At 37.5% G+C, this 144,179-nt stretch overlaps 1 protein-coding gene across 1 annotated transcript; it reads right to left on the reverse strand.

Annotated features, from left to right (window-relative positions):
- Positions 1 to 597: 597 nt before the first annotated feature.
- On the reverse strand, positions 598 to 94,934 carry LOC150085889 (meiotic nuclear division protein 1 homolog). Its single transcript, XM_090373556.1, has 6 exons — positions 94,822 to 94,934; positions 70,407 to 70,472; positions 65,299 to 65,472; positions 48,966 to 49,073; positions 11,766 to 11,925; positions 598 to 706 (listed from the first exon to the last, which is right to left on the reverse strand). Exons 1-6 carry the CDS (start codon positions 94,822 to 94,824, stop codon positions 600 to 602), a joined length of 618 nt encoding a protein of 205 aa, XP_090229682.1. The 5' UTR covers positions 94,825 to 94,934; the 3' UTR covers positions 598 to 599.
- Between the last annotated feature and the right edge of the window lie 49,245 nt (positions 94,935 to 144,179).

Raw genomic sequence — 144,179 nt, forward strand, 5'->3', positions numbered from 1 at the left:
CCTGTCCGTACAGTGACATTCCTGGTTATACAGGGCCATCACCAGTGCAGACAATGAAACTCTGGGCTATTAGTTAAGCAGGGCATGAGTGTCAATTTCTACCCCAAGCCCTTATTCAATTTCACCTCCTGTTAGCAAAAACTGCTATACAGTTGCCTGAGACCACAACATATAACATTTGGACCAAATGAATTCATGAATGCTTAGAATTCATATATACAAGTTCTAAATTAATAAATCAATCAGCAGTTCTTAATGAGAGTGATGTTTTAATTCAAAACACTTTCAATTTATCATGACCAATGGCTTATTTCGCAAAATTATTTCATTGATAAACACAAGAACTGCTTGGATTTTTGCTGCTACTTGTCTCCCACACACACTTCACCAACTGGCAGTCATTCAGCTTTTATGTTCTACTCATAACAACAAACACTAATTTTAATTCAACTTTCATATGAATGGAACAATCTGAAGCTAAATTTTTCAAGCTACTAACACTAAATTAAATTCAATATATTTGTATGTATTCAGTTTATTTTGCTATATTTAGTACTTTTTTTCACAACTAAAACTTATTAAAATCAAGTTGTTTCTTCTCAATTCAAATAATCTAGATCTTCTGGAATTCCAAACTGCTTATTCAGAGCTGATTCTTCCAAAAAGAATTTATTTTTGCACCAGGACTTGACAACAAAAATATTATCTAAAAAGTAAATATAAATAAATAAAAAATAAGCACTTTCTTAAAAACCAGCCCACGCACACACACTTCATATAAAACAGCAGTTGAAACTTTTGTCTTTCAAAATAAAGATAGGGTTTCTGTGAAAAGTGATAAATACATCCGCACATCCAAATATCTGAGTGAAACTGAAAAATCCAACCGGTATAAATAACTATTAGAAATAAACTATTTTTAAACCTATTCTAAACACCATATCAATTTTAAGTGGCTTCCTTAGTTCTGACTGTAACTGCAACCAATCATTCCAAACCAATTGAGTACTAATGCACTAAAGAAGTTAAACAGACTCCCTTCGCTCTCCATGGGATTAAGGTCAGTTTCAATTGTTACGCCGGTTCAAAGAGTCTTTTGCTACAGTACAGTATAATCTATTTTTTGTGCCATTTTATCTGAGCTGATGGCTTTTTTGGAACTTATGTCTTTAAATTAATTTAAAATTTGTTTATATTAAATTTCTTTTAGCAGTGTTATGGCAACAAAACATAAACAGATGGAATTACGCCTGGAAATTAAACTGAAAATTATACAAGAGGCTAATAAGAGGGAAGAAGAAAAAAGGACATTGCAAAGGAATACATACAACATCCCTTTACATATTTTATCTACAATACTGAAAAACCGAAAACAAAAGTGTGTGACACTGGAGCAGCAATAAAAAACAGGAAAAGAATTCACGGTGCAAAACACGAGGAGCTTGAAACAAAGCTTTTCGATTGGTACCAACAAATTGTTGTTTGTTATTTGGTTTTTAGGAGCATTAGCAGCTAAGGCCATATTGCTCCAGGGATATGTGGTGGTCATTCGCTGACCTTTCTGCATCCTCTGTATTTAGTGGTCATGGGCTTGAACCCCGGTCTAATCAAGAAGCGTGTGCTATGCACTGCTGCTCCTGCCCACCTGGCTATGGAGGCGCCGTACCAACAAATGCATGCATCTAATTCGCTAATATCAGGTCTGATTCTGCAAGAAAAGACAAATTATCTAGCTCAGAAACAATGAATCAAATGCAGCAGTAGCTGGCTCCAAAGATTTAAAGAAAAGAATAACTTGGTTTCACAAAATTTTTGCGACAAGTATGGATCAGTCAACAAAGAAAAGGCTACAGATGGATTGTGTTCTGCATGGTCCATTCTTGAAGATTATCAGGCAAAGCATATTTTTAATCTTGATGAGACAGGTTTATTTTATAATTTGCTGCAAAATAAAACATTTTCTATTTGAGAAGAGTTTTGTCATGGTGGAAAATTAAGTAAAAGATCTGTTATGCTGCAATTCAGATGGCAGTACAAAACTATGCCCCCTTGTGACTGGTAAGTTTTCCAAGCCAACATGTTTAAAAGAAGTTAATCAACTTCTTTGTGATTATGAGGCCAACAGATGTGCTTGGCTTACGATCAAAATTTTTCAGTCTTGGTTACCAAAAGTGGACAGAACAATGGCTTCAGAAAAAAAAAAGGAACATTTTAATGAGTCTATATCATTGTACAGCACATTCTGCAGAGACACTTAAGTTGACAAATATATGGCTGTTGTTTTTGCTTTTACTTCCCAATACTACCAGTTTTATGCAGCTACTGGATCAAGGCATTATTTATAACCTCAAAAGAGCATATAAAGTCCGCCTGATAAGGTACTTGATCTGCAACATAGGAGGGAACAATTTGCAGCCAAACTGGAATGTCTTGGATACTATCTGTAATCTTGTTATCACTTGGGACAATATTGCATCAAGTGTAAAAATTAACTGCTTCAGAAAGAGTGGCTTTGGAGAGAATATAATCAAAAAACATGGTCCAGGAGACGAATGTGATAGCAACATTGAGGAATGGGGCAATTTGAAGGAGCATATGGATTTTGTTGGCGAATTTGAAGAGTTTGTGAAAGTGGATGATGAAGTTGCTACCACAGCAACCAAAACCAGAAGAACTGCTGAACATCAATAAAATGATGATGTTTTTGTTACCAGTGACAGCAAAAGTGAAGAAGTACATGCACACTCATCTAAAAAAAGATGCCCAAAACGAACTGAGCATAACAGAGAATGTGTTGGCCTGCAGTAATGTTGATAAAGAAACAACTACTGCATTTGATAATGTCTGTGCTGTAACAAAAAATGCATATAGGACAAAAAAAACTGTGTGAACAACATTGCATTCTTACTTTAAATTAGATTTATTTATTAAAAAGTTAATGGTTTGTATGTCTCCTTTTATATTAAGATTTAAACTCTTTAAAAATGTGTTATTCCTATTACTGTATTGTTAGACAAGGCTTTTGTTTTTATTATTTTATTTTATTAATTTAAATTAATTTTTCATTTATTATTAATATTATTATTCTTAGGTATATAGTATGTACCAAATAAATAAATAAAATTAAATTAAATAAAAAAGATAAAATTTTGACACATCTGGGGGACCTCAATACTACGAACCTCGTTATTACAAAATCTGCATTCACAAGTGAGTTGTCAAGTGTATCAGTCTGTCTGCTTACTACTACTAAAGCAGGAAAGTTTTATAACACTTCAGAATATGGTAGTTATGTTCTGAATTGCAAGATGCCCTTTAACCACTATATCAGATAATAAATTATCTGATATAGTGGTTAAAGGGCATATTTTAGTGTTAACACTTACACTAGCTTTCCTCAAACCATGGGGCATAAAACCTGGTGGGAGGTTGCAACTGAATACGGTTGCATATAAAAATCATCTTCGATCATAGTAAATATAAGGGTTAAATCTCATGTTATTAACACTCACTTCATTAACCAAATCACAAGACACAAGCAACGTTTCCCGCTCACATGCTATTTTGCTATTTTATTTTGTTTCTATATTTATCATTGTGTTGGCTGGTATAGTAGTAGTAAAAAAAATCTAAGCTTAATGAAGTTTGATTTGATGTCTGTTCATCAGTTAACTGTATTTATATTTTTTAGTACAGGATTCCAAATTTGATATTTTTTGTTTATTTCTAATAAAATATTAGCTATCAAATTTATTGGGATATTTATTTATTATCTAATTTTAACCTCAATGTAATCATTAGTTTTACTCACAGAAGAAGGGGTGAGAATTTCAGAACTGCTGACTTCGGAATTAGTCAAAGTTGGGAGTTTTAGACAAATCTGAATTGCAGGCCAAACAGAATTTATTTAAAATTTGAAATTAAAATAATTTCAAATAATGTTGTGTGTGTGCATGTGTTTTTTTTTTTTTTTTTAAATCAGCATGTCTTGCACTTGTAAGTAGAAGGAATTTATTTTGTTGAATGGTATTCATTCGAACAAAGGCGGTGCAAGAATTTTTTTTGCAATACCCTACGGGTTCAGGGAACTACTATTGGGGGAGAAGGGTAATATAGACGAGCATTTATCTAATGATATGGGTCAAAGTAATGCTTACACATATCTCAAGAATTCTTGTTTGTTGCCAAAACAACCAATGTCTGCAAGATTTTCTGAGGGTGGCAACATTTTAAATAAGTGGGAAGATAAAGCTATGGGAAGCAAGCCTAATCTTCCAGGGGTGTGTCAGGGTAGTAAACTACAGAATAATACTTAGTCTTAACTATGTCTACAGTAATCTGCAGAGTATTTCAACAAAATGGTTAGGACAACTCATGCTGAAATAATAGGGCTAAGAGAAATGTGTTGCCACCAAGAAACTGGGAAAGGTGAGATGGATTATGGTAAGTATAATGTATTTATGAAAAATAGGGAGGTTGAAGGGGTGGTGGGGATTACTGGAAGGATTCTAAGATGAATTGTAGGACAGAAGGGAAAGGGTTGTCATTAATGGATATTCTTCAGATTGATATAAGGTCATAAGTGGGCTTCAATGATCAGGTCTTGGACTGCTTTGTTAATGTCGTTTATGAAAATAAACGACACTGACAAAGGGATAGAGGACATGATGTTGAAATTTGCAGACAATGTAGACTGGAAGAGCCATTAATGATCTGTGCCAAGCAGCACTCCCTCAGGATGATTTGAACAAGCTTCAAGAATAGTCAGAAAAGTGGCAACTATGTTTTAATGTAGCAAAATGCAAGGTCTTTCTTACTCTTGAGAAATAGCAACTCCAAAATGACTTATACACTTGTAAGATGGAGTTGAATTTAAACAGTAGAAGAAAGGGATCTGGGAGTTAAGGTAGGGGCAGATATGAAGTTTTCTGAATAGTGTAAACAGACAGCCAGGAAAGCCCATGGAGTCTATATGGATGTTTCATTGAATATATTATAGAGATAGGAAGGTCATAATCCCATTGTACAAGGCAACTGTAAGTCTGCACTTGGAATACTGTGTCCAAGTATGGAGACTTCATCTGAAAAAAGACATTGAGCTTCTTGAAAGGGGCCAAAGACAGGCAACTTGCATGGTGAGATTGACAAAAGGGCAACCCTGTGAGGAAAAACTTGGATTATGTAAGCTACAGAGCATGGCAACCAGGCACCTTGCAGGAAAACTGATTGAGGTTTATAAGGTTCTGAGAGGGGGTTAGTAAAACAAATGAAGATGAACTCATCACTGTGATAAAGAATTCCAGAACTAAGAGCCATAAATTCAAATTACAGGGGGAAAGGAGGTTTAGACTAGATTGTGGGAAGGCTTCTTTTATCCAGCGAGTAGTTGATTACTGGAACAAGTTGCCTTTGCAAGAGGCGGACAAGGAGTTACAGAAAATGGTCAGTAATCAAGAAATTCAAAGATCAACTGGATAGTTACCTATGTGAGGAGAGAAGAGGAAAACTGCTAGATTGGGGGATACAAGGACTAATAGATTAACAGTAGCCACTGGCAGAGGTGAAAGTGATTCTTGCACTGCTTCTATTGGAATGAGCCGCAGCCTGGAAAATAAGATGCAGGATATTTCAGAGACTGCTGGGAATCATTGGGGTACAAATAAACACATAGGTTGTGTTAGGGTAGCTAAGAAAAAGAACAGGTGCATTGGTGTATACTTGCGTGTACACCAATGCTAGAAGTTTAGTAAATAAATTTGATGAATTTGAGGTATTGCTCAAAACATCAAAGGCAGATATTGTGGGGATTTCAGAGACATGGTGTCACACAGATATAAGGAATGCAGAACTGGAATTTGGGGAGTATAATGTCTACAGAATGGATAGACAGGATAGGAAAGGAGGAGGGGTTATGCTATTAGTTAAGAAATACATAAAATCCAAGGAAGTGAAACCAGTCGACATTGCTGGACAGTGCAGTGTTGAGTCAGTTTGGTGTGACATAAGCATTGGGAGATCAAAATTGAGAGTAGGAGTGTACTATAGGCCTAATGACTCTGATGAGTATAATAAGAAACTGTACGGGGAAATAGAGTGGGCCAGTAAATCAGAGTCTTATAATGGGGGATTTTAATTTCCCAGATATTGACTGGAATTTGGAGGCTGGTCAGTCACACACTAGCAAGGCTTTTGTGGATTTATTGGATGATTGTTTTCTACATCAGCATGTTCGGGAGGCAACTAGAAGGAGTAATACTCTTGATTTGATTATCAGTAGTGATTCTTCATGCATTAAGAATCTGCAGGTAAATGAACCACTAGGTGTCAGTGATCACAGTGTGCTGAAGTGGGATTTACTCAAAGAGGTAACTACCATCAGGGGTAAGGGGAAGGGTTATTGCTTTCGTAAAGGCGACTACGATGGACTGAGACAGTATTTAAATTCTATACAGTGGGACCAACTGATGATGTTACCAACAGCAAATTCAAAATGGGAAGCATTCAAAGAATTTATCTTGGAAGCTACTAGGCTTTACATACCAACTAAGAAATATTGTTCAAGGTTTAGGCCTAAGTGGATGTCAGATGAACTAATGACACATATGGCAGAGAAGAAAAATGCATGGGATACATACAAATTAACACGTGACACAGAAGCCTATGATAGATACAAATTGATCTGTAACCAAGTTACAAAGGAGGTTAGGCAGGCGAAAGCAGATTACGAGAAATCTTTGGCAAGGGATATAAAGAAAAACAGCAAAGAGTTCTTTACTTATGTAAACTCTAGAAGCAAGGGGATGAATCAGATTGGTCCACTTGATATCGATGGGTCAACTGTTGATGATCCTGCTCAAGTAGCTAACAAACTGAATGAATATTTTGCATCGACATTCACACATGAGGAGTTATTCAGCGAGGGGAATGCCAGAGGTGTATTCAACTCTGGCAGTAAGCTAGAGAATCTTGTAATAACTGAGAGTAAAGTGGAGGAGAAATTATTGAAGATAAATACAAGAAAGGAACCTGGGATGGATGGGATTTATCCAGTTATATTAAAGGAGGCAGCAAAGGAAGTAAGCAAACCCTTAGCCATAATTATGAGAGCTTCCTTGGACTCAGGGGAAAAACCCATGGACTGGAGATGTGCAAATGTGACCACAATTCACAAAGGAGGATCAAAGGGTGACATTGACTATAGACTTGTTATAGTGATTATAGACCTGTTAGTTTAACTTCTGTTCCTGGAAAATTAATGGAGGCACTGGTTAAAGAAGCACTGCAGGATCATCTAGACAAGACTTCAGTTATAGCTCAGACACAGCGTGGTTTTGTTAAGGGGGAAGTCTTGCCTGACCAATTTGATTGGATACTATGATGCAGTCACAAAAGAACTGGATGCAGGGAATAACTTTGATATTATATACTTGGATCTTAGAAAGGCTTTTGATACTGTTGCACATGGAAGACTGCTGCACAAATTGGAGCAGTGTGGCATTGGAGGCAAATTGCTGCTGTGGATAAAGGGGTGGGTGAGGGGGAGAAGACAGACAGTGGTAATCAATGGACACTGCTCATCGTGGACTAATGTTATTAGTGGAGTCCCTCAGGGTTCAGTATTGGGTCCATTACTGTTTTCTGTATTTATAAATGATATTGATGGTGGTATATCCAGCTTGATGTCCAAGTTTGCAGACGATACAAAGGTTGGCAGGGTTGTCAAGGACACTACTGACACTATGCTACTGCAGCAGGATCTGGAAAGGTTGAGCAGATGGGCTGAGAGGTGGCAAATGAAGTTTAACATTGACAAATGTAAAATACTACATATGGGAAACAGCAACCCCAGAGCAACGTATCAACTCTGTGGTACTACACTGACAGAGAATGAAAGGGACCTGGGGGTGGTTGTGCAGGCAGATATGAAGTTTTCTGAGCAGTGCAGACGGGCTGCAAGAGTAGCTCATGGTGTATTGTCGATGATATATAGGAATTTTTCTAGCAGGGATAAGGAGGTGATTATTCCCTTGTATAAGGCAATGGTCAGGCCACACCTAGAGTACTGTATACAGGTCTGGAGGCCTCATTTCAAGAAGGATGTAGAGATGCTTAAACGAGTACAGAGAAGGGCAACAAGATTAGTGAATGGAACAAAGGGGTGCTCTTACGAAGAACGGTTTAAGTTTTGCAAATTACAGTGTCTGGGGGACTAGGCACCAGCGAGGTGTATCTGATAGAGGTGTATAAAGCCTTGAATGGTTTGAGCATGCTCAATGCTGATGGGATTCTTCCTCTTGCTCAGAATAATCACCTGAGAGGGCATAAATTCAAATTGAGAAAAGACAGATGTAGGATAGACGTGAGGAAATTTGTCTTTAGCCAGTGGGTGGTTGGTTGGTGGAATAGACTTCCATCCCTTTTCGTGGAAGTTGATAGCCTAAATAAGTTTAAGGCTCAGCTGGACAGGTATTTCAAACGAACAGAGGGGTGAAGTGGAAGTGGTTATTTTTTATTTATTTATTTATTATTATTATTATTTATTTATATTTTTTTTTTGGCTGATGCTGCATAAGCTTGCTTTCTTGCATCAAATGCCTCTACTAATGCTAATGAGTATAATTTGAATTTTCTTATCAGTGTAGCAAAAGCCTGTGGCTTCCTTACACTATACGGCTAATATTAATATCAATAAGTTACAAATCTTCCAGTAAGTACTGCCATCTTTTATGTTTCAAAGTAATTGTAGACACCAATTACAGTAGACTGCAGCATGATAATAGAATTTAAAATCAGAGAAGATCACACTTGTCAAACATTCTTGACTGATTTTGGCTTTCTAAAGCTGCCAAAATTCTCTGGAATTCGGATTCAGAAGTTGATGAAACTGAATCTAGTGACAGATTAAAAAAGAAGTAATGAAGAATCTTTCAAAATTTATTTATTTTTAGAACTCTTTTATGAATTTCTGATTTTATGATTTCAAAAAAAAAAAAAAAAAAAAAATTGATGTAATTATTTAAAATTTCATTCTAATATTGGGCAAACAAGTCAAAATAAAAAGAAATTAAAAGTATCGGTAAGGGTACCTAATCCACTTGTTGGACTAGTTTTGCAGCTCCCGCGAATGCTAAGTTTTTAATTATATTTGGCTGGTTTACAATGTATGCCCGAACTAGATAGCGTAAGGTTTAACAGAAAACTAGTATCAATTAACCAGTAAAATTTACTAATCTTATTAAATTTCATTGTCAATTAAATTGCACTTTTTTTTTAACTAAATATACATAATGACCAAGTTTTTACAAATGTAATATTATAAATTAATACATATAACTTGACAGGAGATAAGAAAGTCATAACGTAACTCAGAGATAATATTCAATACTGAAATACATATATATATAGTGTTATAACTGCATTGGGATATAAGTTTAGGGTTATATTTTGTACTGGAATTTTATTTGAAATTGAATAGAAATCATGACTCAGAAGAGACCAGCAAAGCAAAAGGCTCAAACTAGTGGGAGTGCTGTGCTTCAGGGGAGAACTGAGGGGGAGACTGTTGTCCTCTGAATCACAGCCTTTTGAAATGCACTGCTTGTTTGATGTTTGTGGAGCAATCAAGAACAAGACATGATACTGCCAAGGGGAATAATATCATGTCCCATCTTTGTGTATGTTTTTTGTTCAAAGTTATTTGAACAAGACCACAGAGCAACAGACCACTCTGAGGCAACAGAATGCAACATGATAAAGCATAACATGTTTAAACATGTTTCATTCTCATCTCTATGCAGTAAGTGTTAGTCAATAATGAAGCCACGAGTCATATCTTGTCGTTTTTCAAAACGTCAGAGTGCACCAAACATATGGTTAACTTTTGCATTAAAATTGAAAAAAACCACACTTGATCTTAAAATAACATGGGGATTTCACAATGAAGTGTACAAAAGTTTTTGACTAGTACCATAATTTTAAAGAGAGTAAGGAGTTGAAAGTGATTCTTTTTTTTTTTTTTTTTTACTTTGAGGGTGCTGTCCACCCCAGATATGCTCTGGAGAACAAACAGTTAATAGTGTTCTACATTGATGTTCTGTAATACCTTTGTAATGTGGTTTGAAGAAAAACTCCAAAAACTAGTTGTTTCTTAGCTGTCCATTCACTTCCACTTGTACAATTTTTTGCCAAGCGCAAAATTGTTAAGTCCAGCATTCACCAATTGACTAGACATGGCTCCATGTGAATTTTTCTCCTAGAATGGAAAAACCCAAAAAGGATGTGATTTGGTGACATACAAAGAATACAATGGCTAAGCTTTCTTTGTATTTTTACATAGAGCAGGCATACTCTATGTAAAACATAGAGCAAAAAGTACTATGCAGTACTTTTTGCTTCCAATGCTCTATCAAAAAACTTGTAGCTGAAGAAATAAGCATAGTAGAATAATCCAACCTCGTGTGGTAGCTTTCTTCAAAACTGGTTTATGGAGGACAACGCACTAAATTCACTTGCATCATTATTTTCATATGATGTTTATAAAGTCAACAGAAAAGAAAAAGAGGCAGTAAATGTGTATCTCTGTCCACTGGGGTCACATAAGAACAGTTGTCTATTGAGCCAAGGCTCTTGAAACAATCTGTATCAATATTAAATTTGCATCTTACAAAACTGATGTCATTAAGAGATGTAAATTTTGTATAATTAAATATGAAATGCAACCCTCATTTGTAATGTTGGTCTATTTGCTTCCTCAAGTTCAAGCTGAATCATTGGTTGAATTTCTATTATGGTTTGTTTCAGTCATTAACGAGTTGGGATCAGCTGGGCTTTGGGGAACTTTAACTCTCCACTGGCTGTGGCTGAACCACTACTGCAAAAATTACTCAGAAAAGTAGATTATGAAATGCAGTTTAGTGTTCACCCTTCCCTCAGATGGCAATGAATACCCTGACAGGGTTTTCACCATTATACAAATCTCTGAACATCCTGAAATATCAAATGGTAAGCACTCAGACCAATAATTATCCCTTTTATATTCAACATTACTATTCACAAATGCAGACACACAAGCAATAAACAGGCAAGCCAAATAACAAAGACACCAGATTGTATTTTCTTCAAAATATCTGAACAAAGAATTGGCTTAACTTTTATTTTCAGTTTCTCGTGGTTAATTTTACCATCTCTCCACAGCTGATAACACAATGCCATGCCAAAATCTTGCATACTACCAATGGGGTTTGAAGAAAACAAGTAGTATTGGTAGTAGTAAAATTTCCACCCACTGTCCTCTAGCCTATTTACTCAGTTTTGTCAGTTCCAAAAGAATAGCTTTATCAGATTAGTACACACATCTTACCTCACTTACTCCTGTTTACATGTTTTGGTTTGGAAAAACAAAGGAGGTTGCAAACTGTTGCATCTACCATTAACTTAGAGATAAGGAACAAAAAGTGTAAAGTAATCAAATATTTTAGCATGTTCATGGGTGTCAGCATCAAAAAAGTTTTGAATAGAGAGTGCTAGTGGAAAACTCACAGCCAAAGGCCCACACACTTTCTTAAAACTCACTGAAAAGGGGTAAAGAAAAAAAAAAAAAAAGAATAAATAATTGGCACTTTAAAAGTAGCAAGCATCCTAGTTATATAACTAAAACAAATTTAACCTGGATTAAATGTAGTATCAAATGTTACTTATTACATAAACAAATTAAAAACTGGAATTTTAAATAAAAGAATGAATTAATAATTTATGTTAAAACATACCAGTCCACCGGTTTATGGCTTCTTTAGCAATTTTAGTTTCCCCTTTAACCTTTTCTAATACTTCTGGATCACAATCAGAATATTTCTGTAGTTCAGATTTTAAATTATCATATTCATTTTGGTTTTCATTCAGAGTCTGCAACAACTGAGTTCTATTATCCTGAAACATACATATGACCTTACTTTAAGATCCATAATGCTAAATTGTAGGATAAGTTATCATAACTATAGTTCTGCCATGCTTTTTAATTATCTGATTGTTGTTTGTTTGTGTGTGTGTAGGCTTTATGGCACAAGAACAACATGGCCATAATGCATCTATGTAATTATCTGAAATCACCAAGTTTAATGTATTGTGCTTAATCAATAAGTGTCCTTTAATTTTCATTGCATGTTAGACTGTATGTCATCAACAAAATAGTGTTCCTTTACCTAACTTAATATCCAAGATCAAAGTAGACCAATGTAAAAGATGTAAAACTTAAAATTCTGTAAAATTAAGCATGCATAAAATGTTTTTTAAAAATTAGCCTAGCTTAAAAGTCTCACCTGCAGGTATGTTATTGCACTGTTCTATAGACAATATTTTTGGGAAAAATAGAAGAATTTTTTTTTTTAAATTAGTAAACATGCTGCCTTAGGAAGCCACAGTAAAGTTTTTTATGATCATATTGAAATTATTATGAAAATTACTACCACAGAAAGATCCCCCCCCCCCCCCGCTCACCCCTTGGCTTTTAAACTTCAAGCTAAGAATGTAATACAAAATTTTCTGAAGTAAAAGGTACGCCATAACTGCAACAGTGACAATGCTGCTTCGTCACAGCACTAGACCATGGCACAACTTACTACAGTAGTAGCAGTTCTGAGCACTTTCCTATCAGTGGAGTAAAGTATACAGTATTAAGTTTCAAAAATCTGGCAACAACTGTGTCTTAACAGTCAGATTAAGAGTTTCTCCTATAGTACTAATTTAATTATCTCTTGTCTTGTATCCCTTTTGTACATTCAACTTTAAAAATCCTTTTCTATTCTACACGTCTTGTACTTTACTATACATTAAATCTTACTGTGTGTCTAACTTTTATGTTTTTTAGACACTATATTCTCATTCATTCAATATTTTAAGGACTCTTATTTACATAATAGAGTTAGCATTAGAATTAGCAGAGGTATATGATACAAGAAAGCACGCTTATACAGCATCAGCTAAAAAAAAAAAAAAAAAACCCCATTCCCATTTCACCCATCCAATTCGCTCAAAAACTGTCTAGTTCTTCCCTGAATTTATTTAAGCTAGCAACTTCCACGAAAATTGGAAGTTTGTTCCAGCAATCAACTACTGCTGGCTAAAGGTAAATTTCTGCACAATCTATTCTACAACTGTTTTTCCTCAATTTGAATTTATTCCCTCTCAGGTGTGTAATCTGAGCAAGAAGAAGAATCCCATCAGCATTGGGCCTGCTCAAACCATTCAAGGCTTTATCACCTCACAGGTGCCTAATCCCCAGACACTGCAATTTGCAGAACTTAAGCCTTTCTTGGTAAGAGGACCCTTCATTCCTCTCACCAATCTTGTTGCCCTTCTATTATATACTCTTTCTAGCAACTTTACATCCTTGCTAAATCGAGGCCTCCAGACCTTTATGCAGTACTCCAGGTGTGGCCTGACCATTGCCCTATACAAGGGGATAATCACCTCCTTATCCCTGCGCGCAAAATTCCTGTATATCATTTACAAGATCCCATGGCCTACTCTGGCAGCCTGTCTGTACTGCTCAGAAAACTTCATATCTGACTGCACAATTATCCCCAGGTCTCTTTCATTCTCCACAACCCCGAGTGTAGTACCACACAGTTGGTACATTTCTCTGGGATTACTACTACCCATATGCAGTACTTTACATCTGGCAATGTTAAACTTCAGTTGCCACTTCTCCGCCCATCTGCCCAACTTTTCTAACCAACATTGGCCCCAACACTGAACCCTAGGGGACTCCACTAATAACATTAGTCCATGAAGAGCAGTGTCCATTGATTACCATTCTGTTTTCTCCTACTCAACCATCCCTTTATTCATTGTAGTAACTTGCCCTTAATGCCATATTGCTCCCATTTATGCAATAGCCTTCCATGTGCAACAGTATCAAAAGCCTGAAATCCAAGTATATGATATCAAAATTATTTTTTGCATCCAGTTCCTTTGTGACCACATCGTAGTATCCAATCAAATTTGTCAGCAAGATTTCCCATTAACAAACCCATGCTGTGTCTGAAGTATTACTGCAGCCGTATGTAGATGATCCTGCAATGCTTCTTTAACCAGCGACTCCATTATTTTCCCTGGAACACAAGTTAAACTAACAGGTCTGTAATTACTCGTGTCACCCTTTGATCCCTCTTTGTGAATTGGAGATACATTTGCACCCCTCAAGTCTGTGGGGGATCTCCCCTGAGTCCAAGGATGCTCTCATAATTATGGCTAAGGGTTTGCTTATTACCCTTTGCTATCTCCTTTAATATAACTGGATAGATACCATCCACCAAAAGTGCCTTTCTTATGTTTAACTTCAATAATATTTCTCCTCTACTTTGCTCTCAGTTATTACAAAAACATTTAGCTCTCTGTTAAGAGTTTAATAAGCTTCTATCCTACACTTCCCTACAGAATTCCCCATGTGTGAATGTAGATGCAAAATACTTATCCAGTTTTTATAGAATCATACTCTATATAAAGGCAAATAAAATAATAATATTCATCATCATTGAAATCTGTTATGCCAAGTTAGTGTACAGGTCACTATGGCAGTAGTACAAATCAATCTTTCTGGTTCATCTACTTTCCATTCACTGTTTTGTTCCATGCTAGCCTATTTACTCTTATATCTTTAGTCCTGGCTGGAATATGCTTTCTTTCTTCTAATGCTTGCACTGGCACCAACAATCTGACTTCCTCTTGGTTCTCATACTACAGTTGATTTTTGCTTCAAATATTACTGTTTACCTAACATCCTTACTTTCATCCTTTCTACATGTCCATATAACATTAGGTTTGCTTCGTTTACAAAACTGAAGATATCCAACAAGTGTCCTGTCCAGCACGATCACCAGACTTAAATCAGATTGAATATGTGTGGGGTGCACTGGGGCATCACATTACATGCCGACAGCTAACTCCTTGGTAACTTGGTGGGTTGAATATTCATTACCCTAAGAATTTTTCTTATTTATTCTTTTGTATTATGGTCCTGCCACTGCTTTCATCTGTTAGTTCATTTTAATGTCCTTCAAAACTATTATTTCACAATATTCTAATTTTTGATCAATCCCTTCATTTCTTACTCAGCTCCCAAAGTCAAAATAGGACTAAAAACTGTGTTATAAACAGTTAATTTTGTCTTCCGGCTAACTTCTCTTTTGCCCAAATAAATCTGCTTAATTGGCTTCCTACATTTCATGTTTTACTTATTTGATCATTTCCATGTCTAATCTTCCATCATCATTAAAGACCCATAAATCACTAACAGAACACAACATATAATGAAGAATCATCTGGTGGGAGGACTAGAACCTGCTGTAGATGATGAGCATATAGGTGTTGCTTGTGGACCACTACCCTTAGCTGCTAATCTTCTTGAGATCATTCCAGGAATCCCTTAAGGAAAATAGATTACTTGTCCCCATTAATTGGCACAAGTAATTATTTTCTCTAAGTTGATCATCAATGACTTCAAATAACTTTCCTGTTGGGAATGTTCCCCCCACTAGAGGGTAACTGGTTTCCCTGATGTTACCATTTGCATTACCAGACATTAATTGCATGTCTGCCACTTCAGCACTGAACAATAATTCATATTCATAAGGATGTGTAATGAGATGAAATAAAAATCAATAACAATGCCTGTATTATTTATAAATATACTAGGTGTTTTGATATGCGTTATCATTATAAAAGTTTAAATATAAAGATTAAACAATAAATACACAAGATTTAACAATTAAGGTCTAGGGAAGAATACATTTCATACACGTCAAAGAACATCACATCACCATGTTGTAGAAACAAATCATGGCAGCGATCTGCATGACTGCTTCCCTCTACTAATTTGCATATAATAAGAGTTTCACATGCTCAGCATGACAGCATTGTTTTGTTCAAAGCATTGTAGTTGTGTTAAGTGACAGACAGAGCAAAGAGTGAAAATTACATTTTATTTCAAGTTGTAAAAAGTGCAACTGAAACAATACTCTATCTTGCTCATATAATTTTCTTTTACCCCAAGTAAATTTGTTCAATTGGCATCCTGTACTTTAAGACCATAAACCTTGGCAGAACACAACACGTGATAGAAAATCATTTGGTCAAGGGGATGATACTTGCTATAGATGGCAGAAGTAGGTGCTGCTCGTGAAGAATCCTCCACATCATTGTGAAACAGTAACCTCAGCTGCTAATGAAAAACTAACCTCAGCTAATAACAGTCAAGGTTATCCTGAAACCTTTACAAGATTTCTGGATAGACATAACTACAATCTGAAAGATATGGTGTGTGACAGATGTCCAAAAATATTTCAAACTAAGTTTTATCAGGCATAGTGGCTCTCACCATCTGATACCAACACACTGCTTATTGGAGACTAGAAGTGGTGAAGCCCATGCTTAGTCTCCAGGGCAATCTCCAAACCCATCTCTTCCATCATGCAGTATGAGTGATTTTGAGGTTATCCTAAATAGTCCATAAAACAGCTTGTTCAGCTAGTGTATAATCTTACTGCCTCTATCCTGCCAATTAGTGAGTGGAAGGAGTCTGAGTGGCATTTAAGCAGGAAACATTGTTGAGGCTATATTATATCAAGGAGCTGGGCACATTCTTGCTGTGTGTATGGCATATCCAAAATTTCATTAATTCATACAAGTCACACATCATACTTTTACTTTATCCACCAAATGCATCTCGAATAGAAAGTATTCAAACTCCAATCTGCCAAGCCCCACTTACTTTTATGACAGAATCCCAATTATCAGTTGCCTCAACCACTACTCATCTCAGTTGTCCAAATTATTACTCCTTCATGATTCTTTTTGCTTCAAAAGTGGTTCTTTCCATATGTCCACTCTGATATTCCCTGTCAAATACTTAGTAAGTTGGAATCTCCTATTTTCAAGCTTCCCTAGATTAAAATCTTTTTATCCCATTCTCTGAATTCATTTGTTGCCTTTATCATTTTCTCAACTTCATTAATCACTCTGAACTCTCTGACTTCCTTTCTTTTAAACTCAACCTTCTCCAGTCTAACTTCCCTAACAGTGAGGTAATTTCCCCTGGTGATTTTAATATTCATAACTGCCACTGGCTTCAATTTGCTAGTTACACAGGCTTAGCTGGTCAGACACTGAGGCTTTTGCAATTACTAATGACCTCACACAGTTTGTTCTTTAACTGCCAGAATACCAGACAATAAAAATCATGCACCCTTGATCTTTTTTTCTCACCAAAAATCCCTCAATGTACATGCTCAATGGTAGTAGTTCTGTAGGCACTATGCATCACAAGTTGGTGAAAGTCTCTTCTCCAATGGAGCATTTCTCTTTCTTATGGCCAGTCTAAGCTTAGTGTCATTTGGCATTACAGGAATGTGAAATGCAATGACCATCATGATTTATATTCTAGTTTTCCTTGGTGGGATTACTGTTTTCAATCTCCTGGTCCTGATTTTTTGCTTGGATCATGTCAGTGATATTATTCTTGTAGTGATGGAATCCTTTATTCTGCACTCCACCAAATCTTAATTTGCCAATAAATGTGCTAATGCAGTACAAGATGAGGATGTAATGTATCACAATTTATTGAAATCTCAGCTTCATTTTCTGCCCACACTAAAGCTCACAACATTTGTAAAACTTTATTAATCAATCCAAACTCAATTCTGAGCAGGTAAAGAGCAGAAAACTTGCTTCTTGTCCAAACGGTAGTTGAGCATTCTGGATTCTTGTCGACGCTACTGCCCACAAGGTCAGTCCATCTATACTCCCACCTCTTCATCTATTTCATCCTTGGCTAAAGACAATGCTAACTTTTATTGGCATCATACTTTTCTTCTAACTCGTGTACTGATAACCTTGGTAAACCATCTCCTACCACACCTAATGCAGTCCACTCAATGCTTTCTGTGAACTTCTGGGAGAAGGATGTTAGGAGAATTTTAAACTATCTTGATGCTCCAAAGCAGAATGGTAGAATTTCTCCACTCATTCTCAAAACTTGTGCTCCTAAGCTTGCTCCTGTTCTGTATTGCCTTTTTACACTTTCTCATCTTACTGGTGCATTTCCTTCTGCTTGGAAGCTCATGTCCAGCCAGTTTCTAAAAAAGGATGACAAATCCCTACCATCCAGTTATCTCTCCAATACACTTCTACTCTTTCCAAAGTAATGGAGAAACCCATCAACTTGCCAGCTCTTAAATTATCTTGAATGCTTAAATCTGGTGAATGATCATCAATATGGAATCCATCAGTGTCAGTCCATTGGTGATATACTGGCTTATGTTATCCATCTTTGAACAAATTCAATGGTAAAATTGGACAAATCTCAAGCTTGACATTTCTGAGGCTTTAATCATGTTTGGCTTAAGGGTCTTTTCTAAACAAGCTCCCATTTTAAGGACTACAGACTGTTTTTTTGCAAATGGGTATTTAGTTTTCTCTCTCCCTCTGACAGCTCACAGCAGGTAATATCAGATTGATCTCTGTCTTCTAACCTCTCCACAAATGCTGCTATTCCCCAAGGTTCAGTTCTTTCTCCCACTCTTTTCCTCTTGTATATTAATTCCAGTCTAATTCCAATGTTATTTCTTTTACTGGGTGGAAATCCTATTTATAATTTTGCTGATGATAGTGCATGCACACGCACACACAACATTCTGCTTTCCAGTTTGAGAAACCCTACCCTACACAAACAGCTTCAACTTCTCAATCATCAACATCAGCCCCTTACCCTTCCATCACTCATGCCTTCAATTTAACAACGGTGCAAACATGTTACTTGTGCAACATCCCTTTTTTTGTTTTAATTATAAAAAACTAATTTTTAAATTTTTTAGTGACTTGAAAACAGTGATTTATTAATTATCTATTATCTGCTAAACACAACTTAAACCTATTGAACGAAAATAAACAAGAGAAACAAATAATAATAATAATATAGTTTTAATCATGTTTTTTAGAATTTAAGGACGCTCATCTCCCGAATTGAAACACAAATGCAAATATGTGGCACTAGGCTGCAGCTGCCTAGTGAATGTCTGCAGCTGCAATGTGAATGTCTGTATTTTTGTCAGCTGCTTAAGTTTAACCAGTGAAGCCACAGCTCTACAACAATATTAAACACTTTTTGTTTTGTTGTTTAATGGCACAAGGGCTGCTAAGGCCATATCATGCCTGTAAACACCTGTCCTGGTATCTCACAGATGCCATGTGGGAATGGGAGTTGTCTATAAGAAAGATAGATGCTTAGCTCAAATGGCACCTGTTAAATGCCAAAACAAAAATTTAATGACTTGTAATTTGTAGCATATTGAAACCTAAAAGTAGAAAATACTGCATGATCAGTTAGAGAATACTGGTGGGCAAAGGTGCATAGGAGAATTTGTTTTCATTTACAAATTTTAAAAAATAATAGAAACATTTACAAAAGTGCATCTGTCAGACACCAGGCTAGCAATGACAGTTTAAATGCCAATCTCCAATGGGAGCAAAGAAAACTTGGTTAACTTTAGTCTTTCTAAAACTCAAACCTGTTCTTATCTCTTGACAAACAGTCTGCTCTCATGCTCATCTTTAAATGACATTAAGAATATTCTATACAAGATCATTTATCTCTATTAGGGATTACCCTGACTTCTAATCTCTCTTGATATAAGCTTATCACAAATATTGCTTCCGCTGCATCCAAAAAAAAAAAAATTTTTTTTTCTAAATTACTATCCATTCTTTACACATCTCAAATTTACCCTACTAGGGAATATCATTTGAGCCATCTAGGATAGTGCTTCCACAACCTCTCTCCCAAGCTTTTAGATTCCATTCAAAAGAGTAAGGTTAATTAATGACCATCTCTTATAAAGTCTCTCCACTTTCTGTCTCACAGACAAAGAATCTATTAATTATGACTGCACATCTATGCTGCATAGTGCTTTGCCGGATGCCTTTTCTATAGATACTCCGACAGGAACCATTCTTTTGAATTGGCATCTGGAATTCCTCCACTGTCTTCCAAACAAGTCCAAGCATGTTCCACAACCAATCAGTATCCATTCACATATCAATCATCATCTATTCAGCATCCACTCCAACTCCAAACTCACATATCCAACTTTCATTCATTTCTCCTACCACTTGTTTTCTGAAAATTTGATAGATCAAACAGATGAGCACTATCATCATTCTTCACTGTTTGAATCAGTGGTTTTCAACCTTTTTTTAATAACGGCACCCCTAAGTAATTTATTTTATTTTGCGGCACCCTTACTCAATTTTCTGCCTGTTAGATCTGATTCTCTCCCTGTGTGTGTGTGTGTGTGTGTGTATATATATATATAAAAATAATAATATTAAAATATATATGTTATATGATAGTCATTACAGTAATATAATTATAAAAATTACATTTCATAATACAAATTATATAGATTCAATATGTAATAATTTTATTCTTTATATAGAGGTAATAAGTAAACATCAATTATAGATCACCACAAAATTAAAAAGATACTGTACACCTTTTTATAAGGAAATAAATATGTAAATTTAAAAAAAGATACGTTTAAGTAACTTAAACCCAAATTACGTGGCACCCCTGGAATGTTGTTGCGGCACCCCGGTTGAAAACCACTAGTTTGAATGATGAACAAAAGAAGTTCAGACTTGAAACAGAGTTCATTCAAGCTGCCGATATTATACCACTCTGCACGGTTTTCGATGTTTGTAAACTAATAGCTGTTTTTAACTCAGCTTTTTTTCCATGCAGCAGAGTTATCAATGTGAGTTCAATTTATTTTTGAGGTTATCTTGTTAAACTTGTATTGAAAAGTAAGTAAAATGTCTTTATGCAAGTGTTTGAACAATCCAAACTTTTTTTTATATTTGTGAAAGTTATGTAGTCCTCAAGCAAAGACAAGATATTACAGAATTTGTCAAAAAAAAAAAAAATGTATTGTGCTTATTTTAGAGTAAACTCAATGACCAAGATAACCAGTGGGCTCCACATTTTCTGCATCTGTGTTGAAGCATTGAGATTGTGGAAAAATTGTAAAAAAGAAGATTTGCAATTCCCATAGTTTTGCAGGAACCTACAAACCACTGTGATGACTATTACTTTTGCTTAGTTAATGTAGAGGGATACAATGCAAAGAGTAAAAAGGTCATTATTTATCCTAATATTCCATCTGCCATTAGACCAGCTCCATGCCCTCCACTTATACTGGAGAATGTAGCAGCAGAGAGTGCAAAAGTGAAGCTTCTGAAGTCTACAAGCCTGGAGACATTGAGTCCAACCCTCAAATGTTTTCACAGCATGAATTCAATGATCTGGTAAGAGACTTAAATTTACCAAAGAGCAATTCAGCAGTTTTTTGTGGTAATATAAATGACTTAATATTATTCTACACAAGGTAATATAATCCTACACAGTAGACATTTTATTGACTCATTAAAAGGAGTCTCAAAGGTATAATATTGCTCCACAGTGAAAATAAATATGGATCAATTCCAGTAGCTCACTCTGTACATTTGAAAGAAACATGAGAACTTGAAGTTTTGATAAATATGGTTGGTTGGTCAGTCTGTGCTGACTTTACAGTGATAGGCAGGTTACTTGGACAGTTACAATCTGGCTACACAAAAATGCCTTGCTTTTTGTGTGAATGGGACAGTCAGGCAAGGAGTAAGCATTTGAGTGTCAAGGTCTGGCCAAAGAGGGACAGTTTGTTGCACGAATCAAAGAACATAGTTCATAAACCACTGGCTGACCCCCAACTCTGTCCTCCTTCCACCCTTAAAACTGTTTGATGAAACAGTTTGTGAAAGCTTCACCTCAGGACGGTCCCTGCTTCAACTACCATTGTACTACATTCCCTACCAGGATGATCACCCAAGAGAAACTAAACAAGGTATTTTTGTTGGACCTCGAAATTTGCACACTGACGAGGAACCAGTATTTTGAGGAAATTATGAATAATTTCCTCAAAGAATTATGAATAATTCAGGTACGTTGTTGAGAACTTCTTAGGGAACAACAAAGATCCAGACTACAAGAATATAGTTCAAAATAGGTTGGTAAACATCAAGAAGCTGGGCTGCAACACGAGTGTCAAGGTACATTTTTTACACTTCCACATCGACTACTTCCCAGAATATGCAGGAAGTGGTAATGAACAGCAGATTGAGAGGTTTCATCAGGTCATTAAAGACATGAAGATGAGGTACCATTAGAGGCGAATGTCAACATGATGCTGATTATTACTGGATGCTGCAAAGAGACTGTAAAATAGAATGATCTGCAAGAAAATCACAGAAACAAAAATTTGACCCATCGTAGATCAGTTTGTAAAGTGAGGTGAGTGTTTAGTGGACTTTTTACCACACTGCCCTTTTTAATAATAATTAAATATAAAAGTCTAGTAAATGTAGCATTTTATTATAATCTCAGTGCACAAATTCTGCCAAAATTAATAAAAATTTGTGAAAAATCAAATTTCTTTTCATGATTTTTGAAGAAACAGGTCATGATAAAAACAAATGGAAGTCATGTTTGAAATCAGAATTAGAAAATAATTCGGAAACACCCTTTTCTGAGAAAACATCAGTGAATTTTTTCAAAATGCAGAGTAGTGTTATCTCTCCTTGCTCAAATCAATCATAAATAGGTGAGGAGTTGTAGTATTTTTTAACAAGACCCACAAAGAAATACACAAGATTGCGATCAACGTATCACTGGGACATAAAAAAAATTTTGTTATCAAAAACCAAAGTGACATTAATCATTTTCTTTGAAAGCAAGGAGGGAATCATTTGCAAGGACTTTTTCTACCAGGAATGATAGTGAATAAGGAGTACTTCACAAACATTCTGGACTGACTGGTTAAAAGAATTCAAGACTTAAGTTTAAGAAAAATGGAGCTGATTTCTGTTCCAAACCCCTAATTTATATTTTCCAAATTTCATCTTCTTCCTCAAAATGAAATCTACACTGAAAGTACAACAATTTGATAGTGTAGAGAACATTGAAAGAAATGTGACAAAGAAATTAGTGATGGTCAGTTAAAACACATTTAAAAATTCCAAAAGCTCTATGCTTGATCTCACAAGTGGGAGCAACTGACCCCAGGGGCTCACATCTGGTGAGTATGGGCTTGGCACACCCAGGGTCCTGAGCTGCATATCATCATTCTTCTCTTTCTCGTTGATTCCCTTCTACTTCTGACACGCTCGCTCTCTCGAAACTAGGGAATTTTTTTTGGCTGGTGCAGCATAAGCCTCAAGCTTCCTTGCACCATATGGCTAATAATAACAACTCAAGGTGGTTATTTTGAAAAACATTAATACAAGATTTTTTTCATTCTAGCGTGTTTCTTTTAAACTCACTCAGTCCTAGAACTTAACTTTCAATCCCTGTATATGAATAATTTCTTAACAAGTACAAGGCAATGCTCAAAAAAGTTGCAAGTTAGGAATAAACTTGAAAGTGTCTGCAATTCTGCCAAAACACAATAAAGAAGGAGTACACGATGAGAGCGTTGTCAATCAATTGGCCTCTGGAAAGATTGTGCAAAGCTCATGGGGTAGAATTTTTCTCAGCATAGTCTGAGCTTGTTAACAAGAGTTTTTTTACAGGGATGGAATAGACTTAAATAGAAGGGATGCAAAAATATTTGCTGATGCTATCGAGTCAGTGTTAAGCAAGTTGGAAAACTAGTCTGGGGGATACAGCAACTAAGAGATCAACAGTAGCTGCAGGCAAAGGAGAAAATGGTTCTTGCACTTCAAGATGAACAAAAAAATCCCTGTGCATATTTGTTGGAAATATGATATTGGTAAGGGCAGACATATTTATCGTGAATGTACAATAAAACTGATTACAATAGGTAACAAGATGCATTTGGCCAGAATAAGTAACAGGTGTTGAAAGTGTAGACAAGCATCTGCTTGTTTTATCTTTTTGGGAAGAGACATACCAGTTCAGTGTGGGAGACATGCCTAATAAAGTTTGTAATCATTTGGGGAATAATGGAGGATGAAAAAGACATGGGGGTAATTGTACAGTCAAATATGAAGTTCTCTGAGCAGTGCAGATGGGCTGGCAGAGCAGGTCATAGAGTTTTGTCAATGATATATAGGAATTTTGCTAGCAGAGACAAGAAGGTGATTATTCCTTTATATAAGGCAATGGTCAGGGCACACCTTGACTACTGCGTGCAGGTTTGGAAGCCTCATATTAGGAAAGATGTAGAGTTGCTAGAACAAGTATAGAGAAGGGCAACAAGTTTGGTGAAAGGAACAAAGGGGTGTGCTTATGAAGAAAGGCCCAAGTTCTGCAAGTTGCAGCATCTGGAGATTAGGAACTTGCAAGGTGATCTGATTGAGCCTTGATATAAAGCCTTGAATGGTTTGAGCAGGCTCAATGCTGACGGGATACTTCTTGCTCAGATTAAGAACCTGAGGGGCATAGATTCAAACTGAGGAAAGACAGTTGTAGAATAGATGTGTAGAAGTTAGCCTTTAGCCAGTGGGTAGTTGATTTCTGGAACAGACTTCCATCTGTTGTTGTGGAAGTTGATGGCTTAAATAAATTTAAGACTGAACTAGACAAATGTTTGGAGTGACCGGATGTGTGAAATGGGAAGGTTTTTTTTTGGCTGATGTATAAGCTTGCTTTCTTGCATCATATGCCTCAACTAATGCTAATGCTAATTTCCCTCTTACCAAAATTAAGAGGATTGTCTTGGTTGACTGCACTTATTGCATTCCACAGATAAAAATTATAGAGGGGGAGGGAGTAGGGTAAGATTCAGTAATCTAGTGTTCAAATATCCCTGGAAATTATGTGGACACTAAACGTATCACACAAAAGTGCTATAGATACACAAGCCACAGCGCTGCAGCCCTATCCTGTTGTAAGTATCCCCAGTTAATTTTGTCCTCAGTTAAACATGTAATGGAGTACAGAATCATATCATGACAACACTCTGAGCTGATACTGTTCTTAAAGAATAGAATATGGGACCAATTGCTTCTCTTAGTGATATCATGCACCATACACTACCTTGCAATCATGCAGTGGTGTCTTCAGAATGGCATGTGCATTAACCGCTGACCACATACGGCTATTTTGGGAATCAACATATCCCAATAAATGGAATCATGCTTCGTCAGTAAAAAGGGTGATGTTTAGAATGTCTTTTCCTTGCAGGCTTATTAAATTAGATTTAATGAGCCTACTTGTAGTGACAATTTTCACACTTACTTTTCTGGACTTCTGATTATGCAATCAAAAATTTCCAGTAATTTATCCACCATTAAAACTAATGACCTGCCTGACCTCAGCATGTCTTGAAGTGATCTGGTTCCCCATACATCCCACCAAAACCATATGGGACTCAAGTGACAATGGCATTTTCAAGACACTTGCACATATCTAAGCAGCACACCTAATGAGAGGCTGGTTTCGTAAGCTGTGTGGTGACATCCTTACTTTGTCAATTTTGTAATTATTTATTTCTTATTATGCATAATTTTGAAACTTCAATTGCTCAAAAGGTTTTATAAATTTGAAAATGGAAGTGACTAAAATATATAATGTATATATACATATATATACAGTGCTTTTTTTGTAAAAAAAATAGGTGCCGGTCCTCATTCTTTGCTATCAGAAAAAATTGAAAATTAAAAGGATATGAAAAGTGCTCTGAAATTTTTCTTCTCCTGATTTAGTAGTAATATTTTCAGAATAAGAACAACAAATTAAGTGTATTAACACACAGTTTATTAAGCATAAATTTATTATTCAAGTATATAAAAAAATAAGTAAAAAATAATAACATAAGTAAAAATAATTTCATAATAGTTTTTGTAGAATATTCCAAATTTTTATTAAGTTCTCATCCGACACCCATGCCAGGGGTTGCCAACCGTTTTTGAGTGAAGAGCCATTTTTGATGCAATTAAAAAAAAAAAAAAAAAAAAAAAAAGAGAGAGAGAGAGAATCCGAAGAGCCGCACCTCAGCTCAAGCTGGGAGGGGGGGGGAGAGTTTTTAAGAAATGGAATAGAGTAGGAAGGTGTTTATTAAAAAAATATATATATATATATATTTTGAAATATTATTTATTAATACTGAAAAAAAGTAACAAACATCCAATTAGGTACAAATTTGAGGAATTTACCATCCAAACTGGAGCCCGCCAAGGGGACGTGGCCTCCCCATTGCTTTTCAACATCATGGTCAATGCCATTATGAGGCAAGCATTCAGCAACAGACGGGGCATACAATATGGCAAGGATCACTATGTGACTGACTTGATGTTTGCCGACGATAGTGCTATCCTTGCCGGAAATGACGCTGAGGCCACGGACATCCTCTACGACATTGCCCGGCCATACGGGTTGAAGATCAATGCTGATAAGACAAAGGCCCTGACAACAGATGGGTCACAAGCCACCATCTATCTCGAAGGCGTCCAGATCGAGCAAGTGCAGGACTTTAAATACCTTGGGTCGCTGGTCCAGGAGAAGAAAGTTGCATCCACCGTGGAGATCCACAGCAGCATTGGACAGGCGGCCACTGCGTTCGCCTCACTCAAATGGTGTCTGTGGAAGAGGACCAACATTTCCTCAAAGACTAAAATCCGACTCTTCTGGACTTTGATCCTGCCCATTCTCCTTTATGGATCGGAAACATGGATTTGTCTCAAGCTAGATTTAAACAAACTTGAGGTATTCCAAATGCGATGCCTGCGGCAGATCCTGGGCATCTCACTTCGCGACTGCATCACTAATGATACCATCCGCACCAGATGCCAACAGCAACCAACCATCGCCAACCAAATCCAGAAACGAAGACTTAGATGGTTTGGCCACGTATGTAGAATGGGTGCGAATAGAATACCATCCACACTCCTTTGGAGACAACGACCCACCCAATGGAGCATTCAATGGACCGCACCTAGGAAAACGTGGGCCAAGCAAGTGGAAAATGGACCAAAGGGACCAAAGAAGAAGAATGTGACTTTTGCTGATGAATTTCTTGAGCAAGTGTCTTCCAACATCATGCGAGTATGTTGTAATTAAACATGCTGAGCGTTAAGCATGCTCGCATTGTTCAGACGACGGTTTCTTGATTTATTTTTAATATAGTTCATGTTCAAAAATATTTGCTCGCAGAAATATGTCGAACGAAAAATTGAGAGATCCAAACGCAAATATTTTCAAATTTATACATGGGTCCGGTAAGCTACATCACAGATTGAACACAATTTGGTCTGCATTTTAAACTCATCTATTGCTGTCCATTTGTGTAGAATTACACAAGCAGCCTTTTGCCTCTCCAAATCCCCAATTTCAGTTTTAAGGCATTAGTTTTTCACTCCACGTCCTTGATTTTTCAGTCCTCTAACTCCATTTCAAATTGTCCTTCATGTGAGCTGTAAAGTTAAAAAGCTGCAGTTACACATTAAAAGAGTTGCATGCAGCTTGCTAGCCGCAGGTTGCCGACTTCTTTTCTTCCTCTTTGTGTGTCGGTTGCTGAATGACGTTTCTGAAGCAGCCACGAATCGACATATTTTGCTGGATCGAAGCAGGTCAGCAGCTGGCCTACAATTTTAAGAAACAGTAGTGAAGAAATTATTTTTGTCATCAACGAAGCGCTGGTTGGGCTGGTGATCAGATTCATTTGTGAAAATCCTCGTTCACATTCACTTGATGAAATTGGTATTGTACTCAGAGCATTCATCAAATGCTTCAATTCTTCTGAAACCTTCTTATCATTTGGGTTTCCACGAATTGCCTCTCTTTCATTTAACTGTAACCTAATTGACAATTTTCTAACTTCATTTTCACCAAATGCCAACAATTCATGTTTAGAAGGTTTAATACCATCGTTGTCCTCGTTTTCCTTCTCTCCTCATTGGTATTGTCACTAGTTCTTAAATTTGAATTTTTCTTTTCTTTTTTTTGAAGCTGTCCAAAATGTTGGTGTCATTCGGATATTCAGGTACTGTGACCACATAAACAGAAATAGAGAAATTTTACGGGAAAATGTGGATAACGTACTTCCGTGAAACAACAGATGGTTATTTGTCGGGGTAAAAGAAAATTACTTTTCTAATTCTCGAACGGGGCACTTACAGTTGATTCACAAAGGTCTCCAACCTACAGCCCACGAGGAAGGTGAACTAAAACAGCATTTTAAATTTTGTTGATTATCAAAAAAATTTTCTCATTAAATGTAATGTTCAGTAAATGTAATTGTGTATTGTACCTAATAAAATTTTCGAATATTTCAATTTTACTTTTCCATGCAACAAAATAGGGAAAATATAACACACTAAAGAAATCTAAGTGAATTTTTTTGAATATGGCCCCTGTACAGGAAAAGGGTGGGCACCACTGCAATAGAAGGTGGGCCAGAGCACATTGGGAATACACCTTGATCTGCTCACTCTTGACTAGCACAACTCCTCCGTATATGGGACAGGTCGGTTAGGTTTTAACAGGTAACACTAAGTTGTAGAATGCGTTAGCTCTCTTAATTCATGCAGCAGCACTAATTGCCTGAAGGCCAGAAATGCGAACAGTGCGTACCGAGTTAATTCTATCTTAATCTGTTTGCTATGTGGAAATTTTCTTCACTCAACGGAAACTATTTTAAATGTAACTTCCAAGGGGAATTCAAAATAATTCACTATAAAAGGACTTCGTTAAACAGAGGCCCGACTGAGTAATTTAGAATCATAAAAATGGTTAGACAGTTTTATATAGAAAATATCTTTAAAATACACAGTAAAAAAAATGCAAATTTAATTAAGTAATTTTAAGCTTATTTGAATAGTAGATAAACATGTGAAAAAAAATTACGGAATATTACAAATTTCGAAGTGCACTGCATCCAAATGTCACTGTTAATGAAGGTGCCGGTACGCCATACCGTTGCGTACCGTCCCAAAAAAAAGCACTGTGTGTGTATGTATGTATATATATATATATATATATATATATGTATGTATATATATATGTGTTAAATAGAATAAAAAGACAGAAAAATGGGAAAGTAGTCTAGTGCAGTTGAAGGTGGCAAATGCTAAATCTAAGCAGAGCATGGACAATAAAGCGATAAAAAAAAAAAAAAGAAAGCAAAGATAACTAATAAAATATGCATAATAAGAAATAGATAATTACAAAATTGACAAAATAAGGATGTTGCCACACAACTTACAAAACCGGCCTCTCATCATGTGTCTTCGTTTTGATGTAAACCAGAGAGTAAAAAGCATAAACATAAATAAAAATGAGAATAAAATGTTGTTACCAAAATAAAAATTACACGGATTAAAAGGGGGGGCTTAGAAAATGTCTTGTGAACTTTACAGTTAATGCAATGAGGACAAGAAATTAAAACTAGAATTGATAAAAGAAATTTTTAGATAAATATAACATATTAGTCTAATACAAGTTAAGGTAAAGAGATTTGACAACATAGTTAAAAGCAAATAGCCTTAAAAGAGAGCAAGACACCTATAATAACACTTAATTAAAATTACAAGCTTGTAGGGATAAAAATTAAATACAGATATAAAACTAAACAAAAGTGGCACCTGGAAATAATTTTCAACCAGAATCTGAAAATTTATAAGAGTGAAAATTTATTAAAAACATGTTAAGTGAACAAAAGGATGGAAAAAATAGCTTACATATAATAAACAATTTGTTTTACCACCTTTTACCTCAGATATCCCTACAATGCAAGTTATTTTTTCTATTCCTCTTTTGTTCACTTAATATTTTTTACTGATCGAAATTTCTAGATTCTGGTTGAAAATTTATTTCCAGGTGTCACTTTTATTTAGCTTTATATATACATTTTGTTTTCGTAAAGGCGACTATGATGGTCTTAGACAGTATTTAAATTCTATACTGATGGGACCAACTGATGATGTTACCAGCAGCAAACTCAAAATGGAAAGCATTCAAGGAACTAATCTTGGAGGCTACCAGGCTTTACATACCAACTAAGAAATATTGTTCAAGGTTTAGGCCTAAATGGTTGTCAGATGAACTAATGAGACATGTGGCAGAGAAAAAAAATGATAGATATAAGTTGGTCTGTAACCAAGTCACAAAGGAGATTAGGCAGGCAAAGGCAGACTATGAAAAATCCTTGGCAAAGGATGCAAAGAAAAACAGAAAAGAGTTCTTTACCTATTTAAACTCAAGAAGGAAAGGGATGAATCAGATTGGTCCACTGGATATTGATGGTTCAACAGTTGAGGATCCTGCTCAGGTGGCTAACAATCTAAACGAGTATTTTGCATCTACATTCACGCATGAGGAGTTATTCAGGAAGGAGAATGATGTAGGTAAAGTACACATTGGCAGTGAGCTGGATGATTTTGTAATAACTGAGAGGAAAGTGGAGGAGAGATTGTTGAGGATAAACATAAAAAAGGCACCTGGGGTGGATGGGATCTATCCAGTTATATTAAAGGAGGCAGCAAAGGAAGTAAGCAAACCCCTAGCCATAATTATGAGAGCTTCTTTGGACTCAGGGGAGGTACCCATAGACTGGAGATGTGCAAATGTAACCCCAATTCACAAAGGAGGATCAAAGGCTGACACATGTAATTATAGACCTGTTAGTTTAACTTCTGTTCCAGGTAAATTAATGGAGGCACTGGTTAAAGAAGCACTGCAGGATCATCTAGACAAGAATTCAGCTTTAGCTCAGACGCAGCATGGTTTTGTTAAGGGCAGGTCTTGCCTGACCAATTTGATTGGATACTATGATGTAGTCACAAAAGAACTGGATGCAGGGAATAACTTTGATATTATATATTTGGATCTTAGAAAGGCTTTTGATACTGTTGCACATGGAAGACTGCTGCACAAATTGGAGCAGTGTGGCATTGGAGGCAAATTGCTGCTATGGATAAGGGGATGGTTGAGTGGCAGAAGACAGAGAGTGGTAATCAATGGACACTGCTCAACGTGGACTAATGTTATTAGTGGAGTTCCTCAGGGTTCAGTGTTGGGTCCGTTGTTGTTTTCGGTGTTTATGAATGATATTGATGATGGGATATCAAGTTTAATGTCCAAGTTTGCAGATGATACAAAGGTTGGCAGGGTTGTTAAGGACACCACTGACGCTATGCTGCTGCAACCAGATCTGGAAAGGTTGAACAGATGGGCTGAGAGGTGGCAAATGAAGTTTAACATTGACAAATGTAAAGTACTACATATGGGAAACAGTAACCCCAGAGCAACGTATCAACTCTGCGGTACCACACTGACAGTGGTGGAGAATGAAAAGGACCTGGGGGTAATTGTGCAGGCAGATATGAAGTTCTCTGAGCAGTGCAGACGAGCTGCAAGGGTAGCTCATGGTATCTTGTCAATGATATACAGGAATTTTTCTAGCAGGGATAAGGAGGTTTTGGTTATTTGGTTTTTTTTTTTAGGAGCATTAGCAACTAAGGCCATATTGCTCCGGGATATGCGGTGGTCATTCGCAGGGATAAGGAGGTGATTATTCCCTTGTATAAGGCAATGGTTAGGCCACATCTTGAGTACTGTATACAGGTCTGGAGGCCTTATTTCAAGAAGGATGTAGAGCTGCTGGAACGGGTACAGAGAAGGACAACAAGATTAGTGAATGGAATAAAGGGTTGCTCTTACGAAGAAAGGCTTAAGTTTTGCAAATTACAGAGTCTGGAGACTAGGCACCGGCAAGGTGATCTGATAGAGGTGTATAAGGCTTTGAATGGTTTGAGCATGCTCAATGCCAATGGGATTCTTCATCTTGCTCAGAATAATCAACTCAGAGGGCATAAATTCAAATTGAGGAAGGACGGATGTCGGATAGATGTGAGGAAATTTGCCTTTGGCCAGCGGGTGGTTGGTTGGTTGGTGGAACCGACTTCCATCACTTGTTGTTGAAGTTGATAGCCTAAACAAATTTAAGGCTCAACTGGACAGGTATTTCGAGCGAACGGAGGGGTGAAATGGGAGTGGTGTGTTTTTTTTTTTTTTTTTTTTTGGCTGATGCTGAATAAGCTTGCTTTCTTGCATCATATGCCTCTACTAATGCTAATGCTAATTTCATTTTGTAAATTTTCCTAAGTGTTATCTCAAGTCACTTGCTATCCTTAAGGCTACTTGCTTTTAACTGTTTTCAAATCTCTTTACCTTAACTTGTATTAGACTAATATATTATATATCTCTAGAAATTTCTGTTATCAATTCTAGTTTTCCCATCTTCATAGTGTCAACTGTAAAGTTCACAAACCATTTTTTAAAATTTCTCATTTTAATTCTTGTAATTTTTATTTTATTCTCACTTTTATTTATATTTAAGATTTTTATCCTTTGGCTTACGGTTGACATGAAATGAAGACACATTGCTATTTTTCTTGCAATCCTGGCCATTAACACCTGATGAGAGGTGGTTTTGTAAGTTGTATGGCAACATCCTTATTTTGTCAATTTTGTAATTATTTATTTCTTATTATGCGTATTTTATTAGTTATCTTCACTCTTGGTCTGCCTCACTTTGTTTCTTTTCTTTATAATCACTTCATATATACGAGGGGGAGATCGTTTAATTTGCAGACTGCTGCAAGATTTTATGTTACCGTGTGAACTTTCCATAACTGCCAATAGAGGTGCTCTCCCTGATCACTACTGAGCAGACTTTGTGTGTGCATGCTAATATTTGTTGAGCTAGTTTTGAGTTTTTTTAGTGAAGAGAATTTTTTAGCCATGTTTTTTTTTTTTTTTTTTTCTTGTTAGTTATTGGCGCATCAGCTTCTATGGCCATAATGCACCTCCCAAAGTTTTTGCATTTTACTGTGATCCAAGGCCGAGGCGGGAATCGAACCCGCGACCTTTGGGTTGCCAGGCATGCACTTTACCTACCTGGCTAGCCCGGTCGGCTTTTAGCCGTGTGTCACTGACAACTGTTTTGAAGTATCATGTTGGACATATAGGTCGAACAGCAAAATATGATTTGTTATTGTATCAAATGGAGCTTAAATGCTTGGAAACAGCTAGAGATGAATGAAGTGTATGTTAACGAATGTCTTGGTTGGACAGCCATATTCAGGTGTGATCATTCCATGGTCTTAAAATCTGCAGAACGCTCTTCAAACCATGTTCTAGTCACCACAGCTCTGTAAGGAGGTGCGTTGTCCTGCGGGAAGAGTCCATTGCCCCATGAGTGCATGATGACCATGAAGGGATGCAGATGGTCTGCAAAGATGGACAAGTAACCTGGACCATTCAGAGATGTGACTAGATGTACCAGAGGTCCCAACGTGTGCCAGTTGAACATGCCCCAGACCATTACTGACCATCCACCTGTCTGAACAGTTCCTTGTTGACATGAGGTGCATAGCTCTGTACAGTTTCTGCCAGATATGCAACCTCCTGTCCACTTGAAATAACTGGAAACAGGACTCACCAGACCAGGAGACCCATCTCCAATCATCCAAAGGTCGAGTGCCAATGTTCTTTCACCCAGTTGGGGTGTAGAGTCCTGTGCCGTGGTGTTAGCAATGGAACTCTGGTGGGTCAGCGGCTCCCATAATGTTCGACGTCTGCAAGACAGACATCGATGGCCACGTTCATCCACCACCTTTTTCCATCCACAGCACTGTCCACGACAAGATGTTATTCTGGAAATGGCATATTCCCAATACACTCTTGATAATGTCTAACGGGGATAGTGCAATTTTTGTACCACTTCTGCAATAGAGTGACCCATGTGTCGGGCACCCACCATCATCCCTCTTTCAAAGTCTGTTAATTCACAATGTTTATCCATACTGACATCAAATAACTGTCTACGTGAATGCAGTGTACCTATATACCTGCCAAGCAGTGGGTTTGTGCACTAATGAGAGGGGTGACAGCATTGCATTGCCCAGGAACCAGAAATAGTAACAAGGGAAAAAATCATTGGATACCTGAAAAATAAAAATATATTACAGTGGTAATTAATGCTATAGATCCGATGATTTTTACTTCTTCATCAAGGGTTAGCAGCCAAAAACAAAGGAAATTGTAAAATGCATACATTTTACTGATCTTATTACTAGTACCCTTTTTCTTTTTCCCACGCTGTATAGTTTCGGGTGGAGAAGTGTTTTCGTCTTACGCTTGTTTTCCACCTCTATGCAAATTGGTCAGTCGTCCAGACAGGGATAAGGTGCACTCCGTAATCACTCTTTTCCACAAAGTAGAAATTCTTAGAAACCGGCAGCCGAAACTTCACATCGTCGTCACGTGATTCTAGGCTTCCGTCACCTACAGTGATATGGCCACCGATAACGACCACACACAAAAGGCAGGTCAACAATTACGACCGGTCACTCTCGTATAGCACTTTCTTCCCCCTTCCTTGGCCCCCTCGATGAGGGCAAAAGGCGAGCTCCCTCGCACAAATGGAGATCAGACTGTCAAAGGGTCAAATGATAAGGAGGAAATATATATACGGGTAGAAGAGAGGTGGTCAGGGAGTCGTGTCGTGATGTGTCTTTGCCTTCCCTAAAGAAGCAAGGAAGCCCAGGGAAAAGAGACTGACATAAGAAGATATCGGTAAAAGCCAGCGACGGACCAAGACCGAAGAAAATACTCGGTAGTAGCCTGGTTTAAAGAGTGCGGATCTTTTTCCCAGATCGGTAAGTCGGAATATCATTAGCCTCTTTAATGTACTAGTATCTCTCCTCACTTAGGCTAAGTATATACCCATAATGTTAAGTACTTATACTGGCAAATAATGATAATTAAAAGAAGGTATCTTTTTACTCATTACCCACCACCCGAGATGGAGTCTCCTTAAGGAAAACATCACACGAAGAACACACTTCCAAATGGCTTATGAAAGCAACTCTTTCTTGTCTTAACGTTAACGAACACTCAAGTTGTGAATATATGTACAGATGTTGTATTTATCTTATAGTAAATTATTCACTATTTACATACTCATGGATAATCTACCAGTTTACTTAAATTTGCATTTAAACGTCTGTCAATCTTTGTGTATAGCCTTTTCCAAGATGATCTTATCAATAAACTCCGTTTTGTTTAAGCCTCCTTGCCTCAGACCTGTTCTCTTACTACACGATGCCCAGATTGTAAGTTAGTGGGATCAAAATAAAAGAACTTGTATTGCAGTACTCAAACACCTGACTATAACTGGAAAGGGTTTGTAGCGAAAACACAGCGCTTGGTCAAAGCCACGATTCCTATTCCCTTCCATCGGGTAGGATTATTGAGGGCCGAGACCATTGTCCTAATATAAAAATCCATGAGGCAATCACATGAGTATACTGGGGTTACGCTCAGGAACAAGTGTCCAAAGAGGAAAAAGCGTCCCGCAACACAGATGTGTCATCCAGAGAAGCCCGAACGAGAAGAAATAAGTAAACTCCAGTATAACAAAATATAGCAAGTAAGGTCTCTTGTTACTGATATGAAATATATACATAGCACGTGGTTATAACAATGAAACCAAGTTGAAAAGGTGTGTGGCAGCCAAAAAGTGGCAGTAAATCTAGTGAGAAGTTGACGTATATTTGATAGCTGACTCGACAGAGACCGAAAAAACAGAAAAGAAAATAAAATAAAAAATATTTTATTAACTAAACCAGAGGAAATTTAGAATGACTAAGACAAAGAAAGACAACTTATTGTCATGTCAAGCAGGTGTCTCAGATATGGACGGAGGGGAGTGACAGTCTAACAAAGCTGCATCAGTGTATGAAAGAAAAAACAAATTTGTTCCCGGAGTATTTATAACATGTTATATCAACTTCACGTGTGGGAGGGGAGAGGCTGTATGCAGGTCAAAGCTAACGTTAAAATGTGATGGGGAAATTGGCAATTAAACCAATGAAGCATTACAACTCAGGATAGAGGAGAAATACAAAACTGGCAAAGCAGCATAGAAAGATGTTAAACTTTGTTAGAGACGAAAAAAGTGAATGATAGCAGAACAAGGAGCATCTCGATATCGCTTTCGGTCAACCTAATTGCTCACGAGAAATAAAAACTAAACGGATTAAGGAAAGTAAAAAATAAATGAAAGAAGGGGAATACAGGCAAACTCGGATAGTACGGGGATGTAAAACCCATTCCTATAGTACAGCGGTCTTCAAACTTTTAACATCTATGGAACCCTTGTCTCTAAATATTATTTCTCTAGAATCCTACTCAGTTAATACGTGTTTTTAGGTACATAAATGACTTAAAATTTTTAGAATCATATGTACTTTACTAAAACATTAATTATTATTATAATGGTGAGAAGTAGAAGTGGGGAGGTGGAAAGGGTCTGTATGGCAACAACAGCTGAGCCTGCATAAAAGCCAACTAGAAACAATAGTACAAAAATTAACCCTTCAATAAATTTATTCAATATAATAATAATTGACAATATAGGATACAAAACAATAATGATTATATGCCCTACTAGAACCTGTAAAATTTTTATTACCATCTAAAATTGGCGATTGGTCGTTGTTCATGACAATATGCTCAAATTAATGGCTTAGATGTGCTTGCATTTGTTTACAAAGATCATCAAAATTTGGAGTTATTGAGAAGAAATGAGATGCCGAACCAGAAATCACAAATGCATTTCTGGTTCGGCATCTCATTTGTTTCTGTACTTAGTTTTGTACTTTTATACATGGAAAAGGATCTTTCACAAAGATAAGTCATAATGAAAGGCAAAAGAATTTCTGTTGCTCATTTATAAATTTTAGGGTATTCCTTTCAAAGCCAAAAATCAAATAGCTCTTGTTCTTTATACTTTGCTTTTAATGCCATATCAGCTGATAAATCAATCAGTTGTTCTCTCTCCTTCAGTGGTAAATCAGTTCTTCGAATTCATGAAATGGATTTTGAACACAGTTATATGACTGTTTTTGGAATGGAAAATATTCTCAGAAAGTTTTATGAAGCTGTGATAAGGGTTGTACTATGTATTTTTGTACAGTCTTATCAAGACTGATTTCGTTGAATGCTAAAAAATTGTTTAGCTTTTCAAAACATTGCACATCTCTTTTTTGTATATACTTTCTACAAAGATCCAGCTTCAAAATCATAGCTTCCATTTTGTTGTTAACTCTAAAGACATGTACAGCTACTGCCCGACTTATGTAAGGGCTGTGTTCCGCGGAACTCTATGTAAGTCGGAATTTCCTTAAATGCTTATGCAGCACTCGCAAATTTGATTGAAGCAAAAAAGGAATGTACGACGAACATGTAAACAGAATTATTTATTCAATTTTTTTATCTCACGTGCAGGAAAAATTACAAAAATTTCAAAATTATAAAATTACAAAAAGAGAGAGCAGACAGGCACATTGGCAAGATTTACCTTTTGAGCATTGTTACCAGAATTAATTCTCCAGCTCATAAGCACGCCGCTGCATAAGTTGAGGGCTGTGGAGATTTAGAAGGGGTTTTTTCCAACACATCACAAAATTTCTCTGCAGCTGCAGAATCTGCACTGGTGACTCCACTGCATACTTTAATGTTTTGGAAACCAGCGTGATGCTTAAATCTATTAAACCACCTGTTGCTTGCCACAAACTTAGCTTGGGGTTCGCTGTACTTATCCTTAATATCTTCATAAATGCTTCTTGCTTTTGCTTAAGTGGCCATTGGACTCAAGGGCACTTGTTTCTGAATTTGATTTTCCATCCATATTATTAACAGCTTTTCCATCTTCGATATAGCACCTGAACGCTGTTTTGTGATCACGGCTGATCTTAAATGCATTGATCCTTTGGCATGTTCTTTTATACGTGCACTGTCCCTTAAAATAGCATTCACTGTTGAAGCAGCGAGACCTAATTCCGTGCAATCGATGACAAACTTTGTCCTGCTTTGTAATTCTTAATTAATCATCTTCATTTCTAAATTAATTTTGTTTTGTTTCCTAGCACTGCCAGCACTTGCACTTTTCATTGGTCCCTTTCCCTTCACCATTGTAATAAGTAAATAGGAATGAAGAGATGATTCTGAAAGTGTATTTATGTTTTTTATATGATTGGAGATTTTAGTGAAGGGGGAACTCATTTTACCATAATGCCGTAACATAAAAAACCCACACAATTCCAGTTATTGGTATTATCAAAAATGCAATAAGACTGAGTTTACTACCCGTTTATAATAGCTTGTGCTAACAGAAAACAAAAAAAAAGTGCACATTGTTTTATGGTAGTGACCTCCAGAAATGTGTTTTATAAAAATATCACAAAGGCATTCCAAATTGATTCTTATAATGGAACATATGATAACGATGAAAGTGCAGTGCAATTTCCATTATAAAAATGACCTATAGGAGAGATAAATAGTTTAGTTATATAGCGAAAATTTCAACTTCCGAGGTCATGGAACGAATTACCAAAAAAAAAACAATGTTATTGGGTTCATGTTATGATATTTTCATGATACCTCCATTTATTCCTACGGGATGCAAAATATGTTTCCATGATTTTTTTAAGTTTGCACCGGCCAGCAAAAACTTACGTAAAGTCAAATTTCCGTAAGTCGAGTATTACGTAAGCCTGGGAGTGGCTATATTTTTGTTGCTTGCAATGAAATATTCAATTAATTCAAAAGAGAAAATATATCAGCAAGATATGCCATAATTTACATCCAAATTTCATCCTTTAACTTGGATGCAAAGTCACGATTTTGTTGAGACAAAAAAATGCTTATCTCATCTCTCAATTCATAAAATACTTAAAACGTTTCTGTGTGATAACCATTGGACTTCGGTATGCAAGAGTAATGTCTTATGAACACCAGATAATTCCTTGCAAGGTAATGTAAATAATCACAAATTCAATTCTCTTGATTTAATAAAATTAATGATTTTAACTACATTGTTGAGTACTTCTTTTAACTGATCTGGCATTCATTTCACAGCTAAAGCATGATGATGAAGGAAGCAATGTGAATGTTGAATATGAGGAGCTTCGACTTTTATTCATAATATAGCACCTTTATTTTCTCTGAGCAGGGACTTTGCTCCATCAGTACAAAGGTGCAAACACAAATTCCAAGATAATACATTTTTTCCATGTATGTGTCAATAATTTCAAAAATATTTTCCCCTGTGGTCTTGTCTGCAAGAGGTTTACAAATGAGAATATCCTCTTGAACAATTGAATAAAAAATATAATGTACAAGTACGAGTAATACTGCTAAACCAGCAACATCAGTCGACTGATCTAATTGTAACGTAAAGCCATGTAATGAATTTTTCAAACGTCTTATTAATTCTTCTTCACAAAAATTTGACATGTCTTTAACACACCCAGCCATGGTTGTATCGGAAAGGGGAATGCTGTCAATCTCTTTAGAATATTTTTCACCAATTTTACAAATAATTAAATCTTTTGCACAACATTAATTATTTCCAATTGTGTAAGCCTCACCTGCTTTGGTGATTCAATAGCTAAAGTGGTAAGATGCTTTATTTTCAGAATAAATATACAGTAAGCGCCGGTTATAGTGATCACGTTTGCAAATTGAATTTTGATTTTAATAAATGGCAATTCTAATAAGCAAAAATCGACAAATATTATTCAGAGGCTATAAAAATAAAGTTATAAAGCACAAATTTACACTTTATTACCAATTAAAAGATACATAAAAATCAGAATATTCTTCCAATTTTTACATTCCAAACAAAATAAAAATAAATTAAGTATAAATTTATAACGTAAGTATAACGTACACATAGCTTAATTATTATACTTACGTGTACACTAATGCTAGGAGTTTGGTAAATAAATTTGATGGATTTGAGGTATTGCTCAAAACATCAAAGGCAGATATTGTTGGGATATCAGAGACATGGTGTCACACAGATATAAGGAATGCAGAAGTGGAATTTGGATAGTACAATGTGCACAGAAAGGATAGACATGATAGAAAGGGAGGAGAGGTTATGCTATTAGTTAAGAAACACATAAAATCCAAGGAAGTGAAGCCAGTCGACATCGCTGGACAGTGCAGTGTCGAGTCACTTTGGTATGACATAAGCACTGGGAGATCAAAATTGAGAGTAGGAGTGTGCTATAGGCCTAATGACTCTGATGAGCATAATAGGAAACTGTACAGGGAAATAGAGTGGGCCAGTAAATTAGAGAGTCTTATAATGGGGGATTTTAATTTCCAGATATTGACTGGAATTTGTGGGTTAGTCACTCACAACTAGCAATGCTTTTGTGGATTTATTGGATGATTGTTTTCTACATCAACATGTTCGGGAGGCAACTTGAAGGAGTAATACTCTTGATCTGATCATCAGTAGTGATTCTTCATGCATTAAGAATCTGCAGATAAAGGAATCACTAGGTGGCAGTGATCACAGTGTGCTGAAGTGGGATTTACTCAAAGAGGTAACTACCATCAGGGGTAAAGGGAAGGGTTATTGCTTTCGTAAAGGCAACTACAATGGTCTGAGACAGTATTTAAATTCTATACAGTGAGACCTACCGATGATGTTACCAACAGCAAATTTAAAATGGGAAGAATTCAAAGAACTTATCTTGGAAGCTACTAGACTTTACATACCAACTAAGAAATATTGTTCAAGGTTTAGGCCTAAATGGATTTCAGATGAACTAATGACACATATGGCAGAGAAGAAAAATACATGGGATACATATAAATTAATAAGTGACATGGAAGCCTATGATAGATATAAGCTGGTCTGTAACCAAGTCACAAAGAAGATTAGGCAGGCAAAGGCAGATTATGAGAAATCCTTGGCAAAGGATGCAAAGAAAATCAGAAAAGAGTTCTTTACCTGTAAATTCCAGAAGGAAAGGAATGAATCAGATTGGTCCACTGGATATTGATGGTTCAACAGTTGAGGATCCTGCTCAGGTGGCTAACAAACTAAACGAGTATTTTGCATCTACATTCACACGAGGAGTTATTCAGGAAGGGGAATGCCAGAGGTGAAGTAAACTCTGGCAGTGAGCTAGATGATTTTGTAATAACTGAGAGGAAAGTGGAGGAGAAATTATTGAGGATAAACATAAAAAAAGGCATCTGGGGTAGATGGGATCTATCCAGTTATATTAAAGGAGGCAGCAAAGGAAGTAAGCAAACCCTTAGCCATAATTATGAGAGCTTCTTTGGACTCAGGGGAGGTACCCATAGACTGGAGATGTGCAGATGTGACCCCAATTCACAAAGGAGGATCAAAGGCTGACACAAGTAATTATAGATCTGTGAGTTTTAACTTCTGTTCCAGGAAAATTAATGGAGGCACTGGATAAAGAAGCACTGCAGGATTATCTAGACAAGACTTCAATTATAGCTCGGACACAGCATGGTTTTGTTAAGGGAAAGTCTTGCCTGACCAATTTGATTGGATACTATGATGCAGTCACAAAAGAACTGGATGCAGGGAATAACTTTGATATTATATATTTGGATCTTATAAAGGCTTTTGATACTGTTGCACATGGAAGACTGCTGCACAAATTGGAGCAGTGTGGCATTGGAGGCAAATTGCTGCTACGGATAAAGGGATGGTTGAGGGGGTGGAGAAGACAGAGAGTGGTAATCAATGGACACTGCTCATCGTGGACTAATTTTATTAGTGTAGTCCCTCAGGGTTCAATGTTGGGGCCATTATTGTTTTCTGTATTTATAAATGATATTGATGATGGTACATCAAGCTTAATGTCCAAGTTTGCAGACAATACAAAGGTTGGCAGGGTTGTTAAGGACACTACTGATGCTATGCTGCTGCAACAGGATCTGGAAAGGTTGAGCAGATGGGCTGAGAGGTGGCAAATGAAGTTTAACATTGACAAATGTAAAGTACTACATATAGGAAACAGCAACCCCAGAGCAACGTATAAACTCTGTGTTACTAGACTGACAGTGGTAGAGAATGAAAAGGACCTGGGGGTAATTGTGCAGGCAGATATGAAGTTCTCTGAGCAGTGCAGATGGGCTGCAAGAGTAGCTCATGGTGTCTTGTCAATGATATACAGGAATTTTTCTAGCAGGGATAAGGAGATGATTATTCCTTTGTATAAGGCAATGGTCAGGCCACACCTAGAGTACTGTATACAGGTCTGGAGGCCTCATTTCAAGAAGGATGTAGAGCTGCTGGAACGAGTACAGAGAAGGGCAACAGGATTAGCGAATGGAACAAAGGGTTACTCTTACGTAGAAAGGCTTAAGTTTTGCAAATTACAGTGTCTGGAGACTAGGCACCGGCGAGGTGATCTGATAAAGGTGTATAAAGCCTTGAATGGTTTGAGCATGCTTAATGCCGATGGGATTCTTCCTCTTGTTCAGAATAATCACCTGAGAAGGCATAAATGCAGATTGAGGAAAGACAGATGTAGGATAGATGTGCAGAAATTTGCCTTTACCTAGTGGGTGGTTGGTTGGTGGAACAGACTTCCATCCCTTGTTGCGGAAGTTGATAGCCTAAATAAATTTAAGGCTCAGCTGGACAGGTATTTTGAACGAACGGAGGGGTGAAATGGAAGTAGTGCGTTTTTTTTTTTTTTTTTGGCTGATGCTGCATAAGCTTGCTTTCTTGCATCATATGCCTCTACTAATGCTAATGCTAATTAATATACGTATTAATTAAACATAACACTTTGTAATATGATTATAATTTAAAATAGTCACTTATTTTGGATTGCTTTAAATTATCACTAAAAAGTCTATTTATAGATTTTTCAATATTGTATAATAGTCTAAATTCACGATAACTTGCACCAGTTTCTCCAACGCTCTCCTCAGAATGCCTATAGCTTCACAAATTTGCCGTTTTGTAACTGGAATTCGTTCGGATTCATCTTTGTTTTCCTCCTCCTCGGCGAATTTATCAGTAACAGACCGGGCAATTTCTTCATCTGTTAAAGCTGTAGTAACTTGTAGATCACTAACTATGTCCACCCAATCATTAAACTCCTGTTCACCCATGTCTTTAAGCTTTTCAACACGATCAGTATCGTGACTTAGTTGCCCATCATGAATAATTAATCTACATTTTTTGAAACAGTTGCTAATGCAGGTTTCGGAAACTTCATTCCAGGCATTCATTGTCATATGAAGTGCATCTAGAACAGTTATCTGTTTTGCAATATCGGATGATGTTCCCAAACCTTCATCTATAGACTGGATGATTGTTTGCCTCATATCCGATCTATAAAAGGTCTTAAAGGTTTTTATTATTCCCTGGTCGAGAGGTTGAATCAATGATGTGGTATTTGAAGGTAGAAAAACTAATTCAATGTTTTTGAAAATCAACTTTGGATGAGCTGGACAGTTGTCCAACACCAAAGCGATTTTTTTGTTTTTCTTATCTAATTTCAAATCCCATTTACGAAGAAGATAATCTTCAAATAAAGCTGTCATCCAAGCATTAGTATTATTGGCATATTCAACAGGCAACTGTTTTACTCCGTTTAAACCTTTCTAGGCGATTTACTCTTGCTGATAACTAACAGCTTCATCTTGATTGTTTGAGTCACATTGCAAGTTAAAAGAACTGATCCTCTCCTTGATCTTCTTTCCTGCAGATGCAGAGGAATTTTTAAAAATCATGCAGTGGTCTGGGGTAGCCCTGTAGTACAACCCTGTTTCATCTTTATCAAAAATGTCTTCGGGATTATAAGTGCTTAACAAAGTTTGCCAAGAGGTTTTCAACCAGGTGTCAGCTGCAGAACTATTGGAATCCTGTTTTTCCCCATGAAGTTTTTTGTAAACAATATCATGCCTCTCCTTCCATCTTTTCAGCCATCTGTCTGTCGCCTTAAACTCTTCGTGTAGTTTTTCAGCAAAATTCATTAGCTTTTTGAAGAAGAATGCTATGATTGATTGGCGCATTAAATGAGCTGGCCTGTTTGAACCAAACGAACAGAGCTTCATCTGCTGTTTGGCATTTCCCTTCAAGCTTCCTTTTTCTGGTTTCACTAATCACATTAGTGTTTAATGTGTGATGTAATTTTAACAATTTTGATAAAGATGACTAAGGCACTCCTAATTTTACTGCTGCTTCCCTTTGAGACATATTGTCTAAGTTTAATTTATCGTACGTTTCTATAATTCGTAACTTATCTATTACACTCAAATTCACTCTCTTTCTGTTCACCGACTGTTTTTTGGTAGTAAAATTTAAAACACAGTAAAAAAGATAAGCGTCAATCAATAACAAAGCACATAGCACACACAAATTGGAACTAACGCGACAAACGCAAGTGAGACGAAGTTTAGATATAGAAATGAAGGGCAGATTTCAGCGAAGGGAAACCCATTTTACCATAATAATGTGAAAACACAGAATTTCAGCTATTGGTATTATCGCAAATGAATAAGATCAAGTTTACTACCTGTTTATTGCACTAACAGAAAAGCAAAATAAACCAGAAACTGCAAATTGTTTTTTGTTGTTTTATGGTTGTGACTGCTATAAATGTGACCTCCAGAAATGTGCTTTATAAAAATATCATAGAGGCATTCAAATTTGATTTTTATAACCGAAAATGTGATTCTAGTAAATGATGAAAGTATAGTGCATTTTATTGATTTGGATCGGTTCTTTGAAATTTGATTCTAGTGAGCGGCTGATTCTAATAACCAGTGATCAACTATAACCAGCACTTACTGTACTAGAAAACATTTTCTTTTTACTTTTCAGCTCCTCACATTTGCATTTAAAATATTCAATATTTTTATCCTTTAAATGTGGGTGATTACTTTCCAGATGTCTTTGCAATTCTGCAGGATTCAAACTGCTATTCTTCACCACATCTTCATTTCTAGTCCATGTAAATCCAAAGCTTAAATAACTGTCATCATATTTTTGCTTCTTACAAGCATTTACATTTGTAGAAATTTGTCTTCTTGTGCTGTGCACTTACTTTGTATTTGATTCAACAGTGCAATCAGTTGCCAAACTATTATTACCTTCTTTGGCCTTAATAGATTTTAATTTTCCCATTTTTAACCAATTCTCCATTATTGGGGCTTCACGTGTGAAGCAGAAATACCTACAAACAAAATGAAAAATAAACTGCAATATTTGTAAATGCAAATAAACTAATAAAGTATTAATTAAAAATGTGCATGGTGACAACAGCTGAGCCTACTGAATAAATAACTAGAAATACTAATTTAAAGATTAACCCATTAATACATTTATTATGAAATATTAATTATATATACTGAGTGCTTGCCTGAACACATAGCATTAACTTAAAAACTACAGTATATATTTGTTGTTTAATTTAATTCTGCATACTAATATTCATTTCATGTATAAATAAGAAAACGAAGTATATATACCTACTATTCACAAAATTCAGGCCAATTTGTATATAAATACACTTTTTGTCACAATCAGCAGCACAAAATTGTTTATACACATCAGAAAACAAATAATAATACACAACTTAAATCAAGCAATGCACAGTATTTCTACAGTTGCTTGTAGTATAGCCAAAGTCACAGTTAGCAGTAGCGGATTGCTTCCGATTAAGGATCCCAGTAATAAGTAATTTATATAGAAAACAAATAGCTCTTTAAAATTATGTTGTGAAAATTTTTGTTGTTATGATATGTTTAGTTTTTTTTCTCAAGTGTAAGTGCTATTTTAATAAATTTTTTAAATAATATAATTAAGAAAAAAAAAAAAAAAAAAACCGAAAATTATAAATTTTTGCAAAACTTCAGAAAATGTCTCGCGGAACCCAGTTACATTACTGACTTAAACATGTGAAGCATTCACCCAGACTTATGTCCATCACTGGACATAAGTCTGGGTGAATAAGAGTGTCTTACTATAGCAGTGATATTCATTGCACTGCTATAGTAAGACACTGGACATAGGTCTGGGTGAATGTTTCACATGTTTAAGTCAGTAATGTTATAATAATATAATATATAAAAAATGACTAAACAATCACTAAAAATGTAAATATCTACAAAAAGTAATACCCCTTAGGTTGCATTTTATAATGTGCTTATAATTATTGTATATTTTATTCAGGACTGTCTTCAAGTTCGTTAGATCTATACTAGTAAAAAGACTATTAAAGTCAAATGTTTGAATGTGTGAAATATTGTTATTATTTAGTACTTCTATTATAGGTAAATTGTTATTAATAATTCTACTGTCAGGTAGCGAATTCATGATAGGTTTAAGTAGTTGTTCTAAAACCTTACCAGGTTTATGGGCATAACTGTATTTACATGAAGTGATGAATCTGAAACCAGTGGGGATTTTGTGAAACTTAGGGTATGAAATAAATGTAAGGGAATCTATAGTTACTAAAGTTAAGATTTAATTTTTTTGCTGAAGGCCATTAACTTCTTAGTGATAATATTGGTGTTATTGGTAATTGGCTTGTAGGTAGCAAGAGAATTTAGTTCTGCATCTAAAGTCTGGAAGTAAAAAGATTTACAAATGATGGCATAGTTGTTGGATGTTTTGTCAACAGCAGTGATGACAAAACATTTATGTAGATCTGATAATTGCTGTTTAAATTTGGAAAAGTAGCATTTAATGCCAGCTGTAGGAGACCATGTGGTACTCATGTCTTATAGTTATTGAATATTTTTGCAAGTACAGTATTTATCCATAATTGGACAGCTTCAATAGGGGTGTTATATTTGTAAGATAGCATGAAACAGAAGTTTAGAAGATCCTGTTATAATTGTTTTTTGAAGTTTGAAAGGCTGATTTTAGTGTGCAACCTAAATTTAAATCCATAGGACATGGTATCTCCAAGTTCCTGGTTGGGAATAATATCTAAATTACCAGTTATAATATGACTAAAATGTGAATTAACAAAAGGCTTTAGTATATCCTGGTGGCATATACAACTATTGGAGACAGGTTCCAGATTAAATTTATCCATGTTGGTGGCTAGGGATTTATAGTTGCAGGCTATGAGTCCAAAAGGTTTGGAGTATCTGAATCTAGATTTCATATGCAGATTATGGCAGCCTGTAAGAAGAAGTTTGGCAGCACTTATATAAGTGCCCTATATAGATAATGGAGCAAGCATATGAATATAAAACATCATTATGCTTGGCATTTGTGGATTATGAAAAGGCATTTGACTCCATACAGCATAAGGTAATGTTTCAGGCACTGGAAAGACAAGGCATAGATATCCCATATATTATGATTTTGAAGAAAATATATGAGAATGCTACCTCCTTTTTAGACTAAACAAAGACAATAGTAAATTTAAAATTGAGAAAGGAGTTCGACAAGGAGACACAATATCTCCGAAGTTGTTTACTGTTGCCCTTGAGGAAGCTTTCAGAAGATTAGACTGGTCACAGAAAAAAGTCAATGGGAATGGAAAGTATCTAAACCATTTACGATTTGCAGATGATATTGTGGTCAGTCATAAGCCACGATCCAAGAGTTAGAGGAAAATCTTAATCAGTTATGCACAGTTAGTAAGGATTTTGGACTAAAGATGAATATGGCTAAAACAAAAGTAATGATGAACAAGTATGCCACAGAAAGGGATATAATCATTGAAGGAACAGTAATTGAAAACGTGGAGTCATATACTTATTTAGGACAAGTCATTAGCTGTAATAATGATAAATGGATGGAAGTCAAGAGAAGAACAAATTTTGGATGGATAGCATTCAGGAAATATAGTCCCATACTGAGAAGCAATATCCCAATTTGTCTGAAACGTAAAATAATGAACGAATGTATACTTCCCACCATGACTTATGGAAATGAAACTTGGGCACTCACCAAAAGAATGGAAGAGAAACTGAGAACTGCACAGCGAAGAATGGAACGAATTACATTGGGAATCAGACTGTTAGATAAGAAGAGAAACACATGGATTAGGCAGAAAACTCAAATAAAGGACATTCTTATCAAAACTAAAGAACTAAAATGGTCTTGGACAGGACACATAGCTCGAAGACATGATGACAGATGGACTAAGAAAATAACAGAATGGTACCCAAGAGGAGCTAAGAGAAAACCTGGAAGACAACGATGGACAGATGAAATTCATGAGTTTGTGGGTAGTAAATGGATGGCCATTGCACAAAACAAAAGGAACTGGAAAGTCGCTGGAGAGGTCTTCATCCTGCAGTGGATTGAAAATGGCCAATGATGATGATATAATTGCCCAATCTACAACAATCCTGAAACCTACTAATATCAAGGATCAGTTCCTACCCAGAAACTAAGAACACCTTTTCATAACAGTACAGGACTACTACACAGCTTTTACTAAATTTGCCCAAATTGTCTTTGAAACTAGGAGGCACACACTCAGTCATAATAGGCAGTCAGAAAGGACAGCAAGCTGATCCTTTCTGACTGCCTATTATGACTTCTCCCTACAAGACAATTGGGTTCCCGTCTACGTGCAAGTGATGTCTGCTTCCCCCCCCCCATTGTGTGTGCATGTGTGTGTGGCTGTCTGCCTGTTTGGGATCTGCAGTCTTGAATGAGAACGTGTGTGAGCAGCTGATCTTGCACACGAGAGTTCTTCCCATCTGCAGGCACAAAATTCTGGTGCACGCTGGTGCCATGGGGGAAGTGAAACAGTGTGAGAACTTTGTTGGCCTGCTTGGATTGGAACATCTATCCAACCCTGAGCAGACATGAGTGTGTGGTTTATGAATCTGTGTTACTTAGCTTGCCCCCAAAAAAAAAAGTTAGTGCGTTCTTTCCAGAGTGTTGTGATGAATGAAACTAAACGTATGAGTGAATGCTGGAGTGATTGAGAGTGTCTCCCTCGATGTTAACTGTCTACCTGTGTGCTCTTCTGAATACATGTATAGATGATAATAATAAAAAAAAGGGAGGGTGAATGTAAGCACTCAATAGAAAATTTGATATTTCTATTTTTAAACTTCTAAAGCAATACTTGACACGTACTGATTCTTCTCTTCCAAATTCAGCTTTTTTGACTAGTTCTTCAACATTCCTTAATTTTTTCCTGGCCTCTTGCAACTGGGACTTTAAATCTTCAATTTTTCTTTTACGCTATATAAAAATAAAGAATAAATGCAAAATTTTAAAAATTTGACACTTGACTGTCTTTCTATGCAATTTTAAATTGTTTATCGAGTCCCTAAAGTAGAAAAATAAGCCTATTTTTACTAATAGGTGCATTCAATAGACAGGTCTAATAGATGGTCAAGGCCATTATGTCTTATTTCTCATCAAATTTCAAAGATATTAGGAGTTAATAAATTGGAAGAGGAACAAAACAGTGTGTCACTGTTTAAGAATACGGTCAGACATGAAGTTCGGTGAGCATTGTAGACAGGTTGCAAGGAAGGCCCATGATGTCCTATCGATGATTTATCAAACATTTACTAGTAGAGATAAGGACGTCATAATCTCATTATATAAGGCTATTGTTAGACCACACTTAGAATACTGTGTTCAGGTGTGGTGATCACACCTAAAAAAAGACGTCAAGCTTCTTGAAAGGGTCCAAAGCTGGGTAACTCGCCTGATGAGATTGGCAAAAGGGCGACCACATGAGGAAAGACTTCGAATATGTGGATTGCAGAGCTTGGAAACTAGGCACCTTAGAGGAGACTTGATTGAGGTGTTTAAGGAGCTAAGTGGCAAAAGTACAGGGGATCTCCAGTATACAAGAACAAGCAGTTCCCGCTTTACGAGTATTTTTTTTTTTCATGTATTAAGTATCAATGAAATTGAAAATATGAACATTAATTGCAAAAAATGAATGTTAAACATTCATAAATACCACATTTCAAACCATGCATGTAGCTATACAATACAGTGTACCACGCTTTATGATATTAATTAATTCGTTCCAGAGACACCATCAATATTGTGAAAATAACATAATGTCTACCCAATAACACATTGTTTTTTGGTAATTTGTTCCACGACCTCAGAAGTTGAAATTTTCACTATATAATTCTCTAGACGGTCGTTTTTATAGTGTAAACTGTATTAGTTACCAATTCAAATCATTAAAATGCACTACCCTTTCATAGTTATCATATGTTCTGTTATAAGAACCAAAATTGGAATTTATAACTCTGTTGAGAACAGAGTTATAAATTCCAATTTTGAACGGCTTTGTGATATTTTTCTAAAACACATTTCTGCAGGTCCCTACCATAAAACAATAAAAACAATTTGCAGTTTCTGGTTTACTGGGCTTTTCTATTACTGCAAGCAATTAAAAACAGGTAGCAAACACCATGTTATTACATTTGCAAAAATACCAATAGCTGGTTTGTGTGGTTTTTATGTTATTATGGTGAAATGTGTTTCCCCTTTACTGAATTCTCCAATCGTATAAAAAACATAAATAAAACATGTTATTTTTTAAGCTTCAAAAACTTGTTACTCCACACAAATCATGTTAGTTGCAATTTGTGCATGCAATTAAAAAATGTTTATGCATACTATTGAAATTTATAAAGAGAAGAGAAAATTATCTTGGAAACAAATGCCTCTTGAAGCATTTCTGAAGAAGATGACTCCTTGTGCAACAAACCAATGAGTGCTGAGCCAATAACGAGTGTGCATTTAGTCGATGATGATGAAAAATAAACATTCTTTAACATTTGTAAGTCATAAGTAATTTCTTTATTATTATAATTTCCTAATATTACAGGCTACGTTTTTATTTCTTTGGATAAATCAATCATTGTTTAAACATAAACTAATTAGCTAAATTTCATTGTTGAGAACATTACCTCTAATGTTAGAAATGTCTATTTCTATAGACATTTTTAACATTATGTCTATGGAAAATAAATTCCTGCTTTACGAGTTTTCACTTTACAAGCGCATGATAGGAACGAATTAACTTGTCAAGTCGAGAACTACCTGTATTCATTATCCGAGTCCCCACAGTTACAAGAATTTGAAACTTAAAAAATTAAAGCTTTTTCCCTTGAGAAAATTGACCAAGCACTTGAATATTTTTTTGTGGGAATGATCTTCTTTTATAATAATAAATGTCTAATAAAATAATTTTCCCATTTTTCAGTTCCTTCATCCATTTTTTTACTATGTACAAGTACATAATAACCATTACTATATAATATCGGTGTAGATACACTATATCCACTCATCCTTCACAATGAGCTGCCCATGTATTGTACTATCTTGAATATGAAATGCTTCACTTGCAATAACAGGGTACCTGCCCACCCACCAATGAAAACCCAACTAGCTTTGAAAAGGTGCTGTCTGGGTGGTGGCGTCCACCAAGAATAAGCAACAATAATCTTCTCTATTATGAAGCGTTATTTATTCGAGGTAGTGCAATACATGGGCAACTCGTGAAGGATGAGCACAACATGAGATACAGATGAAACTATGCTTTTCACACCACTATCATAATTTTTATTTAAGAGTTGTTTATGGTGTATCTACACTGATATTATATAGATATAGAATCTTAAACTGTTAAAATATTATGCTTAGTTGCATTTAGCTTTAAAAAATAAACATTACAAAAATTGGTCCCGTTTTAAGTGGAATATTCAGGAACGAATTATCCTCGGATAACGAGGATCCCCTGTATAATGAATGAGAATGAAATTTTCATGGTTATAAATTATTCTAGAACTAGGGTCCATAAATTCAATTTATAAAGGGAGAAGTTTAGACTGGACTGCAAGAAGTTTTATTTTAGCCAGAGAGTTATAAATTACTGGAATAAGTTATCTACATGGTTGGTAGAGGCTGACAGTTTGGGGATATTCAAAGGTCAGCTGGATAATTACCTACGGGAGGAGGGAAATGCACAGGTTGTCTATTTCCTTTTCTCATATTGTTTTTTTTTTTTTTTTCTTCTTATTATTTTATTTTTATTAATATTTTTTTATTTTATTCATTTATTTATATATATATATATATATATATATTTTTTTTTTTTTTTTTTTTGGCTGGTGCAGCATAAGCTATAGGTTTCCTTGCACTGGTCATTGCTAATACTAATACTCGCATGAGGTCCAAATGGACTCCAGCTTTTTTGTACATGGCTGTACTTTCTTGGTGAAAAAATTTCCAGAAACACTGTTCACAGCACCTTTCTAGGAAAATTGCGCAGGTCTCACTCATTTATTCTATTTATGAATAGAATTTCAATCGAGAGCTAAGCCGCTTAGGAAGACAGCACATCTTGTTCTTACCCTGGGTCTATAAAACACAAGCTAAGTTATGAGACTTCTATCTGTGTAGAATACGCAATGGTCTATGGCAATGACCAGCCATTGAGCTGCTACTTCATTGTGGTTTAGCGAGAAGAGGAGAAAGAGGGTGGTGAGTGACAGGTGGAAACTCCACCCACTCACTGCTTTCCCCCTCTTCTCCTCGCCTGTACATTACTGGGGGATATCACGTGACATTCACAATGTGTCGGAACTGAAATGAAGAAAAAGAAACAGAAATATTTTTTAAACAACTAATAAAAATTAGCACCACATACAACCACTGATTCTTCTCATCCGTACATTACTAGATGATTTCAGATACATTAACAATGAGAATTGCTCACGCATGTTAAAAAAAAATGCTTTTGGGGGGGGGGGGAGTTCTGCCAACACATCCCTACTTTTGTGGGTGTACATTACTAGACAATTTCATAAGCATTAACAATGTGAATTGCTCATGCACATCAACAGAAATTACTTTTTTCTGGGATCTACCACCCCCACACCCCCGTTACTACTAAGAGAACCCGATACTAACAATTGATACAATTACTCAAAAAATCAAATTGTCAAGAAAAAACTTGAAAACAAAAAAAATAAATAAATAAAAATAAAAAAATTCACCTCATCAGTCCTTGTATGCTGACTGGCACACTTCATCAAAAGTCCACACTTAAAACACATGTTCCGATGCTATCAAAGTCACACTTGTACACCATTCAACTACAGTCTTACATTCAACCTTTTGCAAACCATGAACACAGAATAACAATAACCAAAGGCAGCACAGCAGCACAAAAACGACTGAACAACAGCACAATAATTTCACATTTCCTGTGAGTGGGCAGAGTCCACCAGTCAATCACAGCCTTCTCGCCGACTGTCTGACAGGTACAATCTAAACTGAATTTTGGCCAATTTCTGTAATTGTAGCCGAAAGGCAACAGAAAAAAATCATTTATTCAGATACAATTTATTTCTGAATGATTTGGTCACTAAAATATTTTTCACAGTTCATACAGTGGCATCACGATACAGTACTGTTATTTTTAAATTTTATTACTTTAATCTCACGCCCTTATTGTAAAAATAATTTTTAATGTATATCTATTGAGGATTTTTTAAATTTAAAATTTAAATTAAATTTAATGTTTAATAGAAAATAATGTATTATTGATCTCATTTGTTTGATTAGTGAGGCTCAAGGAATCTCTTTCAATGCACAATTATTTATTTTGACTGTTAGCATAAAAGTATTAATAGTAAATTTGTTAAAATCTAAAAATATATTATAATTTTTTAATTATAAAATACAATTTATATGTATAAACATAATACTTTTACTTCATTGTTTCTTTTCTAATGAATTTTTAATTTATACTTTTTATTAGTTGTGATTACGTAAATTTCATTGTCAATAATTATACAGTACTCTCGATTTACCATTTACCGAGATCGAATTAACCGGGGCACTTCAAGATTCCAAATTTAAAAAAAAAAAAAAAAAAAAAAAAAAACGACCAGAAATCATAAAATTCAAGTAATAACTAGACTAGGTATAAACAGAAGTTTTGCAAGTCGTAAATAAGCGGCAAAAAGTGTCGTTATAAGTCATCATTAGGAGATTAGTGTACCTATTATCTTGCAACCCCTGCTGTTTCCCCCCCTCCCCTGCCCCCGCCGCCCACTAAAAAAAAATAAACAAAAATAAAAACCCAAATGTTTAGCTTGTTTTAGTGCGTTGCGTCGATTGTTGTGTTCTATCGCACCGCAAAAATACAAATTTTGTTTTTTTGGTTATTTATGTCAGGGATATCGGAATTTTATTTATTTTTTATTGTAACTATTTTTTTTTTTTTTTGTTTAGAAATCGCGAAAATGATGGGCAAACACAAGGGTTGTGCTTTCAATTAAATAAAAACTTGAAATTATTCAAAATTTTGAAAATGGTGCATCTGTTAAATCTCTAAAGAACCATTATAATGTTAGTAACCAAACCATATGTGACATTGCAAAAAATAAAGGGAAGCTATTAGATTTAAAATGGACATGGTAAAAAATAAAGGGAAGCATTGTATTGGACACGCAAGTAGTGCGTAGTAAGTTCTTTATCTATCGCCATACTTTTTACATAGGTTGCTGAACATTTTTTGATACAGCAAGCTTCTGACTTACATTACGTTATTTATAATTTTTTTATACGACTGAAGATTTCAAGTGAAAGGGCACACATTTCACCATAATGTAACAACTCACAGAATTCCAGCTATCGGTATTATCGCAAGTGCAATAAGATCAAGTTTACTACCCATTTATAATTAATTGCACTAATAGAAAAGCCCAGTAACCCGGAAAGTGCAAATTGTTTTTATTATTTTATGACAGTGACCTACAGAAATGTGCTTTAGTAAAATGTGAATTGGTGTGGGGTGATAACAGTGAGTTTTCGCCTTAACCCTGTGAAGTTCTTTTCAGAAAATTTCATTTTGACCGTTATCATGGTGCCAACTAAGAGAATAAGTCACAGCGGTACTAGTAAATCTATCAAGAAAAGGAAAGCGATCGAGTTGGATCAAAAAATTAAAATAATAAGGATGTATGAAAATGGCCAAACATTAACAAGTATTGCACAGAATTCCTTTTAACAAGTATCGTAGTTTGTCAGTGGTGAACACAATAAAGGAGAAAGACAGAATACGCGGCACCAATGAAGGTCAACTATAATAATAACCAAGGCTACGAAATACTTATCAGTTTTTACAATTCAATTACAATTTTTTCTTCCTTTTTATGTTTTCTTTTCTTATATGCCACTCTGGCTACTTCACTGCTGTCCACAGATAAAGTTTTTAATTTAACTAATTAAAAATATACAATTATTTTTCTTCATTCTTCTGAGGCTATTATGTGGTTTTTGTAATTTTGGCATATCAGGGATATAGCAGCAATATTTTATTAGCCATTCCCGAGTTACGCAAATCTTGACCTACGTAAGAAGTCCTGGAACATATCTCTTACGTATGTCAGGGACTTACTGTATTTTTGGATTAACTGGGAAATCGATTATCCGGGAATATTTTTTTTCCATCTATCCCAGAAAATTGAGAGTCTACTGTAATTGTATTACTTTTGTCATTAATTGTCATTATATGAATAAATGCAACAAAATATATAAATATTTTTGAAGGGGACACCAAATTACAATTGTCACCGGGACGCAACAATTTTGAGGGGACACCACATTCCCTAGGAATGCCCCAGTAAATAGTATTAGTAAATACTAATTCATTTATTAAATTAAAATTAGTATTTGTATTAGTAATGACAAATAATACAAGCAAGCTTATGCAGCATCATCCAAAAAAAAAAAAACCCACCCCCACCTCATCTTTCTATCCTCTAATAATTAGCCTAATTTTTCCTTAACTTTACTATTCTAATTACCCACTTCCACATTACCACCTGGAATTTGTGAATTGGTAAGACTGCATCTTTCTGGCTAATGCCTGAAAATACATCTATTGTTAACCCCCCACGTGCATATCCTGAAATACAACTAGAACACTGTCCATGACCACAGTGGTACAAATCAATGTAAGCAGGGTTCAAGGTGTGGCACCCACACCACAAGAAGAAATGCCACCTCTGTGGAACGACTTTGCAACTATGATGGCATGTTTGCATTATCAGGGTACCTGCCCGCCCACCGATGATGAAGCTAACTAGCTTCGAAACAGCCGTCTGGGTGGTGGTGGTGGTGGTGTCCACTGAGAATAAATAACAGTAGTCTCCTCTACTAGAGGAGCATTATTTATTCAAAGTAGTGCAATACCTGGTATCTCATTGTGATGGCAGCCAGATTATGAGATAAAATTAAACGATGCCTTTACACTACATATGTAGTTAAATTTATGGGTAAACTATGGGGTATCTACACCCATATTATATAGTTAAGATGTAATGGGTTTATTATTGTTATTTTTAAATGAATTAATACATAAAAATTTCTCACTTTTAATATCTAATGCAGTAAATATTGATAGATCATCATCAGCAGCCATTTTCAATCCACAGCAGGATGAAGGCCTCTCCAGCAACTTTCCAGTTCCTTCTGTTTTGTGCAATGGCCATCCATTTACTACCCACGAACTCGTGAATTACATCTGTCCATCTCCGTTGTCTTCTGAGTTTTCTTTTGGTTCCCCTTGGGTACCATTGTTATTTTATTAGTCCATCTGTCAACATGTCCCACTCTGTGATGACGCCTTTCGATGAATTTAAGGTATTTTGGGAAATAATACATACTGGCAGCCTACCACATGTCTTTGTCTTTAAGTGGCTGTTTCTACTAGGAGGTTTTCGGATTGTAGTCGCTTCGCAATATTGGGTGATCGAGCAATAGATTCCAAATATTTTTGGATCATAAATGGCAATAACTTGCCCACACGCTGAATGGACACAGTTGTTGTTGTTGTTGTTTTGGTTTTTAGGAGCATTAGCAACTAAGGCCATATTGCTCCGGGATATGCGGTGGTCATTCCCTGACCTTTCCGCATCTTCCGTATTTGGTGGTGACGGGCTCGAACCCCGGTCTAATCAAGAAGCATGTGATACGCACTACTGCTCCTTCCCACCTGGCTACGGAGGTGTAAATGGACAGAGTGTATCACCAAAATGTTTTTGATAGGTGAAGACACTGCTTCCAATCAACCAGCCTTTTGGGTTAGTTGGAGTCATGTTCATTGAATATGCCTGTCCTTGAGATTGATCACTCCAAAGGGGGAAAATTAAATAATCCATTGTTGCTCCTTTTAGCCCCAATAAAGTAGCTTTCTTTTCCCAGGTTAATGGCCCTGCCACATAGAGGCAGGAGCATTGCCACCAGTGACCAAGCAGCTTTAGAAGTGAGTTTGTTAGTAATTAATATACAGTTGAACCTCTATATAATGAAATTGATCGTTCACTTTAAAAAATTCGTTAAACAAAAATTTCGTTTTAACAAATCGTTTTAATTTGTTTAACGTTTAACAAATGTTGATCTTTTCAACAATGAAAAATACTGTAATTAACATTCAGAAATATTGTAAAAGATGAGAAATAAATCAGAAATAAGCAAGAATGAATAACTTTTCTAATATTTTAAACCAATTAATTCATTAATACATATATACATATTAAGAAATTGACTATTTACCTCAGGCCTGGCCAACCTGCGGCCAGCCAGATGATTTTTATGCCATCTACTGACTACATCAGTCACTAGCTGCACCAGGCGTGATAAATAACAAAAAATATAACACTAGACCAGCTGTAGTTCCCCGAATCCCCACCACTCCTCCCCTGCTTCGAACCGGAAAACTCTTCAGATGGAAGTAATTGATTTACAGTGCAACAATGAATTAAAACACATTCATGCGATGACATCAAAATTCAAGCTTTACAGCACATGTGTAACAGCGGAAAAGTATCACAAATTAAGATTTTATGCACAAAAAATTGTGAGCACTTTCAGATCCACATACGTTTGTGAAATTTTCTTTTCAAAAATGAAATTTATTAAAAGTAAATCTCGAGCTTCAATAACAGATTAAAATCTGAAAAATCGATTAAGTTGTGGAACTACCAATATTGAAGTAGATTTTAAAAAATTGAGTGATCGCAAAGAAAAGCAAATATCTCACTGATGTAGATTTATAATAAAAATGAATGAATAAAATAAATCTTTATGGCATTGGATTTTTTATTTTTAAAAGATTGTTTTATTTTACATGCGGCCTTGGAAAATTGTAGTTCATCAAGTTGGCCCGCAGAACGATTTGGGTTGGACAGGCCTGACTTACATGATGCGCACAATGTATTAATACACTTCTAAAAATTATGTCGTAAAATATTTGGGTTTTTTTTTTTTTGTACACTGGATTTTACTATACATTTATGGCACATTTTCTTCACACCGAAGGCCTCAATGCAAAGTTTCAAATGCTGCCAACATTTCATGTTTGGAAGGTTTAATATTGCCCTCGTTGCCCTGAATATTCTCCAAAATGTTGGAGTCACTCGATATTCAGCTACTATGACATCATTATCAACTCCTAAAAATTTGTCAAGAATAATTTTTCCACTGATCAAACCTTTCGCGTGGAGTTATTCCCAAGAGTGCTCAATGTCTTGTAGTAGTTCACCTCTCGACCACTTAAAAACAGCTTCATCTACATCTTAATACAGGCATAATTTTGCATGCTTCTGAATGGGTTTCATTTCCTCAAACAGTTTGAGAATCGAAACACGGTTTTTCGGGATGGTTGGCACACTACTGCAGGGATACCAAATTTTAAAGCGATTTCTTTTTTTTTTTCAAGCCTCGATCTACGCTTTTAAGCACTTCCACTATACTCAAAGATTTCCTCTTAGACACTGTAAGGTTACTTTTACAGCAGCTAAAACAAAAATGATGTAGGAACCACTTTTACCTACCAACGTAAACAGAGACAAGTAAAATTTATTGAAAGTTTGGATCTCATTTGTGCAAAACAACAGATGAATATCTGGGATAAAGGAAAATCACTCTCTTCTAATTCTCTAATAGTGTGCTTACAGTAGAAAACAGGTTGACCAAAGCCAATGTCCGCATTGGAAATATGCCTTAATCTTTGTCAATGGCTGTGAACACGTAGATAGTACTTGACTGGCGCGATTTCTCGGTACAGTAAACACTGTACTTGTATAAGTTTTATGAGCACCACTAAATTCTGGAATGTTTTAGATCTTAAAATCTAAAGGGATTAATACTTAATCCCTTTGGCTATTAATTCATGCTTTCTACAGCATTATATCTATTGCCTAAAGGCCAGAACTGCGAACAATGCATATCTGGGTCCTTCGAAATCAGTTTGTTATATGTAAGTTTTGTTTGTTATACGGAAACTATTTTCAATGTAATGACCCAAGGGGAAATCAAAAAAAATTTCTAAATAGAAAAATTCACTATATGGAAGTTCGTTACAGACAAGTTTGACTGTATATATATATATATATATACACACACACTAGAGAAAGAAAGGTAGATTTCCTTTCTTAGTTCTTACTTTAATACTTTAAGTAAAGAACCACTTGAAGTGAACAGAAGAGAAAAAGTCTCTAGAAAAGAACTGAAACTTTATCACTTGGAAAGAGCATTATATATTGCAGAGAAAATCTGCTTGTCATTATCGCTTGGCACTTGGGGCCTATTAAGTGAAAGCACATACTTATATGTACCTAGGCTAAAATTGGGCAGAAGCCTAACGAGAGCTTTTAAACATGTAGAATTAAATTTGGTAGCCCATAATTGAAAAAAAAATAATAATAATAATAATAAATAAATAACATCTGCATATTTGAAAAATAACTAGATTAAAAACTGGAAGAAAACTACATATATCAGAAAATTGGAAGACACTCAATTATTGTAAATGTCTGACTAAATTGAAAGGATTACAAGTATATACTGGTACTTGAGGAACCCAATGCTAAAGCTGCACTTTGGGAATATTGACATGTGCATAAATCTCTGTTGTGGTCCATGTTCCAGTAAAGCTGAGAGCAATTTGATAAAAGAAATTTGAGGTACAACTTGCACTTAATGCAATAGAAAAAGAGGACCTCATAACAGTACAAAAACTGTTGCAGCAATAGAGGAGCAGAAATCCAAAGGTTACCGCTAGTACGTGTGCTGTTTCTCATTGACTGGAGGTGCCTACATCCACTATAAGGAAAGCACTTTGTAAAACATTTGAAACACTTCTATAAGCGCTCCCAAGTTCAAGCTATTTCAAAAAAGTGAATACAGCACGTTTCTTGAACTCTGAACTGCAACTTCTTGTCAAGGTGAAAGATGATAAAGAATAGTACAACAACTCCTGTGAATAGATAAAGCAAGTTTCACTCTTTTCATGGTGTGAACAAACAAAATTGTCTCATTTGATCAGAACCAAACCCACATTACATTAATTGAACTCCTCTATATGACAAGGCTAGTTTGATGTGGGTTCACTGCTCATTTCATCCTCTGTCTGTCTGCTTTTGAGGAACTAATGATACAGGGTCAAAAACACACCTCATCAATAGATAGTGTGGTACCAGAGGTTTTTAGCCTACCCAGGTCATAACTGATCTAAAAGAGTAACAGGAAATGGAAAAGGCTTCCTTCACACAAGATAATGCTCTGCCACAAAAACACTGGCCAACAAGTTAAGGAGATCCTTAATAAATAATTTCCTAGTAGGGTAATTATCTATGAGTCTCCAATGCATGTTGACTCCACATTCACCAGATTTTACACCAGCAGAAATCTGGATACAAGGATATTTAAAGTTCGTAGCTAATATAGCAGATCCTACAACAGTTAAAACAATTTAAAGTGGCTTTAATGAGAGGTAAGGACGCGGGTTTGAATTCTGCCTCAAGCTTGGATCAGAGTAAAATGCAAAAAACCTTTGGGAGATGCATTATAGCCACAGAAGCTGATGTGCCAACAACTAACAAAAAAAAAAAAAAAAAAAGAAAGAAAGAAAGGTAATAAACAAACTGAGGTGAAAATTCTTTCATCAAATTTCAACTGCATGCAATCTTTTCTTCAGCAGTGATGGTCATTACGAATGAATGTTGTAAGCTAGTACTGGTAATAAGGTGTTTTATTATAGTAATTTTTTTTTTGTTAATTTGTTTATTTGTTCTGATAATAGACATGCAAATCTAACACTGAATACTACAAGCATATACTTAATATAGGAATTTTACACAATTTAAACTCTTTCTATCAAGTATTTTTAGAGATTTAATTCTCGAAACTACAGAAGCTATTTTACAATTCTGCATCAGCCTGCATCAGCTTTAGGATGAGGAGATGGGATTTACAATCTTCACACATTACGGCGTTAAAATGTCTAGTTATGGTGACTATCAAATGCAACAATGTTCGGTTATTTTGCATTCTTCAAAATTTAATAAAATAATATATAAATATGCTTTCCTTTTAAGAGGGTATTAACCCAGTAGTAAATACTTTTATTAATTGCTCACATTCCATTAGCAAAACATATTTTTAATTCCACAAAGAATGATGACCTTCAGACTGAGAAGACGGTTCTATTTACTTTTAAAAGGTCATAATAATAAACATTAAAACTTAGAAAGAATAAATAAGAGGTTATAATTTCGAAAGGACAAAAAATGTTTGTAATTGCTTATTCAAAAGAACATCTTTTGATGTATTACCGTATTTCTTCGATTGTAAGACGCACTTTTCCCCCTATAAACGTCTCTAAAAACGGGGCGTGCCTTAGAATCGATGGCATCTTACAATCGCAGTTTTTTTTTTTTTTTTTAAATTTTCCTGCACTTTGCACACGGCACCACGTTTTGTTTTTACACAGAAACACTGCCTCCAAGTTTGACCATTATCGCATTCTCCAATTCGAATGGAGAATAAAGTGGGGTGGGCGATTTCACTTGTGTTCAAAATGTGAAGTCACCGTTATTTCATTATAGTAGAGCTCACTCAGCGAAAACTAGGAAGCTTTTGTTTGTATCTTCGAAAGTACGTAAGAAGTGGAGTTACTGTACAGGTAGCCCTCGATTTACATCAGGGTTAGGTTCCTAGGGGACAGGCGCAAATGGAATCGGCACAAATGGAACCATTTATACAGGGTGTCTTAAAAATACATGGCATAACTTCAGGAATGAGTTCCTCATATCTAGACAATAAAAATATTTTATATCAACATAGTTCCGGAAATGCTTGGTTTCCGAGTTTTGAATGTCTGTCTATGACACTTAACTGTTCACATCACCTTATAGCAATTGTTCAAAATGTCCACCTTCTGCTGAATACAGGTCTCACATCGACGTCTCATGGACTCGTGAAGACGATTCCAAATTCCTGGCATGTTTCGTATTGTCTCACAACCTGCCATAATTCGATTGCGGAAAGTTTTCACATCAGCTACCGGAGTCGATGTGGAAACATCGACTCCGGTAGCTGATGTGGTAACAGCCAGTTGCATTGCTATTCTGTGTGTGCTGATTCCAGGAGTGGCATGTACAACATCCAAAATCTCCTCCTCTACTTCAGGAGTCATAGATCTTGGTCATCCTCTGTCAGAAGCATGATGTGTAAAGGTCCCATGTTCACAAAGGTAGCGATGGATACCTTCAAACGTTTTCCTGTCTGGACATCTTCGTTCTGGGAACCTTTTGTGCTACAAACGACTAGCCTCCAGAGAATTGCCATCCACCAAACCATACATAACCGTACATATTAAAGTGCATATCCACTTGCTCCTGATTTGAGTACATAGTAGGAATGAAATACCACTAGATTCTGTCAATACCTTATGATGAAGGAAATCACCTGCGGGGAAATAAGACATTCCGGGTAATAACTCGGGAGCCAAGCATTTCCGGAACTATATTGATATAAAATATTTTTATTGTCTACATAAGAGGAACTCATTCCTGAAGTTATGCTGTGTATTTTTGAGACACCCTGTATAATGCAGTAAATCGAAAATCACAGGGTTAGGTTCCGGGCACCAAAAATTTTTACCTACCACTGCACAGATTGTTTTATTCTATTAACATTCTTCATAGTTGCAGTAATAGTCGATGGAGGCATATTCATAGCCCTACACACATTAGGGCAGCTTTCATCAGATTCTATCCTCTGAATATTGCACTAGGATTCAATGTACCAATTTTAACCAAACATGGCATGTCTTTATTCTATTAAATTAAAAACTTTATAACACGATTGGAAAAAACTGCACACGGCTGTCACTATTATTATTATTTAATTTATTAATAGCACAATTAATAAAACAATGTTAGCGTAATAAATTTCCAATACGTGTAAATAGCATAAACAACAACCAACTGAATGCTTCACTGCATGGACCTTTACCACCTGCATCCACGAGTGGCTACTTTGAGGGCGGGAATTTTTCTCATCTCTGATACAAATGCGCTAATTGCTGATTGGCTCAGATTGTCCTAAATCACATGAACAGTGCATGATACATAGCAAAGTATGATGCCAATAAATTTTGTTTGACAATTTTAAACTTTCAATTTATAAAAAAATTGCAAAAATAACTAAATAAAAATGCCATTATGGTTAGTGATAGGTGCTATTGCAAATCAGCACAAATCAAACCAGCAAAAAACAGCTACTTGTATTTCGTTCATTTTGATCCCTTACTGAATGTTAAAATTTCAAAAAGATTGCACTATGAAGCCACACTGAAACAAAAAGTTATTGTGTATGCAAAAGAACATGGAAATAGAGCTGCAGGTTGACATTAGTGAAGTAAATGTTCGTTGTTGGAGAAATGATCGCAATTCCATATTTTCATGAAAAGCAACAATCACGCGCTTTACAGGGCATAAGAAAGGAAGATTTCCATAAGTCGATGAAGCTGTGATATGTTTTGTAACAGACACGTGCAAAAGAATTACCCATCACTTGACAAGCCATGCAATTGAAAGCTGGAGAAATTGTCAAGTCCCTCGGAAAAGAGAAAATAATTTTTAAAGGCAGTCGTGGCTGGTGTGACAGACTCATGCACTATAGTGGATTATTGTTAAGGCACCAAACATCTATCTGTCAAAAAATTCCTGCAGACTTTCAACAGAAGCTGATTAACTTTCAGCGACAGGTGATGAAGTTAAGGAAAAAAATAAACTACGAGTTTAGTCAAATTGGAAATGCTGATGAAACCCCGGTCTTCTTCGATATGCGTTGAAATTACACCATCAACGCTAAAGGTGCTAAAGAAATCAAAATTATAAGCACGGGCTACGAAAAGCAGCATATCACTGTGATGCTATGCATCACTGCTGATGGTCAAAAGTTGCCACCATATTTAATTTTAAATTGAAAAACCATACCAAAGAATGAAATTTTCCCCAAAGATGTTATTGTGCATGCACAAAAAAATGGATGGATGTCGGCAGAGCTTACAGAAAACTGGCTAAATGTTGTGTGGAATAGACACCCTGGAAGTCTTCATAACCCATCTAGCATGCTAGTACTTGATGCATTTCGTGGACATTTGTCCAAACAAGTCAAAAATAAAATCGTGCAAAAACGTGGTGACTTGGTTGTGATTCCTGGTGGCATGACTAGCCAACTGCAGCCACTCGATGTTTCAGTCAACAAACCATTTAAGGATTACTTGAGACAGGAATATGAATCCTGGCTGTTGACTGACAACATTCCACTGGCACCTTCCGAAAAAATTAAAAAAGCACGAGCATCAAAATTGGTAGAATGGGTATCAACAGCTTGGAAACTAATCCCAGAAAGAATAGGGCAGCAATCATTTAAAAAATGTTGCATCACCAATGCTCTCGAGGGCTCAGAAGACGATATATTATGTAATAATGAAGATAACGACGGCTCAGAAGAATCAGACTCCGAATGTGAAGTAGACTGATATTGATTCAGATGCAGATATCGATGGCTCAGAGATTCAGAAGAAAGTGATGAATAACATACCTACTGGTAAATACTATTGTTGTTAATAAATTGAATTCTATCATAATAAAAATATTTGTTAGATATATTTTAGCGTTTTATTTATTTAAAAAAAATTTTTTTTTTTTCTTAGAATCAAAGCTTTTTTCTGTTGATGGTACAGAAAACAATCGATGCCGTCTTAGAAACGAAGAAATACGGTATTTGGTAAAAATGTAGCTTCCTTTTACCATTAAAATTAAGTGGGAGAGAGAGAGAGAGAGAGAGAGAAAAACCACACAGATTCTAGGCAATGACTACTGGAACCAAATAAATTCCAAGCTAATCAACAACAATACTGCATGTGTTGGGATTAGAATGTGCACCTATCATAATTTCATCACGTAACCATTAATCTATTATCTAATAATATTTCATACATATATCAATATGAATAAAAAATTTATATTTTAATTTATCATATGTTTAGAAGGAAAAAGTGGACACTTAAATTTGTGCCTATGAACAAAATTTTAAATTGATTTTTGACTGAAATACTTACATTATTAAGAGATTTACTTGGGAATGCCCAAAAATATACTGAAGTGCCAATTTTCTCACTATCAACAAGTGCATCATCAGTAAGAGATTGCACTACATCTTTTACAGATTGAGAAACTATGCCCTTTTCTTTGGGAGCTATTTTTTCAAGCTCTTTTAGCTGGAAGACATCTTTCTGTATGAAAAATTTATAGTGTTATAAGAAAAAAGTTTAAAACTGTATTATAAAATATAAAACAGTTCAGTTTAAAATATTAGTATCTTAAAATTAATCCTGATATGTAAACAAAATATGGAAAATTATATTAAAATTACCTTGAATAACATTATCCATAACATTTTCCTCATATTCCTTGTCATGAAAGAATGAGAATTTATTGTATTAACTGCTTTCCACAGAAATTATGCACATACTTATAAAATAACAACCAATTCTAACTTAATGAATTATTTCATTTGAATAAAACTAAGCAAAGTACATGTAGATATCCACAGTCAAAATCCATTAATAATGCAGTAATAATGATGCAGTAAAACCCTTTAATAGACTATATGAGAGTAAGGCCTGTCTATTAAAGTAAATTTTCTGTTAAACTTGAAAGAAACATATGAAAAGAAATTAAAAAAAAAAACATTAAAATTAAAAGGCATTAAACGTTTGATTATACCCCGGCACAAACCAGGTCAGTGGAGTTTACAATAAATCAATCAATACAAATGTTAATCATATTTAGCAGTCACGGGTTTGAACTCCGGGGTCCACTCAAAGAGCATGTGCTACTGCACTCACACTCCTGACCACTCAGCTACGTCAGGCCTAATGTTACATTTAATGTGTTGACTAGTTGTGTGAAGAAGAAAAGCTCAAATTTTTTTTGTGACACTAAATTGTTGACTAAAGCTCATTTCAAAGCCCAAAGAGCTCAAATACCCTTGATGAAGGTTCAGATGACTCATACTGATATCTAACATGCTTTCCAGGTTGTTGCAAGGTTATGATGAGGAAAATCTTGCCTCCATGGAAGTGAAAAATATTTCAACTGATGATAAATACCATCAGACTGAGACTGTCACATTGCGGGTCTCATAAGAATGAAAAGCCTGGTTCAGAGGATATTGTCTGTTATTTATTAACCAGCCATTAGGTACCTACGACTTCAGTCAATCCCCAAAGTATTCAGACCATTTGAAAACAAAGAAAGATTAGTCCTAACTTGCAGAGAGCCTCACTACCTTCAAGTTGTCGTTGTTGTGGTGTTTTCTGGCGCAAGGGCAACTTAGGCCATATTGCACCTCCCAAATCAATTCAATTTAAATATAAGAACTAATTGTACAGCAGTTAGAAACGGTCATACATTTGAATTTGTTTTAAATAGAAAAAGAATTCAGAGAGATTTGCTTCTTTGCCTATGATGCTATTGAGAGACAGAGGTTGTTGCAGATCTCAAATGAAATTAAAAGCCATCTATAATTCTCACTCTCTCTTTCAAAACAGTCCGAACACATGCCCCACCAGCCAACATCCATTTACTGTCCAACTTCAAACTCGCAGAACCAACTTTTTATCTTCCTCGTTTATTTATTCAACTGCCGTTTTCTGGAACAACCTTCCTTCATATGTATTTCCTGAGAATTTCAGTCTACAGAAGTTCAAGTCTAATGTCAACAAATATCTTCTTTCGTCTTCTCAACCTCCAACCCAAGCACAGTACTAAGTGCTATAGGTTCTAATACCTCTCGTGTTTCGGGAGTTTCACATAAAAAAAAAAGAAGAAAAATCAGATCTAACAGGCAGAAAATTGAATAGGGGTGCCACAAAATAAATTAAATTATTTATGGATGCCATTATTAAAAAAACGTCAAAACCACTGGCATAACCCCTCTTCTCCTTTCTGCACACACACTGTGCTCCCTAGGCACAATATGGCCTTAACAGCCCTTGTGCCATTAAACAACAAAACAATAACACTACTCCCCGTATACAAATCCTACATCCCTTATGTCTGAGTTACACCATTTCTCTGATAAACCAACTTGCAGACCAATAAATATGCCATCACTTTTGCATCAGACAATTTTGAAAACATAGATAATATATGATTTCAAAACTTTCAGAAAACATATTGTCTTGAGGATCCAATGTTTCAATAAATTGTTTGACTAGTCCCAGGCTGGGACTAGTCAAACAATTGCCCGATAATCTCTTGGAGCCAAGAGATTATTGGGCTACTCAATTCTGGTAGATCAATGTCTTCTCTTCTAGTGCTCATTTATTGCTCTGCTATACAAGAGGGATAGAAAGCAAGGGAAGGGAACTTAGTGAAACCACCATGCAAACCCAGAAGGTGCCCTAGCATCTCAAAGTACCACAGATATCCCATTTATACTGGTCAAACGTGATCTCCTCTAACACATGCTTCACATTTCAGCAGTCTTCTTTAATATGAACAGAGTGAACAACAGGAATTAGGAGTAGTTTTTGCAATTGTTCTGCAATTCCCATTGCAAAACAACATTGCTTTCAAACATTTGCTTGAACTGTCCATGAAAAGATGCTGCTATTCCAGATTGCAAGTAATACTAATTTCTTCTAAAAGATCATTCAAATCAAAATGAGAGCATGGGGCTTCTGCAACAGTACAAAAATGAACATAAGTGATAATCTTTTTCTGTGGAAGTCTTGCATGTGGGATACTGTAGATTCCACTCCTTTAAACAAGATGTCAGGAGCTCTGCATGGATTTGATTAGACCTAAGTCCCTCAATAAGTCATCCAATTCTTACTGGTTACAGTAAAGTGGCACTTGTTGACCTGCTAATATTGAACTAACGAACTAATATTGACCTGCATCTACCAAAGAAGAAGTGAGGTACACAAAACTTCTGTTGATTACTCATAAGCACTCCAAAATAGGCTTTGTATATACTGAGAAAGAGTATCACTAATGATGTTGTGCTTCATCCTTCTGGCCTACATGATATTATTATTAGCCATATAGTGGAAGGCTGAGGCTTATGCTGCACCAGCTAAAAAAAAAAAAATAAAAAAATTTCCAAGTTACCCTGAGGGAGGGAGGGAGGGAGGGAGGGAGGGAGGGAGGGAGAGAGAGAGAGAGAGAGAGAGAGTCAGAAGTAGAAGGGGATCACCAAGAAAGAGAAGAATGATGATATCCAGCTCAGGACCCTGGGTGTGCCAAGCCCATACTCACCAGATGTGAGCCCCTGGAATATCCTACATAATATGGAAGGCTACTGTACAAATTGGAGCAGAATGGGTATTAAGGATAAGTTGCTAAAATGGATAAAAGGGTGGTTGAGTGGGAGAAGACAGAGAGTGGTAATCAATGGATGCTGCTCTTCATGGACTAATGTTATTAGTGGAGTGCCACGGGGTTCGGTGTTGGGCCTACTGTTGTTTTGAATATTTATCAATGATATTGATGAAGGTATATCAGGCTTAGTGTCGAAGTTTGCAGATGATAAAGATTGGCAGGGTTGTTAATGACAGTAATGGTAGTGTGCTACTGAAACAGGATCTAGAAAATTTGGGTAGATGGGCTGAGAGTTCATAAGATAGACAGAATACAAGAAACAGCAATGTATTCAGTAGTCACTGGCTCGAACCCCGGTCTAATCAAGAAGCGTGTGCTACGCACTGCTGCTCCTGCCCACCTGGCTACAGAGGCACCAGCTTAAGTTCTGCAAATTGCAGCGGCTGGAGACTAGGCACCTGTGAGGCGATCTGATTGAGGCATACAAGGCCTTGAATGGGTTGAGCATGCTGAATTCTGACGGGATTCTTCCCCTTGCTCAGATTACAAACCTAAGGGGACATAAATTCAAATCGAGAAAAGACAGTTGTAGAATAGATGTGCAGAAATTTGCCTTTAGCCAGCCGGTGGTTAATTGCTGGAACAAACTTCCATCTGTCATTGTGGAAGCTGATAGCTTAAATAAATTCAAGAAGGAGCTGGACAAACTTTTAGGGGGAATGATTGTGGGAATTTTATTTTATTTTTTATTTATTTATTTTATTATTATTATTATTTTTTGGCTGATGCTATATTAGCTCATACGCTTGCTTTCTTGCATCACATGCCTCTATTACTATTACTATATTCATATTCTGTTATATAAACATAACAGAATTAACTGGAAATAACTTACACCTTCATTTGGTTGCCACATCAACTTGAAAAAAAAAAAATAAATAAATAAAATTATTACACAAATTCTACAGGCTCTTTACATATCCCAGTATGAGACCAGCTGCCACAAAAATATATAAAAACATCAGATATAACATGCAAAAAAAAAACAAATGCCAACGCTGGATTCGGCAGACAAAATACGTAATAAACAGTTAAATATAAACAAACATTTTTTGTTACATAGTGTTAATTGTGTTATGCTTTCTTATGAATTAGCATTAGAAATGGCAAATGATGGAAGGGAGCAAGCTTGTACATCATCAACAAAAAAAAAAAAAAAACACACACACACAACACAAATTTTTGTACATCTATTCAACAACCATCCTTTTTCAATTTAAATTTTTGCATCTCCTTATATGTGTGTTTCCATGAGAGTAAGGATGCCATCGGCATTACAGTAAAAACTGAAAACAAAGAGTATTTCAAAAACAGTTAACATATTGGTTTTATTCATTAAAATACCATTTTATAGCAACATTTATATTTTTAAACTACAGTATGGAGATAGAAAAAGAATATAATTACAAGTTACATTTGGGGTTTCTTTACTTGATATTGCTCAATGAATGCAGGTTCACACATCTCAATCATTGAAACATGAAAATTACTTTTAAGAAATTAAATAATTAAAAAAAAAATTGAAGGTTATATTGCTTTAAATGGGATTCAGACTACTGTGTAAGTATTAACACAAGTGCCAATTTGCTTTCACTAGTGGCATGAGTACAGATCAACATAAGTTGCACACTGCCTGTATATGAATAAATTAAGTTTCAGATTTTCACTTTATTTCAAGCAAGAAACAGATATGCTTTCAATTAACCACATTCTGATCAACACAAAGTAAATACAATTTATGTTAGAATTTAATTGATATATTCTCAAAAACTCTTACCCTCTCATAAAACAGCTGCAACATTCGTTGTCTCTTTTCTTCAAGACTTAAACCTCTCTTCTTTGACTAAAAATAATTGGAGAAATATGCAATTTTAATTGCAAAATTAAAAATTCAGCACAATGAATTTTTTAAAATAAATGTATAAATGTACGAAAGATGAACAAAAACGTTTTTAGCTTCATGGCACACACTTTTCTCATGTTAAGATTTGTCTGTTTCTTTGTCCATTGAGTTCTGATATAACAATTCCCAGAGACACACGAAACAGGGATGCACATCTCTGCGGCAAGTTCCCCATGCAGCAGAAAGCCCAAACCAAAAATAAATAAAAAAGTCAATCACATATTTACAGTGATATGTGCTGATGTCTTTTGAAATACAGTTTCATAAGATTCATAATTTGAAGTGTGTACGTGACAGTACAAAGGGACGATATCAGTAGCCTGCAGTTACTTAATTTAGTTTATTTCAGTGGTACAATTCAAAACATCATAAAAGTGCACATTGTTGCAACTACCATAAACATTATTATGTAGCATATATATTTATAACAAATTTAGGCGAAGGTAAAGAAAGCCTGCATGAGAAGCATGCAAAAGTTCAATGAAATTTACCAGTAAAAGTACTTTGCCGTAACAGCATTTGTATTGTTGCTCGCTCAGTAACCATACAGTGGGTGTTATCGGTCAGGAGAAGAAATTGAATCCCATGGGAGATTGAAACCCTCCCAAAGTGGAGAGGGTAACCTGATCTTTTTTCTTTAGAATCACTGGACTAGTGGACAAATTGTTTATTAAGGGAAAAAAAAAAAAAAAAAGGCAAAGGAAGCCCACACGAGAAGCACGGCAAACTGCAAAAAAGTTTACCGGTGAAACTACGTTACGAACATTTTTTACGGCGGCAGAACTTCCAATATGACCCTGTTAGTGATTCAATTAGTGATTCTAAAGAAAAAATGTCAGGTTACCCCTCCCACACTTCGGGAGGGTTTCAAGCTCCTGTGGGATTCAACTTCTACTCCAGACCGATAACACCCATTGTCTGTTTACTGAGTGAGCAACAATACAAATGGCATTACGGCAAAGTACTTTTACCAGTAAATATGAACTTTTGCGTGCTTCTCGTGCAGGCTTTCTTTACCTTAACCCAAATTTATTTTCAGACCTTCTCAGAAAACAAATTTCCATTAAATTAGGCAACCAATCAATATTCAGAATTTCAGTCAATCGTATAATTTTCATCCCTTCCAAAATTTAACATTTCTTCACACATTTTTCATTTTAAAATTGATAGAAACAATTGCTCAATTTGACAATATCATGGACGAACGAACATTTAAACCATATTCAGAATAACGATAATAATATGCCACGTTATTTAGGTGATAAAATACAGAACAAAATTACTTCTGTAATTGGTGAAAAAATAAAGAATGCAATAATTATTATTATTATTATTATTATTATTAGCCATATGGTGCAAGGAAGCCTGAGGCCTATGCTGCACCAGCCAAAGAAAATTTGAGTTACAATGAGAAAGAGAGAGAGAAGTAGATACAGTCATGGATAAGATGTTCCCATGTTGACTCCTGACAGCTCGGGTTGTCAGAGATTCCCAGCTCATGGAGTTTTCCTCTGAAGGAGCCATGTCCTGTAAGAAGGAAGGTGGTGTGCAAGCCAGGGGAAAACCAGGACGGGGAAATAGGATATACCCTGCTGACATCGGGTATAAATTTTTTGGTGACTTGACCTTTTGTGGTAAGATTCCATCTATTTTGCCAGATAGATTGCAGGTGTTCCGTTAACCTCTTATTTTCTGAGGATCTGCTTTTCTGTGGATCTGTTGTGTAGCCTAAATAAGTTGTGGTTCTTCCTTTTGAATGTTGGTGTAGCAGCCCACAGCGCACAATCTCCAGGTCCAGGGGAAGGAAGCCTGCCAGGACCTGGAGCGCATGGGTGCTCACCGTGCAGCAGGCTCTAGTTGTTGTCAATAGTATGGATCGGTGGATTGACTCCAGCTTTTTCTTGTTGACTGCTGTGTTTGCTTTCTGATACCAGGCGCCTGCACCATAGGAAAGGACAGGGATGAAGAGAGCTTTGTATAGAAGAGAAAAGGGCCCTCTTCTTTAGTCCCCAGTCCCTCCTGGTGATTTTGGTTATCAGGGCCAAGAGCCTTCTTGTTTTCGTTCTGAGATAACAGAGATGAGATGTGAAGTTCAAGTTTCGGTCTAGTGTTATTCCTAAGTATTTTAGTTCCTGTTCGAGTTTGATGGTCTCTCCATTTATTTTGATTAGTGGAGGTCTACCAGGGTCAAGGTGACCCCTGAGGAGTATTGAGTTTGTTTTTTCGGTTGAGATCGTTAGAAGATTCCTCTTGGCCCAATCCTGTAGCATGTGTGTGGCATGATTGCCTATGGCCTCCAGTTGAGCCCTGCTGTCTGCTTGAAGCATCATAATCAGATCATCAGCGTATGCCTGTGTAATGACATTTGGAACATCCAAGTTTAAAAACTTATCAAGCACCAGGTTCCACAGGAGCATCCCCAGGACGGATCCCTGGGGGCAGCCCTGTAAACCGGTCTGGATGCAGAGGTAAAGGGAGTGCTGACAGTGATTCTTCGGTTTTCCAGGTAAGATTTCATGCAGCAAAATAGATTTGATGGGATTTCAGCCCGTCGGAGCCTGGCTAGAACACTGGGCCACCAGAGGGAGTAAAAGGCTCCAACGAAGTCAATTGAGATGAGGAGGAAATATTTCTTGTTACAGTTTCTGACTGCATCGATGATCCTCTAGAAGGCATCAGTGGTGGAGCATCCCCTCCTGAAACCAAATTGGTTTCTTGACATCAATTGAGCATTCTGGTAACGGTTTTCAATTCTGTGGTAGATGAGTCGCTCAAAGAGCTTGCTCAGCATCGACAGCAGAGCGCTAGGCCTGTATGAGCCTGGCATGTCCTGGGGTTTAGTGGGGTTTTTCAGGATAAGTCTGACTCTGGCTGTCTTCCACGAAGTTGGAAAGAAACCCTCTGTGAGGCATTGATTTGCTAGGTTTAATATAGTATCCGGTATAATTTCCACTGCCTTTTTTAGTATTTCCGGCTCTATTTGATCTTCGCCGGGAGTTTTCCTGTTTTGCATTTTGGCTGCAGCTATGTTGAGTTCTGTTATCGTGAAAGGGGGCTCCACTGTCTGGGTGGAGTATTTATCATTCTCCTCGGAGAGAGTTCTCTGTTCATGCGTGTGTGGAATTGTTGAAGGTAGGAGGATATGGTCCAATATATTATTAATGGAGGAGTGCCAGGATCTAGTGTATGTCCCTTGAGGTGTTAAGGTGGCAGCAACGACTTCTCCCCTGGGGAATTTACTTGTGGTGATTTTATATGCCACTCCCCAGGGGTCTGCATTTCCCACTATGGATACAAAGTCTTCCCAGGAGTGTCTCTTTCTTGTTTTAATTTGAGCCGTATATTGGTTCCTGACCTCCCGGTATTGCTGTCTGAGTATGTCAACCTCTGCTTGGGGTCAAGATCTGAGTGCCCTTTGGAATCTTTTTCGGGCATTATTCACTCGCTGTCTTATTGCCTGGAGTTCTGGTAACCACCAGTGGACCACTTTGGGAACTGGCTTCTTCCTGATGGCCATGTTTGCTGCTTCAGTTATAAGCTGCATTACTTTTTGTTGGTGTTGGTCTGGATTGAGATATTTTGGGTCGAAATTCCTGGCTTTTTCCATCAATGTTTGTTGGAATAAGTTCCAGTGTGCTTTTTGGATGGCGTATCTTGGCGAGAGGAATCTAGGTGGATACTGTGCTACGAGGGAGTGGTGGAGGTCAAAGGTTAGGACTCTGTGGTCAGAGGTAGTCCAGTGTTCTTGTACCACCCAGGGGGAGAGATGCCCAACAATTGACCGAGTGGCCAGGGTTACATCTATATTTGCCTCCCATAGTGTGCTGGAGAAAGTTGATGGTTGATTAGGTCTGTTCAGAACTGCTAGATTACTGTTGAAGATGTAATCCACCAGGCGCTGACCATTTCTGGCACCCCCATGGTCTGGTCTTTCACTGTGCCAAGCAGGGGATCTGCAGTTGGCGTCCATTCCAACTATGAGTTTGGCATTCTGCATTTGTAGTTGGATATTTTGCAAATATCTTGTCATGGGCAATATATCTTCTCCCGGACGGGCATATATAGAGGTGACATAAAATTCCCCTAACGGTGAGGCTATATGGGCACATACGGCCCAGTTTGTACATAGGTCTGAGATCTTGGTTACCGTGAGGTCAGGATTCCGGACAGCGATGGCAGCTCACGGGCTGTCTCCATCAACTTGTACGATCTTGTAATGTAGGGGGTAGGCTTTTACTTCTTTGTTGTAGGTGTAAGGCTCCTGTAGCATTAGTATGTCATAATTTTCTTCCATGGCTTTTTTAGCCATTTGTGTGGCAACAGCCTTAGATCTCGGTCGGAAAACTGCTAGCTTAGGGGGAGACAAAGACCAATAGATTGACAGTAGCCACTGGCAGAGGTGAAAAAGATTCTTGCACTGCTTCTATTAGAATGAGCAGGAGCCTGAAAAACAAGATGCATGATATTTCAGAGACTGCTGGGAGCCATTGCAGTACAAGTAAACACATGGGTTGTGTTAGGGTAGCTAAGAATAGAAACAGGTGCAGGTATACTTGCATGTACACCAATGCTAGGAGTTTAGTAAACAAATTTGATAAATTTGAGGTAATGCTCAAAACATCAAAGGCAGATATTGTTGGGATATCAGAGACGTGGTGTCACACAGATATAAAGGATGCAGAACTGGAATTTGGGGAGTACAACGTCTACAGAAAGGATAGACAGGATAGGAAGGGGGGAGGGGTTATGTTATTAGTTAAGAAACACATAAAAACCAAGGAAGTGAAGCCAGTCGACATCGCTGGACAGTGCAGTGTTGAGTCAGTTTGGTGTGACATAAGCATTGGGAGATCAAAATTGAGAGTAGGAGTGTGCTATAGGCCTAATGACTCTGATGAGTATAATAAGAAACTGTACAGGGAAATAGAGTGAGCCAGTAAATCAGAGACAGAGTCTTATAATGGGAGATTTTAATTTCCCAGATATTGACTGGAATTTGGGGGCTGGTCACTCACACACTAGCAGGGCTTTTGTGGATTTATTGGATGATTGTTTTCTACATCAGCATGTTCGGGAGGCAACTAGAGGGAGTAATACTCTTGATTTGATAATCAGCAGTGATTCTTCATGCATTAAGAATCTGCAGATAAAGGAACCACTAGGTGGCAGTGATCACAGTGTGCTGAAGTGGGATTTACTCAAAGAGGTAACTACCATTAGGGGTAAAGGGAAGGGTTATTGCTTCCGTAAAGGCAACTACGATGGACTGAGACAGTATTTAAATTCTATACAGTGGGACCAACTGATGATGTTACCAACAGCAAATTCAAAATGGGAAGCATTCAAAGAACTTATCTTGGAAGCTACTAGGCTTTACATACCAACTAAGAAATATTGTTCAAGGTTTACGCCAAAATGGATGTCAGATGAACTAATGAGGCATATGGCAGAGAAGAAAAATGCATGGGATACTTACAAATTAACACATGACACAGAAGCCTATGATAGATACAAGTTGATATGCAACCGAGTTACAAAGGAGGCCAGGCAGGCGAAGGCAGATTACGAGAAATCCTTGGCAAGGGATGCAAAGAAAAACAGCAAAGAGTTCTTTTCTTATGTAAACTCTAGAAGGAAGGGGATGAATCAGATTGGTCCATTTGATATTGATGGGTCAACTGTTGATGATCCTGCTCAGGTAGCTAACAAACTAAATGAATATTTTGCATCGACATTCACACCTGAGGAGTTATTCAGCGAGGGGAATGCCAGAGGTGTATTCAACTCTAGCAGTAAGCTACAGAATCTTGAAATAACTGGGAGTAAAGTGGAGGAGATATTGTTGAAGATAAACACAAGAAAGGCACCCGGGATGGATGGGATCTATCCAGTTATATTAAAGGAGGCAGCAAAGGAAGTAAGCAAACCCTTAGCCATAATTATGAGAGCTTCCTTGGACTCAGGGGAGGTACCGATAGACTGGAAACGTGCAAATGTTACCCCAATTCACAAAGGAGGATCAAAGGCTGACACAAGTAATTATAGACCTGTGAGCTTAACTTCTGTTCCAGGAAAATTAATGGAGGCACTAGTTAAAGAAGCACTGCAGGATCATTTAGACAAGACTTCAGTTATAGCTCGGACACAGCATGGTTTTGTTAAGGGGAAGTCTTGCCTGACCAATTTGATTGGATACTATGATGCAGTCACAAAAGAACTGGATGCAGGGAATAACTTTGATATTATATACTTGGATCTTAGAAAGGCTTTTGATACTGTTGCACATAGAAGACTGCTACACAAATTGGAGCAGTGTGACATTGGAGGCAAATTGCTGCTATGGATAAAGGAGTGGTTGAGGGGGAGAAGACAGAGAGTGGTAATCAATGGACACTGCTCATCGTGGACTAATGTTATTAGTGGAGTCCCTCAGGGCTCAGTGTTGGGTCCATTATTGTTTTGTATTCATAAATGATATTGATGATGGTATATCAAGCTTAATGTCCAAGTTTGCAGACGATACAAAGGTTGGCAGGGTTGTCAAGGACACTATTGACACTATGCTGCTGCAACAGGATCTGGAAAGGTTGAGCAGATGGGCTGAGAGGTGGCAAATGAAGTTTAACATTGACAAATGTAAAGTACTACACATGGGAAACAGCAACCCCAGAGCAACGTATCAACTCTGTTGTGGTACTACACTGACAGTGGTAGAGAATGAAAGGGACCTGGGGGTGGTTGTGCAGGCAGATATGAAGTTCTCTGAGCAGTGCAGACGGGCTTCAAGAGTAGCTCATGGAGTATTGTCAATGATATACAGGAATTTTTCCAGCAGGGATAAGGAGGTGATTATTCCCTTGTATAAGGCAATGGTCAGGCCACACCTAGAGTATTGTATACAGGTCTGGAGGCCTCATTTCAAGAAGGATGTAGAGCTGCTGGAACGAGTACAGAGAAGGGCAACAAGATTAGTGAATGGAACAAAGGGGTGCTCTTACGAAGAAAGGCTTAAGTTTTGCAAATTACTGTGTCTGGAGACTAGGCACCAGCGAGGTGATCTGATAGAGGTGTATAAAGCCTTGAATGGTTTGAGCATGCTCAATGCTGATGGGATTCTTCCTCTAGCTCAGAATAATCACCTAAGAGGGCATAAATTCAAATTGAGGAAAGACAGATGTAGGATAGACGTGCGGAAATTTGCCTTTTAGCCAGCGCGTGGTTGGTTGGTGGAACAGACTTCCATCCCTTGTCGTGGGGGTTGATAGCCTAAATAAGTTTAAGGCTCAGCTGGACAGGTATTTTGAACAAACAGAGGGGTGAAGTGGAAGTGAGTTTTTTTTTTTTTTTTTTTGGCTGATGCTGCATAAGCTTGCTTTCTTGCATCAAATGCCTCTACTAATGCTAATGCCAATCTCTAAGCATTGTGCTGTGCGAATTTAATCTTTGTTTGATTATAGTGATTCCTGTTATTCCCCATAGTCGGTTCTGTTTTGTTGTGCACTCTTAGCCTTTATGTAGATTGGACACTTATTATCCTGCAGTGACTGATCAAATGGCAGCTTCGTTTCTTTACAATTCACACAGATTGCAGGTTCTGCTTTCCTGGGGCAAAATGCAAATTCATGTCCGATGTCTGCACAATGACCACAGGTAGGCTGTGTTTGCTTACAGGTGTGGGTCGTGTGACCAAAGTGGCAGCACCTGTAGCATTTGGGAACAGCCACATGCTCACGAAAACGATGGCTTCCCCAGTTTATAGAGATTCTTGATTGTTGGCTCAAAGATTTCCAGGCCGCTTCTGAGAGCTCTATGATCCAATTGATGGCATTTCCATTTCTGGATTTAGCTTTATATTTCGGCATAATGTGTTGCCCTGATTCTTCCTCCATGAGTGACTGCTTCAAGTTTTTGCAGTATATTTCCTCTGTTAATTCTTCTGGTGTTGTCTCTTTGTCTACATCAAATACAATGATGCTTGGCCCTTTCCGTCTAGGAGGCTCTGCTAGAAGTCCCAGCGTTGAAATTTTGGGGTTGCTGATTATACCTTTTATGTCCTCCACAGTTTCAGTTTCAATTAACACTCCTACGTTTCTTGTTTTCCGAATAGATCTAATCTTAGTATGCTTGAAGTCACCCTTCAGTTTTTCGACTATTGTTTGTTTTACTTCTTCACTGGTCTTGTGTGTTTCTGTAGAGGCTCGTTTTAGTACAACTAGGTGCTGTTTTGGTATGAGGGTTTTTCTTTGGGCTGTTGTGGTTCGGTTTGTAATGGTGCATTCATTTGGCTTGTTTAGGTTGGTCCTCAGCGCTTGGGAGTAGGTAGGGACGCGCTGTAGCATTTCCTTTGCCCTACTGTTTTCATAGACTTGAAGTTTGGCTAAGGCAACCTCCTTTTCCAAGTTGGTCTGGACTAGGATTGTCTCCATTTTCATCCATAATCCCACTATTTCCCCCCAGAGTGCAGTCTTAATCCTATTATGTTGATCTTTTATAAGAAACTGTATAGTGAAATAGAGAGGGCCAGTAAATCAGAGAGTCTTATAATGGGGGATTTTAATTTCCCAGATACTGACTGGAATTTGTGGGTTGGCCACTCACACACTAGCAAGGCTTTTGTGGATTTATTGGATGATTGTTTTCTACATCAGCGTGTTCGGGAGGCAACTAGAGGGAGTAATGCTCTTGATTTGATTATCAGTAGTGATTCTTCATACATTAAGAATCTGCAGATAAAGAAACCACTAGGTGGCAGTGATCACAGTGTGCTGAAGTAGGATTTACTCAAAGAGATAACTACCATCAGGTGTAAAGGGAAGGGTTATTGCTTTCTTAAAGCGAATACGATGGTCTGAGACAGTATTTAAATTCTATACAATGGGACCAACTGATGATGTTACCAACAGCAAATTCAAAAAATGGGAAGCATTCAAAGAACTTATCTTGGAAGCTACTGGGCTTTACATACCAACTAAGAAATATTGTTCAAGGTTTAGGCCTAAATGAATGACAGATGAACTAAGGGGTAGAATTTTTTTCAGCCTGGACTGTACTTGTTAACAGGAGAGATTGCTTCTACAGGGATGGGATACACTTAAATAGAAAGGGTGCAAGAATATTTGCTGATGCTATCGAGGCAGTGTTAGGTGGGTCGGAAAACTGCTAGCTTGGGGGGAGACAAAGACCAATAGATTGACAGTAGCCACTGGCAGAGGTGAAAGAGATTCTTGCACTGCTTCTATTAGAATGAGCAGAAGCCTGAAAAACAAGATGCATGGTATTTCAGAGACTGCTGGGAGCCATTGCGGCACAAGTAAACACATGGGTTGTATTAGGGTAGCTAAGAATAGAAACAGGTGCAGGTATACTTGCGTGTACACCAATGCTAGGAGTTTAGTAAATAAATTTGATGAATTTGAGGTATTGCTCAAAACATCGAAGGCAGATATTGTTGGGATATCAGAGACGTGGTGTCACACAGATATAAGGGATGCGGAACTGCAATTTGGGGAGTACAACGTCTACAGAAAGGATAGACAGGATAGGAAGGGGGGAGGTGTTATGCTATTAGTTAAGAAACACATAAAAACCAAGGAAGTGAAGCCAGTCAGCATCGCTGGACAGTGCAGTGTGGAGTCAGTTTGGTGTGACATAAACATTGGGAGATCAAAATTGAGAGTAGGAGTGTGTTATAGGCCTAATGACTCTGATGAGTATAATAAGGAACTGTACAGGGAAATAGAGTGGGCCAGTAAATCAGAGTGTCTTATAATGGGAGATTTTAATTTCCCAGATATTGACTGGATTTTGGGGGCTGGTTACTCACACACTAGCAGGGCTTTTGTGGATTTATTGGATGATTGTTTTCTACATCAGCATGTTCGGGAGGCAACTAGAGGGAGTAATACTCTTGATTTGATTATCAGCAGTGATTCTTCATGCATTAAGAATCTGCAGATAAATGAACCGCTAGGTGGCAGTGATCACAGTGTGCTGAAGTGGGATTTACTCAAAGAGGTAACTACCATTAGGGGTAAAGGGAAGGGTTATTGCTTCCGTAAAGGCGACTACGATGGACTGAGACAGTATTTAAATTCTATACAGTGGGACCAACTGATGATGTTACCAACAGCAAATTCAAAATGGGAAGCATTCAAAGAACTTATCTTGGAAGCTACTAGGCTTTACATACCAACTAAGAAATATTGTTCAAGGTTTAGGCCAAAATGGATGTCAGATGAACTAATGAGGCATATGGCAGAGAAGAAAAATGCATGGGATACATACAAATTAACACATGACACAGAAGCCTATGATAGATACAAGTTGATATGCAACCAAGTTACAAAGGAGGTTAGGCAGGCGAAGGCAGATTACGAGAAATCCTTGGCAAGGGATGCAAAGAAAAACAGCAAAGAGTTCTTTACTTATGTAAACTCTAGAAGAAAGGGGATGAATCAGATTGGTCCACTTGATATTGATGGGTCAAGTGTTGATGATCCTGCTCAGGTAGCTAACAAACTAAATGAATATTTTGCATCGACATTCACACATGAGGAGTTATTCAGCGAGGGGAATGCCAGAGGTGTATTCAACTCTAGCAGTAAGCTACAGAATCTTGAAATAACTGGGAGTAAAGTGGAGGAGAAACTGTTGAAGATAAACACAAGAAAGGCACCCGGGGTGGATGGGATCTATCCAGTTATATTAAAGGAGGCAGCAAAGGAAGTAAGCAAACCCTTAGCCATAATTATGAGAGCTTCCTTGGACTCAGGGGAGGTACCCATAGACTGGAAATGTGCAAATGTGACCCAAATTCACAAAGGAGGATCAAAGGCTGACACAAGTAATTATAGACCTGTGAGCTTAACTTCTGTTCCAGGAAAATTAATGGAGGCACTGGTTAAAGAAGCACTGCAGGATCATTTAGACAAGACTTCAGTTATAGCTCAGACACAGCATGGTTTTGTTAAGGGGAAGTCTTGCCTGACCAACTTGATTGGATACTATGATGCAGTCACAAAAGAACTGGATGCAGGGAATAACTTTGATATTATATACTTGGATCTTAGAAAGGCTTTTGATACTGTTGCACATGGAAGACTGCTACACAAATTGGAGCAGTGTGACATTGGAGGCAAATTGCTGCTATGGATAAAGGGGTGGTTGAGGGGGAGAAGACAGAGAGTGGTAATCAATGGACACTGCTCATCGTGGACTGATGTTATTAGTGGAGTCCCTCAGGGCTCAGTGTTGGGTCCATTATTGTTTTCTGTATTTATAAATGATATTGATGATGGTATATCGGGCTTAATGTCCAAGTTTGCAGACGATACAAAGGTTGGCAGGGTTGTCAAGGACACTACTGACACTATGCTGCTGCAACAGGATCTGGAAAGGTTAAGCAGATGGGCTGAGAGGTGGCAAATAAAGTTTAACATTGACAAATGTAAAGTACTACACATGGGAAACAGCAACCCCAGAGCAACGTATCAATTCTGTGGTACAACACTGACAGTGGTAGAGAATGAAAGGGACTTGGGGGTGGTTGTGCAGGCAGATATGAAGTTCTCTGAGCAGTGCAGACGGGCTGCAAGAGTAGCTCATGGAGTATTGTCAATGATATACAGGAATTTTTCCAGCAGGGATAAGGAGGTGATTATTCCATTGTATAAGGCGATGGTCAGGCCACACCTAGAGTACTGTATACAGGTCTGGAGGCCTCATTTCAAGAAGGATGTAGAGCTGCTGGAACGAGTACAGAGAAGGGCAACAAGATTAGTGAATGGAACAAACGGGTGCTCTTACGAAGAAAGGCTTAAGTTTTGCAAATTACAGTGTCTGGAGACTAGGCACCAGCGAGGTGATCTGATAGAGGTGTATAAAGCCTTGAATGGTTTAAGCATGCTCAATGCTGATGGGATTCTTCCTCTAGCTCAGAAAAATCACCTGAGAGGGCATAAATTCAAATTGAGGAAAGACAGATGTAGGATAGACGTGCGGAAATTTGCCTTTAGCCAGCGCGTGGTTGGTTGGTGGAACAGACTTCCATCCCTTGTGGTGGAGGTTGATAGCCTAAATAAGTTTAAGGCTCAGCTGGACAGGTATTTTGAACGAACAGAGGGGTGAAGTGGAAGTGGTTTTTTTTTTTTTTTTTTGGCTGATGCTGCATAAGCTTGCTTTCTTGCATCAAATGCCTCTACTAATGCTAATACTAATGCTAATGAGACACATGGCAGAGAAGAAAAATGCATGGGATACATATAAATTAACACGTGACACAGAAGCCTATGATAGATATAAGTTGGTCTGTAACCAAGTCACAAAGGAGGTTAGGCAGGCAAAGGCAGATTATGAGAAATCTTTGGCAAAGGATGCAAAGAAAAACAGTAAAGAATTCTTTACTGATCCTGCTCAGGTAGCTAACAAACTAAATTAATATTTTGCATCAACATTCATACATAAGGAGTTATTCAGCAAGGGGGAATGTCAGAGGTGAAGTAAACTCTGGCAATGAGCTAGATGATTTTGTAATAACTGAGAGGAAAGTGGAGGAGAAATTGTTGAGGATAAACATAAAAAAAGGCACCTGGGGTGGATGGAATCTATCCAGTTATATGAAAGGAGGCAGCAAAGGAAGTAAGCAAACCCTTAGCCATAATTATGACAGCTTCTTTGGACTCAGGAGAGGTACCCATAGACTGGAGATGTGCAAATGTGACCCCAATTCACAAAGAAGGATCAAAGGCTGACAAAAGTGATTATAGACCTGCGAGTTTTAACTTATGTTCCAGGAAAATTAATGGAGGCACTGGTTAAAGAAGCACTGCAGGATCATCTAGACAAGACTTCAGTTATAGCTCGGAGACAGCATGGTTTTTTTAAGGAAAAGTCTTGCCTGACCAATTTGATTGGATACGATGATGCAGTCACAAAAGAACTGGATGCAGGGAATAACTTTGATATTATATATTTGGATCTTAGAAAGGCTTTTGATACTGTTGCACATGGAAGACTGCTGCACAAATTGGAGCAGTGTGGCATTGGAGGCAAATTGCTGCAATGGATAAAGGGATGGTTGAGTGGGAGATGGTAGAGAGTGGTAATAAAACGGACACTGCTCATCGTGGACTAATGTTATTAGTGGAGTCTCCCATGGTGCAATGTTGGGCCCATTTTTGTTTTGTGTATTTATCAATGATATCAATGAAGGTATATCAGGCTTAATGTCCAAGTTTGCAGATGATACAAAGGTTGGCAGGGTTGTTAATGCCAGTAAAGGCAGTATGCTATTGCAACAGGAAATAGAAAAGTTAGACAGATGGGCTGAGAAGTGGCAACTAAAGTTTAACATTGACAAATGAAAAGTGCTGTATATGGGTAGCAGTAACCCAAGAGAAACATACCAACTGTGTGGTACTACACTCAGGTAGGTTGAGAAAGAATAAGAACTGGGGGTAATTGTGCTGTTGTTGTTATTTGGTTTTTAGGAGCATTAGCAACTAAGGCCATATTGCTCTGGAGATATGCGGTGGTCATTCCCTGACCTTTACGCATCCTCTGTATTTGGTGGTGATGGGCTCGAACCCCGGTCTAATCAAGAAGTGTGTGCTACGCACTGCCACTCCTGCCCACCGGGCTACGGAGGCACCTGGGTAATTGTGCAGTCAGATATGAAGTTCTCTGAGCAGTGCTGACTGGCTGCCAGAGCAGGTCATGGAGTTTTGTCAATGATATTCAGAAATGTTGCTAGCAGAGACAAGTTGATTATCCCTTTGTATAAGGCAATGGTCAGGCCACACCTTGAGTACTGCGTAGAGATCTGGAGACCTCATTTTAGGAGGGATATAGAGTTGCTAGAACAATAACAGAGAAGGGCAACACGTTACAGAGAAGGGCAACAAGATTGGTGAGAGGAACAAAGGGGTGCTGTTACCGAGAGAGGCTTAAGTGCCGCAAGTTGCAGCATCTGGAGACTAGGCACCTGGTGTGAGCAGGATCGATGCTGACGGGATACATCTGCTTGCTCAGATTAAGAACCTGAGGGGGCATAGATTCAAAGTGAGGAAAGACAGTTGTAGAATAGATGTGTGGAAGTTTGCCTTTTGCCAGGGGCTAGTTGATTGCTGGAACAGATTTCCATCTGTTTCTGTGGAAGTTTATAACTTAAATAAATTTAAGGCTGAACTAGACAAACGTTTGGAGTGATCAGATGGGTGAAATGGGAAGGGGTTTTTTTTTTTTTTTTTTGGCTGATGATATATAAGCTTGCTTTCTTACATCATATGCCTCAACTAATGGTAATGTGCATCAACAGCTTTCCTAGAATCCAAGTATCTGATATCAGAATTATTTTTTTGCATTCAATTCATTTATGACCACATCATAGTATCCAATCAAATTGGTCAGCAAAAATTTCCTCTTAACAAACCCATTCATTAGATAAACTAAGAGAAAAGCAATTAATGGAAATGAAAATACTGTATAGTATATATTTTAATATATACAATATTTTAGTATCAAAGTAAAAAGAATTACAATCTCAATATAAAAGGAGACATACAAATCATTAACATTTTAATAAATTCATCTAATTTTAAAAAATTAAATAATTTAAAGAAAGAGTCCAGTGTTGTTTGCACAGTTTTGTCCTATATGCATTTTTAACTACAGCACAGACATTATCAAATGTTGTTACTTAATAAACATTACTGCAGGCCAATACATTCTCTATTATGCTAAATGCATTTTGGGCATCTTTTTTAGTTGGCAGTGTGTGTGTGTGTTTTTGTTATCGGCGACAGCTTTTGCTGCCACTGGTAACAAAAACATCATTCTGCTTGGTGGTCAGCAGCAGTTCTGCTGTTATCGTTGCTGTGGTAACAACTTCATCAATCCACCTTACTGGACCATGTTTTTCAATGAAATTCTCTCCTAAGCCACTCTTTCTGAAGCAGTTGATTATTACACTTGATGCAAAACTGTTCCAAACAATACTGAGATTACAGATAGCATCCAAGACATTCCAATTTGGCTGCAAATTGTTATGTAGCAGATCAAGTACTTTACCAAACCAGCTCTATATGCTCGCTTAAGGTTATAAATGATGCCTTGATCCAGTAGCTGCATAAAACTGGTGGTATTGGGGGATAAAAACAAAAAACAACAGCCGTATATTTGTCAACTTAAGTGTCAACATTCTAGAATCATCAAAATGTTCCTGTTTTTTTTGAAGCCATTCTTCTGTCTACTTTTGATAGCCAAGACTGAAAAATTTTGACCGCAACCCACGCACTTCTATTGGCCTCACAATCACAGGAAAGTTAGTTAACTTCTTTTAAACATGTTGGTGTGGAAAACTTACCAGTCACAAGGGGGCGGGGTGTAGTTTCTTTGTACTGCCATCTGAATTGTAGCATAACAGAACAGTGGGTCTTTGTATACTTAATTTTCCACCACGACTCTCCTCAGATGGCAAATGGTCTGTATGGCAGCAAATTATAAAATAAAATATGAAATAAATTATAAAATACAGCAATACCCTGCATAGCACTGATAATTGGTACCAAAACTGTTCCGTGTTATGTGAAAACGTAACACGGAGCAGTTTTGGTTATGTGAAAACAACAAGTTAATGGGTTTTAATTGAATGCATACCAGAGAAATTGTCCATAAACAAATTATAATAAATCTATAATAATTTGCACTTGATAGCCAATTAAAAGGGTTTGAAATAAAAAATATTACAAAAAATTTTTTCTCATCATCAGAGATGAGAAAAAAAAAAAGAAAGTTTACTGTTCATTTAGGTATTTCGATAATGAAGTGGTGAAGTCTTCTCTTCTTTTTCTCAGCGTACAAGTCTTTGTAGCACCGAATCCCATCTTGTAAAATTTGCCATATCTTGATGCTATGTTCAACATTTGGATCTCCATTCATAATTGCCTTGCAGGCAATGTCAACCCCCTAAAAAATCTTCTCCAATTATTCTGTTGAAAATATTTTTGGTGCCACTTTAGTGTTATCCACTCAGAATTGTTTTCCGCTTCTTCATATTAAGTTTCAAAGAGAGTTGCGTCATCTAAGTCATTTGCATGTGAGTCAATGCAGTCAAGTACATCGGCAGTGTCCAAAGTTTTGAATCCTAAGTCTTTTCCGATCTTCACAATGTCTTCGGCAATTGTCTGAACTTGTGATTCAAAACCAGTGAAATCATTTGTCAAATGGGGCAAAACATGCTGCCAAACAGAATGCATGTTGTTGGCAGTGATTTCAAGCCAAGATGCAAACATATTTTTGATTGTATTTAAAGGAGTAAAAAATAAATTGCGAAATGAAAAGTTTGAAAAGCTATCACACCATATCATCGAGATGGAATTAAGAATAACGAACACTGTTGCACGTTGACTGCCTGAGGGGACTATTGGCACGTGTGCATGTGAGAATAGAGTTGGCAATGCAGCATATATGTACATGTACCTAGGCTACAACAACGCAGCATATATGTAGAGTAAATGTCTAGGCTATTGTACGAGTTTTAATATGTACGGTAAATTTTCGAATTAAATCTTAATTGAAAACCATGTTATAGCAAAATCCATGCTGTTTGAAGCCGTGCTAAGTGAGGTATTGCTGTAAATAAAATTTTGTCTCATCAACATTAAAAATATCCTTTGCCTCACATTTTTCAAGGATGAACCATACAGAATGCAGCCAGTCTGCAGCCTTTTCTTTGTCAACTAATCCACACTCACCACAAACAGTTCACAAAACCAAGTTATACTGTTTTTAAATCTTTGGAGCCAGCCACTACTGCATTTGAAGTCGCTAATTCCATGTTGCTGAGCTAGTTAATTTGTTTTCTTGCAAAATCAGATATTGACAAATTAGATGCACGCATTTGTTTTACCACTTGAAAAGTTTTGTTTGAAGCTCCTTCTGTTTTGCACCACGAATTCATTTTTTGCTGCTCCAATATCATGCATTTCTGCATGTTTTTTTGGTTTTTCAGTACTGCAGATAAAGTAGGTAAACGGATGTTATATTACTTTGCATTGTCTGTTTTGCTTCATTCCATTCTATCAGCCTCTTGTATAATTATCTGTTTAATTTCCAGGCTTATAATTCTGTCCATTTACATTTTGTCACCATAACACTGCTAGATGAGATTTAATACAAACAAACTTTAAATTAATTTAAAGATGCAAGTTCCAAAAAAGACATCAGCTCAGATAAAGGCACAAAAAGTAGATTATACTGTAGTAAAAGACTCTTTGAACTGACATAACAACTGGTCAGACCTTAATACCATGGAGAGTGAGGGAGGGCACTTACATTGTAGCTACCACAAACTGGTTTTATTTACACAAAAGTAAATTCTAACATGTCAGTGCCATCCTTCAGGAAGTAGGGTACCAGGTGGCCAGAGGCAATAACAGGGCCACTAATTGGACGACTGTTTAAAGATTTGTATTAAACATACAAAATAACAATATTTATTTCACACAGGGTGAAAACGAACTTTGCAATACATATTAACCAAGTTTTGTAATAAAAGAATATATTTACATAGAAAGGTAAATGAGTACTTTGTATAAACGAAGTTTGTATTAAAGAGATTTTACTGTATTAATGAAAGTGGTATTCCAGCTGAGAGACAACAGGAGCATATTTAGGGTAAAGCCACAACTTGGAGCAGGGGCGTATTGGGGAAAGAGCTGAGAAGGCATATGCCCCCCCTTAACCATGCATATAAGTGTTCCTAGGTCTGTCTAAACAAAAACATTCAAAAACCTGGTTGCAAAAGGCCGCCCCCCCCCACTACAATATCTGGAATAAATTTCTGAGGGGAGGTTGTCCTTACTTCTTTTTGTGAAGATAAAAATGTATAATTTACATATTTTGGAATTTCTTCACATGCTTCCACTTGGGGTTTCTTCACATTTTTTGACTTGGAGTATCTACAGGGCTGCCTTTTGTAGATAATATACCCAAGATACTCTTCATTTGGTCTTTGCAGGACCTAAGTACTCTACATCTAAGCACATGACAACAAATAGAATAAAATGCCATTGCATTAAAGCTGATTTTTTTTGGCAAAACTTTATAATAGGGCACACCTGGGCATGGCAAAAAACAGTTGAGGCGAAGGACGTGACTGCTAGCCACTGTGTTACCAACGAACAGTCGAAGTTAAGCAGGTGATTGATCCTACCCTCCTCGTGTGACATGACAAGTTATGGGGAAAGGCTATATGAAGGACGTTAACTGAAAACTGTTGCAATTAGAAGGGAATAAACAGTTACAGGAAAAGATCACATTTTTTATACACTTTCATTTTTGTCTAGTGAAAAACAAGTTAGGTCAGATTAGCAAAAGAAGTGTGGGTTTTTAATAGACTCATTTTTGTCCTAGTGATAAATGTTAGGTTAGTTTATGCCACTAATTTGTGCTGGATTCAAGCAAAAGAAGTGTGGGTTTTTCAGTGGCCTTTCATTTTAGTAAAAAAAAAGGTTAGATTAGTTTATGCCACTAATTCGGGACAGATTCAAGCAAAAGAATTGTGGGTTCTTGAATATAAGCCAGCAGGCAAGGACAGTCGTTGGGGGTTATCCACTGATCAGATGAGTGTTTTTGTTTGTTTTCTTGGTGTTGATATGGTTTCATGACGATTTGAATTGTTTAGCAGCAGTAACTGCACAATTTGTTAGATTTTAATATTAGCAGAAGCCTCCAGGAAAAAAATTGTATTTTTTTTTTTTTTTTTAGCTAATTGCCTTTTTATTTTGCTCCTTCACTGTTGTTTTGCTTTTAATTGCAACCATTTTTCTCAGTTCAGTTCCATCCCATCACGCAGGCTTTCACTGTGACTCGTGTGACGGGGGGGGGGGGGGGGGGAAATCACATCATTCACTTCGACCGTTCATTGGCCACGCCAAGGGATGCCCTATTCTAAATTTTACCTTTTTTTTTTTTTTTTAAAGAAATTTGAGTCTCACTAAATTATAGCATATTAAAATGCATTCATTAACAGGTTTTGGCTAAATTCTATTATTTGGTACCACTTGTCTCCCCACAATGGCCTTGTCATATAACGCAGTGATTGTACGGTCGAGTTCAGTGATTGGGTGATGTGTGAATGCGTTTTATTTCTGATTGTTTTGTGTCGTTGAGGGGGTGCTTACCTTAGGTAGGGTGTTTATCCCCCCATCCTGCTGTTTTAAAATCGGAAAACGAGTTCCCGATTCTAAAACAGCAGGGGTTCCACTTCCTGCTGTTTTAGAATCGGGATGTTTATACACCCTAGGCATGTCAACCTAGGTGGGGGAAACATGAATGGCACCTGCCAATCACTGTTTTAAAGAGAGAACGCCGACTCTTTAAAAATTACAGCTGTGAATTAAAGGCTCCGAAAAAGCAATGTGTTTGCCGTTGTATTTACCTAATTGTTATTTTATATTGTACTTCATAAGTAGCCTTATAGTTCTAGTTACACTGGTTATTTTTAATTCAGTTAACAGTTTTTGTAGATTACTACTTAATATACGTAAAACGGTTTTTTCGTTCGAATCTTGTAGCCATTGGTTTTGTATAGAGAGTGGTAGGAATTCAAATTTTTAATTGCGGTACCTAGGTAGCTCTAACGTAAAATTATATAGCGTAATACGCATCACTGCATTTAGGATTCTATTAGATAGTATTGACAAATAATTAAATTTATTGATCTTATTAATTTAAAATATCATGCTCCACACAAGAGCAACAAAGCAAGGGACACAAAGTAGCTGGAGTGCTGTGATTCGGGGAAGAACTGAGGAAGGCGATTCTCCACCGCATCACAGCCTAAAAAAATGTGCAACTTGTGACATGTTTGCCGAACTCTGTGGAACAGAACATGATCTAACCAAGCAGGATGTCTTTTTCTGTGGCAGGTGCAGAGAGTGTCTAGAAATACGTGTCAACGAGAGCCTGAGGTGTACAGTAGATGCCCTCAAAGAAATTAATATGAGGGGCCCTTCAAGCTCTCAGCTGCCCAACTCAATAGCAGAGTTCCAGTGCATCAGGCAACCAAGCGGCAATCTCCAAGGCAGAATGCGCTGGTCCCAAAGGAACTAGTTTTTGTTGATAACTCTGTTGTCATGGAGACGGGCAATATATTGTGTAAAAAGATAGATGGAATAGGACCGGGGTATGTCTGCCAGGTGCAAAAGTTGATGACATTGTAAAGCATATATCATCTTTTAAGTGCATAAAGGGTAATATTGTTGAACATTGGCGCCAATGACATTAAGAGTAGGAGATCTGCAGATTTATTTAACAGGTACAGGTCAATGTTGCAAAAAAGTCGTGAATTAGGGTTAAATTTGAAAGTGTCTGCAATTCTGCACAGACACAATAGGAGGGAGTACATGATGAGAGCCTTGTCAATCAATTCGGCCCTGGAGGGAATGAGAAATGCTCATGGGGTAGAATTTTTTTCAGCGTGGTCTGTGCTTGTCAACACGAAAGACTGCTTCTACAGGAATGGGATACACTTAAATAGAAAGGGAGCAAGAATATTTGCTGATGCTATCAAGGCAGTGGGTTGGAAAACTGCTAGCTTGGGGGGATTCACAGACTAAAAGGTTAAAAGTAGCCGCAGGCAGAGATCAAGGTGATGCTTGCACTACTTCGATTAGAATAAGCAGAGGCCTGGAACGAGGGGCTGGGGGTTTCAGGGACTAATGGTAGTCATCGTGAAACTGGTGGGTTTATGGGATGTGTAAGAATAAGAATAGATGCATGTACACTTGCATGTATACCAATGCTAGAAGTACAGTAAATAAATTTGATGAATTTCAAATGTTGGTCAAAACATCAAAGCAGATATTGTTGGGATATCAGAGATGTGGTGTCACACAGATATTAGGAATGCAGAAATGGAATTTGGGGAGTAGAATGTGTACATAAAGGATAGACAGGATAGGAAGGGAGGGGAGATTACGCTGTTAATTAAGGAAAACAAAATAAAAAGAAGTGCATCCAGTTGACATGGATGGACAGTGGACAGTGATATAGATGGACAGTGATGTGACAGTGCAGTGACATAAGCACTGCAAAAGCAAAAATAAGAGTAGGAGTGTGTTATAGGCCTAATGAACTCTAATGAGTACAATGAATAATTGTATAGAGAAACAGAGTGGGCTAGTAAATCAGAATGTCTCAGAATGGGGGATTTTAACTTTATAGATATTGATTGGAACTTGTGGGTTGGTTGCTCGCAAGCTAGTAAGACTTTTGTGGATTTATTGGATGATTGTTTTCTGCAGCAGCATGTTCGAGAGGCAACCAGAGAGGGGTAATACTCTTGACGGTTATCAGCAGTGATCATTCGTGTATTAAGAATTTGCAGATAAAGGAACCACTGGGTGGAAGTGTACTGATGTGGGATTTACTTATTATTTATTTGTTATTTGGTTTTTTTTTTAGGAGCATCAGCAACTAAGGCCATATTGCTCCGGGGATATGGCGGTGGTCATTCCATGACCTTTCCGCATCCTCCGTATTTGGGGGTTGCGGGCTCGAACCCGGTCTAATCAAGAAGCATGTGCTATGCATGGCTGCTCCTGCCCACCTGGCTACGGAGGCGCCAGGGATTTACTTAAAGATATAATTACTATCACGGGTAAAGGAAGGGTTTTTGCTTTCGTAAAAGTGACTAAAGTGGTCTCAGACAGTTTTTAAATTCTGTACAGTGAGATCAACTGATCATGTTATCAAAAGCAAATTCTAAGTGGGAAGCATTCAAGGAATTAATTTTGGAAGCTACTAAACGTTTCATAACTATTAAGAAATATTGTTCAAGGTTTAGGCCTAAATCGTTGTCAAATAAACTAGACTTGTGGCAGAGAAGAAAAATGCATGGGATGCATATAAATTATCAGGCGACGCAGAAGCCTACAGCAAATATAAGCTAATCTGTAATCAAGTCACAAAGGAGGTTAGGCAAGTGAAGGCAGATTTCAAGAAATCTTTGGCAAAGGATGCTAAGAAAAATAGCAAGGATTTCTTTACTTATATAAACTATAAAAGGGAGAGGATGAATCAGATTGGTCCACTTGATATCAATGGTTCGACTGCTGAAGATCCTGCTCAGATAGCAAACGAACAATGAGTATTTTGCATCTACATATGATTAAAGAGGCCTGTGCGCTCTGGATTCATTATTATTATTAAATTACAGTTGCTCATTTTTGTATCCGTTTCGCTCTGAGCAACTGTAATTTAATAATAATAATTTTGCATCTACATTCACACATGAGCAGTTAAGGATTGAAAATGCCAGAAGGTTATCAAATTGTAGCAGGGTGCTTATTAATGATTTTGTAATAACTGAGAGCAAAGTGGAGGAAAAATTGTTGAAGTTAACATAAGAAAGGCACCGGGGGGGGGGGGATATCCAGTTATATTAAAGGAGGCAAGGAAGTAAGCAAATCATTAGCCATAATTATGAGGGCATCCTTGGACTCAGGAGAGGTCCCCGCGGGGAACCAGACCGCGGACTGTAGATCTGCAAATGTATCCCCGATTCACAAAGAGGGAACGAAGGGTGACATAAGTAATTAAATACCAGTTAGTTTAACTTCTGTTGCAGATAAAATAATGGAGTCACTGGTTAAAGATGCATTGCAGGATCATATAGACAAGACTGCAGCAATAATACAGACACAGCATGGGTTTGTTAAGGGAAAGTCTTGACTGACAAATTTGATTAGATAATATGATGTAGTTACAAAGGAACTGGATTCAAAAATAATTTTTATATCATATACTTGGATTTCAGGAAAGCTGTTGACACTGTTGCGCATGGAAGACTACAAATTGGAGCAGAATGGAATTCAGGGTAAGTTACTACAATGGATAAAAGAATCACTGAAGACAGAGGGTGGTAATCAATGGGCGTTGCTCTTCGTGGACTAATGTTATTAGTGGAGTCCCACAGGGTTAGGTGTTGGGTCCACTGTTCTTTTGTATATTTATCAATGATATTGATGAAGGTATATTAGGCTTAGTGTCGAAGTTTGCAGATGATACAAAGGTTGGCAGTGTTGTTAATTACAATAATGGCAGTGTGTTACTGCAACAGGATCTAGAAAATTTGGGAAGATGGGCTGAGAAGTAGCAACTGAAGTTTAACATTGACAAATGCAAAATACTGCATATGGGTAGAAGTAACCCCAGAAGAAAAAACCAACTGTGTGGTACTACACTTAAGATTGTAGAAAATGAAAAACACTTAGGAGTAATGGTGCAGTCATATATGAAGTTTTCAGATAGGCTGCCAGGGCAGGTCATGGGGTTTTGTCAATGATATACAGGAATTTTGCCAGCAGGGAAAAGGGGGTGATTGTCCCTCTGTATAATGCAATGGTCAGGCCACACCTTGAGTACTGTGTACAGGTCTGGAGGTCTCATTTTAGGAAGGATGTAGATTTGCTCGAGCGTGTAGAGAAAGGCAACAAGATTGGTGAGGGGAATGAAGGGATCCTCTTACAAGAGAGGGTTAAGTTCTGCAAATTGCAGCAGCTGGAGACTAGGCACCTGCGAGGTGATCTGTTGAGGCACATAAGGCCTTGAATGGGTTGAGCACGCTGAATTCTGATGGGATTCTTCCACTTGTTCAGCATACGAACCTAAGGGGGCATAAATTGAAATTGAGGAAAGCCAGCTGTAGAATATATATGCGGAAATTTGCCTTTGGTTAGCGAGTGGTTAATTGCTGGAACAAACTTCCATCTGTCGTTGTGGAGGTTGATAGGTTAAATAAATTTAAGGAACAACTGGACAAACATTTAGAGGGAATGGTTGTGTGAATATTTTTTTTTTTTTTTTTTGGCTGATACTATATAACCTCATACGCTTGCTTTCTTGCATCACATGCCACTATTACTATTACTGCCTTCTTACTGAAGTTTAGTCGAAGTACGGAGAGGTACCCATGGTCTTAATTTTTAACCAGGTTTGTTTTTTGTTGTTGTTCTTAAAGAAATTACGCTGCCAATGATTTTATGACTTTGATAACTCTGTAAATGATTAATCCATTTTGATAACAGAAAAAACAGCAACAGTATTTAACTTAGAACTTTGAGTTTAAGCAGTAGTTCGTAGAATCAAAGAAAAAAAATATTTGGTTAACTCTATCTTCATATTTAGAGGGAAGGTGGTTCCCAAAAACGTTTCATGTCAGTTGACTTTCCTCAAAATACTCATAAGACACTTACGGTAGTTCATACAAATAATAATCTCAACTCACCATTATTAGAAATTATATTTTTGCATTGGTAATTTTTTCATATAATTCACATATACGGACCAAAAAAAAAAAAAATTACAGCCGCCAATTACGACTAATAAACACCATTCAATACACCGGGGCGGTCTACTGATCAGACAGTATACTCCGCGGTACTAGAAGTACTATAGGCAAATTTAAATGAACCGCCATTTCAATTTATTACCTTTTTTTTTTTTTTTTTTACTGTACTGAATTTTTCCGTGGATTTATTTTATATATTTGAAATTGTAATACATTAATTAATTAAAATATCTATATCTCTTTGCGCCAAATTCATCTCTTATCTTTATCGTTCTCCCAACTCCACTAATCACTTGGAACTCTTTGACTTCCTCTCTTTCCGACATGACTTTCTCCAGTCCAACTTTCTTAACAGTGAGGTAATTTCCTCGGTGATTTTAATGTTCAAAAGTTCAGCTGACTTCCGTTTTCTAGTCACACCGACCCAACTGGTCGAGATGCTACGACTTTTGCAATTTCTAATGACCTTGCACAGATTGTTCATTTACCTACAAGAATACCAGACAATCAGTTGAAACTTGATCTTTTTCTGACAAACAACCCTTCTAAGTACACGGTGGAAGTGGAATGGTCCATTAGGCACCTCAGATCACAACTTGGTGATTGTCTCTAAACCAAGGGAACCTTTATCTCATGGCTACTCCCAACCACCTGTTGTTTGGCATTATAAGAATTCAAAATCGGATGACCTGCGAGATTTCTTTTCTTCTTTTCCTTGGTCGGATTATTTTTTTAAAACTTCTGATGTCAACGTTCGTTCAAATCGTGTTAGCGAAATTATTCTTGTAGGAATGGAATCCTTTATCCCACAATACATTTTAAAATCTCATCCTTTATCTAAACTTTGGTTTTCCAATAAATGTGCTAAAGCCGTTCAGGAGAAGAATGTTGCATATCACAGTTGGCTTGTTTCTAATTCCTCAATTTCATTTTCTGCCAAAACCAAAGCCGGCAACAATTGTAAAGCAGTTATTAATCAGTCCAAACTAGATTTTGAACAGGCTACGAGTAGAAAACTTGCTTCTTGCCCTAATGGTAGTCGAGAATTCTGGTCTCCTGCCAAAGCTATTGGCCGCAACTTTTCCCCACCTCCGTCAAAATCAGATGGGTGTGTTGTTACTTCAGCCAAGGTATAAACCTAACCTGCTAGCATCACATTTTTCTTCCAACTCATGTATGAATGAGCTTGGTAAAACATCTCCCACCATTCCCAATACGCTCCATTTAATACCTCCTGTATTCTTCAGTCAAAAGAATGTCTTAGCATCAAGATTTTGGCAAATCTTGATGCTAAGAAAGCTCCAGGTCCTGATGGTATTTTTCTCAAAACCTGTGCTCTTGAACTTGCTCCTATTCTTTGCCACGTTTTTTCACTTTCTTGTTCCAAAGGTGTTTTTCCTTCTGCTTCGAAAGTTCCTCATATCCAGCCAGTACCTATAAAAAGTGACAAATCCCTCCCATCCAATTATCGTCCCATTGCAATTATTTCTACTCTTTCTAAAGTAATGGAGAAATCAATTAACCGTCAATTCTTAAACTATCTAGAAACCTTCCATCCGATCAACGATCGCCAGTATGGATTCCATCAGAGCGATCCACTGGTAATATTCTGGCTTACATTACCCATTTATGGACAAATTCAATGAAAAAGTGAGGTGAAACACTAGCAGTAGCCCTTAACATTTCAAAGGCTTTCGATCGATGATAAGAGCTTTGTCGATCAATTCGGCTCTGGAGAGATCCTGCAAGCTTAAGGAGTAGATTTTTCTCAACCTGACTGGGCTTGCTAACAGGAAAGACTGCTTCTCCATGGATGGGATACACTTAAATACAGGGTGTCTCAAAAATATTGGTACAAACGTTTAGGGGAGGTAGGTAACATCTAAGGGAATGTGATTCGCATAGGAACCCATAACCGGAACGTCACGGCTCTGTTCATCAGTTCGCGAGAGGGAAAATTTCTGGTTTCCTCATTCAAGCAGTAGTCGCCGCACGAAGAGCAAGGATCGATATACGAACTGTGAGCTGCTAGATATCACCTAGTGTATGGATCAGCAGAGGGCAAAGGACGAGCCGCTCAAGGAATTTATGGAGAACGCTTCCCAGACAGACATGTACCAGACAACCATTTGTTTGCGCGAGTGCATCAAAATTTGTGCGATTATGGGTCATGTAGAGTTAACAGGAGTAGTGCGGGCAGACCACGTTCGACGCAAACTCCCATCATTGAAGAAAGTGTGTTGCATGCCGTCCAGAATAATCCTACTATCAGAACCTGTCCCGTAGCCTCGTCAGACCAAGCAACTGTTTCCCAATCCTCGACAGTCCGGTGCTGGTGTTGTGCCCACAGGAGATGTGCTCTTTTGTTCATCATTCATAACAAAGGTACGCGATGTGGCTGTCGGCTCTTGTAGGAGTGTCTCGTTGCAGTGTTCAGAGTGTCTCGCACCACGATTCTTTAAACCCCATTCATCTCCAAAGGGTTCAGTTACTGCACTCCCAAGATCATCTTGCACGTGTGGCTCTTGCGCAGTGGTTTCTTCAAGAAAGTGTTCAAGACTTGAATTTTCCAGCCTATGTTTTGTTCACGGATCAGGTTTATTTCACTCAGAAATGTTTATTCAATCAGCACAATGCTCACGTGTGGCTCACGACAACCCACACGGTGTGCGCCCCTACGCGGCACAAAATCGCTTCGCAATAAATGTGTGGGCAGGTATGGTCGGTGACTGCTTAGTCGGCCCATACCTGTTACCGTCCCGCATGAACTCCGCTAAATATCGGATCTTTCCTGAACAAGTTCTACCAGGGTTACTTGACGATGTTCCAGCAATTGTGAGATGCAACATTTAGTTTCAACATGACGGGCGCCTCCCCATTAAAGTGTAAAGTGTGTTTAGGGTCAAGCGGCACCAGGGGTTTCCCCCATCTCCGCGTAGTTTACATTGTGGGTGAACCAGTTGACTGGAAAAGCCAGGGATTTCAAAGTGTATGGACTTTGTATATATTTGATGCCTTGTACCGTTGTTCATCTGGTCATTTAGCCGCCAGACCCCTACTGAGGCCCGACGTTGTCCCACTTTAGCCCCGTGGAGGCAGACCAGGTACTCACTAGTATATAGTTCACTCTGGCAGGTCCTGCCACCTAATTTCCTAAGATTACAGTGGCTAGGACTTCGTGACCATTTGAACAGGCGTTTTTGGGCGTCGATGGATAGGCCCCGTGGTGGACCCGTTGCCTTGCCCCCACGCTCGCCGGATTTATCGAGCCTTGATTTCTTTCTGTGGGGGGCGCTCAAATCTATCGTGTATGAATCGCCTGTGGAGACGGAAATGAATCTCGTGGCGAGATTCGTCTGCGCTGCTGCTACGTCAAAGAAACTCCAGGTGTGTTTGACCATGACCGCCCATCCATGCTGCGTCGGTTTCAAGCATGCATCGCGTCTCATGGTGGAGCCTTCGAGCATCTGTTGTAACATCATGAAATGCATCCATCTCGTACTCCATTGTTAATATTATATCAAATAAATGTTTGCCACTAATTACTGTCTTGTGTCATTTCTGCTTCTTGTGCCTCTGCTACTACTTTCCCGTGACGTTTCAGGGTTATGGGTTCCTATGCGATTCAAATTCCTTTAGATGTTACCTACCTCCCCTAACCGTTTGTACCAATATTTTTGAGACACCCTGTAGAAAGGGTGCAAGAATATTTGCTGATGCTACCGTGGCAGAGTGATGTGGGTCGGAAAACTGCTAGCTTGCCTGGATACACGGACTAATAGATTGACAGTAGCCGCTGACAGAGTCAAAAGTGATTATTGCACTATTTCTATTGAAATGCTATTGAGCAGCAGCCTGAAAAGCGAGGCTGCTGCTCAATTGCATAAGTCAAAGAGTCATAGTGGAACAAGTAAATACAGGGGCTGTGTTAAGGTAACTGAGAGTAGAAACAGGTGCATGAATACTTGCATGTACATCAATGCTAGGAGAATAGTTAATAAATTCGATGAGCTTGAGGTGCTAGTCAAGACATCAAAGACAGATATTGTTGGGATATCAGAGAGATGATGTCACACAGCACAAGTAGTACGGAACTGGAATTTGGGGAGTAAAATTGGTACAGAAAGGATTGAAAGGACAGAGAGGGAGGAGGGGTTAGGCTGTTACTTAAGAAACACATAAACTGTAAGGAAGTGCATGAAGTTGATGTTGGTGGACAATGCAATGTTGGAACCTGTTTGGTGTGACATAAGCACTGGAAAGGCAAAATGAGAGTAGGTGTGTGTTGTAGGCCTAATAAATCTGAGAAGTATGATGAGCAATTGTGCAGAGAAATAGAGTAGGCCAGTAAATTAGAGTGTCTTATAATGGGGGAATTTAATTTCCCGGATATTGACTGGAATTTGCAGTTGGTCACTCACACACACTGGTAAGGCTTTTGTGGATTTATTAGATGATTGTTTTCGACAACAGCATGTTCGGGAGGCAACTAGAGGGAGTAATACTCTTGAGCTGATAATCAGTAATGATTCTTCATCAAAAATCTGTAGATAAAGGACCCACTAGGTGGCAGTGATCACGGTGTGCTGAAGTGGGATTTACTCAAAGAGGTGACTACCATCAAGGGTAAAGGGAAGGGATTTTGCTTTCGTAAAGGTAACTACGGTGGTCTGAGACAGTACGTAAATTCTGTACGGTGGAACCAACTCATGAAGTTACCAACAGCAAACTCAAAATGGGAAGCATTCAAAGAATTAATCTTGGAAATTATAGGCTGTTCATACCAACAATGGAATATTGGTCAATGTTTAGGCCTAAATGGATATCAGATGAACTGATGAGACATGTGACAGAGAAGAAATATGCATGGGATACATATAAATTAACATGTGACACAGAAGCCTATGATAGATATAAGCGGGTTTGTAGCCAAGTTCCAAAGGAGGTTAGGCAGGCGAAGGCAGATTACGAGAAATCTTTCGCAAAGGATGCAAAGAAAAACAGAAAAGAGTTCTTTACTTATGTAAACTGTAGAACGAAGGGGGTGAATCAGATTGGTCCACTTGATATCGATGGTTCAATATTGATGATCTTGCTCAGGTAGCTAACAGACTAAATGAATATTTAGCATCTATATTCCCACATGATGAGTTCTTCAGAGAGGGGAAACCAGATGTATATTAAAATGTGGCAGTAAGCTAGATAATCTTGTAAAAACTGAGTGTAAAGTGAAGGAGAAATTGTTGAAGATAGATAGATATAAGAAAGGCATTTGGGGTGGATGGAATCTATGCGGTTATATTAAAGGAGGCGGCAAAGGAAGTAAGCAAACCCTGAGCCATGATTAGGAGAGCTTCCCTGGACTCAGGGGAGATACCCATAGCCTGGAGTTGTGCAATTGTGAACCTAATCCACACATCTAATTGCAGACCTGTTAGTTTAACTTCTGTTCCAGGGAAATTAATGGAGGCACTGGTTAAAGAAGCATTGCAGGATCATCTAGACAAGACTTCATTTATAGCATGGGTTTGATAAGGGGAAGTATTGTCTGACAAATTTCATTGGATACTATGATTTAGTTATAAAGGAACTGGATTCAAAGGATAACTTTGATATCATAGATTTGGATCTTCGAAAAACCTTTGATGCTGTTGTATGCGGAAGACTGCTGCACAGATTGGAGTAGTGTGGCATTGGAGGCAAATTGCTGCTATGGATAAAGGGATGGTTGAGTGGGAGAAGGCAGAGATTGGTAATCAATGGACATTGCTCTTCGTGGACTAATGTTATTAGTGGAGTCCCTCAGGGTGCAGCGGTTGATCCATTGTTGTTTTCTGCATTTATAAATGATATTGATGATGGTATATCAAGCTTAATGGCCAAGTTGCAGACGATACGAAGGTTGGCAGTGTTTTTAATGACATTAATGACAGACAGTACACGGCTGCAACAGGAGCTAGATAAGTTGAGCAGACGGGCTGAGAGGTGGCAAATGAAGTTTAACATTGACAAAGGTAAAATACTACATATGGGAAGCAGTAATCCCAGAGTAACGTATCAACTCTGTGGTACCACACTGACTGGTAGAGAAACAAAAGGACCTGGGGGTAATTGTGCAAGCAGATATGTAGTTTTCTGAGCAATGCAGACAGTCTGCAAGAGTAGCTCATTGTGTCTCCTCAATGATATACAGGAATTTTTCTGGCAGGGATAAGGAGGTAATTATCCCCTTGTATAAGGCAATGGTCAGATCACACCTTGTGTATTGTATACAGGTATGGCGGCCTCATTTTAAGAAGGATGCAGAGCTGATGGAACGAGTGCAGTGAAGGGAAACAAGATTAGTGAATGAAAGAAAGGGTTGCTCTTACGAAGAAAGGGTTAAATTTTGCAAATTGCAATGTCTGGAGACTAGGCACCTGCGAGATGATGTGATTCAGATGTATAAAGCCATGAGTGGTTTGACCATGCTCAATGCTGATGGGATTCTTGCTTTTGCTCAGATTAATCGCTTGAGAAGGCATAAAATCAAATTGAGGAAAAACGATTGTAGGATAGATGTGCGGAAGCTTGCCTTTAGCCAGCGGATGGTTGATTGGTGGAAGAAACTTCCATCTTTCGTTGTGGAAATTGATAGCTTAAATAGATTCAAGGCAGAACGTTACAAACATTTCGATCGAGTGGATGGGTGAAAGAAGTATGCATAGAGGTAATGACACCTACAAAAAAAGTAGCAATTTGGTGAACTAGTATGCCGTTCCTATGCGATTTGGCCTGGAGTACACGGGTTGAAAGCGAACCGATATAACTAAACTCACTTCCCTGTATACATTTTTTTTTTGTAATTATTAGTATTTAGAAATATTATTATTCAGATATGTGACCATGGATTTCTGGGTGAAAAAAGAAACTTCACCTCGGGTCTTCTCAACAGCATATGCAGTAGCACCAACTCTTTCAGTAAACTGGGGTTGAAGCCCCTGACTATTAAATACGGTCGATATGTCAACTCACACTGCACCAGCATGTCAGGTTATTCATTGTCCATTTCCCTCAACATAAATTGTTGAAGAGGTTTCCATCCAACAGTATGGTGGGGTGGGGGGATAATGTCTGGATTTTACCTTTTTTTTTTGTTTTTTCTTTTAGTTGTACAGCACTGTTCTCTTTCGGGCTTAGAGGGGAACAGGTATCCTGTGTGTTATCAGACACTCAATCTAAAATACTGATGTAACCAATATCTTTCTATTACAGAAGATTTAGGAGAAGTCCGGTTGGCCTGCTTCCCTAAAATCCACTCATGCATACCTTCTCGATGGTAAGCCCTGTTAGGTGGCAACGAAGTGTAGATTGGTTCTCTTCAAAACGCCTGGTCAGCGTGAAGAGGAATAGACCAAAACCTCCAGCATATGACAGCACGATAAAACAAATGACCCTCAGTCCCCAGCGGCTTTCACTCTCCCTCTTACGGCAACGAGAGGATCAGAGTGAAAGTGGAGGGTGCTAAGAATCTCTGGGTACGATCAGGCTACCATGTACCGACACTGAACTTGGCCTGTTACAACGTAAGATCACTCATCAGTGAAGACAGGATATTAGAGCTGGAAAAGGAATTAGAAAATGTGAATTGGAATATCATCGGTTTGGCTGAAACAATAAGAAGAAATGAATCACTTATAAGTTTATCAAGTGGAAATCTGCTGTACACCAATGTTTCTATTGGTGTACAGCAGTCAAAGGAGTGAAGGTGGAGTTGGGTTACTGGTCCATAAAAATTTTAAAAACAACATTTTGGAATTCAAAAGTACATCACCAAGGGTGTCAAGACTAATACTCAAGATTTCTAAGAGATACAAGCTAAAGGTTATAATGATTTATGCACCAACATCGAGCCGTGATGATGAAGAGGTTGAAGAAATGTACACCAAAACTGAGAGTCTTCTAGATGAGTAGAAAACCCATTACACTAATATTATGGGGGAATTCAATGCTAAGGTTGGAAAAAGTCAAAACAGCGCCGAAAGAGGAACTATAAGAAATTTTGGAATTAGTGAAAGAAATAAAAGAGGTGAAAGACTTGTGGAATTTGCAGAATCTCAAGGACTGTCAGTAATGAACACTTTTTTCAAGAAATGGGTTAACAGAAAGTGGACATGGAAGAGTCCAAATGGATGAACAACTAATGAAATCGACTTCATCCTCACTAACAAAAGATATATTGTGAATGGTGTTACCGTCCTGAATAAGGTAAATGTTGGAAGTGATCACAGAATGGTAAGATGTACACTTGATATAGATGTAGCAAAGGAAAGGAAAAAAAACTGACTCGAGTAAATAATACAAAAGTCTTTGAGATAACAGAAGAGGAGAAAAAGCAGTATGTACTGGAACATAAGAACAAGTTTGAGCTTCTGCAGACTGCTCAGGACCAAGATATCGATGAGGAATATTAGAATTTTCTGAAAGTGATAAAACCCAAGAAACCTATAGGGAAAAAGAAATCCAAAGAAGAAAAAATTAGTCAAGAAACACTTGTTATGATGAACCGGAGGCAAAAATGAAGAGCAAGAAAAACACTCACAAGGAGAAAATTGAGTATACTGTGTTATGCAAAGCCATTAGAAAGAGATTCAGAGAGGACATAAGAAGATTTAACACAAGAAAAGTAGAACAAGCATTAAGGGAAAACAAAGGTTTTAAATCAGCAGCCATGAGCAGTAATACAGAAAGACAAATGATACTGGAACTGAAGAATTGCGATGGTGTACTTATAAACTTCAGAGAAGGCATAATTCAAATAACAGAAGACTACTATAGAGAATTATACAAGGAGCGAGGGAATGATGCAATCCATCTTCCCAGCAGTGGGGAAGATTGCAAATTAGCAACACATAAGACATACCCGATATCCTTCCTGATGAGGTAGAACATGCATTGAAGAAAATGAAGAATCAGAAAGCCCCGGGGGAAGATGAAGTTACTGTAGAGTTGTCAAAATTGGGAGGAAGAGACATAACGCAAAAACTGGCAAGGCCCTTCACAAAGTGCATTAGAAAAGGTGTGACGCCTAAGCAGTGGTATAATGCAATCATAGTTTTGCTGCATAAGAAAGAAGATAAATCAGAAATTGGAAATTATAGACCAATTAGCTTGTTATCCCACATCTACAAGTTGTTCACAAGGGTCATTACTACTTCATTAGAAAGAATACTTGATGAGAATCAACCGAAAGAGCAAGCTGGATTTAGGACAGAATTCTCAACTATGGAGCCCCTTCACGTAATATCACAGCTAATGGAGAAAGCAAATGAATATAAAACACCATTATGCCTGGCATTTGTGGATTATGAAAAGGCATTTGACTCCATACAGCATAAGGCAATGTTTTGAGCACTGCAAAGACAAGGCATAGAAACCCCATATATTATGATTTTGAAGAAAATATATGAGAATGCTACCTGCTTTATTATACTAGAGAGAGACAGTAGGAAATTTAAAATCGAGAAAGGAGTTCGACAAGGAAACACATTATCTCTGAAGCTCTTTACTGCTGCCCTTGAAGAAGCTTTCAGAAGATTAGACTGGTCGCAGAAAGGAGTCAATGTGAACGGAGAGTACCAAAACCATTTACGATTTGCAGATGACATTGTGGTCATAAGTCACGATCCCAAAGAATTAGAGGAAAATCTTAATCAGTTATGCACAGTTAGTAAGGATTTTGGACTAAAGATGAATATGGCTAAACCAAAAGTAATGATGAACAAGTATGCCACAGAAAGTGACATAATAATTGAAAGAGCAGTAATTGAAATGATGGAGTCATATACTTATCTGGGACAAGTTATTAGCTGTAATAATGATAAATGGCTGGAAGTCAAGAGAAGAATAATTTTTGGATGGATAGCATTGAGGAAGTATAGCCACATACTGAAGGGCAATATCCCAGTTTGTCTGAAACGTAAAGTAATGAACCAATGTATACTCCCCACCGGGACTTATGGAAGTGAAACTTGGACACTCTCCAAAAGAAAGGAAGAGAAACTGAGAACTACACAGCGAAGAATGGAACGAATGATATCGGGAATCAGATTTTTAGATAAGAAGAGAAACACATGTATTAGGCAGCAAACTCAAGTAAAGGACATTCTTATCAAAACTAAAGAACTAAAATGGTCTTGGGCAGGACACATAGCTCGAAGACATGATGACAGATGGACTAAGAAAATAACAGAATGGTACCCAAGAGAAGCTAGAAGAAAACCCGGAAGACGAAGACGGAGATGGATAGATGAAATTCATGAGTTTGTGGACAGTAAATGGATGGATAGATGAAATTCATGAGTTTGTGGACAGTAAATGGATGGCCAGTGCTCAAAATAGAAGGAACTGGAATGTTGCTGGAGAGGCCTTCATCCTGCAGTGGGGTTGAAAATGGCTGATGACGATGATGATGATGCTCTCTTTCGATCACTCCTCATGTTTATTTAGGAACCAGATGGCAGCACTTAAAACACAACTCATATCATATGGCGGCGTTGATATGAGCACGTGCTTTCGTTAAATTTTAGTTCGTTTTTAAAGCTCTTTCTGTTGCTTTTCGTGATGGCAGAATGTGTGTCGTGTCGCGTTATTTACGTGTAATGCATTTCGCCTAAACGTTTTAAAAAAAAACTAAAGATAAGAATTACAGTATTTTCAGTAATATCTAAATAAATGGCAAGTGATCGCAAGCAGGTGTATCCTTTAAGGTAAGACAGCGTTCCTGCGTTTGATATAAATTGTTTTGCATAAATTTTTTTCTGTGGATTGATGAACGGCAAATTTATGATATACAACGATACTGAATTCTTTGTTTTCACATTGTCGCCGAAGATTTCGAGAGGAAATGGTCATTCAAAAGAGTTAACTGAACCTGACACGTCATACGTGACCGCAGTAGCGCGTTTGGATCAATTGAGCGCCCCCCCACCGAAGGGATTTTGTGGTTCCTATTGCTAAAAAATGTGTACCTCTTTTGGTATATGCCAGTTTACGGTAGCCCTTGTGTTTCGGTATGTGAAGAACAGGTTGCGGGAAGGACGTGAACTGAGAAAAATAGTTGTAATTAGAAGAAACAAAAAACAATTATAAGAGGGGTCATGTTTTTAATCGACTTTCATTTTTGTTTAATGAAAAAAAGGTTAGGTTTTTACGCGACTTGGGAGGGAATCAAGCAAAAGCTGGCTGTTGACCACGGCCAGGGGATACCATAAACTGGGGCGCCATAATGGTGGGGGCGGGGCGATGGATGGTTTGGTGTGGTTCAAGAACACAGGTGCCAGATGACCAAATTTATTCAAGGAGGAATTGGACAAACTTTTAGAGGGAATGGATGTGTGAATTTTTTTTTTTTTTTTTTTGGCTGATGCTACATAAGCTCATACGTTTGCTTTCTTGCATCACATGCCTCTACTACTACTTATTATTTAGGTGCTGCTCCAAGTACTGGGAACCAACCCTATGCATGCTCTATGCTAATGTGTAAACAAGCATTGAGTTGTCATTAGGTGTCAGAGCATTGAACCCAACAAAAAAAAAAAAAAACAATAATTTTGGGCAAAGTGGAATCAGAAACATTGCCAAATTCTTGTAGTCTAGGCTCTGGCATATATAAATACAAGATATATATTATTAAAAAAACAGTGGTAAAATTAAAAGCAAATACTTAATTTGCCACAGTATATTACTGTGATATATAGTAAATTCCGTTTATTAGCTGTATCCGATACTGAATCTCGACCCAGAGAGGAAACACATACAAACAAACCAGTGGTTGCACTTTTGTCGAAGAGGCCTTGTAGACAAAATGATGGGCCAGTGTGGCTGTGTCGTGATGTACCATTTATTTTGTACAGAAATATACTGCCAGTGCTGAGCTTGCCCCGGCCCCAGACAACTAATGAAACAGCTATAGGGGCTGGTTCAGTAGTTGTCCTAGGGTATGTTTATGAATAATTTAGACATAACAATTGCAGCGAACAAAATGTAATTAAAACTTAATGAACCTTAATTCTTTATAATAATTTCAATTGGCCAGGGGTCATTGTGACCTTGGGTCCCTGAAGCATATATGCCCTGCTGAAATAAAATTCAGCCTTGCCAAAAATAAATCAGAACCTGAAACTAAACAGAAAAGAATTCACCCCTGTGTTTTTTTTTTGGGTTCCACTAAATTGAGAGAGGGTTACTTTTCCTAACACTTATATATAACAATAGTTAACTTTACAATATTTTGTTTTTAATAATATGGAAAGAAATGGTAGGAAAAGAATAATTTAAAAAATTTGGATATAAAATCAAACTATCCACCACATTTCCATCAACTAGTCATCCTGTTTTGGATGTGCTACTGGTACATCAATGTGGAGCATATTTTTTTGGGAATGAAATTTAACTTTTAGAAAAACAGTTTGCCTGAATGGCAATTTATTGGAGGATGTTCTGTAAATTAGCTGAAAATATAGTTGCTTAGAGTAAAAGTTGATTACTCTTCATATCCTTTACATTTTTGATGTATTAATTTATTTTATGGTCTATTGGAAATAGCTGGTGCTACTCAGAAGTTTCTGTACAGTAATGAAAAAAAAAAAAAAAAAAAAATATATATATATATATATATACACACGCATACACTTCTGAGATTGAGATATACACAAGGTGTATCTCAGAAGTTTCATGAGTGAATTTTTTTAAATATTAGTTATTCTTGTAATTCCTTTTATCTATATATGAAGCAGAATCAGGTCTACTTCATACAAATTCTTGCATGTTTTCTTGTTGCCTTTGCAGTGTTAGTTTGGTTGTTCGTATTTGGATGAGCAAACACTGAATTTTGTTTAAAACTTGGCAAAAGTGTCCCACAAAGGCATATAAAATGTGTTGTGGTAGCAAAATTACAAATTCTGGGTTGCCCCATGAGATTCAAGAGCAGGCCCTCCCATGCACTTCAATAACCATGTGAAATCAACCATCTAGGTCCACTAACCACCCTGCCCCCATAATCACTTATTTGACAGTATATTTTTTTTAATGAAAACCCCAAACGCGAGAGGTATTAGAACCTATAGTACTTAGTACTGTGTTTGGGTTGGAGGTTGAGAAGATGAAAGAAGATATTTGTTGACATTAGACTTGAACTTCTGTAGACTAATTTTCAGGATATGCATATGAAGGAAGGTTGTTCCAGAAAACTGCAGTTGAATGAATAAACGAGGAAGATGAAAAATTGGTTCTGTTAATTTGAAGTTGGATAGTAAACGGATGTTGGCTGGTGGTGGCACATGTTTGGACTGTTTTGAAAGAAAGTGGGAATTATAGAAGCCAATTCAGAAGAACAGTGCCCATGGAACTATCTGTAGAAGAGGCATGCAGCAGAAACAGTACATCTATGAGACAGAGTGGAGAGCCTCTGTTAGAGATGAGTCATTAATTAATCTATCTGCCCACATGTGGCTGGAATCTAGAAGCCTGAGAGAGAGGTTTTGGGGGCACCACCCCAGATGTGGGAACAATATTCCATGGTAGGGCGGATTTGTGATTTGTTCACTCTGTACAAACAGAGTGAACAGCTGTTTAGAAGAAAAGTAATGCCGAGAGTGAAAGAGAAAACCAAGTTTTTTAAATGCAGAGGAAGCAATATTTATAATGTGCTTGTGCCAAGAGAGATTAGAAGTCGGGGTTATCCCCTAAAGAGATATATCATCTTGCCTAGAAATCGGAGTGTCACCAAAGATAAGCATGCCAGAAGAATCCTTTTTGTGAGATATAAGAGAGGACTGAGTTTTAGAAGGATTTAAATCAACTACGTTGTCTTTTCTCCAGTGGAGAATTACATGGAGATCGGCATTTAAGAAATTAGTAGCAGATGTTCGAGAAGTTGAAGCTGAGTGAGCAGGGCAAGGTTTCTCATACAGGAAAGTGGATTGCAATTTGCTATCATCAGCAAAACTATGGATAGGATTTCCAGTCAATGGAAAAAGGTCATTAACTCCTTCCCGGAGCATTTTTTTCCTGAAAATGTGCCATAACGGATCGACTTTTTTTATCTTACAGATTAAAAGTATGCATCATGCGAATACTCGTATAGTTTTTTTTTTGTTTTTTTTTCATAAATTTTTAGTAGAAAATACATGGGAGTAATTAACACATTTGGGCTATCCCGAGTTATCTCATGTATGCCAAAAGTGTGCAAGTTATACAGATTTTTTAAAATAAATTAGCGCCTGAGCTAAAAGAAAGGAACAGAAAAACACTCCTCACTATTCATTATATAAATAAATTTAAAAAATCAAGCGGAACGCAAAAGCAGTAACCTCCTGCCACAAGCAATAATCGTGAACTCACTATATTCTGACCCACGGCCACTGCAAGTGGATAAGCAAGGTAAGTGTTGCTTTATGGGCTGCAGTTCAGAGGGTGCCGAACTATTTTTCGATCTTAGTACACCGGACCGAACCTATTGGTAACTCTCTAGGAGGCTTCCGGATCAGCTAGTTACCTCTACTCTGCCAGATAGTGACCGGAGGGAGTCAGAGTAGTGTGTATGCGGGGAGCATTGTTGAGGCCACGTTAGGCCAAGGATCTGGGTATATTCTTACCCTATGTACACCATATCCAAAAATTTCATTACATGAAATTTCATGTCCCACCCACTTTTTCTTACTATTGAATACACCATGAATTGTCAAACAAATAGAGCAAGCTTATCTGCGAAAAGACAGAATCTCAGTTATCGGTTGATTCAACTAGTGCTCATCTCAGATTCCCAAATTATTCGCTGTATGATTCCTTTCGCCTCAAAGGTGGTACTTGTGCATATGTCTGTTCTGGTATTTACTGTCAGAGACTTTGCAATTTGGAATCTCCTCTCTTTGATCTTCTCTGGCTTAAAATCTCTCTACCTCATTGTGTAAAATTCATCTGTTGTCTGTACCATTCTCCCAATTCCACTAATCACTTGGAGCTTTTTGACTTCCTCTCTTTGCAACTTGACTTTCTTCAGTCCAGGTTTCCTAACAGTGAGGTAATTTTCCTTGGTGATTTTAATGTTCACAACTCCAGCTGGCTTCAGTTTTCAAGTCACACCGACCCAGCTGGTCGAGATGCTGAGGCTTTTGCAATTACTAATGACCTTGCACAGATTGTTAATTTACCTACAAGAATACCAGATAATCATACAGCCAATACGCTTGATCTTTTTCTCACAAACAACCCTTCTAAGTACACGGTCAAAGTGAGAGGTCCTTTAGGCACTTCAGATCACAATTGGTGATTGTCTCTTCTCCAATGGAACCTTTATCTCATGGCTATTCCCAACCTCATGTTGTTTGGCATTGCAAGAATGCATAATGGGATGACCTGTGAGAGTTCTTTTCCTTGGTCAGATTACTGTTTCAAAACTTCTGATGTCAACATTTGCTCAGATCGTGTCAGTGAAATTATTCTTGCAGGAATGGAATCCTTTATTCCACACTCCACTTTAAAATCTCGTTCCTTAACTAAACCTTCGTTTTCCAATAAATGCCTTTTCATAGTCCACAAATGCCAGGCATAGTAATGTTTTATATTCATTTGCTTTCTCCATTAGCTGTGATATTATGTGAAGTTGATCCATAGTTGAGAATCCTGTCCTAAAGCCAGCTTGCTCTTTCGGTTGATTCTCATCAAGTATTCTTTCTAATGAGTTAGTAATGACCCTTGTGAACAACTTGTAGATGTGGGATAACAAGCTAATTGGTCTATAATTTCCAATTTCTGATTTATCTCCTTTCTTATGCAGCAAAACTATGATTGCATTATTCCACTGCTTAGGCTTCACACCTTTTCTAATGCACTTTGTGAAGAGCCTTGCCAGTTTTTGTGTTATGTCTCTTCCTCCCAATTTTAACAACTCTACAGTAACTTCATCTTCCCCCCGGGGCTTTCTGATTCTTCATTTTCTTCAATGCATGTTCTACCTCATCAGGAAGGATATTGGGTATGTCGTATGTGTTGCTACTTTGCAATCCATCTTCCCCACTGCTGGCATCATTCCCCTGCTCCTTGTATAATTCTCTATAGTAGTCTTCTGCTATTTGAAATATGCCTTCTCTGCTGTTTATAAGTACACCATTGCTATTCTTCAGTTTCAGTATCATTTGTCTTTCTGTATTACTGCTCATGGCTGCTGATTTAAATCCTTTGTTTTCCCTTAATGCTTGGTCTACTTTTCTTATGTTAAATCTTCTTATGTCCTCTCTGAGTCTCTTTCTAATGGTTTTGCATAACTCAGTATACTCAATTTTCTGCCTGTCAGTGTTTTTCTTGCTCTTCATTTTTGCCTCTGGTTCATCATAACAAGTGTTTCTTGACTAATTTTTTTCTTCTTTGGATTTCTTTTTCCCTATAGGTTTCATGGGCTTTATCACTTTCAAAAAGTTGTAATATTCCTCGTCGATATCTTGGTCCTGAGCAGTCTGCAGAAGCTCAAACTTGTTCTTAAGTTCCAGTACATACTGCTTTTTCTCCTCTTCTGTTATCTGAAAGACCTTTGTATTATTTACTCGAGTCAGTTTTTTCCTTTCCTTTCCTACATCTATATCAAGTGTACATCTTACCATTCTGTGATCACTTCCAACATTTACCTTATTCAGGACGGTAACATCATTCACAATATATCTTCTGTTAGTGAGGATGAAGTCGATTTCATAGTAGTTAATCTATTCAGACTTTTCCATGTCCACTTTCTGTTCACCGTTTTCTTGAAAAAAGTGTTCATTACTGACAGTCCTTGAGATTCTGCAAATTCCACAAGTCTTTCACCTCTTTTATTTCTTTCACCAATTCCAAAATTTCCTATAGTTCCCCTTTCTTCACTGTTTTCTCTTTTTACAACCTTAGCATTGAAGTGTCCCATAATAATAGTGTAGTGGGTTTTCTGCTCATCTAGAAGACTCAATTTCGGCGTACATTTCTTCAACCTCTTCATCATCATGGCTCGATGTTGGTGCATAAATCATTATAATCTTTAGCTTGTACCTCTTAGAAATCTTGAGTATTAGTCTTGACACCCTTGGTGATGTACTTTAGAATTCCAAAATGTTGTTTTTAAAATCTTTATGGACCAGAAACCCAACTCCACCTTCACTCCTTTCACTGTTTCCATTGGTGTGCGGCAGATTTCCACTGACCGGGCTAGCCAGGTGGGTAAAGTGCCTGCCTGGTAACCCAAAGGTTGCGGGTTCGATTCCTGCCTCGGGCTTGGATCAAAGTACTGCAAAAACCTTGGGAGGTGCATTATGGCCACAGAAGCCTATGCGCCAACAACTACCAAAAAAAAAAAAAAAACAGCAGATTTCCACTTGATAAACTTATAAGTGATTCATTTCTTCTTGTTTCAGCCAAACCACTGATATTCCAATTCACATTTTCTAATTCCTTTTCCAGCTCTAATATCCTGTCTTCACTGATGAGTGATAGTTAAACATAATATAGCATTATAGTAGTTAAACAGTTTTTAACCCAATTTTAATTAATCATTTGTGGAAAATGAAATTGTGCACAAGATTAGGATAAATACAGTCTGATTTGTACCTAAAAACTTTACTTAATGACAACTTTCATTATTGCTGGAGATAAATGCTTCTGACATGACCCTTGAACAATGTAACAGAGTAAAGTGAAAGGAAACCTCATTACCTCCACTGAACAAAGGTCATGTTCAGAAGTCAAGTGAAATCTTTGATGGCTTTTTTTTTTTGTACCAAAGGGATTGTGCATAAGAAGTTTTTCCCTCCAGGTGTAACTGTTAATCAAGACTTTAGCAAGTGTTCTGCAGGGCTTGCTTATGACTAATCATTAGTCCTAAGCCCTGAGATTAGGAATCCAGAAGGTTCCTCTTGTACAATAGTACATGCTGGCCACATACAAACAGCATATCTGTCCAACAGTTTTTAGTTAAGACATTCATCATATTACTTCATCCACTCTTTTTATTAGGTTGGTCATCACTGGATTTATTTCTGTTTTCACAGCTCAAAAGTACATTGAAAGGCCACTGCTAGAAGGATATTCCACATATTCAAGCAGCTATGACAACGTGTGAATAGTATTCCTGAAAATGACTCCTAAATTTTTTTTTTAAAATACTTGATGCAGAGGAAAACTACAGGGTTGTTAAAATTAAAGTATCCATATATAGAGGGCTCTGGAGCAAGTTCTAAGTCTTGTACTGAAGATAAATTTGGACAACAGGTACCATAAAGAAGGCACTCGCCATTTATTGGGGAAAAAAATTAGTTACAAAATTTTTCACTATATGGCGCTGTGGCAATACAAATCACTTGAACAGCACTACAGTTGTTCAATTTTCCATTTGAAGAACAGCATTTTCTACAGCAGAATATGACATGTCAACTGGAATAGCCAGCGCATGACGTTTAATGCTGTCCTTCAGATCTGCCAGAATTTGACATCCTTCCCCGATACACCTGGTTCTTCAAAAAAGCCCACAACCAGAAGTCGCATGGGGTGAGATCTGGTGATCAGGGTGGCCAAGATGTCTGGACACAACTGCTGATGACACTGTTCGTCTGTAAAGTGTTGCCTTAGTAACCTTTGGACACAACAGTTGATTGTGGGGTGGTACTATTGTTATTTGTTTTTTTTTAGGTGCATTAGCAACTAAGGCCATATTGCTCCGGGGATATGTGGTAGTCATACCCTGACCTTTCTGCATCCTCTGTATTTGGTGGTCACGGGCTCAAACCCTGGTCTAATCAAGAAGCGTGTGATACGCACTGTTGCTCCTGCCCACCTGGCTACGGAGGTGCCATTGGTGTGGTGCACCATCTTGCATGAATATGGTATCCTGAAGGCATCCACGTTGTTGCAGCTCTGGCATTGCAAAATTTGCCGACATTTCATAATATTGCTGTCCAGTGATGGAACAGGTACAGGGTCCAGTGGTGTTACCTGTTCAAAAAAATATGGCCCAATCATGAATGTGGCTCTAAATCCACACCACACTGTCACTCTTGGATAACTCAAGGGTTTTTTGTTGCCCAAATGTGTCAGTTGTGCATATTCACTTGTCCATTTAAGCAGAAGTGGGCTTCATCACTCCAAAGGATGTTCCATGGTCAATTGATATCCACTATCATTTGTCCCAGAAACTGAAGTGTGTTTGTGAAACAAATATCTACATCACCATGCTTTAGTTGCTGTAACATGTGCACCTTGTAAGGATAGTACCACGAATACGGCATGTCCACTTCACGAGAAACAGCTGGCACATGGAGACTGACTTGATAAATACACGACAGCCATAGCCACATCTTCAGTATGAGAGGGGTCCACTCGTTTTCCACCTCTACCTGGTTAATGCAGAACACCAAGATGTCCTGTTGCTTCAAATTTCACAATCATTTTCCGGACAGCACAAACAGTCATAGGTCCACGCCTTATGCGCTTCTGACACTGGAATTCTCTGATAGCCGCAGCTGCATTGTTGCTTTATAAGTTTTTCAGCTTTAAGTATTTTTTATTTTTAGAATTGTTATTCATTAAGGATTATAGACCTGAGTACTACTGTATATAGTACAAAGAACCGAATGATCATAAAGATAAGTAGATGAGGAAAGTGGTAAAGGAAGAGAAGTTAGTCTAATGAAAGCAGAAGTCAAAATTGCCATAACCTACTATATATTTATTCTGACAAGAATAAATATATAATATGTAAGTAGCATCTCTGACCCACTGCTTCAGCTCCTTATTTTATGTTATTATATTTTATTTCTTGCATTTATTATTTTTTCCTAAGTTTTCATATCTCTGCCTCTTTCAGGTTAGCCATGAAATATATGTCAGAATTCCATATATTTACTGCCGCTCTTAACCTGGCTTCCATATATGTTCAATCTATAACTTGTTTTCTTTGTATCTACCATAGCTACATATTTCATGTTAGTAACAGAGGCCTTACTTCTTGCTACAATCCCCTTGGTTTTCACGGCTGACCCTTGATGATGTTAAAATCATTGAATTTACAGCATTAAGTACCTTTTAATATATTTTTATTTTACAGGTACCTTTTGTTTTATTTCATAATTTCAACTTCCGGTTTCAATAGACTACCTCTACTCCCATTGCCACATTCCTTATCTATATATATATAGAATTTTTCCTAAAAGAAAAAAAAAGAAATTGCCCGATTTCTATTGGTCCGATTTTAATGAAATTTTGGAATAGCTCTTTAAAAATTTTCTCTGTTACGTGCAGCCAGACATGGTGAAGACAATAGGCCAATATGCGAATGTGCACCTAATAATTATTTTATTAAGAGCTGATAAATTATTTTATTAGTTTTTTTTTTTTTTTTTTTAAATATGCCTTCCAAAACAGCAGCAGCCTTACAGGACAATACTCCATGATAGAACGTTTTATTAATATTTATAACTGTTGTTATACGATCGATCAGCTATACAAATTTTCAACTTTCAACCAACTCATGCAGGGCACTAAGTACTATAGGTTAATATTTCGTGCTTGGGGTTCTCATAAAAAAAAAGGAAATTTAATTGCAAATTGAATGTTTCCCTTTAAAAATATCCCACTCAATTAGGATTTTTAAAAGTTTTCAATTCTAGTTGTTGGTAATATCAATAGTAAACCTCAGTATGCCACCTGCCAGGCTTTCCTCTCTGCTATTTTCAGTAGCTTAAAACAAAACTCAGTGATACACCTGCTGTATCCTGATAAGAATGCTCTGCTTTGTAACCAATGTGTCGTATTATGGTGCATAGCACTTCACCTTTCTGATGCACAGAGTGGTAATATCTTACTACTCTCTGTTCTGATAAGTGCCAACCATGATCCCTGCTAAAAAGGCACTGTTATTATTCCTCCAAGTGACAAAATCCAGTTCAAATCAACTTATTTTTGTCCCTACTTTTTTGCTCCCCTCCCCTTTTCTCCTTATACTTTAAATTCGTTTCTCCAATGTAATATGGTAATTTACTTAAGTTTTCACGTATATATAATAATTTAATAAGTATTTTTTAAAATCTTTTTAATGTTTTTTTTTAATACAATGATCATACATTGGCAAAAATGTAGCCTAGAAGGAGATTAAGATGACAGTCATGTGTGCCAGTTGCAATAAACATTAATAAATACAGAATTTTATACAAATGTATACACACCACTGGGTTCAGGTATGTAATAATAAAAGGTTTCAGTACATGGGACAGGTGCACTGGTCTCACTGTACTGAAATCTGCTATAATTAACCCGGTGCCTCCATAGCCAGGTGGGAAGGAGCAGCAGTGCGTAGCGCACACTTCTTGATTAGACCAGGGTTCGAGCTAGTCACCACCAAATATGGAGGATGCAGAAAGGTCAGGGAATGACCACCACATATCCCGGAGCAATATGGCTTTAGTTGCTAATGCTCCTAAAAACCCAAAAAATAACAATATAATTATCCCCAATTTTATATACAATAGTATATATATAGATTCTTATTTTTATTAATGTTTATTGCAACTGGCACACGACTGTCATCTTAATCTCCTTCTAGGCTACATTTTAGCCAATGTCTGGCCATTATATTTTAAAATATTACTTATTTGATCTTAACTCCATAGATCTATAATCTGATCACTTTGACTAACCTCAACTCTTGTTTTAGGTTTCGATTTAATTAACTGAACTCCTCTTGACTTCGGTTTTCATTTTTATTTAATTATTTTTCTTTATTTATTATTTAGACCTGGCATCCTACGAAACGAACCCTGCATCGTTTAGCTACTAACCAGAGCCACTAATTTTTTTTTTTTTTTTTTTTTTTTGTACACCACACAAAAATACAAAGAATCTGGAATCAATGGAAAATTTGAAGACAATTATCTGTGACTAAAATTTGACTGTTTTATTACTGAGTTAGTTATTTTCTTTAACAAAAGTAATTTACCATTCTTTCATTTAGATCACTTTATTTGAGTTTGCATTACAACAAAAAAACACAAACCTCACACTTTATAATTTAAAAGAATTTCAATTATGAAGTTTGTCATTATATTTGAAAGATATTTTTATTATATATAGTCCACTAAATTGAACTAAAAATATCATTGTTGTTGTTGTTGTTGTGGGGGTTTCATGGCGCATAAGCAACTTTGGCTATAATGCACCTAAAAAATATCATCACATCAACTATCCTATAATATAGTCAAACTTGGTTATAATGAGCATCAAGGGACAGACAAAATTTCCTCATTATAACCGTTACTTGCTATATCAGTGATAATGCAGATGGGAAAACCCCTGGGGGCCTTTAAACAACGAAAGCTTTATATCAGTAATGAGTTAAATCTACCTCCTATTTTTTTAAATTCTCAATAACTTGATAAAAAGATAGATTCAAAAAACAAAAGAAATATTAGAGAGAAAAAAATAATATAAGTATATACTTAAATATTATTTGTATTACTATGCTTGTATAAACTACAATACACTAAATATTAAACAATTTATTTGTATGTAATTTTAAAACCATACACTTAATACTAAACACAATTTATTTCTCTGTAATTAAAAAAAATTCTTTAATAATAAACACTATTTCAATTAGTCTATTTATGAACCTTAAAATTGATGTTTGTTTTAAAGATTTCACTTTTATATGCTCCCCTTAAAATGAAATAAGTTTCATAATGTAATAATGAAATAAGTAAAATAAGTTTCCCCTTAAAATGAAATGAGGCCTCCAGACCTGTATACAGTACTCTAGGTGTGGCCTGACCATTGCCTTATACAAGGGAATAATCACCTCCTTATCCCTGCTAGAAAAATTCCTATATATCATTGACAATACACCATGAGCTACTCTTGCAGCCCATCTGCACTGCTCAGAGAACATAAAAAAACAACCTGTATACAGACCTGTATACAGGTTGTTTTTTTATGTATACAGACCTGTATACAGACCAGACCTGTATACAGTACTCTAGGTGTGGCCTGACCATTGCCTTATACAAGGGAATAATCACCTCCTTATCCCTGCTAGAAAAATTCCTATATATCATTGACAATACACCATGAGCTACTCTTGCAGCCCATCTGCACTGCTCAGAGAACATAAAAAAACAACACTCAATGTGTTAAAAGTCTCATTACCTGCCTCAGTTCCTTCAAAAAAAATTGACTGTGTTCATTGCACCTTGAGATTGTTGGCACTGATTTTGATTCACTTTCAATTGTTATCACAATCATTATTGTCTTTGTTTAGCACAGAATCTACAATGTCACTCTCTGTAAGAAGACCACTAGGTAATATGTTGTCATCGACTCGTACAAATTCATCGATGTTATCCGTATTAAAACCTACAACATTGTTACATAGCAACCATTTGGATAATGGGAGGTTTTCTTTGTTTCCATCTTCTTTATCTACAATTGAAGATTCATTTGAATTTAATTTAGATTTCTTGAAGCAATTTGATATGGTTGTCGAAGTAATGTTGTTCCACGCATCATTCAATAAATTTATAGCATCCAATACTGATTTAAACTCGGTAAGTTTCTGTTCTCTTTCACTGATCAGATGTAGAACTAGAAATCTTTTATAAAATCCTTTCAAATTCTTGATTACACCTGTGTCCATTGGTTGTAAAATTGATGTTGCATTGGGAGGCAGAAACAGTATATACCACTAACTTAATGTTGGACAAATTTTGAATCTGGGGATGTACAGGACAGTTCATCTAACAATAAAATGTTTTTCTTTTTGAATAGCTCCTTATTCCAGTCATTCACAGATTGCCGAAAAATATCCAAAGTCATCCACGCTTTCTTGTTTGCAGTCTAATCCACAGGAAATTTCCTTACATTTTTGAAATGCTGAGGTTTTAACGATTTTCTGACAACAGTCATTTTTTTTATCAGTTCCTGTCATATTTGCACATACAAGCTATCAAGCAAGCCTTTGATTTTTTTTTTTTTTTTCTACCAACACATTTTCCCCCTTTGAATTTACATGTATTGATAGGCGTCAAATTACACAAAAGTTCTGTTTCATCAGCGTAGTAGTAGTAGTAAAAGAGGCATGAGATGCAAGAAAGCAAGTGTTATGAGCTTGTGTAGCATCAGCCAAAAAAAAAAAAAAAAAACAATTTCACACAACCATTCCCTCTAAAAGTTTTGTTCAATTCCTCCTTGAATTTATTTAAGCTATCATCTTCCACAACAACAGATGGAAGTTTGTTCCAGCAAATAACTGCCCACTGGCTAAAGGCAAATTTGCACACATCTATTCTACAGCTGTCTCTCCTCAATTTGAATTTATGCCCCCTCAGATTCGTAATCTGAACAAGTGGAAGAAACCAGTTAGAATTCAGCGTGCTCAACCCATTCAGGGCCGTATACATCTCAGTCAGATCGCCTCACAGGTGCATGTTTCCAGCCGCTGCAATTTGCAGAAGTTAAGCCTTTCTTGGTAAGAGAATCCCCTTCATTCCCCTCACCAATCTTGTTGCCCTTCTCTGTACACGCTCAAGCAACTTCCTAAAATGAGGCTCCAGACCTGTACGCAGTACTCAAGGCCTGACCATTGCCTTACACAAAGGGACAATCACCTCCTTTTCCTTCTAGCAAAATTCCTGTATATCATTGACAATCCCCCATGACCTGCTCCAGGCAGCCTGTCTGCATTGCTCAGAAAACTTCATATCTGACTGCACCATCACTCCCAGGTCTTTCATTTTCTACCACCCTAAGTGTAGTACCACAGAGTTGGTATGCTCCTCTGGGGTTACTTCTACCCATATGCAGTACTTTGCATTTGTCAATGTTAAACTTCAGTTGCCACTTCTGAGCCCATCTGCCCAAATTTTATAGATCCTGTTCATCATTAATCTTTCCTGATTTCTTCCCAAACACAGTCAGTCTATTCATTTGCCATTATTGGATCTGCAGATCAAGATTCTCCACTAATTTTTGTATAAACAGTGTTATGTCAGTGTTTAAATTGATGCAGCCAACCGTTTTTACACATAAAATCGTCACATCCAAATTGTTTAGCAAATTTTTCTCTTTGAGCCTTGAAGATCAAACCGTCTATTGAAAATCCAGCACTCTTTGTGTGGCGAAGCAATGCTTCAATGGTTCGCCACACATCAAAGTTTGTAACTTCACACTTTCTAAATTTTTTTTCGGCTGTGTTCTTTTTGAGTGCTGATATGTAAACATGTTTATCCTTCCACAATGTTGATACACTTGAAGAGGATAAAGAAAACTTTTTACACACTTCGACATTTTTTGCACCACGTTCTAACTCACGAATAATTTCGACTTTTTTGCGAATCGAGAGAGACTTTCTTTTGTTATTAGATATGTTTCTGAAGAAAGGGTTTGTTTCTAACTGATTTTACTTTAAAATGAAAGTGATCTGCATACAGAGTTCTTAGAAGTCCCGTTTCCAAAATTCTTAAAGTCCCGAAATAAATTTGTGGTTCAGTGAATACAAGACTATCTGTAAATAGGGTAATGCAACAAGTGGAATGCCAATGCACTATTGTATAGCCCCCACTCCCATCATAAGCCGGCTGCTAATCCGAAGCAGGTGGTCATAAGGTGAAGTCGCCCTTTTCATTTTCATCTATTCCAAGAATTGTTTTTTTGATTACCCAAGCAATTAAGAATGTTTGCATAGTTACCAAAATTTGTTCGGTATATCCCTGTAGTATGCTCATTATAAAAGTGAGTGATTGTATGGGAATATGCGTAAATTAAAAAAAAATTATGGCTTTTTGCTCGTTACAGCCATGATCTTGTTATTTCCATGCTCATTATAACCAAGTTTGACTATATATATATATATATATATATATATCCATTATTTTAAATTAAATAAAACATAAGCCAGTAGTATGGCAAAAACTGTAGAGCGAAAATTAACATAAAAATAACCCAAATAAACAATCGAATAATCAATTAATTATTTATTCATTTTATTATAATTTAACTTTATTTAATATAATTCAATGATAGTGTATATATATATATATATATATATATATAAAAAGCACGTTGATTTAAGTCATAAAATTAAAAGCAAGACTTGACTTATATGCCCATTACAAGCAATAAAACTAAATAAATGAATAATAGTAATAGTAAAGCAGTGTGTCACAGTCTTTAATACAATCCTTGATTTCATAAACTATAAAGATACTATGACATATATTCCATGCTGTTACTGAGAGATAAGCTTTGCGAATACAGATATCAGTATCTTTCTTACAATTCTTCTACTTAAATTCATCTACTCAAAATTCAGATAATTTTGATATTGGAGTTGTAAGAAAGGTACTGATATAGATAAAGACTGAAAAATGCTTATGACTTTCTTGTGGACACCTCACTAGACTAAAACAAGTGGGAGCTGTCATCTAGAATTATCTATAGATTTAAATTATTTAATTATTCGATAAACCATTACTTCGATTAATATCAATACATTATTCATATTAATTGAAGTAATAAGTTATGAATTGTTATTAATTAGCCATTCAGAAGGGTTTTTTAACATTTCATTAAATATTTCTCAATTTTAACAGTTACGATAATTACCTTAAATGTTCATTTGGAAACGATGTCAGTAGACAACTACACAAATAATTATAATAACGAAAAAGCAATGTAAATCAAACTTGCTATGCTCAATTAACACTAATCAAATTCAAATACTGTAACGGCTTTATTAGAATTGGGCATGCACATTAGTATTCTCTGGGTTTTGATGGCTGCGTTAGTTCTATGTTCGTACAATGATGGCGCTGGGAGTAATTAAGGAAGTGACCACACTGTTATCGTACTATTGTGTATATATGTATATACAGTTGGACTCTATACTGTATAACGAAATCGATCATTTCCTTGAAAAAATTCGTTAAATTGAAATTTCGTTATAAAGAAAAATATCTTTTTGAAACAAAAAATATTGTAAATTCAGATATATAGTAAAAGATGGGGAATAAATCAGAAATAAGTGGTAATGAATAAAATTTCTAACATTTTAAAACAATTAATTTATTAATACATACATGTATATATTAAGAAATGATTACTTACATGATGTGCACAATGTATTAGTAGACTTAAGAATTATCTCATAAAATATTTGGTGTTTTTTTGTTGTACACTGTCCATAAAAATTTTCCCATTTGTTTAAACACTCAAATATATTTTATGTTATGTTTTCTTCCCACTGAATGAAACTTTGCCTTGATGCAAAGTTTCAAATGCTGCCAACATTTCTTGTTTGGAAGGTTTAATATTGTCCTCATTTTTTTCAACTCATCATCAATATTTTCACTAGTTATTTAAATATGCTCCAAAATGTTGGACTTGCTCAAATATTCAGCTACAATGACATCATTATCAACTCCTAAAAATTCATCAAGAACCATTTTTCCACTGATCAAACATCACTTGGAACTCTTCCCAAGATTGTTCAATGTCTTGTAGTAGTTCATCGCTGTTAATTGGCATTTTAGCAAAACTTGCTTTTGTGAAACAATTCTTAATCGTTATTTCCATCACATCTTGACTCTTCACCAACTCTGATATACACATCTGCAGATCTATAACAGAATCTATATGTTGGTTGGTTTCTGTTCTCAGTATAATTTTTTCATTGTGCACCTTCAATAGTGCATTTTCAAATCCTTGGCCATTGGCTGCAGTTTATACGAGGTATTTGGAGGGAAGAAAACAAGCTTCACACTTTCAAATTTCGAAATTACCGAGGGCCGGGGCAGGGTAGTTGTCGGCACCTCCGTAACCAGGTGGGAAGGAGCAGCAGTGCGTAGCACACTCTTCTTGATTAGACCGGGGTTCGAACCCGTCACCACCAAATACGGAGGATGCGGAAAGGTCAGGGAATGACCACCGCATATTAGTTGCTAATGCTCCTAAAAAAAAAAAAAGGGGGGAGCTGTCGACAATCAACGTGATTTTTCTGTTTTCTTTTGTCATCTTTCTATCAATTTAAAATCCACTGTTCAGAAATTTCACTTGTCATCCAAGATTTTTTGTTTTAGTTGTAGTCCAATGACTTTACTCCTCTAAAAATCAGAGTGGTTTACTTTAGCCTATTACCAAAAGCTTGAGTTTTTCATTACCAGCCATATATGCACCAACCAAGACTATATAATTCTCTCCTTACTATTTTTACCACTTGAACATTTATCACCTTTAAAAGTCAGTGTCTTGTTTGGCAAACATTTAAAAAAAAGACGTTCGAAGGTGAATATGCTTTGGGCTCGTAGTTTTCCATAATATTTTTTTCCAAACTGTTTCTGTCCAATGGGTATAGTCTTCTTCGATTGCAACTACACTTTCATCAGAAATAACTTAGTCATGTTGTTCTTTAAATTGGTCCACCCAACTAGAACTAGCTTGGACTGTTTTATGCCCCAGAAATGATGTGTACTCTGCAGCCTTTTCTTTTATTAATGGCCCTGATATTGGCACGTTTTGGTCTTGAATCAACTTCATCTACTTAAACTATTTCATCTATTTGTTCACAAAGGCATAATTTTGCACGCTTCCAACTTTTTTTTTTTTTTTTTTATGAGAACCCCAAACATGAGAGGTATTAAGATCTCTAGTACTTCTCTTGTACTGTGCTTGGGTTGAAGATTGAGTAGACAAAAGAAGATATTTGTTGACATTAGACTTGAACTTCTGAAGACTGTAATTTTCAGGAAATGCATATGAAGGAAGGTTGTTCCAGAAAAGATGTGGAGCTACAGTTGAATGAATAAACGAGGAAGATGAAAAGTTGATTCTGTGAGTTTGAAGTTGGACAGTAAATGGATGTTCGCTGGTGGAGGCACGGATTCGGACTGTTTTGAAAGAGAGAGAGAGAGTGGGAATTATAGAAGCCAATTCAGAAGAACAGTACCCATGGAAGTATCTGTAGAAGAGGCATGCAGCAGAAACAGTGCGTCTATGAGAAAGCGAGTGGAGAGACTCTGTTAGAGATGAATCATTAATTAACCTAACTGCCCTCTTCTGAATGGAATCAAGAAGCCTGAGAGAGGTTTTGGGGGCACCACCCCAGATGTGGGAACAATATTCCATGGCAGGGCGGATTTGCGATTTATACAGAGTGAGCAGCTGTTTGGGAGAAAAGTAACGCCAAGAGCGAAAGAGAAAACCAAGTTTTTTAGATGCAGAGGAAGCAATATTTGTAATGTGCTTGTGCCAAGAGAGATTAGAAGTCGGGGTAATCCCCAAAAGAGATATCATTTTGCCTAGAAATCGGAGTGTCACTAAAGATAAGCATAGGAGCAGAAGAATCCTTTTTGCGAGATATAAGACAAGATTGAGTTTTAGAAGGGTTGAAATCAACTAAGTTGTCTTTGCCCCACTGGAGAATTACCTGAAGATCGGCATTTAAGGAATTGGCAGCAGATTTTCGAGAACTTGAAGCTGATTGAGCTGGACAAGATTTCTCAAAATGGAAAGTTGAATGCAATGTGCTATCATCGGCAAAACTATGGATAGGATTTCCAGTCAATGGAAGAAGGTCATTGATATACAAGAGGAAAAGAGTGGGGGAAAGAACTGAACCTTGGGAGACACCGGCATTAGTGGAGAAGTTAGAAGACAGAGAGCCATCTACCATCACTCTCAGTGAGCGATCAGAGAGAAAACTGGATAACCAATTACTAAAAACAGTTGGAAAACCATAAGATGGAAGCTTGTTTAGAAGACCTTTATGCCAAACACGATCAAAAGCCTTTGAGATGTCAAGAGCAACTACTTGTGTTTCACCGAACCTTTCCATTGAATTAGTCCATAAATGGGTAACATAAGCCAGAATATCACCAGTGGATCGACACTGACAGAATCCATACTGGCGATCGTTGATTAGACGGAAGGTTTCTAGGTAGTTTAAGAGGTGGCAGTTAATTGATTTCTCCATTACTTTCGAAAGAGTAGAAGTAATTGCAATGGGACGATAATTGGATGGGAGGGATTTGTCACCCATTTTAGGAATTGGCTGGATATGAGCAAATTTCCAAGCAGAAGGAAAAACACCTTTGGAATAAGAAAGTGAAAAAAGGCGGCAAAGAATAGGAGTAAGTTCAGGAGCACAGGTTTTGAGAACAAGTGGAGAAATACCATCAGGACCTGGAGCTTTCTTAGCATCAAGATTCATCAAAATCCTTCTGATATCCTTTTGACAGAAGACCACAGGAGACATTGAATGGAGCGTGTTAGGAATGGTGGGAGGTGTTTTACCAAGCTCATTAATACATGAGCTCGAAGAAAAATGGGATGCTAGTAGGTCAGCTTTATCCTTGGCTGAAGTGACAACAGAACCATCTGGTTTGGACACAGGTGGGAGCAGAGATGGGCAAAAGTTGCGGCCAGTAGCTTTGGCAAGAGACCAGAATGCTCGGCTACCATTAGGGCAAGAAGCAAGTTTTCTACTCTTAGCCTGTTCAAACTCTAGTTTGGACTGATTAATAACTGCTTTACAATTGTTGCGAGCTATGGTGTAGGCAGAAAATGAAACTGAAGAATTAGAAACAAGCCAATTACGATATGCAACGTTCTTCTCTTGGACAGCCTTAGCACATTTATTGGAAAACCAAGGTTTAGATAAAGGACGAGATTTTAAAGTGGAGTGTGGGATAAAGGATTCCATTCCTGCAAGAATAATTTCACTGACACGATCTGAGCAAACGTTGACATCAGAAGTTTTGAAACAGTAATCAGAGCAAGGAAAAGAAGAAAAGAAGTCTCGCAGGTCATCCCATTTTGCATTCTTGTAATGCCAAACAATACGAGGTTGGGAATAGCCATGAGATAAAGGTTCCATTGGAGAAGAGATAATCACCAAGTTGTGATCTGAAGTGCCTAAAGGACCTCTCACTTCAACCTTGTACTTAGAAGGGTTGTTTGTGAGAAAAAGATCAAGCGTATTGGCTGTATGATTAGGATTGTCCGGTATTCTTGTAGGTAAATGAACAATCTGTGCTAGGTCATTAGTAATTGCAAAAGCCTCAGCATCCCGACCTGCTGGGTCGGTGTGACTAGAAAACGGAAGCCAGCTGGAGTTGTGAACGTTAAAATCACCAAGGAAAATTACCTCACTGTTATGAAAGTTGGACTGGAGAAAGTCAAGTTGCAACGAGAGGAAGTCATAGAGCTCCAAGTTATTAGTGGAGTTGGGAGAACGGTAGAGACAACAGATGAATTTGCCACAATGAGGTAGAGAGATTTTAAGCCAGAGAAGATCAAAGAGAGGAGATTCCAAATTGCCAAGTCTCTGACAGGGAATATCAGAATGGACATATGCACAAGTACCACCTTTGAGGCGAAAGGAATCATACAGCAAATAATTTGGACATCTGAGATGAGCAGTAGATGAATCAACTGATAACTGAGATTCAGTCAGAAAAAGTACATGGGGTTTGGAAGACTGCAAGTGGAAATGGACATCGTTGAGATTAGAATTGAGACCACGTATATTTGTGAAATGAATTAGGAAGTCCTTGGGAGGTTTAGATCTTTTCGCAGATAAGCTTGCTCTATTATTTTGACAATTCATGGTGTATTCAATAGTAAGAAAAAGTGGGTGGGACATGCTGTATGAAGTAATGAAATTTTTGGATATGGCGTACATGTGGTAAGAATATACCCAGATCCTTGACATAACGTGGCCTCGACAATGCTCCCCGCATACACACTACTCGGACTCCCTCCAGTCACTATCTGGCAGAGTAGAGGTAGCAAGATTATACACTAGCTGATCCGGAAGCTTCCTAGAGAGTTACCAATAGGTTCAGTCCGGTGTACTAACTAGCGGCCGGCCTGCGAACACCGTTTTAGAGCTGTACCCTCGAAATGTAAGGAATATTGGACCTTGCCATGACATTCATCATAACCTCAAAAATCATCAATCATACTGCATGATGGAAGAGATAGGGAAGGGTTGGCCGGAACTTAGCTCTAGAGACTAAACATGGGTTCCACCACTTCAAGCCTCCAATAAGCAAAGTGGTGGTATTTCACCGGTTGATGAGAGTCATCTACCACCTAGTACTGCCTGGTAACATAGAGGGGCGGCGTTCCTCCATGTGGTGTGGGCGCCACACCTCGACCCCTGCTTACGTTGGTTCACACCTGGGTGGTCACCCACCATGTACTTGTGCATGAAGGTTATACCCAGGATTACTAACAGTCCCACCATCGTGAAGGTGCAAGCAGAGGATTTGGCTGTCATAGACCGTCCGGACTTCGCCGAAATTGGGTCCACTTTGACTTGAGTGTCACCCGAATATCAGTTCCATCAGCGTTTTAGACTCCCAGGTAGCAAGAACAGCTTGTCTGGCATATCTGAGAGAATGTCTGTGACAACCTCAAGGACCAAAAACTGGGTCCGGTTTCCTCAAACAGTTTCTCAGAATGGATAACACACTACTGGCTCTAATACCAAATTTTAAAGCAATTTATTGTTATTTTTTTAATGCCCTGATCTACACCATTAAGCACTTCCCCTTTTTTACACTACACAAGGATTTCCTCTTAGACCACTTTAAGGTTATTTGCAGCAGCTAAAACAAAACTGATTTAGGGACAACTTGTACCTACCATGTAAACAGACAGGTGAAAGTGTGGATGACTCATTTCTTCGAAACAACAGTTGAATTTCTGGGATAAAGGAAAATCACTCTCTCCTAATTCTCTAATAAATGTCCATGTTGGGAATATGCCTTAATCTTTTCCAATGGCTGTGGACATAGCAATTGACAAGTGCAACTTCTCACTACAGTAGTGTTACTAGTGTAGTAAAGTGTAAAGTATATTGATGTCAAACAGCACTAGGGGTTTGCCCCATTGCCACATAGCTTTCATTGTTGGTGTAACAGTTCACTGTAAAAGGCCAGAGATTTAAGTGTGTGGATTTTGTAAGTGTAGTGTTATGTATCATTTGTTCTTCTGGCCATTTAGCTGCTAGACCCCTGCTGGGGCCCAACGTTGCCCACACTTCACCTCATGGAGGCAGACTAGGTACCCAGTAATTTGAAATTTTTACTCTTGCAGGCCCTGCCACCTAATTTCCTGAGATTTCAGAGGCTAGGACCTATGGGAAAAAAAAAAAAGAAATAGGGGTGCAGGGAGGGGGAGGAGACAGGGACCGTCCCCTCCCCTTACCTGGGTAGAGAGAAAAGTGGGCCGGTCCAGATCGCCTGACAGCGGTCCTGCAGTCACAAACGTGATCGGAGTCCAGTCGAGTGTTTAGTTGTCAAGTGTTTGAGGTCCAGTACGAATTGTCAAGTCTGGTGTTTGAGTCTCATAGGGTTCATCGCAAATATGTCTGTCTCTCATGGGAGAGGGTTGTCCCGGTCCTCACACTGAAATGGAATGGGTCCATCCCCGTTCAATTTCAGTGTGAGGCATGTTTTACCTTAGGATGGATTACTGTCATTTCCAGTATTTTTTTCTCTCTCTCTCTCGGGATAAGCCCCGTCTCCAGTGGGTGTTTCAGTTTTGCGAGGTCAGAGTCATTGGTTGGTATTCTCTCTTTGGTGGCTGGTTCCATCCAGTCGCCATGTCATTGTGACAGTCATGATTATTTGTTTGTCTTGGAGTTGAAGTCCCAAGTTCTATTGGCCTAGTTGGCATTCAGTCTGTTCGCTCCCAATATGTGGCGTTTAATGTTTTGCATCGCGTGAATAGTTCTGATGCAATTTTTGGTTAGGGCTCCATGCCCTTCAACGTGTCAAAAAAGATGGCCTTCCATATTTTTGGTGAAGTACAAGGGGTTTCTGAAAAGTAAGGTAACACATTTTTTCTCTCGATGATGTGTAATGATACGAAGTTGAAATTACACACCAAGAAATAAGTAAACATGCACTACTTCTCCATAAAGTCTCCAGTTTTATTGATGCACTTGTTCCAACAATGGATCAGTTTATGAATACCAGTACTGAAGAAGTCTGTATCCACATGCAGTAACCAACATTGCACCGCCTGATGAACTTCCTCATCTGTGGTGAAATGCTTTCCTGAAAGGGGTTTTTTTCAGAGGCCGAACAAATGGAAGTCTGAAGGTGCTAAGTCTGGGCTGTGGGGGGACATGTGACAGAGTTTCTCAATGATTACATAACTCCTCACACTGCCCACACCACTCACGAGTGGTGTGGGCAGTGTGTGGAGTTACGATTGTTCAAAAAAATCATGCCACTTGTCAGGAGTCCTGGTTGTTTGTGTTGAATGTTGGCTTTCAGTTTTTCCAACATTGTACAGTAAAGCTGTGCATCGATTGTTCCTCCCTTTGGCAAGAAACCCACCAACAAGAACGCCTTGGCAATCCCAGAACAGTGGCCATGACATTTCGGACACTGGGAACAGTTGAAGTTTTTGCGCACAGGAGATTGTGGATGTTTCCAGGTCCTGGAGTCTTGTTTGCTCTCCAAGTGATGAACCCATGTTTCTCTTCTGTGACTACGTGAGTGAGAAAATCCTCTCCTTTGTTGCTGTATCACAACAGATTCTCCAGACACATCCTCATGCATTTTGCTTTGTCCTCCTCTGACAATTGTTGGGGACCCATTGGCAGCACACATTTTGAAAGCCAAAGACATCATGAACACTCTACTTACTCACGTTCACTATTTGTGCAATTTCACACAGTTTCACTTGCCTATTTTTAAGAACGATGCCCTTAATGTGCAAAATGTTGTCTTCTGTCTTGCTCGATAAAGGCCCGCCTGCCCGATGTTGATCTTCAATGTCAGCACGGCTTGCTTTAAATTCACTGCATCAAAAACACGCCTGCTTTTTTGCCATCACCTTTCTGCCATACACAGCAACCATTTCATGGTGAATGTCACTTGGTGAAGACCCTTTTGCTTGCAAAAAGCGAGTAACTTCACGAACACTTGTTTTGGACCACACTCATAAGGTAGCTACCATTTTGCAACTGGAATCTGCTGTGAGGCGAATGCACTGGCGGTCTTTTTGAACTTTATTAACGGGTCTATCTGTCCACTGTGTTTGATCTCAGTGTATCACCCCCCCCCCCAAGCTAGCAGTTTTCCGACAGGTGGATCGGAAAACTGCTAACTTTGGGGGATATTTCTGTATTTATTTCTATTGAAATGAGCAGCAGCCTGGAAAACAAGGTACAGGGGATTCCAGAGATTGCTGGGAGTCATTGCGGAACAAGTAAATACATGGGCTGTGTTAGGGTAGCTAAGAATAGAAACAGGTGCGTGTATACTTGTGTGTACACCAATTCTAGGATTTCGGTAAATAAATTTGATGAATTTGAGGTGTTGGTCAAAACTTCAAAGGCAGATATTGTTGGGATAACAGAGACATAGTGTGTCACACAGATATAAGGAATGCAGAACTGGAATTTGGGGAGTACAATGTCTACAGACAGGATAGGAAGGGAGGAGGAGGGTATGCTATTGGTTAAGAAACACACAAAATCCAAGAAAGTACAGTCCGGTCGACATGGCTCAACAGTGCAGTGTTTCAGTCAGTTTGGTGTGACATAAGCACTGGGAAAGCAAAATTGAGAGGAGTGTTATAGGCCTAACGACTCTGATGAGTATAATAAACATCTGTACTATATTAAAAAGTAAGAGATTTCCTCAATCTTTTTCGTGGAATGCTTCTAGTCAATTCTCTCTCAAATGTGACGAATAAAATAAGATGAAAAAAGTGAAAAAACGAATTAATGAATTCCCTCAATCATAGAGATATGACCAAATCCGATGTGCAACGGAATCGAAAACCGAGAGCCCCAACCCGATCCCGAAACACATCAAACCACCGCAGCAAGACCATGAGTGCGAGAAGACATTGTGTCATAATAAATAATTAAAACTGGTTCTGATAATAAGTAATTAAAAACACTATTAAAATCGCAATTAAAAAGATTAAAAACTAAAATTAAACGGATTAAAAGTTTATGATTTGGATAAATACTCAAATTAAACGAAATGCACAGCTGTTTCCCCTTCCTTAAGCAGACCATGTTTTTCGGTTGATCACCGTGTTCACAGGATGGGAATATCGCGAAGTGTTTGTGTGTGTATTTGGCTCTGAAATATAGAGATGATTTATATTGGCGCATGCGCAAAAAAATATCAGAAATCCAAAATTAGATAAGGCTGTCGCACATTGATAGAATTTTTATGTAGTTTCTTTTCAAGCGTTTCAGAGATCAATAATTTTATGTAATTGTGTTGTATATTTAAAATTACCGCTTCATTGAATACGAATATGTGACCATCATTGACTGCATGAAAGGCCAACTCCGACACATTTGCATATGACGTGCAGACAGAAGCAGGATGTTGCTTGATAAGTAACTCTAACGTGCAACGAGTGGAACCCTTGTACGATGAATCACACTGACTACACGAAATCTTGTACAGAAGATCATTTACCTGTGCTGAGCAAGAAGGAAGAATTGTGTGATTTTTTTTTTTTTTTTTTTCAATATATTATGGAGCTGCATGGGCCTGGCTATTATTTTGAATTCAGTATTTCTAAAGAGTTTATTAAGCTGCTTTTACCATTGTTCAACGTACAGTATGGAAATAGTGTTTTATTGGTATTATTAATGGGTATCATATTTGCTATTTTATTTTTAGCTTGTAACCTGATTTGATTTATAATGGAGTGAGCCTCCATTTAAAAACCTATCGGTTAGTGTAACAATTTCTAAGTGTAAGGTGGGTTCAGAAGTGGAATATTTGTAAGCATTGAAAAACTGGTTGAATATAATAGATCTCTTATACGCGAATGGATGATAACTTTGGTAATGCAAGTACATCCCTGAATTGGTTGGTTTTCGGTAAATGACAACTTGGATTTTTTGCATGTCACGTGTGAGGGTGAAATTTAAGAAATTTAGGGCTTTTGTTTCTATCTGTTCCTCCCCCAGTGTATACTGTAGTCTCTTGTGAATATTATTGAATACCCGTAGAATGTCTTGAGTGGTGTTGTGATCTGTTATAACAAGTATATCATCAATATATATCCCAAAGTAAGTAATGGGTGGAAGAAACGGTGTTAAATGAATATCCTCTATGTTGGCAAGATAGATCTCTGCTATAAGATCGCTCAAGTTTAAACCCATTGGTAAACAGAAAACCTGTTTATATATAGTCTCTTTAAATGGGAAATAGTTAGCTTCTAGGAGAAGTTTGATTAATTTAAAAATTTCTTTTTTGGTTAATTTAGTTTGCTTTATCACGATAGAATCTTTAACAGTTCCCAAACTACATAAATAGTCCACATTTACATTGGTGTATGCTTGGCATTCACAATATTATTTTCATTAGATGTTACCTCTTTATACACCAATGTAAATGTGGACTACGCTCTTGATGTAGTTTTGGGAACTGTTAAACAAAGATTCTATCGTGATAGAATCTTTGTTTAACAGTTATCGTGATATGTTTATTGCGATAGAGTCTTTGTTTATTCATCACATATCAGAGAGAATTGAAGGGAAGCATTCCACGAAAAAGATTGAGGTGATCTCTTAATTTTTAATATGTTAAAAAATCGTGGAAGTTATTGAGCCCTGTAGCTCAGATTTTTTTACTAAACATCTGTACAGAGGGGGCCAGTAAATCAGTGTCTTATAATGGGGGATTTTAATTTTCCAGATATTGACGGGAATTTGTGGGTTGGACTTTACTTATGTAAACTCTAGCGAGGCTTTTCTGGATTTATTGGATGATTGTTTTCTACAGCAACGTGTTCAGGAGGCAACTAGATGGAAAAATACCCTTGATCTGATTATCAATAGTGATTCTTCATGCATTAAGAATCTGCAGATGAAGGAATCACTAGGTGGCAGTGATCAGTGTGCTGAAGTGAGATTTACTCAAAGAGATAACTACCATCAGGGGTAAAGGGAAGTGTTTTTGCTTTCGTAAAGGTGAATACGGTGGTTTGAGACAGTATTTAAATTCCATACGGTGGGACCAACTGATGTTGTTACCAGAAGTGAATTCAAAATGGGAAGCATTCAAAGAATTAATCTTGGAAGCTACTAGGCTTTTCATACCAACTAAGAAATATTGTTCGGGATTTAGGCCTAAATGGATGTCAGATGAACTAATTAGAAGTGTGGTAGAGAAGAAAAATGCATGGGATACCTATAAATTAACTGGTGACATGGAAGCCTATGATAGATATAAGCTGGTCCGTAACCACGTCACAAAGGAGGTTAGGTAGGCAAAGGCAGATTACAAGAAATCTTTGGCAAAGGATGAAAAGAAAAACAGCATTCTTTACTTATGTAAACTCTAGAAGGAAGGGGATGAATGAGATTGGTCCATTTGATATTGATGGTTCAACTGTTGATGATCCTGCTCAGGTAGCTAAAAACTAAATGAATATTTTGCATCTACATTCACACATGAGGAGTTATTCAGGGAGGGGAATGCCAGAGGTGCATTAGACTTTGGCAGTAAGCTAGATAATCTTGTAATAACTGAGAGTAAAGTGGAAGAGAAATTGTTGAAGAAAGGCACCTGGGGGTGGATGGAATCTATCCAGTTATATTAAAGGAGGCAGCAAAGGAAGTAAGCAAACCCTTAGCCATAATTATGACAACTTTCTTGGACTCAGGGTAGGTGCCCATGGACTAGAGATATGCAAATGTGACCCTAGTCCACAAAGGAGGATCAAAGGGAGACCAGGTAATTACAGACTTGTTAGTATAACTTCTGTTCCAGGGAAATTAATGGAGGCATTGTTTAAAGAAGCATTGCAGGATCATCTAGACAAGACTTCAGTTATAGCTCTGACACAGCATGGCTTTATTAAGGGGAAGTGTTGTCTGACCAGTTTGATTGGATACTATGATGTGGTCACAAAGGTTCTGGATTCAAAGAATAATTTTTATATCACATATTTGGATCTTAGAAATACTTTTGATACTGTTGCACATGGAAGATTGCTGCACAAATTGGAGCAGTGTGGCATTGGAGGCAAATTGCTGCTACGAACAAAGGGATGGTTGAGTGGGAGAAGACAGAGTGGTAATCAATGGACACTGCTCTTCATGGACTAATGTTATTAGTGGAGTACCCCAGGGTTCAGTGTTGGGTCCATTGTTGTTTTCTGTATTTATTAATGATATTGATGATGGTACATCAGGCTTATTGTCCAAGTTTTCAGACGATATGAAGTTTGGCAAGGTTGTTATTGATACTAATGACAGTACACTGCTGCAACAGGATCTAGAAAAGTTGAGCAAATGGGCTGAGAAGTGGCAAATGAAGTTTAACATTGAGAAATGTAAAGTACTACGTATAGGAAGCAGTAACCCCAGAGTAACGTATCAACTGTGTGGTACCACACTGACAGTGGTAGAGTGAAAAGGACCTGGGGTAATCGTCCAGGCAGATATAAAGTTTTCTGAGCAGTCCAGATGGTCTGCAAGAGTAGCTCATGGTGTCTTGTCAATCATATACAGGAATCTTTCAAGCAGGGATAAGGAGGTGATTATCTCCTTGTATAAGGCAATGGTCAGGCCACACCTTGAGTACTGTATACAGGTCTAGAGGCCTCATTTTAAGAAGGATGTAGAGCTGTTGAATGAGTACAGAAGGGCAATATAGCCGAAGCAGCTTTTGCACCACAAAACTACAAACAAAAACGAGTACAGAGAAGGACAGCAAGATTAGTGAATGGAACAAAGAGTTGCTCTTACGAAGAAAGGCTTAAGTTTTGCAAATTAGTGTTTGAAACCTAGGCACTTGCAAGGTGATCTCATTGAGGTGTATAAGGCCTTGAATGGTTTGAGTAAGCTGAATGCTGATGGGATTCTTCCTGTTGCTTAGAATAATCACCTGAGAGTGCATAAATTGAAATTGAGAAAAGACAGTTGTAGGATAGATGTACGGAAGTTTTCTTTTAGCCAAGCGGGTGGTTGATTGCTTGAACAAACTTCTATCTGCCATTGTAAAGTTTATAGCTTAAATAGATTCAAGGCAAAACTAGACAAACATTTGGAGTGAGTGGATGGGTGAAATGAGAAGGGTGTGTTTTTTTTTTTTTTTTTTTTGGCTGATGTTATATAAGCTTGCATCATGTGCCTTTGCTAATGCTAATCTTATTCCCTTTCACCATTATTAAGGAAAAAAAGTGTTACCTTACTTTTTTGGAAACCCCTTTTAGGTAGTTGCTGTTATCATTCTGGAGCAAAGGTCCTCATAGTTGGCATACTTATACATCATGTGGTCCCACAATTCGATTTCCCTGCAGATGCAGAGTGGGTTATCTATGATTCCGAAGTAATTTAGTTTTACATTGAACGCTCCATGTCCTGTTACTAAGTAAGTTGTGTAGAGGCCTGGCTGGAATCAGGTTGGCTGTTTGGGATATACCATGTTATTGTTGGGCAGTAACTTCTTGGTGATGATGCAGTCCATACACTAGTGTGAAGTGTTCAATGACTAATGGCCCCAGGGGTTCCCCCATCTACTCATGTACTCTGTGTATCACAGAACTCTCTGTAGGTCAAAAGTTTAAAAAGTTGTAGTGTTGTTCTGACCATTTACCTGTTGGATCCCCCTAGTGGGAACCCCCTGTTGCCCACACTTATCCCTGAGGAGGCAGGTCAGGCGGAAGAGGGATTGCTTAAGTACTCTGACAGGCCTTGCCACCTAATTTCCGAAGATTTGGGTGGCAAGGGCCTAAAAAAAAAAAATGTTTTTAAATAAAAAATGAAGTAAAAAAAAAATGTGACACAGGTAGGGGTGGAGTTCGGAGGAGGAGGAACAGTTAGAAACACGGGGGATAATACGGAAGACAACCCCAAACTGGTCAGTTGGGACAAGTCCCACCAGAAGAAAAAAGGGGAGCAGGATGGGGCAGAAAACTGTTCTCCCCCTGCCCAAGGGATGGGATTATAAGTGAACTGGGCTGGAGTGTCCCTTTCAGGTCATCAATGTCAACAGTCACTGTCAGGTAATGGATCCATTATTCCAGACAAGAAGTAAATTTGGGAAGCTGGCATTTAGTGTTATTTTGCCTCTGGGTGTTTCTTGGGTCTTCCATGCCTTATCAATGGCCATTGTTTCAAGAAGTCAGGTCCAGTTTAATTGTCTCTAATAGGACTAAGTCACAGTTGGGATTTGATAGTCTGTTTTCATTTCTCAAGGACAACCATGGTGCATCTCCAGTGGCTGTGCTGGCTCCCGATCGAAGTACGACACATCCGGTCTTGTAAGATCGTTCCTGGTCAACAAAGGTAAGGTCGTCAGCAAACAGTTTGATTTCACTGTCATTGTTTCAAACCAGTAATTGGTAGTAGTGTATGTCAATTCTCAGTGGGTCCTGAGAGTATTGATCCATCTGGTAAGTGTTGTTATTCTTGGAATGAAATTTTAAGTCCAGGGTTTTCAGTTCCCTGTGTCTCTCATTGGAAACATTATTTTGTTGAGCAGTTATACTAGGTCAGGGTGCCTTAGGGTGCCTCCGTAGCCAGGTAGGCAGGATGTGATGCGTAGGCAGTGATGCGTAGCACACGCTTCTTGATTAGACCGGGGTTCGAGCCTGTGACCACCAAATATGGAGGATGTGGAAAGGTCAGGTAATGACCACCGCATATACCTGGAGCAATATGGCCTTAGTTGCTAATGCTCCTAAAAACCAAATAACAAACAACCAACAGCTAGGTCAGTTCATTGAAATGGTTTGTCAGTTTCTGGTCAGTTTAGAGTATTGCCATATAGTCAATTCAATGGTGGGCATTTAAGGTCCATGTTAGTGTCCATCAGCCAACAGTTTGATTTCACTGTCATTGTTTCAAGTTGGTAATTTTATAGTAGTACGTGTTGGTTCCCAATGGATCCTTAGGGTATGCTGTCCAGTAAGCACTATTTTCCAGGTGCAGTTTCAAGTCCAGGGTCGTCAAGTCAGGTGTTGTCATTTTTCAGCTGCCTCATTAAAAGTATTTTGTTGGTCATTTATGTTAGGCCAGTTTGTCTAGGTAGTTTGTCCATTTCCAATCAGTTTAATCATATGGTTAATTCCATGGCATGCATCAGTAAGGTCCATGCTAGTGCATCTCTGCAGATGGCAATTAATGTCTTGAGTTAGGCAAAAAGCTCCTTTGAATACTTAGTAAAAGCCTTGTACTCTTCTGGTGAGTCAAGGAGATGCGATTCCTGATTCTTTGGGAAGTGATTGTTGTCATTAACCTGCAGCGAAAGTCCTCAGGGTACATTCAAACATAATGTGGTGCCAGGTCTCTGCCTCTTCGTATATGTAGTGTGGGTCCTTGACGATTCCAAAGTTGATTAATTTTGCGTTGAATGATCTGTGGCCAGTCAGTAAGTTGTGAATAGTCCGGGTTGGAACCAGGTTAGGGGCTTTGGATACACCCTGTTAATACTAGGCAAGATCTTTTTGTGATTTTGCCTTTTGTTGATGCAGTCCATCGATCTTGCCATGCCTGCTGTAGATGCCTTTGGAGTCTAATTTTCTCTGCCTTCTGATTCGCTGTTGTCTACAGTGAAATTCAAAAAGGTGTAGGGCAATCCTTTATCTCAAGGTCCAGAGGGAGGGCTCCAGCAAGGACCTGGAGGGCATGTGTACTGGTTGTATGGCAGGCACGGGTAATGGTGAGTAGTATCAACTGTTGGATTGTGTCTAATGTTCTTCAGTTTACTGTGGTTGCAGCTTTATCGAACAAAACAGGAGAAGTGTAAGTTATTGCAGGTAGGAATGTAGGTGTGCTTCTTGAGCCCCCAATCCAGTCTTGTGATTCTGGCAACCAGTGCAGAGTAATTCTTAATCTTTGTTCTTATGTGCTTCAGGCGGTGTTGAAATGATAGATTAGGGTCCAAGATGATGTCAAGATTATTAGCTGGTTTACCAGTTTGATAGTTGTATTAACTTTTATCTGTGGTGGTCTCTTATGTTGATGGTTCCCTTAAGTAAGATGGAGGACGTCTTGGTTGGTGAGATTTTTAAGAGGTGGGTTTGTGCCGAGTCTTGTAGGATCCTCAATGCCTGGTTTGCCTTGGTTTCTAGCTGGGAGCTGACGTCACCAAAGTCCTTAACCAGGAACTCATCTAAAATCATGTTCCCCAGGAGCGGCTCCAGAACAGAGCCTTGAGGGCAGCCCCTGTGAACCAGTCTGGTCAGCTTTTTGTACGGTGCGATGACATTTATTTTTCTCTGTGAGAGGTAGGACGTCATTGTTAGGTAGAGGTTAACTGGGGTGTGGGCGTATCTTAGCCTGACCAGGATGCTCGCCCACCAGATGGTGTTGAATGCCCTGACGAAATCAATAGTTATGACAAATAAATATTTCTTGTCACAAGTGGATGCAGAATCCAGGAGATTTCTCGCTGCTTCGATGGTGGAACACCCAGGTTTGAGCCCAAATTGAGTTGGCATGTTTGCTGCTTTGTAGTGGTGATTAATTGTCTTATGCAGATGTCTTTCAAAGAGCTTACTGACAACTGGTAACAAAGCTATTGAGTGATATGAATCCAGATGTTGGGGATGGGGCTTGGAGGGATTTTTCAGGATAAGTTTTATGTTTGCTGCCTTCCATTCAGATGGAAAGGTTTTGAGACAGGTATTAAGGAGGAGATTCGGTGTAGTTTCTACTACTTTTTTGATGATTTCTGGCTCCAGTAGATCTGAGCTGGTGCATTTCCCGTTTCTGATTAAGTTGGTGCCCTGTTGTAGCTCCTCCAAGATAAAGGCCCGTTCTTGTCTGTCATATATGTGTCATCAGTAGATTTGGAGCTGCTCTGGTCTCTACCAGAGCAGCTCCAAATCTGGGTGGCTGGTTCTTGAAATATTGCATCTAATATTATGGATTGATTGTTCCAATGTAGTTGTTAGGATTCTATGTGGTGTCCACGTAGTAGTAGTAATAACCTCTCCTCTGGGGAGCTTGTTTGTGGTGACTCTGTATGCCACTCCCCATGGATCAGTGCTTCCAGTAGTACTGACCAAATGCTCCCAAGTTTTGTTTGCTCTTAATTATCAGATCTGTGTATCTATTTCTTGCATTCTTATAATTTTCTCTCATTGCTGCGACTTCAGCAGCAGGCCACGATTGCCGTGCCCTCTGAAACTACTTCTTTCTTTTGACCACTTTGTGTCTCAATCTCTGGGGTACACCGGGGACTGCACCCGGCGCTGGGATCTTGCATTTGATTGTCGCCTCATAGATGGATGTGATTATCCTGGTAACTCTTGAGTTTAATTGCAGGTTCCATTGCAGGTAGATGTTGGGCTGCAGCCGGTGCGAGCAACTCAACAAAGAGCTCCCAGTTTACTTTATTAACCACAAACCGGTTAAGCGTATGTTTGAGTACTGGTGTCCTGGTAAGAGATCGTCAGATCTGATAAGTAATCACTCTGTGGTTGGACGTCGTCCACGAATTTTGAACTGCTCAGTCCGTGACATAGCCAGCGATGTTCCCAGTTGCCATCGTGACGTCAATGATGGCCTCCTACAGAGTGTTACAAAATGTAGGTAATTGGTGTGGCTTGTTCAAGACAACCATTGTTGAGTTCGCCAGGAACTCCTCAAGGAGCTGCCCATTCCTAGTTCCTCTTCAGTCAGGTGTTTGACTTTGCCAGGCTGGGGAGCGACACTTCTTTTTAGTCATTTCCCCCCTGCTTGGAAAAGTCATTCCCCCCCCCCACACACACACTGCATCTTTTTGTATCCCGCGCCGTGGTTGCCCCATTTACTACTGCAAGGTTTTACGGGCACTACTAAATTGTAGAATGTTTTAGCTCTTAATTCGTGGAATTAATCTCTAACTCTTAAAAGCTTAAGGGATTAATTCTTAAACCGTTTAGCTCTTAATTCGCGCTTTTGTACAGCATCAGCTTTATTGCCTAAAGGCCAGAGGTGCGAACAATTCGTACCCAAGTCTCGAATTCAGTTCGTTATATGGAAATTTTCTTCTTTATACGGAAATCATTTTCAATGTAATGACCAAGGGGAAATCAAAAAAGTTCACTACATAGAAAAATTCGTTATATGGAAGTTTGTTAAAGACAGTTCCGATCGCATAACATTACGTAATGTTTTATTGTAACTATAATTAATGCTTGCATGATGAAAGGAATCATTATAGTATACAGTATTACATTTTTTCTACTTTTATAACGTATACATAATTAATTATTTAATTCTTTGATGTGAGCCCTGACTTTTGGCTTTTGAAAGGAACAGTTGCAACATTACCCACCATACTGTTTATTGTGTTCGTCGAGTTGCAATAAATATTTTCTCTCTAAAGGATGCAAATGTGCAAACTTTTAAGTTTACCGAAGTGTTATAGCATAACAGGTTTATTTTATTATTATTTATTTTGTTTTATTTTCGGTTTATTTTATTGTTATTAATTAATTTTTAAAATAAGTAACAGACTTGTATAAGTATAGTGCAAAAGCATCAATAATACATAGCCAAATCTGAATTAACAGAATGTTATGTTAGCAAAATCGGCATCGTTTTAAGCGTTTAGGGCTAAAACGCTTTATAGTAACAGACTTGCTGTTAAACTGGGCTCATACCGCAGACGTAAGCTTAAGGATTCCTTGCTAAAGTAAACATACTAAAACTTTATACAAAATCAGCCAGATATATTCCAATATACAAGGTCATTTCTAAAAGCTTAGTTCCGGAATAAAGTGATCAAAGTCAAAACCATCGTAAACATGCGATGACCAAAAAACATCTTAGCACTGCATCACATCTGCCACGTCAGTACATTGAGTAGAAAACTTTCCACATTGCATCGTGATAGTTTCCTAAGCGAATAAAGTGTTTATATGTATTGCGAAAGGTTATTAACACTTTTAACCATCTGTAAAATAACCATTATCACGATGAAATTTTTATTCGAATAAACATGGCATTGTAATAGTATTTTTATTTATTTTATTTTTTTCCAAAAAGAGTTGCTCTTATTCTGACTTGTGTACAAATACATTATTGTACTGCATATATATATATATATATATATATATATATATATATATATATATATATATATATATATATATATATATAAAAGAGGAAATTTATACCTACAGGAATCACATGGTTGTTTGTGTGCTGCTCTTATTGCTTTGCGTGCAGTCGTAATAAAAACTGTGGTGCATGTCTTAAATGAATCCAAGTTTTCTTTTATATACAGTAGAACCCGAATAAGGTTTCCAAGGGACTAGAGGTTTAGAACTTCTTAGACGGGAAAATGGCCTAAGGGTATGAAATATTAACTACACACAAAATAAAATAAAAAAAAAAACGAAAAGATACACAAGTTAAAGATGATTTTTAAGTACTATTTCAGAATTTATAAATATTTTGCTCTGCTTATGGGAAACATTTTTAAACTGAGGATTTCTAATTGCTTAACATTGTTTTCGTTTCTAAGTTGGAAGGATGAGCTCCTTTGGAGTTTAAACATGCCGTAAAAGGTCACAATTACAATAAGACAGAACAATCCCCTAAGTCAGTGTTTCTCAAAGGATGTGCCGCGTCACATTAGTGTGCCGCAAAATTTTCCAAGTGTGCCGCGAAATTTAGAAATTTCTTCTTCTATGACTACGTAGGTGTGCCGCGAAATTTTTCTTCTTTGGAAAATGTGCCACGAGAGTAAAAAGATTGAGAAACACTGCCCTAAGTAATTTATAACTATTCAGAAAAATCAGAAACGGCAAATGCTTCACGTGGTCGACGCTATCCAATTATGGATATCGATGAAAACAATTACAATATGTCACTTTGCATTATATCAAAATATGTATACAGCACTGTACTAAAAAGGTCTTAGAGCTTGAAAGCCTCAGACCGCGGAAAATTCACTAATCGAACAAGTTAGTGCGTAGCATCCTTTTAGTTCGTAGTACCCCGGGGGCTCACATCTGGTGAGTATGGGCTTGGCAAACCCAGGGTCCTGAGCTGGATATCATCATTCTTCTCTTTCTTGGTGATGCCCCTCTCTCTCTCTCACACACACACACACACACACACACACACACACACACACACACACACACACACACACACAGGGAGTAACTCGGGAATTTTTTTTTTTTTTTTTTTTTTTGGCTGGTGCAGCATAAGCCTCAGGCTTCCTTGTACCATATGGCTAATATTAATAATAATTAATAATAATAATAATAATAATAATAAATTCACCTAAGTAGGTGGCATCGTTTTTGTGATATCTTATATTGTGAATGCCTTCACAACGAAATGCCCTGATATTGCGCTACCTCCAATACGCAACGCTTTGCCAATGGAGAAGACTAATGTTACCAAGGATAGGTAACATTAGTCTTCTCCATTGGCAAAGCGTTGCTTATTTGGAGGTAGAGAAATATCAGTACAACTTGTTGGTTGAAGGCAATCACAGTACGAGAAGTAAAAAACGATGCCATTTCACCTACTGCGGTGGTTTACTACGAACTAAAATGATGCTTGGCACTAACTTGTTCGATTACCAAACTGTTTATATTGTTTAATTTTTTTTAATATTAAAAATAAAGAATTTCTGTATTTAAAAAAACGTATTAAGTGAGAAACGTCATTATAATAATGTATTGTGTTACGAACTTTTTAGCCGGGAAATTGCTTACATTATTATTATTATTATTAATTATTATTATTAACAGCTACAAAACCGCAAACAAACGTGCTGAGGGTGCAGCTACAAAGCATTATTACACAAGCTTAAAAGCAGAAGCTTGGAGTATACATTTCCCAAAGTAAAGAAAAAAGTAAATGTACAGATAAAATAAAACTAAATAAATAAAAGTAGGACTCATCCGTGAACAGGTAGGAGTAAGGCAGAGCACTGGTATTTCTTCACACACATTACACAATCAGAGTCTTAGAACTTGCAAGAAGAGTTCATTTTAAGTCAGATAACGGATGAGGTTATCAATTTCAGTTGCCTCTTGAAATGTCCAGGGGTGTCAAATATCTCCATATTTGCTTTGTTCATTGATCTTGCAGTCCTGTTGTAGAAGTTGTATTATCCATAATTTGTTCTCGCATAGGATGGTTTCAGCAGTGGATGGTTTCTTAATGCTCTTGTCGGAGCGTTGAAATTTATTTGTGAGACGAGATGAGGGCAATTCAGGGTACCATTTAACAGCTGGTTAAGGAGGAGTAAGTGGCTTCCTCTTCTTTTTTCCAGCGTTTCGACTCCAAAGAATACACACCACTCTTGGTAGGATTTCTCATTGTATTCAAGGCCACTTTTAAAGCAAACGTATTGGATTGCTCTTTTTTGAATATTTTCAATTTCTAATTTTTGGTAAGCAACATGTGGGGACCAGACCTGTGAGGCAAATTCTAGGGCTGGCCTAACATAGATTTTGTAAAGAAAGATGAAAAGTGCCAACTGATTGAAGTCTCGGTTAATTCTTTTCAGGAAATCTAGTTTTTTGCTAGCTGCCTTCACAATGTTAGAGACATGGACATCAAAGGAAAATGATTCTTTAATAAAGATACCTAAATTTTTGGCTGTACTAACTTTTTTGATTGCCTTGTTGTTGATACAATAAGAAAAATTAAGTTTGTTTTTCTTGTGTGCATTAGCAAAGCTCACTAGCTCACGCTTGTTTTCATTGACTGCCATTTTGTTCTCCTTCAGTCACTGAATAACTCGTTGAAGAGCTTCCTTTAGGATGATGCAATCATTGGTACTGCGAATTGCTTTATAGATTTTTGTCGTCTGCAAATACGTTGATTTTGATTTGGTAGTCTCCAAGGGTGCTTGGTAGGTCATTGATGTAGATAAGATATAGAGGTGAAACTGCGACTTAAGAAACCAACCCCTAGTACAGGGTAAAACTTATGCGGGAATTTCTTATCCTGGTTCTGCCGTACAGTACTGTATTTTGTTCTCCTTTTAATACGCCTAACGTCCGGTAAATGTACACAGTGCGTTCTTGGAAAACCGTACGCTAACCGAACATTAATTTTCCATTAAAACCCATGTAACTTGCCAAGATATGTTACCGAAAGTATGCAAATTATTTGAATAAAAACAAATATTGAAAATATCTGATAAACTAAGAGAAGCTGATGAGTTGCCTTCTTTTCATCATAATGAAAATCCTCTAACACAGTGGTTCCCAAACAACCGAAATTTACGGTACTACTGAGACCTTTCAACAAAAAAAAAAAAAAAAAAAAAGTTTACGAGTCCCTT

The sequence above is a fragment of the Mastigoproctus giganteus genome, chromosome 5 (genome assembly GCF_048544385.1).
Source record: "Mastigoproctus giganteus isolate SK-2022 chromosome 5, ASM4854438v1, whole genome shotgun sequence".
NCBI classification, from domain to species: Eukaryota; Metazoa; Arthropoda; class Arachnida; order Uropygi; family Thelyphonidae; genus Mastigoproctus; species Mastigoproctus giganteus.

Bases quoted from the DNA above. Each gene is read 5' to 3' on its own strand.
- LOC150085889 (XM_090373556.1), bottom strand. The intron at 49,074-65,298 runs GTAAGTATTTCA...ATTTTTATATAG, and splicing joins CAAGTAAATCTCTTAATAAT to CGTAAAAGAAAAATTGAAGA. The intron at 707-11,765 runs GTATGTTTTAAC...TTTACTTTTTAG, and splicing joins AGCCATAAACCGGTGGACTG to ATAATATTTTTGTTGTCAAG.